The following is a 144179-nucleotide window of genomic DNA, read 5'->3' as shown; positions in this document are numbered from 1 at the left end:
CACCCACCCACCCACCCCCACACACACATACATACATACATACATACATACATACATACATACATACATACATACATACATATAAAGATCTGTAAAAGAGGTAACTATAAAAACAATTTGAAACTGAAAAGCAACAAAAGACTGTATACAATATAAGATTGAGAGTAATCAAATACATCTCTGGTGTTGGAACCTCACTGATGAAATTTATTTTCCTCGCTAATTTGTAATTTAATTAATTGTATTTCCCTTGACTGTTTACAAGTGAGTTAGGTGATATATGCTTCTAAGGATATATACTTGGGAAAATGCCAATAAGCTGGGGATGGGTCAGCTGTATTTGCTTAAATTAAATTTAATTTTTATTTATTAAATTTCGTTATCTTCAAGCTAATAAATAATTTACTTCTACAGCTAGTGTCCTTCCTTCCTCTGTAACTCACACCACTGAACAAACCACAAACCCATGGACATATATGATGACAAAATACCTACGTCATCAAAGGTCTAACATTATGTAAATGCATCTATGAAAAGAAATCACAATAATTTCAAAAATGAAATAGTACCAACCTAAAGTAGGATCGTACTCCCAGATGAATCGTCGTGTCAGAAAACGAACAAGCAGTGCTGGGAAAAAAATAAGATAAAACTTTTACGTCAGCGTTAAAGGAGTGATTATTATTCATGCCGGGAGGGAAGACTTGGGTGTTAAGTGTGATTCTTTTTCGAACATCCAACAAACTGAAGGGTAAAATTTATTGTGCAAATAGAAGACGTTCATTTTATATTTAAGTACGTATTCAAGTTTAATTTGTCATTTGCCAGCTATATTTGTAAATGAGCTGTGCCAAGGATTTCGGTGTACCATATTTGCTTCCGTACAAGGTTCACCAAAACGAAACGAAAAACCCAGATCTGTCAGTTGGATAATCTTCTGACAGATTTGCTCCCACGCTGTTCGTTTTCTCTTTGACTTCAAACAAATAACGTAGACAATGATATGCCGGTACTTTGTGCAACAACCAATCTTACTGTACAATTTTTCGCAGTTCTAGTTGTGTGGTTATTACAGTCTTCGTTATTTGAAGACAGTGCAGTTCATTCAGAGACCTTGAGTATGAATGACGCTTTTGTAAGCCGGAGATCAAGGCGTTGATCCGTATGTGTCCATATAGTTTTGCCCCATTTTGAATAGAGAACTTCACAGTTTTTGACAAGATTCTTTATCAACTGTGTTTTGAATGGTAACTTTTGCAAACAGTGGTTCTTAATGTTTTCTTCTTACTTCAGCTGACAACGGCCAATAACACATTTTTTTTTCTGGTACCATATAGTTCTACTTTATACCAGTTAAGTATCACCAAATATATCTTCACAATAGACAGTAAGTCCCGGATTGTCCAGTGACCTTTATGTCGCTTATGATATATGGTTTGTATCAGAAGAGAGCGAAATTAGGTGTATGTTAATGAAATTTTCAAGTTTTTAGTTTGCACAAAATAACGTCGGATTCTTGCAAGGATGTAATCATTTTGAAGCAAAAACTTTCCACTCTACGAAAGATAATTTGCAATGTCGCTAAAGATGCATGAAAGTCATGGGAAAAGAAAGAATGTTGGGGAGGGGGTTTGCAAGGAGAGGTCTGTAGTTCTTTCTTTCGTTGGTATAAAAGACAAAACTAAACAGAGTCATTCCTCTCTTACCTGATTTACCAACTCCTGCATTTCCGAGAATCACAATTTTACTCTCTGAACCTTTTTTTCCACTGGATGACATTTATTTCCCCTCAACAAATACATTTAGAATGGATATTGCAACATTAAAATTAAAATTTCATTAACACTCCATAAAATTCACTGGAAAAATAAATTCTTAATGGGGAACTTGCCATGTACCAATTCTAAAAGCAAATAGCACGGCTGCTTCGTCGGCCTGTCAGGCTTTATTCTTTTCGTCACAGCTGTTATTGCTTATATGTTGCTTAAACTTAGATTTCGTCCTGAGTCACAAACACTGATGGACAAAAAATGTTTGTTAATAACTTACTTATCCACTTGTTATAGCGACATTAAACGTTCTTTCCTCGTATTAAAAGGAACAAAAGTGTAGAAACTCGAGTATATCCTGATCCGACGAACAACACACATCGCGTCCTTGGATACCGCTGAATATATTACAATGATCTTCGAGTCAATAATGAAACCAACAGAAATGACGAGGTTGAATCTGTGTACTATATTCGACACATAATAAACAAATACTAATTCATTATAAGTTAGAAAAGGAGAGATATAAGTAGTGAAGGGGGGCACTATACGTACAATGGGAATTAGCATTAAAAACACCCTTGGGGCACTATACGTACAATGGAAATTTAACATGGAGAAAAATCGTGGGGCACTTTACGTACAATGGGAATTTAACATGGCGATAAATCGTGGGGCACTTTACGTACAAGGGGAATTTAACATGGGAATAGAGTTTGGGCTTGTTTAGGGACAAGGGGAATTTAACATGGGATTTTTTTTTAAAAAAATTTTTAAAAAAGGGGTAGGCAATTCAAAAGACTATCTCTTTTCGAGAAATATGGCTGGCCCTGAAAAGGGCCTTTGGTTTATGTTAATATGCCCTTAACATAGAGGGCATTTGCGACATCTTCCTTTCCTCAAACTTCGTCTTACAGCAGGGCCATATATCAGAGTCCTCTTGAGGCAACCTTGTCTCTCTATATAGACTCTTCTTATCCACAGGCTGCTGTTGGTCCTGTGGACAACGGTCCACTTGGCTCGGACATACATGAGCATGTCCGTCCTGAACATCATTGTTGACACAAGGGTTGAAGATTCAACGTCTGTCCACATGTTGAGGCTCCGACAATAGGTGAATCAATGCAGTGAACGGCGCTTATTTATAGGGACAGAAAGGATTGAAACGGATTGAGTTCATTCACCAATCCGAACACGCGTTACAGAATTCAGTCAGCCCGCATCCAATCGTAAGAGTGCAGTATGTGACGTCACTTAGTCTATATAGATTCGCTAGCGCTTGTGTGCAGTCAATCTATGCGACAGTGATTCAACATGACGGAAACTCAGAAAACGATCCATTGGGGTGCACCAGCAGGGGAGACTGCCCAAGGGAACTCGGACTTACTTTCAGAAGAAGTGAATTGGGATTTTGTGGATTTTCTCTCCTCGCAAGAATTTGTTCCGGAACCTGCGTTACCTTCTTCATTACCGCAAGTGGAAAATTTTAGACAGAGACAGAAAGAAGAATTGGAGAAATTTATACAACGACAAAAGGAAGCGGAACAGGCTTTTCTCCTACAGCAACAGCAACAAGAAGAAGAGGTAAGAAAAAAACAACAGCAGCAACAGCAAGAAGAAGTAGTAGCAGCAAAGAAACAAGAGGGTGAAAATCAAACGGTCACGGTACTGTTGGACATTTTAGCGGAGTTAAGAAGTCTGAAACAAATGTATCAGACTTCATTATCACGACCGAAGAGAATACGACCTTCCCGAGCTAAACACGTCAACCCTGTGACTAAGCCTACCGTACCACCCTTAGTGATTTCAACCCAATCATCATCAGCATTACGCAGTTCAGAAGTAGGCCTTGGCCGTGGCAAAGGCATAAGGCAGTTAAAATTGATTGGTTAAACTCACCCTTTCACCATAAAGAAAAAAGGCCCTTTTCAGGGCCACCCACATTTCTCGAAAAGAAATACAATTTCAATTTGCCAATAACTCAAAAATAAACCCTTACCCATTTTTACCCTTATAGTACGTGTCTGTGTATGAGTGCGTGAGTGTAGCTTCTTATTTTAAAATCAAAACTCAAAGACTCTTACCTTATATCATTCATTTATTCTTTTCTCCATTTTTTACAATCCAATTCACAATTCACATCACAACACTATAATAAAAAGTTCATTGATTTCTTCTTTTCTCCTTGTTTAGTCTCTCTGTTTTTTGAATTTCTTCACCGTCACACTCTTTTCCTCTTCTTCCTCCTCGCTTTCTTCCCTTCTTCTTTTTTTCTCCTGTTTCTTTTTCTTCACCTGTCTTCTTTCTTCCTCAGAAGAATCCCTCTCTTCCTCTGAAGAATCCCTCTCTTCTTCTGAAGAATCCTTCTTTTCTTCTGACTCCTCTTGTTTCTTTTTTGGGCAATCTGGAGACCAATGTCCTTTTTCTTTACAATAATAACAGGTATCTTGACTTTTGTCTTTTTTAGTCCCTGTTTTTGTTCTTTTTTGACGGTCTGGACACTCTGAAGACCAATGCCCTTTCTTCTGACAGATATAGCAAGTATCTTGACTTTTATCTCGAAAGGAAGGAGAGTAGTCTGTCGGCTGGTCTGAAGAGAATTTTCTAATGACCCCTCGCAAAGCTCTAACGAAACGTTCCATCTGGTCAGTCTCTTCCATCGTTGTGCTCGGCTTGAGAGTGAAATGAATAGTGAAAGGACAAGACACACACCCTTTTATATACGCTGGTCTGCTATGACTATAAAGTAGTTTATGGTGTTTGAACTTGAGTCATTTGACTTTTTGCTTTCAAGATGAAACGATCTAATTCATTTGAGAAGGAAGAAGAAGAAGAAGAAAGTAAGAGGCAGAAACGTGATCTATCGCCTCGTACCAGAGCTGAAATCTTGGCACAAATTCATGCCAGTGATTTTGAAGAGGACATGAGTGAACCAGAATCAGAACCCTCTAAAACAAGTTCACCACCCTTAGTCAACCCTGAAAAATACTATTCCATTCGAGAGACGGAAAAGCGCTCCTCTAGAAAATTTAGAACCACGGCTTACAAATACACGGTGAAGTTTAAAGATTTCAAGGCTGAAGTGCCGTTAGAGAAAGCAGAAGTGTTCATCACTGAGGTGTGGGATTCTTTGCTCACTGCACTCAAGCAACAATGTCAACCCAAAGAAGACGATTGCTTGAGACTTTCCATACAACACGACGGTTTGAAATCCCCTGTTTGGATCGAGTTTAGCACCCCTGCAGAATTGACCGCTTCCAAAGTCATGGACAAGATTCAACACGTGCAACAATCTAATGACCAGTTTGACATCACCGATGGAAAAGCCACATTGGACATGACCCACGTCTCTCCTCCTCAAGGGAGTGGACGCAAAAAGATGTTATTGGTGAACGACCTTCGCAGCATTAAGCGTAGCCTTGTCCAAATTCACAATCCTCATGACCAGATGTGTTTAGCCCGTGCCATCGTGGTGGGACGAACCTATGCCAACAAGAACGACACGGTAGAATGGAAAAGAACCTGGAACACTATTCAACGTTCCTATCGAGCCAAACAACGAAGCGAAGCAGAACTCCTGTTACGACAAGCCGGCCTGTCCAAAGACACACCCTGTGGTATTCCTGAGATGCAAAAATTGCAAGATGCCCTAGCTCCACGATACACCTTGAAAGTGCACCCTCAAGAAGTGCGCGGACCTCTGTTGTTTCGAGGCCAAGACTTTAAGGACGGAAAATACATTCACCTTTATCATCACGATGAACATTTCGATACCATTACCAGTATCACCGGATTCCTTAAATACAGTTATTACTGTGAGAAATGTGACCATGGTTATAACAATCGAGAGCAACACAAGCATTGTGGATCGAAATGCACAGGATGTTTGGCCTCTTCACCCTGTCTGAGCGAAGAACCAGTGCCTTGTTCAACTTGTCTGCGCACGTTTGTCAGCCCTACCTGTTACCAACAACATCTGAAAACGCAAGGTTCACAGAAGAAATGCGCTTGTCAACTGCTGAGATTGTGCTCTACGTGTGAACAAGTCATACGTACCAATAATACCAAGGCACACGTATGTTCAGGAAAGAAAAAATGTCACATTTGTCACCACATCGTGGACTTGGAACACCAATGTTACGTGCAAAAATACCAACCCCCACCAGAGAAAGAGGACGGTCACAAGAAGAAAGGCAATTTCATCTTTTTCGATTTCGAATGCATGCAAGAGACCGGCATTCACATTCCTAATTTCTGCGTGGCTCATCGAGCGTGCGAGAAGTGCATTCAAGAACCTATCTTCAGTCATTGCCCTCACTGCAGCAAGATACCCGGAGGGCGTGAAAAAATCTTTCGGGGACCAAACACGTTAGCCGATTTTGCCCAATGGGTCTTAGACCCCGTCGACAAGACGTGGAGCCAAGAGGACATCGAACGTTACGGAGATTGTCATCGTCATGCCACGGTGATGGCTCACAATTTCTCCGGATACGATGGACAGTTTCTTTTGAGGTACTATACGGAACAAGGCACCGAACGTCCTAAAGTGACTTTGAACGGAGCCAAAATCATTTTCATGCAAGTGGGACAAGTGCAGTTTAAAGATTCGATGAGCTATTTGGCCATGCCTTTGAGTCGAATGCCTAAAACGTTTGGAATGACAGAAATGGCTAAAGGGTACTTTCCACACTTTTTCAATACGGAAGCCAATCAACACGCCGTTCTACCCCATTTACCTGAGGCTCACTATTACGACCCCGACAACATGCGTACCGAACAACGAAAAGCTTTCTACGCTTGGTACCAGGCTCACGCCTCGGACCCTTTCGACTTTCAGGAAGAAATGCTAAAGTATTGTCGTTCCGACGTGGACATTTTACGGCGTTGCTGTGGAAAATTTCGAGAACTGTTCATGGAACACGGAGGGGTCGATCCTTTGAAAGAAGCTGGCACCATTGCCAAAGCGTGTTCCTTAGTGTATCGACAACGATTCATGCCTGAAAAGACCGTGGCTGTCATCAGTCCTCAAACGACCCACTTTGTCAAACGTCAATACTCGGTCAAAGCCCTACGTTGGTTACATTACTTGTGCGACAAGGAAGACAAATGGATTCAGCATGCCCGCAACGGAGGGGGCGAAAAGACCATCGGAACGTATTCGGTCGATGGCTGGGACTTAGAAAACCCCAAGATCGTGTACGAGTTTAACGGTTGCTTATTTCACGGATGTCCCGTCTGTTACCCTGACCGTGGCACTAAAAATCAGTTTTTGCAACGAACCATGGAAGACTTGTACCAGGACACTTGTCAGCGGCGCCTAAAGTTGGAACAGCAAGGATACCAAGTGGTGGAAATGTGGGAACACGAGTACGATCACCGTATGAAAACCGATCCCGAGTTTAAACGCCTCGTGGAAAGTTACCAGTTCGTGGACCCGCTGAACCCGAGGGATAGTTTGTACGGAGGAAGGACCAATGCCACCTGTTTGCTGTACCAAGCCGACGAAGAGAAAGGAGAAGAAATCAAATACTTGGACGTGTGTTCGCTGTATCCCTACGTGTGCAAATATTGTCGCTTTCCTGTAGGGCACCTGCAATTGCTGACGGAACACATCGACCTGAAAAACATTCGACAATACGAAGGCTTGATCAAGTGTAAAGTTTTGCCTCCCACGAACCTATACCATCCCGTCTTACCTCACCATTGTCAAGGCAAACTGATGTTTCCCTTGTGCCGTACTTGTGCCGAAACGTGCAACCAAGACCAACCTTGCCATCACAGCCAGGAAGAACGGGCCTTGACGGGAACCTGGGTCAGCGTAGAATTGTTCAAAGCTCTGGACATGGGATACCAACTGTTAGAAGTGTACGAAATTTGCCACTTTCCCAAGACACAACAATACCACAAGGGTGACCCCACGCAGAAAGGCATTTTCGCAGACTACGTGGATGCCTTTTTGAAACTGAAGCAAGAAGCCAGCGGCTATCCTTCCTGGTGTCACACTCCCGAAGACCAAATAAAATTCAAAGAGAAATACTACGAACAAGAAGGCATCACTTTAGACCACATCGAGAAAAACGAAGGCAGGCGATCGTTTGCCAAAGTGATGTTAAATTGCTTATGGGGTAAAATGGCACAACGACCGTGTTTACCCAAGACGGAATATTTGACAGAACCTTCCCGCTACTTCCAGATGATTCACGACAAAACCAAATACATGAAACACGTGGACGTCGTTCGAGAGAATTTGATCTTGGTCAATTACGAAGAAGATCTGGACTTTGTACAAGACGACCCTTTTGGAAATGTCATCATTGCGGCTTACGTGACAGCCCATGCTCGCTTAAAATTGTACGAGGCTTTAGAACTGTTAGGGGAACGCGTCCTGTACTTTGACACAGACAGCTGCATTTACATCCATCACCCGATTCAACATCACCCTAACATCGAAGGAGACCGTTTAGGAGCCTGGACAGACGAGCATCCCGACGACAAGATTTTAAGTTTCGTCAGTGGCGGTCCCAAAAATTACGGCTACGAATACCGTGACAAACAAGGAGAAGTGCACACGACGTGCAAAGTGAAAGGATTGACTCTGAATTATCGTACCAGTCGAGTGGTCAACTTTGGGGTATTGAAAGAAGCCTTGCAATCGGGAGAGGATGGAAAGTTTAAAGTGACCACCTATCAACCGAACAAGATTGTACGTTTACCCACTCACCACATCGTCAGTCGACCCTTGGAAAAAATCTATCAAATTGTATACCAGAAGCGAGTTCGACTTCCTAATCATTTCACCTTACCGTACGGTCACGTCGGTATTGGTCTGTATATAAAAAGGAACCCTAGGCAAAATCGATAGTTCATTGTGACTACCAAGACCGAGCAAACAAGATGAATACTTTCAGAAAAACACAGAACAAGTTGTTTAGAAAGGCACAATTCAAGTGTGAGGCTTCGGAAGTGGAATGCGATTGTGAGCCTTGCGATGGGTACGATGCTGTACCTTGTGACCTGAGCGATGCCGTAAAGCATCATGGGAACTTTAGTACCCTTACCCCTATCATGGAAAGTGATGCTGTGCGTGTCAAACCTGTGGGATGCGAAAGTGATGCCGCTCGTCCTCTTGGACATTTTACTGGGTTTCGTTTTAAAGGGGAATGTTCACCTTCACGTCTACCCCCCTACGGATGTCATCCAGCCCTGAGCAAACTCCTACCCATGTCACTCAACCCTCATCGAAACGAACCTGTGAAAGACGAATATTCGTTCCCTGTGCGTTTGTCGGAATACTGCGACTTTGAAAATCGTCTTCAATCGTTCAAAGGAAAATGGCCAAAGTATCTGGGAGGACCGACCCCCGAAGAATTAGCCAGAGCCGGATTTTTCTACTTGGGCGAAGGAGATAAAGTCAAGTGCTTCAGTTGCGGTGTGTCACTTCACCACTGGGAACCGCAAGATTCGGCCTACGTTGAACATGCTCGATGGTCACCGAATTGTCATTACTTACCCTTAGTGGGACCGAGACATTGAAGTAACTTCTTACCATAATAATCTGTTCATGGATACTTTACAAGAGAACATTTGTGCTTTGCCCGTGGAGTTGAGAGAACGCATTTATCGAGAACTGGTCAAAATACAAGTGAAACGTAAAGAACAATTGCATCCGTTACGTCACCGGTGTTTGAACCACTGGTACCTGAAGGCTATACAAGGGTTGATTCAATTGAAAGTGTTCCATCGAACAGACATTGATCAACGATCCTCTAGTTTTCAAATGGATTGGTTTGTTATGGACGATTCTACCTACATCATTGTAAACGTACTGCATCGAATTCCAGAGGAAGAGTTAACGAATTACCAACATCTTGAACGCAATGTCAACTTGGTGAAAGAGGAAACTTCTGAACGAATTGTAATGTGTAGATTAGTGACTCAACGATTTAAATTCGACACTGAAGTAAAACCATGTTTGTGCAAAGAGTACATTTCTTGTGTCAGACCAAAGAGAATTTAGTATGACCTATTCATGGATACTTTACAAGAGAACATTCGTGCTTTGCCTGTGGAGTTGAGAGAACGCATTTACCGAGAGCTGATCAAAATACAAGTGAAACGCAAACTCAAAGTGATTCGTCCGTTTTTAAATTATGCTATGTTCCAAAGTACAAGAAGACTGATTATGAGTGGATATTACATTAGACACAAAGTTAAACGAGGCTATTGGTCGCCACCCAACGATTCCAAAAACAGTGTATATAATTATGGATACTTTACAAGAGTACATTTTGGGCTTGCCTGAGGAGTTGAGAGAAAGGATTTACCGAGAGCTGGTGAAAATACAAGTGAAACGTAAAGAACAATTGCATCCGTTACGTCACCAGATCTTTAACCACTGGTACCTGAAGGGTATAAGAGAACTGATTCGTCAGAAATTGTTTCAGTGGTCAGACCTTGTTCAATACTTCCAGGCCCCCGATGATTCACGTGTTGATCATTTTGGTTACTTCGAGATTCACCTAGAGCAACCCATTGAGGAAGACGAGGTAAAGGATTACCAACATATTTTACGTGGAATCTACTTAGCGGAAGAGGAAACTTCTAATCGAACTCTGACGTTTCGGTTACAGTATGCAAGATTTACATTACCCACTGGAAAACGAAGATCACTGGCTAGAAAGTACGTGTATTCTTTTCGAAACAAAGAGACTATAAAAACAGGCAGCTATGCCACGACTTATGTCGTATGTAATCCAACAGATTCCGTGGAAGGAACTCAATGACCATATTCAAACCGTGGATCATTACCATCGATTATTGCAAGAACTGTATCCATTCAATTTGGGACGACAAGTGGTGTGTGTCTTAGTGACTTGTTTTCTGGGATTTCGTTTACCAGCCGATTCTTTGTGGACTCTTTACGATCAGTACTTACCACCTCCATGGCCTTAAATGGTCACGAAAAACTCCTTTTGCTCAAAGCCTTGCGGTTTCATCTGGATACTTCTCGACCTCAACAGGAAAAAAAGATTCGTCAACTTTTAGCTACCCAAGACGTGTATGACGATGTGTGTGTAGCTTGTGACTTACACCCTCATTGGACAGATGTTCGTGACTGGAAAAAGGGGGGTTTTGAGGTTTGGACCCAAGAAGTGGCCCAGTATGCACAAGAGTTGTTCAAGGAAAAAAGTTACTTTTCAACCTGTGTTAGTGACGGTGCCAGAAGAACCCGTCACCGAGAACAACCACTCGCTTCAGGACAGAACTGTCATGGACAGGCCTGAAAGGTCATTCCGGGAGGACACTTGTGTGACAATACCTCATGTAGAGACTGTAAGAACATTACACACTGTCCCTAGGACATCTTCGTTACCCAAAACATGTTGTACAGACACTTGTTTATATTCCACTTTGATCGCTTTGCTGTGTTTTATATTCCTGTACATCACTATTTGGGTTGTATGTATTTTTGTCTTTCGTGTTCATATTTGAAACATTCAATAAACGTGTTCTGAAAAAAGTATATAAACTCTTGTCTTGTTTGTTTTTCGTGTCACAAGTGACATTTCTCACACCATGGCTACCTCTGCTGTCTCTGCTCCCTCTTCCTCTACTGTCAAAGTCATCGACGAACACTTAGATCGTGCCAGTTGGGAGGCTTTGTATCTTCGCCATCCCTTTAACATGCTCATTGCTGGACCTAGCGGTTCTGGCAAAACCGAATTCGTCAAACGTTTGATCGAACATAAACATCATTTGATCGATCGGCCCCCTCAACGGATCGTGTGGTGTTACAAAGAGTGGCAATCGGCGTACAGCCTTTTGCGAGAAAGTCAAGGCGATTCCATCGTGTTTGTGGAAGGCATTCCTAAAGAAGACGACGGCATCGTCTCTGACTCCCGTCTAACCCATTTGGTCATTTTCGACGACATGTTAGGAGAAGACGAAGAAGAAATTAAATTGTGGTTCACGCGCAAAGGGCATCACCGTAATGCCAGTGTCGTTTACATCACCCAAAATTTGTTTCAACAAAGTAAAGCCCATCGCACCATCAGTCTCAATGCGCATTACGTGGTCTTGTTTAAAAGTCCTCGAGATAAATCGCAAGTGCAAGTCTTAGCCAAACAGTTAGGAACGCCTTGGCTGACTCAGGCGTACGACGATGCCACTCAAACTCCACACGCCTATTTACTCGTCGATTTGAAACCTACGACCCCCGAGGATTTGCGATTTCGTACCCACTTGTTTCACCACTGGTGCCAAGACGGAGGGCCTGTCCTGTACACGTCTCCGTCCTCGACTTCATTTCACTCCCCATGAAAAAAATCTATAAAAACCTCAGACCCTTTTTCGTCTGCCTCACACAGTGTGAACATGACGTCCCTTCAGTCGCATCTTCCCGTCAAATTGATTCGTGCCTTGTATGGCATCAGTCGAGAAAAAGATCCACAAACACGAGCTCGTGTCTTAGAAGCTAGTCTCAAAGAAGTCTTACGATGGTTCACGGTGACGGCACGTCAATTACTCCAAGGAATCATTCAGATTCCTCATCAAACCCAACGCTTTTTCGATCGAAACAAAGTCGCTTTGGTCCAACTGGCCGATCCCCGCATCGACACTCAAACCAAAAAACAAATCATTTTGAAACCTGGAGGGAGCGGTACTCTAGGAGGGGTCATCATTCGCTCACTCTTAAGATGGGATCCTAATGCCCCCAAAGTTATCCCCAAGACAAAAGTTCAACGAAGCCCCAAGAAGAAAAAGAAAAAGACCAAGTCCCCAAGAAGAATAACTTCTCCAGTGGCAGGACCCTCCTCTGACCAGACACCACCACCATCACCCCGGAAAAAGAAAAGAAGCCCCCAGAAAAAGAAACAGAGAAAAAGTCCCCAGAAAAAGAAAAGTCCACAGAAGAAGAAGAAAACTAGTCGCAAGAGAGGCACTTCGGCCAGGACGCAACCTTACACTCGCAAGCCACGACCTGCCACAGCGTCTCCGGCAGCCTCACGTTTGTCCACTTCTCCGTTGATGTCACCAGGAACTGAAGAGTACTTGGAGACGTTGATTACACCAAGAACTTCTCCGTTGATGACCCCCAAAAGAACTTCCCCAGTGGCAGGACCTTCCAATTTAGCGTCAGTGGCTGCTGCTCACAAAGTACCTTCTCCCAAAATCAAAGTCCAAGAAAGATCGGGCATGTTACAAAGTTTACTGGATTTGTCCAAACAAGAACTGGCTCGATTTAGTCCGTTACGTACCCCTGCACGACGTGTCATGCCTGTCCTCAAACTGATAAAACGTAAAGACAATCAGTGGCGACGCGTTCCAGTATAAAAAGACCTGTGACCAAGTCGGGGGTATCAGTGAACTTGTAAAAGATGTCACCTCCAAGAAGCCACAAAAGAAAGAGACAAAGACAGACGCGTCATCCGACAAAGCGCTTAGCCAAGCATCGACGTTACCCTAAAAAAAGACACAGTCGTTCCAAGAAAAAGAGGCGCCAACAAAGGGGAGGATTCCTTGGCGATTTTCGGAAAAACATTGTCACCTTTATGACAAAGCGATAGTCCCAAAAAAAGATAAAAGGGTGTGCGTTAAGTCATCGACGTTAGTGTCTGTTCGGTGAATGTCCCGGAACCCACAAGCAAAAATGTCACCCTCCAGAAAACCCCAAGGAAAAAAAAGGAAAGGACTGCCACCACGTTTAGCCAAACATGGGGACATGTTATCTGTCCTGTCCAAAGCTTCTCCACCCCTACGAAAAAAACTCATTCAAACGGCCTCCAAAGAGGTCATCGATACCGTGTGCGAATGTTGTTTGAACGTTTTGAAAGGCACGATCCCTTTGTCCAAACACCAGAAACAATGCTTAGGCAAACATCGTCACGTTCTTCGGAAAATGGTTCAAAAGAAAATTCCCATTCGTCAAAAAAAGAAGATGTTGGTCCAACGTGGAGGTATTTTACCTCTCTTGTTAGGCCCCATACTAAAAGGAGTCTTGGGAACCATGTTGGGAGGACTGATGGGAGCAAGATAAAAAGGCCTTCGGAAGTCCCAAGATCTCAGAATTCACCCCTGACAACCCCATGGAAGGACGAAAACTAGCTTTATTGCCTTACAAACGATGGATGGAATACCATCGGTGGCAAGAACAACGCACCCCGCATTTACCTCCCAATCCCAATTTGAGCGAGATGTCCCAGTTACAACACGAATTGCAATCCTTGATGGATCGCCAAGATTTGTCCGAAACAGAAAAATCGCAAAAGTACGGTCAACTCTTACAAAGACTGCAACTCTTTCACCAGAAAGCTTTAGACGAAACAGCTTTACCCACTCTGAAAGATTTTAAGACCTTGATGAAAAGTCCAGCACCATCATCATCATTACCACCACCACTGTCATCCCCAACCGTCACCAGAGATGCTACCCCACGAAGACCTGAGGAAGAAGAGACGCGCGAAGTGTTTCAAACACCGTCAGCAGCTCCCATTTCGAGTAAGATTGCAGCATCCTTATTGACCCCGTCCCCCACACCCCAACGAGAAGAAATGAAAGCTTGGGTTAAAAAGATGATGTCCACACCTCCTTCGACAGAAGTGAAAAAGAAAGAAGAGAGACCAGAAGCGAAAAAAGAAAAGAAAACCAAAGCCATTCCATTGCCACCTCCACCACCACCACTACCTTCGACTTCTACTCCCGTAGCCCATCGGACACGTAAATCCGTTTCCAAACCACCCTTTCGACCCACCCAAAGTAGCATCACCGAAGAGTGGGTGACTTATTAACACACCAACACAAAAAATAAAAAATGGAAAAAGTCTTAGCCAGCATTTACTACGATCCCTCCCATCCTGCAGGTTACGCAGGAGTTCAAAAATTGTATCGTGCTGCCAAAACGCGACTGAAAAGTCTCCGTTTACCTCAAGTACAACGATGGTTACAAGAACAAGCTACCTACACTTTACACAAACCCATTCGACGCAAGTTTGCCAGAAGTCGCACCCGAGTGGAAGGCATCGATCATCAATGGCAAGCCGATTTAGCCGATGTCTCTCATTTGGCCAGCTACAATCGCGGCTACAAATATTTGTTTTGTGTCATCGACGTCTTTTCCAAATTTGCCTGGGTCGTGCCCTTGACTTCCAAATCCAGCAGCGAGTTAGTGCGAGCCCTGCAACGGGTGTTGAAACAAAGCGGTCGTCACCCTCTTCGATGGCAAACAGACAAAGGCACCGAATTTCTGAACCAAGCTTTCCAAAAAGAATTAAAGAAACGTGACATTCATTTTTTTACCACCGAGAATCCCGAAACCAAAGCCAGCATCGTGGAACGTTTTCAACGCACTTTGAAAGAACGCATGTGGAAATATTTTACGCATCACCACACTCTGAAGTACATCGACATCTTACCGCACCTGGTGCAAGCGTACAACCAATCTTACCATCGAAGCATCGGACGTGCCCCGCAAGACGTGACTCCCGACAACGAAGTGCTGGTGTTTGAGCGCCTGTTTGGTACGTCCCCGACGAGGGCTGTCCCCAAGAAAAGTGGAGAGTTGACCGTAGGAGATTGGGTGCGCATTGGCAAAACCAAACGCACTTTCGACAAAGGTTACTTACCTAACTGGACGACCGAATTGTTTCGCGTCACTGGACGAGTGCATGGCCGTCATCCTGCCGTCTATAAATTGGAAGACATGAACGGAGAAGTACTCAAAGGAACGTTTTATTTGCCCGAGTTACAACGTGTCACCAAAAAAGAAGACGACGTGTACGACATCGAAAGCATTCTCGAACGCAGAACCCGTAAAGTGGGCAAACGACGTGTCAAAGAAGTCAAAGTACGTTGGAAAGGATATCCACCCAGTTTCGATTCTTGGATCGACGCTTCGCAAGTCATCGACTATAAAAAGAAGAAGTGACCATCATGCCCTTTCACACAGCAACAGACGCAGCTACGTCGACCACTCCTTCTTCCCCTAGTTCTTCTGTGCAAGATTTACAAAAACAACCCTTGTGGGTGTGGTGTGGAGAACGTGTGCCTAAAACGCAAATCGTCTTTTTCTGCCAAATCTTCGTGGTGTATTGTGTCATTGGGGCAGCCATCGCCAATTTGAGTTTGCAACAAGGAGACAAACAATTGTGGACCATTTTATTGAGCAGTTGCATCGGTTACCTGCTTCCCAATCCCTCCCTGAAATTCTCCTCGAACGGGAACGTTGTGTCCAGTGCCAGTGTCAGTCACCACTCCAACAACCACAACCAGAACCCCATTTTGGGCGGAGAGACACCTCTGACATCCACTAATATTCCCTCGGACAGCCACAGAACTCTGGAATTATGAGTCACCAAAACCAATTTTACTTAACCTTACCCAGTGACAGTTCCATGGAGGTGTTTCCCAACAACACGTTGTGCTGTTACACGGCCAAATTACCTCAAGCCATCCCCTTAGATCACGAAGCCCATTGGGAAGTGGCTTTAGTCGAAATGATTCACCCGACCCAAGTCCTCAATGTCGTTGCCAATCAAAATAAATTTGATGTGGAAGTTTATGACGAACAAATACAACAGTGGATGGATACCCATAGCAAATATGACAAGAAAACCCCTGGCACAAAAAATCGACATTACACCATCTATCACTTGTTCATTCCCCCAGGTTATTATTTTAGTGGTCAACATTTGGTCAACACCATAGCCACCAGGTTTAATGGCGTGTTTGGGGAAGCTTTTAAGAATGTCAAGAACAAAACTGTCACCCTGGAATACCACAAAACAGCTCGTCGCTTACTGATAAAATTTCCTGAGGATAAAATCATGGGTTTCTATTTTTGTGATGAATTGTTTGACATGTTGGGCGGTAACATGGAGATGAGGAAGAAAGTAGAACAACAAAAAAAAAACCCCGAATTATCAATCATTTACGACAACGAGTCTTTTGGCCAGTATTTTAATACCCCGGTAGAACTGAACCAAGGACTGAATTTGATGTTTGTGTATTCCGATGTGGTGGAATACAACGTGGTGGGACACACCTCCGTACCGTTACTGCGTGTCATTCCTTTCAAAGTGGATTCTGCCGCAAACGCTGACGAGGAAGGTGGAAACACTTACCACGTCCACCGCGAATTTGTCCATCCTCACTATTTGCCCGTTAGCAAGTCGTATTTGGACACGGTCAACATTACTATAAAAGGAGATTTGGGACAAAATATTCCATTCACCAAAGGAAAAGTCACGGTGAAACTCCATTTTCGAAAACGGTTCTCTCACGACTCGTAAGCAAGTCATGTATCCAGTGTACCGAGGGGTGGCTCGACAGCGAGGACACGGTTTAGGAGATATGTTAAAATCGGCCTTTCGTTCGGTGGCCCCGGTGTTGAAACCGATGGTGACACGCGGATTGCACGCCTTGAAAGATGCGGCACTGACGCAAGGCAAAGAATTTCTCCAAAATGTCATCATCGACAAACAAAACCCTAAAGAAGCCTTCATGAGGGCAGGCAAAAATGTCTTGCTGCAAACGGGCAAAGACATTTTAGGCCGACGAGACACACCTATAAATGCCCTGCACGCTACCGAGTCTGGCATTCAGCAAGGACAAGGCAGAAAGAGACGACGAAGAAAACACCCTTTCACCAGACTTCAGGCTAGAAAGGCCAAGAAAAGAAGAACCGTTCGAGACTTAGACGTTTTCGATTATTGAGACACAGCAACAAAAAAAATGATGCACCGAGAGTCTTGCGCTTGTTCCAAGACGGAACTGGATATGTTTGCCATGCCCCCCACCATGATGACGATGCAAGAATCCCAGTGGGTGGAATTTCATCCCGTCTCCTCATTGACTGATTCCGCTCCCATCGAGTTTGAAATCAAAGGACAGCCCGAAGATTACATCGATCTGAATAGTAGTTACCTATACTTGAAAGTGAAAGTGATCGAACCACCCAACACTAACATAGACGCTGATGAAGCAGTAGCTCCCGTCAACAATTTCATGCATTCCTTGTTTAGCGAGGTGGACTTGTACTTGAATAACAAACTAGTCAGCAGCAGCATGGATACTTACCCTTATCGAGCCTACCTGGAGAATCTCTTGACGTACGGAATAAATGCCAAGGACAGTCATCTGGATGCTTGCGTGGTATGGAGACCTGACCAGGCGACTCAGTTCAACGGCATTACACTTGCTGGGGATGCTTCAAATCCAACGGGATTTGTAGAACGACAAAAAAAAAATTGCTAGAAGTCGTGTTTTAGAACTAACGGATCGCTTGCATCTAGACATGTGGTTGCAAGAAAAGTATTTGCTAAACGGGGTAGACATCCGCCTGAGACTGAATCGGAGCAGTGCCGCTTTCCATTTGATGGCTGCTCATGATGCCACTTACAAAACCATGATCCAAGAAGCCAGGCTCTATGTGCGTCGTGTGGAAGTGTTGCCTAAAGTAGGTAACGACATCAGTCAGACGTTGAGCAGAACGAACGCAAAGTATCCGATACGAAGAGTGGAAGTGAAAACCTTCACCATTCCTGCTGGACAGCGATCCATGATCGAAGATCATCTGTTCCAAGGACAGTTACCCAAGCGTTTGATTGTTGGTATCGTCAAGAATTCAGCCTTCAACGGAGCCTACCATGAAAATCCTTTTGAGTTTAAACATTACAATGTGTCCAAGATTGAAGTCAGTCGCGACGGCAAGACCTTGTGTACCCGACCTTTCGAGCCTAACTTTGCCCAGAACAATTACTTGAGATCGTACTTGTCCCTGTACGAAGCTACCGGACAGTTAGGAACCAACACCAGTCACGGTATTAAGTACGACGATTATGCAGGAGGCTACGCTTTGTGGGCTTTCGATTTCACTCCAGACCAAGGCAGCGACGAGGGACATTTCCACCCTATAAAATCCGGCCAGATTCGTGTGGAACTTCAGTTTACTAATGCTCTACCAGACACGGTGAACGTCCTCCTGTATGCAGAATTCGATAATACCATAGAAATCAACAGTTTGAGAGAAGTCATTCTAGATTACTAGAAGCCATGGAAGACTGTTATCCCTCTTTACAAAGTGAAGAAACTTTGGACATGGAATGTGAGGAGACCGTGGAAGGAGAATCCCAAGACGAAGAAATTGTCATGATGAAGTCGAGATGGCCAGAACAAGAAGCCCATTTAGTCTCCTGTTTTGCCAAACACTTGGTCGACAAAATGACGGAATTGATCAAGAAAAATTGCTATGGATGTCAAAACGATCATCCCAGTCAAATTCAACACGATAAATGCCTGATGTTAAGTCAAGAAGAAAAATTGGACGAGTATCTGGACGAAGCTTGGAGTCTCATCTCGAACAAAGACGTGTTGCACCAGTGGTATAAAGACTTGCGTGAACATTCTTGTCCACCATTAACCAGTCAAGAGATCCATCGTATCGAAGCTCTCCTGAATCAGAGTGAGGAAACAGAACGAATAACCGTTTATTCGTCAGACATTTTCAAGCAAAAAGTCAGGATCGAATTGACAACTTATTATTACCTGTGAAGAAGAAAAAAAGCACACACAAATCAATGGATACCTGGGAACTTTATTACCTTTTGAACCACAGTTCGTATACGGCTTCTTGGAATCCTGTCGTCTGTGCTAAAGATGAACTCCCTCATCGCAAACCTAAAGACCATCAAGCTTACGTGATCAACACGGACGACAGTCATCTCCCAGGAACCCACTGGGTAGCCATCTACTTTCCTCAAGAAGGATGTGTGGAATATTTCGATTCGTACGGATTGCCCCCTTTGGAAGACGATATCATTGACTTTATGAGAAGAAATGCTCAAACCACCCGATTCAATAATGTGAAATTACAAGGCACAGATTCCTTGGTGTGTGGACAATATTGTGTGTATTTTCTGCATCATCGCAGCCTGGGCTATTCCTTAGAACATTTAGTGACTCATTTCGATCCTCGTTCTTCTGCTAGAAACGATGTGAAAGTAGACCGATGGTTTTGTGACCATTATGCTTATCTTTTGTCTCAAGCTAGGAAACGTAGTGTCCATCAATGGCCTAATGATTTCCAACAGTGGAAATCACAATTTCATTCACAACGTTGTCAGCCTTGTTCAAAGTAGTTAGTATTTGAAGAAAAAATGTTTGTGATTTGAAGAAAATTGATTGATGTTATAGTGTTGGATTATTGTTTAAAATGTTGTTGTTTAGTGTTAAGTGATTTTTAAATAAAAAATGTTGTGTTTTGAAAAAAATGCCTTTGTCTTTTGTTTAGCTATAAGAATGTTGGATTGATGCTCTTTCATTTCTTACTATCCCTCTCATGAACGTTGCGGCTCGAAAACCGTGTGGGGATGTTTTCCTTCACGTCCGCGCTTTAACTTTAAGAACCGGTTTGTTCCCAGTCTAACCATCCATTGTCGACTCATCCTCCTAAGAAGATGTGCTCCAAACTAGCTAAGCTCAACGAAGCCTACGTGAATTTGCATAGGGTCAGACACAGTCTGATACCGAAGCCAGAAGAAATAGAGAATGTGAGAATGTTAAAAATCACTGAAGACCTGATAGAAGAGCTCTTCAGAGAAGAAATGAACAGGGAGAAAGAAGAATGGACAGAGAAGTACAGACTTCAGAGACAGCAGCAACAGCAGCAACAGCAGCAACAACAGCAACAGCAGCAGCAACCTGAAGCTGACAGAGGCTTTGTCGATTGTCGTATCGACACCAAAGAATTCTTCTTCTCTTTCCGAAGAAGCAGACCTATTGCCAGAAAGTCTATCCTCAGAGGACATCGCATTCTTAGAAACTAAAAAAGAATGCCATAGCAAAACAAAAAAAACAGCCCTTTTCAGGGCTACCCAATACTCTAGAAAAGAAATAACGATCGATTTGCCAATGTGTGTAGGTAGAGTAGTGTGAATATAAACACTAACTCTTTATTAATAGTGGAAGTGTATGTGTTTGTGTGTTTGTGTTTGTAAGTGGTAAAATAGGTTGGTGTGGATAGTAGATTAAAATAATGTTAGTTTTTTGGCTGTTAGAGGTATATATTTTGGGTTAGATTGAATTGCTTTGCGTATGTGGATAGTCAATTGAAGTGATTTATAAAAATTTTACAATAGTAATGGGTAGCATAAAAAGTGAGTGAGTGTTTCTTTTAGGTCCGCGCGTTGTTGTTGTTGTTGTTTTTTGGTTAATGATCTAGGTAAGATGAATTTTATGTTATTAGGGGGATGTTTTCCTTCACGTCCGCGCTTTCAGTATAAATTGAAACTCGTTCGGCAGTCCAGCTACCCTTGTTGATTGATCAACACCAAAAATGAACACGAGACTGGAGAAACTGTTGGAACTTCATGTGCATCTGGAATATGCCAGGCGCATATTAAATGAACTGGCCGCTGAAGCCATTGTCGAGGAGGGAAGGATAAGAGAGGAGGAAAGAAGAAAAAAAGAAGAGGAGGAGAGAAGATATAAAGAAGAGGAGGAGGAAAAGGAGAGAAGAAAAAATTTCAGAATCCCAGAGAGTGAAAATTGGGATTCTGAAGCGACATATCCTGCCTCTGCTCTCTCCCCCCAAAAGGTAAAAAGTAACTGGGGGATAAGATGTGTATGTGGCGCCAGGCCTGGAAGGTGCCACCATTAACCAGGTGTCCATGAAGTTCCAAACAAAACAGCCCTTTTCAGGGCTAACCAATACTCTAGAAAAGAAATAACTATTAATTTGCCAATGTGTGTAGGTAGAGTAGTGTGAATATAAACACTAACTCTTTATTAATAGTGGAAGTGTGTGTTTGTGTGTTTGTGTTTGTAAATGGTGAAGTAAGTTTGTGTGAATAGTAGATTATGGGTTTCTTAGCGTATGTGAAGAGTATAGTTAGGGTTATATTATATGAAAAAAGTAGGGGATGTTTTCCTTCACGTCCGCGCGTTGTTGGGTCATGATCTAGGTAAGATCCATTTTATGTTTTAGGGGGATGTTTTCCTTCACGTTCGCGCTTTTCGTATAAGAACCCACAGTGTTGGTCGTTCAAACCATTCTGCAAAGAATAAAAAGAAGATGGCGTCAAACCAAATGGACAAATTACAAACCTTGCAAGACGTTTTAGACAACTTAGGAATAATGGAACAGATGCTAATAAGACTCGTTGAAGACCATTATTCCTATAGTCCCCATCGTGTAAAGATGGAAATTAACAATTTAAGGAAAGCAAAGGACAAGATTAGTGGTGTCATGAAAGAGATCAAGGAGGAGAAGGAGGATGAAGAGGAAAAGATAAGAATAAGAACATGGAACGAAAAAATTGAAAAAGAAGAGGAAAATGAGAAGAGGAAGAAAGAAGAAGAGGAGGAAGAGAAGAAAGAAGAGAAGGAGAAAAAAAAGAAGAGAAAGAGTGTTGGAGATAAAATAAGAAGTTGGTGGAGGAAAAGAAGAAATTAGAAGAAGAAAACCCAAAGGCCCTTTTCAGGGCCAGCCATATTTCTCGAAAAGAGATAGTCTTTTGAATTGCCTACCCCTCTTTTAAAAATTTTTTTTAAAAAAAATCCCATGTTAAATTCCCCTTGTCCCTAAACAAGCCCAAACTCTATTCCCATGTTAAATTCCCCTTGTACGTAAAGTGCCCCACGATTTATCGCCATGTTAAATTCCCATTGTACGTAAAGTGCCCCACGATTTTTCTCCATGTTAAATTTCCATTGTACGTATAGTGCCCCAAGGGTGTTTTTAATGCTAATTCCCATTGTACGTATAGTGCCCCCCTTCACTACTGATATATCTTTCAACAATATTCAAGGTTCATACACTTTCAAGTGTACATTCTGACCTTGCACTTCATAGTATAGTGAAATAAGCCATACAGCATGCTCACTCAATCCCCAACTAGAATTGTAAATAACATAACGAACGCAATGACTTCACATAACTACATGCTGTGAAGGACTCATGGTTCTAATTCAACTCCTATAGTCAACCTATGAAAACACCATTGTATAAAAGATTCAATAAATTTAAATTTCTAAATATCAACCTAAATATTTATAAAAGAAGACCCATCACTGATGCAATCTTTTGGGTGGGGAAAACCATATAAGCCACATATTGTTTTATGAAACGTGTTTTCAAATCTGCACCTGATGAATCAGATGTTAATTTCAGTAACACGTGTTCAGAGACAATCATGTAAAACGACTAAAGTTGTACTAATACAACATTGTTTATATTGTTTTTAGATACAAACAGGATAAACTCTCAAAAGATACCTTTATTAAAATTGTACTTTCCAGTATGAACCAATCATAGCCCTTCAAACCCATATATATATATATATATATATATATATATATATATATATATATATATATATATATATATATATATATATATATATATATATATATATATATATAAGATGAATGAAATCTAAAAGGAATTATACGACGTTTAGGACTTGATAACATCACTCATGGTACTTATTCGGCTCCTACTCCTATAGTTAACACATGGAAACGTCATCCTATTAATAAGTCAATATTTTTAAGTTTCTAAATATTCTTGATCAGCCATACCTCTCTGTATAGACCAATCCTTCATGCAAAGTTCTTTAGTGGAGAAAACACATATGAGCTGCGGCATTTTTTTTATTTTATCTCCATGTGCTTGAAACATGAGCTATCAATTCTGCACCTAAAGATTAGGTGCTGCTCTGAGTACTGAGTGTTCTTAGGTCTCACTGGATAGTTTCGTATTTGGCGCCTCCCTAATTTTTATGGTAAAGGGCAAGCCTAGCATTTATAAATTCACACACAAGTTAAATATATAATGTGGTTTAGATGTACTTTGAATTAGGCTTGAAAATAGGTTGGATGGTTTGGTGACTGCCTGTCACAGTTAGACTAGCACTGGAGATCAAATGCATAACTTGGGTTGCAAATGAACAGTCGACTTAACTTACTTAATTACGTATATCTGATGCAGAAGTAAATATCTAAAAATCGAGATGGTTGAGGGGTGATGAAAAGTATGCTAATTTGTTATAGTGCTAGTGAAATTTATTCATGCATAAGGCACATACTGATTCTTTTAGCTGCATTTTCACAGGAAAATATTCAAAATAGCTCTTTGCAGTCAAAAATGAATGTACAAAAGAGGGGATGATGGCAGTGTTGGTTCAGTAATAAAGCCACCAGTTGCATAAGGAATTAACCTGATTGCCGCAGTCAAAATCCCACATGCATGCTTTCTAGAAAAATCATTAATTTATTTTTATTTGTATCTTCAGTGTAAACTTGTTCTCATTGTTCTGCAATAGGTCATTGTAGGATGAATATTCACCAGATAAACTGTCCAATGAGACTATAAGTCAAGCCTGTAAAAGACTGAACTTCATCACTACAACAGTGTCTCCATTTGTTTCAGCTGCAAATACAATTTTTTTAAAAAAATTAACTTTTCATTATTAACCAATCACAGAGCTTCAAAACCTGTATACAGTCAATTTCAGGCATGCGCAACCTTAATCAACTGGACGCATGTGGTCAACGACATAGTTTTATCGGATTACGTTCACATCATACGGGTACGTTTAAAAAAATTGCTATCCGGTGCGCGCCATGGAAGAAGTTTCACATGCCTACTCTAATTTCTGTTCACACATTTATAACCTCGTTCCTATTTTTCCATATAATTCATACCGAGAATCCTACAGTCTAGTGTGTTTCTCTGCATGCTGAGGATAAAAATATAGCAGAAATGCGGGGTTTTTCCACTTCGCGGACTAGACGAAATCAGTTTTTTAATCAAAGCTCCTTAGAAAAAGATTGATGCATCCGTATTTGTTGTGCTTGACCTCTGAGACTTTCTAAAAAATTAAATCAAACAAGCCTGGCATGATCAAAGAGCGGTCATAAATTTTTACGTAACATCATTATAACGGAAACAGAACGATCATCTCTAAGAGACATGATAAATTGATAAATGAATTAATTGCAAACTGAAAATATTCTTTTGTTGGACTAAAAATAAAGTGTTAGAAAATCTCACCTTAAGTACATGTATGCATACCTACTCATTTATCCACCTGCCTACCAACCTATCAATTAATGCGCATAATTGCTTAATGACATCCTTACTCGAAGTGCTTCTTAAAAGTCCCAGTCACATAAGACACGCTTAATTCCTTGGTTAATTCCATTACTGGTTTTAGGAGCGTATTCGTCACGTTTCCTGTGAACAATCGTTTGACAGTTGAACTAAGTTTATTGCCGAAGTTTTCTTACCAATGTTTACACACGGTAGATTGTATACAATTGTTCTTCTAACATGTGTATGCTTAAGGCATATATTATTAAGGATAAAAGATAATAGGATTTAAGCAAAACCCGCAAATTCAATGGTTTTGTTTAGGTCAACGTTACAGTTGATCGCACACGTCAAACCATTAGCGACAATACAACACGGCGGCGCAAGAATCTAATTTTAGGGGAAGACATAGCAGTTACAAAATCTTTCTGGGAGAATGAAAAAATGAAATTGCATTAATATTACTTCAGTCTTTACACGCACTTTCCTGTCCAAATGAATCTACTACAAATACAAATGTATACTGCCAGATCATGGATCCAGTGTATCGGTCGTCGATGGTAAATTATAACATGTTGGAAATACTATCGCTGCAGAGTTTGTATTGCTGTATCCACTTGCAAAGATAAGGGATAAAAAATTCAAAGGTCATATATCATAGTTGTAAAGCATGGTATTTTCATCTCTAGACACTCTCTATTATGCATGCAGCACCAGACAGCTTGGAACACGAAGTAGATGAACTTTTGCTTCTGACCTGAACAAAGGTAAAGCTTCTCCGCAAGGTCGTTTGTGGGAAAGTACAAAGGGAGAACGTCTTCCAGATCAGACAATCTTTTTATGCGGCACGCCTGATTCAAAAGCTCGGCTTAGTGTTATTGACAAAGAGGCTGACAGGAAAACCAGATATATCTTGGTTGCTTTTACATGTATATTGCATTAAAAAAAGAGGCTATTTCGCATTTTTGTATGTTGTTTCATTGTACCAGAACGTGAATAATACAGTGCAGACTCAAGAAGGTAAATATATTCATTATAATATCATGGCTTCTCTTCACGTTCCAATTACAATAATTTAATGTCAACCACAAGAATTTTCGATGACAATAAAGGGTGATTTTAAATAGAAATATATACAGAAATATATAACACATTTTTTATTTTAGCCTAAATCATTCTTTTATTAATCAATAAAAGAGACCAAGCAGTCGACAGTATTTATTCATGCATTTAGAGATTGTTCCTTCAGTTTAAACATGCAAGAAATACTAAAGGATACACAATAATCAAAAGGGCAAAAATACTAAATCTGGATTTTAAAATTTGGTCCAAACCGCGACTCTGCTTTTGAAAAGGCAACCGTAAATTTTCGAAAAACTAAAGCTTGCTCTGTAAATAAGTTACAAATCATTCGATAAGCAATAAACACTCCAAATAATCTTGATTATTGAATGCTTAGATCTACCATTTGCAAAAATCATCAAACGAATAGCCCCACTTAATACCATTGATGAACAGATACCAATAAAGTTTAATAATAAAAACAAGGCGATTCACTCTGCTGATATTGTTGATTAACCGATTGTGCGACTTACGTTTACACTTGTTTCGAATTCACGTAACATAAAGTCAGCAAGTACAGTCTGCCCAGTAACGTTATCTATCGTAAAGATATATCCAGAATACGAAACCGATAATGGGAGTAATCATTTTTCTTCATGCCGGAGGTAGGGCTGATAAATGAATAATGTCGTCAAAATCAGATTATACAGACTTGCGTGCTTGATGAGTGAAACCAAAAGCAGTGGTAAGCGGTATAAAAATTGTTTACACTACGACTAAGCATTGTGTCTTTATGTGCTTCATAGCAAAAATGTACATGCTATATTAAACTGCTGGTCTATTATAGGCCTATATCATATCTGAATAAATAATTCGACAGAAATCTTTTCTTCTTTTCTTATATTCCTGGATTGAATTACTCCTCAGGATCAGTGTATCCGGTCTTTTAATACAGTATCACGACCGCCTCCTGTGACCTAGTGGTTAGAGAGTCCGCCTCGGGTGGAGGAGTTCGCGGGTTCTAACCTCGGCCGAGTCAGATAAAAGACTTTATAAAAATGGTATTGCAGCTGCAACAGCATTAAGAGGTTAGTGTTAGGACTGGTCGGCATCGTGTCAGGATAATGTGGCTGGGTGGGACATCATGCCACATGTTTGCGACATGATGCCACAGTGCTAGACATCACTGTAAACTGTCAGACTGCAGACATCGTAGCAATATGATTGAAAAATCATTAATGCTACGTTAAAATCCAAAACACACACACACACACACACACACACCAATATCACGATTCCTTCTAGACTCATTCTTAAGAAATCAAGTACAAAATTTGTTAACGTCGTATTAGCAGCAGCACCATTAATTCGCTTTCTTGTGACATAATCATGAAATAAAGCAAATTCATTTCTGCACCTTTCATTTGTATATTTAACCAAGTAATTTTTCGTAATGGAAACATTTATCTTCCAATCCTTAATCCTGCCTTGCACATTCTGTCGCTTCGAACTCTTTTCCAACCCAATCATGAATCTCATATTCTGATAAAGAGCTAAATCGCAGATTAGTCTGTCAGTACTTGTAAATCTAGTGAAATTCCGAATTTCTTTAAATATACAATAAACTAAATAGCTTATGTAGGAATGATTTACGCATTGTCTGCTTCTCATCTTAACGTTCTGTTTCTCAATTCATCATACACTGCTGTATTTCACTTCTTCTCAAAGACGTTGCAAGTCATAAAAAGGTCATAAGAGTCTTGTAATCATTCAGTTTAAGAATACAATCATGACCGTAAGAACAGTTTATATCGTTACTCTTCGAAGACTGTTTACACTGAATTAGTTTGCACATCTTTTGATCTTTATATCGAACTACAAGTAAAAAACTACTGGGCGCAGTTAAAACGTTTTGTCCTAGCCTTGGTACTACAACTTGTAAGTGGTGCCAAGGTTTTCATACTACTTGGAGTATAAGTAATACATGATGTGCTGGTTTGATACTACTTTGAGTATAGGCAATACCATGATGAGTTGGTTTAATACTGCTTGCAGTATAAGCAATACCATGTTGAGTTAGTTTTATACTACTTGGAGTATAAGTAATACCATGTTGAGTTAGTTTTATACTACTTGGAGTATAAGTAATACCATGTTGAGTTAGTTTTATACTATTTAGAGGTTAAGTACTACAATGATGAGTTGGTTAAATAATACTGGGAGTAAAGGCAATATAATGATGAGTTGGTTCAATACTACTTGGAGTATAAGTAATATCATAATGAGTTAGTTTTGTACTACTTGGTGTATAGGTAATACTATGATGATTTGGTTGTATACTATCTGGAGGGAGAGTAATACCATGATGAGTTGTTTTTATACTATTTGGAGTATAGGTAATACCATGATGAGTTGGTTTTATACTATTTGGAGGGTGAGTAATACCATGATGAGTTGGTTTTATACTACTTGGAGTATGTGTAATACCATGATGAGTAGAGGTGTGTGTGTGTGTGTGTGTGATTTGGATTTTCAAAGTAGCTTTAACAATTTTTCAGTCATATCGCTACGATGTCTGCAGTGTGACAGGTTATAGTGATGTCTAGCACTGGGGTATCATGCTCAGACATGTAGCATGATGTCCCACCCAGTCACATTATACTGACACCAGGCCGACCAGTCTTAACATTAACCTCTTAATGCTGAGTGCCAAGCGAGGCAGCTGTTAGTACCATTTTTGTAAGTCTTTGGTATGACTCGGCCAAGGATCGAACCCACGACCTCCCGCATCCGAGGCGGACTATCTAACCACTAGGCCACCGGAGCGGTCTGATGACTAGGTTTTATATTACTTGGAGTATAGGAAATATCATGATGAGTTGGTTTTCCACTACTTCGAATACAAGCTATGCCATGATGAGTTGGATTTATACTACTTGGAGGTTAGGTAATACCATGATGGGTATGTGTGACGTCGCCCTCTTAGTTAGAGGGGTGGTTAATTGGATTTGGATGGCGTTATCTAGGGAATGACCTCCCTTGACTTTATAGGCCGGTGGGAGTGGGAAGATATAATTTCAACACAGAACTGAGCAAGAATATTGGGAAGAAATAATGCAACACGAGCCCCCTTAGACAAGAAAAATAATAAACTTTTATCAATAACAATTAATATCGACTTCAATCTAAGTTATGTCAACATACTTTAATAGTAGTGTCTAATGGATGTATCTCCTCATAACAACGAGTGGTGAAAAGAACGCAATGTCCACGACTGATTGCATCACCTTCCTCTCGTGACCCGTGTATCATTTCTTTCTATTCTCTAGTCTTCCTATTCTGAACGCTTAATCTATTCTGGACTTTCTAGTCATTCATTCTGAACATGTCATCTATTTCCGGACTTCCGACTTCCGTTCTCGGACTGTCCTGTCTCTCCCAAAAAGCTGTTCCTTGAAGGACAAAATTACCCCTAAATCTCTATTTGCACCACTTTCTACACGTACATAAAATTTCCTCACTTACATTACTCAGAAGCATACTAGCTATGCACACTGCATGAATTCTGAACTGATCCGATAGAACATCACCCTCGCTTCACAGCGACCAACCATAAATTAAGACGTGAAATGTGTATCTAATATTACCCTATATCTTTTCAAATCCGTAGTAAAGTTGTATCAAACGCTGTAAATGCTAACGTTGTACCAAACACAATAAAAGCCATTGTAAAATTATATCAAACACCATAACAAAATTCTTTCAAACACTGTTAAAGCCATAGTGAAGTTGTATCAGACACCACAAAAACCATAGTAAAGTTGTATCATATAGTAAACGCCATAGAAAAGTTGTACCAAACACTGTAAAAGTCTTAGTAAAGTTGTACCAAAAACGAAAAACATAGTAAAGCTGTGCCAAAACTGTAAAGGCCATACGAATGTTGTATCAAACACTAAACGCTATATTAAAGTTGTACCAAAGACTGTCAAATCCATAGCAAAATTGTATCAAACACTGTAAATGCTAAAGTTGTACCAAACACAATAAAAGCCATTGTAAAATTGTATCAAACACCATAATAAAATTCTTACAAACACTGTTAAAGCCATAGCAAAGTTGTATCAAACACCATAAAAACCATAGTCATGTTGTATCATATAGTAAACGCCATAGAAAAGTTGTACGAAACACTGTAAAAGTCATAGTAAAGTTGTACCACAAACTAAAAATACAGTAAATCTTCATAAAAACTGTAAAATGCATATGAACGTTGTATCAAACATTAAAAGCTGTTTTTTTTAAGATGGTATCAAACACTGACAAAGACATAGTGAAATCGTATCAAACACTGTAAACGCTAAAATAAAGTTGTATCAAACACTGAAAAAAGCCATAATAAAATTGAATCAAACACCGTAAGAGCCATAATAAAATTATTTCAAATACTGACAAAGCCATGTTCAATTCGTATCAAACATTGTAAACGCTATAATAAAGTTGTACCAAACACTGAAAAATCCATAATAAAATTTAATCAAACACCGTAAGAGCCACAGTAAAGTTCTTTCAAACACAGATAAACCCATAGTAAAGTTGTAACTAACACTATAAAAGCCATAGGAGAAATGTACTACACACTGTAAAGCCTCGGACAGATGTACCAAAAGCCATATTAAAATTGTACCAAACACAGTAAAACCATAGTAAAAAAATCCCACACTATAAAACCATAGTAAATTTGTAACAAGCAATATAAAAGCCACAACAAAAGTTGCATCAAACACTGTAAAACCAGTAATAAAGATAGTACAGTTGTGCTAAATACCGTAAAAGCTATAGCAAGGATAGCAGAGTTGTACCAAACCTTGTAAAAGCCATTGTAAAGATAATAAACTTGTACCAAACACTGTAAAACAAATAGTACAATTATATCTAACACTAAAAAACCATTGTAAATTTGTATCAAACACTGCAAAAACCAAAGTAAAGTTATATCCAACACTATAAAAACCATAGTAGATTTGTACTAAACACTATACAAACCATGGTAAAGTTGTACCAAATCCTGTAAAGGCCATAGCAAAGATAGTAAAGTTGTACTGTAAAAACCATAGTAAAATTATATCCAACACTAACCAACCATAGTACATTTGTACCAAACACTGTGAAAACCATATTAAAATAACATCCATCACTAGAAACGCCATAGTAAAGTTGTACCAAACAGTGTAAAAACAATAGTACAATTATATCCAACACTATAAAAAACATTCTATGTTTTTTTCAGTGTTAGTTTCAAAAGAAATATTTAAAAGAAGTTTGCCATTTATGTTGGAAAATATTTTATTCGTCAACTACTATGATTACAAACGTGAGGTAGGTCATGGCGTACGAGATTTGCACGCATCGTCATAGCAACGTTGTAGCTCTTCCGTTATCGGCAGAACCGAGGTGGTAAATAGTCAAAATATTTGTTGTTCTAAGCTGTTTTGAACCATGAAAGTGCGAATATTGATCAATGATCAGTAATTCTCACCAAACATTACAGAAGGTGACACTTCAATGTGACAGAGGGGTTCTTATTTAGTTGCTTCCACCACGGACAATATCGTGTACGTCTAAGTACCCGGTAAGGTTGAGCCTTGCTTAAACAAAATAAATTAGGTTAGTCTGTCAGTGTTCTACCTCTATTTAAAATGATACAAGTTGTAAGTGTATTTCTGTGACCCTTATCTGACTCATATTGACATGTACTGACATGTAAATAAATATGGATCAACTCGGTAAAGGGGGTGGGGGGGCAGTTTGCGAATGCGCTTAGATCAATATTTGACGTTCTTCACCAAAGCAAAAGGCAACCAATATAATAAACTAAAATAAAATACAAGTGAAAAAGAAAGGAAAATCGAGTTTATTTATAGTCTAGATAGCTGTACACATGTTGGTATGTACAAATGCAAAGGAAGAAATGAAACACACAAATATAATTCAGTTTTGAAAACAACAAATATTATAATGCCCTATATTATTCTGTGGAAAACAATACAATAAAACAATAGAGGCATTTTCCAGCGATAATTATGTATAGGAACTACTTTGTGAGTAACAAACACATGAAAAATATCAGCTTATACACGTTTTCAAATTAATGACGTGGAAAAACTTGACTTGTTAGGACTCATATTTTGTAGGACCGGTGATTCACAAATTTCTATAAAAAATGTTTTAAACAAAAGCAACAAAATGAAAAATCCCGCTGAAAATTAATCCGAAACCCGCAACAGTTGTACATCATATTTGCAGGCTCTTCCTCCGCTATTAGCAAGTTCTTTCCGCGTTTTCAAAAGGGATATAATTATAGGAAGCACAAGCTCAGTGAATAATGTTACCTTGTCCTTAAATACACAGTTGTAAGTAGTGTTGAGATATATGACTTTGAACATGCATTACTATTATTATTCATTTAACAGGACACTGAGCAGAACAGGAAGAAGACTTAGATTGAACTTCCTGCCTATTCTGATACAGAATCCGAGTAAATTCCTGAAGAAAAACAAACTCGGTTAAAAATTAAGTGCTAGTAGAACGTATGATGTATAATGTTGTTTATTTATTTATTTACCTACTCATCCCTTCTTAACTGTCAATGTCTGTACAATCGGAATATATGTGTGTCAGCAAAAGTGTATAATAGATAACTTTTGAATAGGTCGAATTATATTTTAGAATAAATTTCTCGTGCTTCTGTCGAGTAATTAAAGAAGTATTCATGCTATAAACAGCTATCAATCTTTGAAAGTGAACCATCTTAGAACAATCACAAAGAGACCGCTTGATCTAGGCGCACAAATTCATGCATAGCTATACGGGATAATAAGATGTTAAAGGCAATACAATAACGCTTGTACCCGTATTAAAAGTCATGTAACCTTTTGGACTAAGATCTTTGTGCGGGTAAAGGTGTACCAATATTTATAATTTTACTTGTGTAATGATTTTAATCGCAGATTTTGACTTTCTTTTGGCGGCCTCAGAATATTTCTTTGAAAATCCTAATAGAATATTAGCAGTTCTTGCTTTTTGTCAGAACGTTTCCCTTCTTGCATTTATATCCTCAATAATTTGAGAGAAATTATCTCTTTCTAGCCAGATTAGAGAAAAGCTGGCGAAAATACGAGGAAGTGAATGTACATAGTTCAAAAGAATCATTTCAAACGTGACGGGTTGAGGGTGGGGGTGTGGGTCTCATATTTTCATGTCATATAATTCAAATGCTGATGCAATATTATCAAAAGAATATTAATAAAATAATAAAATCCTTATTATTGCTTCATTACAGACTTAGAAATATTGCATAACATAAAGTCGCAACTTCGAAAATTCAATATATTCGAAAATCAGCAACAATTCCCATACCAGATTGTCTCTTTTCAACTTTTCATAGCTCTGTATGGTGAAATATTGGAATAAAAAATACTGTTTTATTAGTAATAGACACGGATATATGTACTTAGTCATTATTGTTATTATTATTATTATCTTTGCGAGTTTATTAAAATTTTATTTTATTTGTGCGTAGAACTGTAATATTCTCCAAGTAGAGATGCATGCATTGTTGCTTGCACGCCTCACACTTGCAAACCAGTAGTTGTGGGTTCTAATCCTTCCCAAATCATCCAGAGTCGATTGCTATAACGTGTCTGTTGATTTTAGGTACTCTAGTCCCCATCGCAATGCCACTGGCTTGCAATTCATGTCTAACTATGCTGTTAAGTAACAAGTTTATGATGGTGAGTATATTGACGCTTTCGTCGCCTAGCTTTATTCCTCCTCGCCAGTTTTTAAAATTCTAACACTTCGTCTACAGGTAGAGAATGCCATCCTGATGAATAACGTACGTCTTGTCAGAGACAATAAGTACGCTCTCTGCCAGATTTCATTAAAAGAAAAGTTGAAATTAATATACAGCTTCCCAAAATCCATTTCCCTGCCAATTTAATTTCAAGAAAGGTTGACATTGATATAGCGTCCTGGCAAATGAAAATGCGTGCTTCTCCTGCTCCAAGATATGTTACTTTGAGTCTGTTGAAGTAGGTCAAGGTTAACGTAATATTGGCCACAATGTTGAATATGGTAACCTAATGTTTCTTCAGATACGACTTCCTTCCTATAATCATTCTTTATTTATCTAAAATTTATTTTCTTATTCTCAAAAAAAATAAACAGTCTGAGGTTGTGAAATGACGACCAAACGACTGGTATCACAGTTTTTAAAGTTAGAATCTGGATGAATATCTCTCTCTCTCTGTCTCTGTATGTATGTATGTATGTATGTATATATATATATATATATATATATATATATATATATATATATATATATATATATATACAGAGAGAGAGAGAGACAGAGAGAGACAGAGAGACAGACAGAGAGAGAGAGATATTCATCCAGATTCTAACTTTGAAAACTGTGATACCAGTCGTTTGGTTGTCATTTTGCAACCTGAAACTGTTTATCTCTTTTGAGAAAATAAAATAAATTTTAGATAAATACAACAATGATTATACGAAGGAAGTCGTATCTGAAGGAACATTAGGTTAGCATACTCAATATTATATATATATATATATATATATATATATATATATATATATATATATATATATATATATATATATATATATATATATATATATATATATATATATATATATATATATATATATATATATATATATATATATATATATATATATATATATTCTTACAGTCTGAGCCATAAAGCCATGCAATATTAACGGGGCGCTCGCCAGTTAATATGTACTTTTGAGAGTGACGTATGTAAGGTGAAGTTGTTCGCATTTAAAAAATGCACAATGGAGAGAATGGTGGCATACCTCTATGCTATATTAATGTAATGTGGATAATATTTCTTTGGATATTGTACTTTTGGAAACTGTACATGACTAAAACACACTGCTAACTAAAATGGCTGCACCCTTGTGCTAAAAAAATCAGCCTGAATTAGTCTAAAATACACTATCCATAGCAGCTATTAAAATAGGGAAAATGAATTTTGCCAGACTAGACATTACCAGCTTCTGAAAGTGTAATGAATGAATTACCAAATATATAAAATGTAAAATAATGTTATCGGTTCTTTTTTATACAATTTACCTCTGAAGTTCAGGAAGTGAAAATGACCAGGTAGAGCTAGCACTTTTTTGAAAGGTGCACATCTGGGGTAAGGCCAAGCTGATACTTAAAAACCCATATTACACCCATCAATCATACATCCAAATAAATGGAATTAAAGGTTCTTTGAATTATACCTAAGATATACAAGGTCTTTTTTAAATGGCCAGTATAACCAGTGAGGAATGCCGGGGAAATTAGTTTTCTTTAAAATTCTAAGCATATGCAAAATACGAAACTGTAGAGCGCCACCTAAGTAGTGAACTGAAATGATTTCATTTCTGGATTTGTATGTATGAAACGACCAGTGCTAATAGTTTCAAATAAAACATTGGCAATATAAATGTGAAATGTTGTCACGGAATCGTATAAACCCTTTTATTTATTAAATACATGTACTTGGGTTTCGTTTGTTTGCGTACAACGATACCCGATGGTGATTTTTGTATATTCTACAAAGATTTCGAAATAGTGAGTTCGGTTCATCTTATGCCGCACGTGCGATGTGCATTCGATGGGAAGAACCGAATAATTCCAGCGCACAGACGATGTATTGCGGCATCGTCTGTGCATAAATACCTCGCCGTCGGTCAAAATCTTTACATTACAGAACGTCTTGTCAGTGAGCGGTCTACTTGAAGTAATTGCACATCTTCAGCTGCAGAGCTGACCAGAGTGATCGGAGTCGCAGCTGTATAGCTGACCAGAGTGATCGGAGTGATCAGAGTTATCGGCGTGATCGGAGTCAAAATGGTACCAGCTGCAGAGCTAACCATAGAAGTTGACCATAGCAGCTATGAAGCTGAACCATAGCAGCCGCAGATTTGAGTAAACAGTGTTGCTGGTCGAGTAGCAGGTGATTGGGCGTTGCTGACCGAAATTGGTGGGCGCTGATTGTTTGATTGACCAACCAGGAATACTGACTGCTTAATTGACCAGTGTGACTGGTAGCCAAGTGTGTTGGTGATGGAATATATAACTCCATACATGTAATCCTTTTGCCGTTGTCTAATCTTTTCGGTTTGTAATACTCAATGTGTGTTTGGGACTGTAAAAATATTTTGTACATCTGTCCTTTGTTTTCATCATTTCTCACTATTTGAGTAAATACTCTTTTTTACTATATGAGTAAAATACCACAGTTTTATTATTTGAATAAAACACATCATTATTTCGTTGTGAAATCACTGTGAATCATTCACCCCTTGTCCTTATACTGTGTAAGGTCATCTATTTTATTTTCATTATTAAGTTCGTGCAGATTATGTGAATTGATCCAATATTTGGATATTATATACGCACGCATTGATCACAAATCTTTTCTCATTCAAGGTATTCGTCATTAAACATTGTATTTGTATCACCATCAAAAGCGTTCTTTTGTAAATTCGAAATCCCACCCGGTTATCTTGTTACAAATGGTGTCAGAAGTGGCATCATCTCGGATTTAACGGATCACTTATATTATTCATTATTCTGATATGATCTTTTATGTGTTTCAGATACTCTTGACAAGACAGTGAAGTTAAGTAGACACAAAACATTACTTTATATTTGTACACATTTCATGTTTTTGTTGCCTTCCGAGAAGGAAAATATGGTTCATTGAAATTATAGTAATTAAGCATTTTCTGCATAATACTGCACTTTAATTTGGTCATATCAGATATTTGAAATGTCATCAATGAAAGAACTTGTATAACTGGGTAAACAGTTTGGCTACGGGGGGGGGGGTCCCTTAGAAAGTTTGTTCGTGAGGAACAGGCTAGGGAAAGGGATCAGAGGTTAAAGGAGAGGGAAATAGAAAGGGATACATTAGAGATGGAAGGGGAAGACAATAGGAGATATAATTAAAAAGGTAGGCCGAGATGGAGAAGTTAGAATTAGAATAACAGGCCGAAAACGAAAGGATAGAATGGGAAAAGAGAGCAGAAAGCGAGAGGAGATATAATTAGAGAAAAGGAAGATATAACTGCTTAGCTTAAAGAAGTAGTGGATAGGAAGTTAGAAAGGGAAAAACAAGTGAGGTTAGAAGCTTTGGAGATAGAAGATAGAAATAGGCAGAGGGAGTATCAAAGAAATTATGAGCTATTGCTAACTTAAAGGGAGGATAAACATGATGTTAAACTGAGAGATCCAAAATTGCCCCCATTTGAGGAAGGCATAAGGAAAGCAATGTTTCACTTGCAAGGAGTGGGGACATATCTCCCCAATTGTCCTAAGCGGAAGGGACCAGTCCAGAGAGTCGCGGTGGCCATTGAAGGCAGACGGTTGGTAGATGGAAAGCAATGTTTCTCAGCAGACTAAGCGGGAAGCAATGTACGAGCCAGTGGTACGTACAGAGATCGGTCGCGATGAGATCCAATCGATCGGCCTGTGTATTTTCCCCGAGAACGTATTGTCGGGTACCGTGAGGAGGTAGAAGAACGGGGGATCCTCTAGATTTCTATATCGTAATGGTTTCATGTATAGAGAATATACTAAGCTTGATGGTAGGAAGTTCTCGCAGCTAGATGTTCCCCAGAAATTGATGTCGCATGTACTCAAGGTGGCGCATGAGTCGAGTACGGCAGGCCATTTGAGTATGAATAAAACAATGGTTAAGGTATTAAGGGAATGTTATTGGTCCAAGGTTAACAGTGACGTAGCACGATTTTGTCGTTCGCACAAGGTTTGTCAGAAGACGGTCTCAAAGGAATTGGACTCTGTCATTGACATGGAAAGTAGGTCCAATTTGCTGAAACATTACGATGAAAGACCTAGTCAAACATTTGATAAAGGGGTCTTGAACGTAGTATGTATAGCGGTGATAGACGATAGGTCGTGTGACAAATCGGAATTCGTCTCCAGTACAGAAATGCCCCTTAAATACCCCATTGACTTAGAGAAAGAAGTATAGACCATATCAATGTATGCCCGGATTTATCCTAGGGTCAGCGTAATCAGATCTTGGAGATTTTGTCCAAATACCCAGGCGTGTTTACGGACAAACCAAGCCGTAATGGACTGGTTCAAAACAAGATCAAGTTGAATACATCAGAGCCGATCAGGATTAAAGTATATCCAATACCCTTTAATGCGCGAAAGACAATCAACGAAAAAGGGGGGAAAATGTTAGATCAGGAAATGATCGAACTTTCCAGTTCCGCGTACTCGTCCCCCGTTGTGTTAGTCAGAAAGGACAGGACAAAAAGTTTTTAAATTGACTTTCGGAAACTAAATAAAATCACCGTGTTCGACGCAGAACCAGTGCCAAATATATAAAGTTTATTTTCAAAGTTGGCAGGTCACAAATACATTTCCAAGTTAGACATTACCATGGGATATTGGCAGATACCAATCGCTGATAATGCCCGCGAGTTAACGGCATTCGCGACTCCCGAAGGTCTTTATCGATTTAAAGTCATGCCTTTCGGTTTAGTCAACTCCGGTGCGTCGTGGGTTTGTCTCATGCGCAAAATGTTAAACGGTATGGAAAACGTCGACAGTTTTGTAGATGATATTTTTGTTTATACATTTAAATCTGTATAAATATGTCAAGGTATTAAGGGAACTGTTCGATAGACTTCACACTGCCAATCTACAGCTAGCCCCCCCCCCCCGTTGTATAGGGTATTTTAACCTAGAATGTTAGGGACATCTTGTAAATGGACTAGGCCAGTTGAAACCTCACCCAGACAAAATATGAGCAATTAGAGATGCGCCTAGGCCAGAAACTAAGCAATAAGTAAGATCTTTCCTAGGTTTGATTGGGTTTAACAGGAAATTCGTCCCCAATTTTGCGGCTATTGCCAGTCCATTAACATATTTGACTAGGAACGGGCAACCGAATAAAGTTCCCTGGAGATGTGCCAGGAAAAAAGCGTTTAACGCTTTAAAACAGAGACTGGTAAGTGTACCAATCTTAAAGTTGCCAGAACTGAACAAAATTTTTGTGCTGAGGAGTGATGCGTCCGATGCGGGTTTGTGGCTGTTTTGCTACAGGAGCAAGGGGGGATGAAATTGCCCATTGCTTATGCAAGTAGGAAATTGCTCTCTAGGGAGTAAAATTACTCCTTGATTAAGAAGGAGTGCCTAGCCTTAGTATGGGTGATAGGAAAATTCCATACGTACCTTTTCGGGAGGGAGTTTACCTTACAAATGGAAATTCAGCCGCTCTTATACTTGAACAAGGCAAAGGTCGCCAAACAAGATTGATGCGTTGGGCGTTGTCTTTGCAACCGTATATTTTCCTAATGGAGGCGATTCGAGGGTCAGAAAATGTTGGTGCTGATTTTTTAAGTAGGGTGTAATTAGCAGATCATTTTCGCTCATTATTCAAAATTGAATGTTTTTGTAATTATGTTCACATTCTGTGATATTTCTAAAAGTGTTACCACTGTTTTTTTAACAGGGGTAACTATTGTCACGGAATTGTATAAATCCTTTTATTTATTAAATACATGTACTCGGGTTTCGTTTTTTGTGTACAACGATACCCGAGGGTGAATCATGTATATTATACAAAGGTTTGGAAATAGTGAGTTCGTTTCATCTTAAGCCGCACGTGCGAAGTGCTTTCTATGGGAAGAACTGAATACTTCCAGCGCACAGACTATGTATTGCGGCATCGTCTGGGTATAAATACCTCACCGCAGGTCAACATCTATACATTACGGAGGTCGTGTCAGTGAGCGGTCTACTATAGTGATGCAAGAATTAATTTGTGTCCATCATAGCAGACAAAATGCCAGGTTTTGCGGACGGGCCTGACACGTCAGCGGGTGGACCTGGGATTGATTCATTAATACCTCTATGGGGTATAAAACGCAAAACAAACAAATAACTTAACCATGCTGAATGCCGATTCAAGACGATGAAACTTCTGGACCAACACAAATATACATCGACAAGACATTAAAAAAAAAACGAAATTAGAAAAAGAATACTATGGCACTTCATCTGAAGTGTACCCTGCTTAGCTCTGACTCTGTAACGGAGCCACCTACAGAAAACTCATAATCATAATAAAGGAGGATAATCATGGTACCCAGCAAAACGAAACAGAGGAAATAAGAACCTATTGGATAACGATTTTGTTGGATTACTTTCAAAATTGTCATAGGATTAATTTATTCCTATTCACACATGAATTCGATTATAAATATTGATTAGAACAACTTAAATTTTTACTACCAACCTGTGGTTATTCACATTTCAGATCGATTTAATTACTTTCAATTTGCCGAAGCAAGGCTTATTCAATACTGTTATCGGAATTTTCATACACAGCCAAATATTTGATTATTAATATTAATTACAACAACTTAATTTTTTTACTACCAACTAGTGATTTTCACAAATTCAGCTCGATTGAATTACTTTTAATTTGCCGAAGCAAGTCTTACTGTTTACTATTATTGGCAATACCTACTATTTTTATTTTATTTTGATAACGAACTTTAATAACTCTCTATTCTGGATTTTGACTTTTATCATGCACCTAAGTACTACCGATTGATAATATAAACCAACCTAACAACAGTCGCAATATGCTAATGCATATAGAATAATTAGAACACCAGTAATAATATTTACCTAACAGTCACAATATGCTAAGGCATATATAATAACTTGAACACCAGTAATACTATTTACCTAACAGTCACAATATGCTAAGGCATATCTAATAACTAGAACACCAGTAATACTATTTACCTAACAGTCGCAATATGCTAAGGCATATATAATAACTAGAACACCAGTAATACTATTTACCTAACAGTTGCAATATACTAAGGCATATATAATAACTTGAACACCAGTAATACTATTTACCCAACAGTCACAGTATGCTAAGGCATATAGAACAACTAGAACACCAGTGATACCATTTACCTAACAGTCACAGTATGTTAAGGCGTATAGAATAACTAGAACACTAGTAATACTATTTACTAGAACACCAGTAAAAATATTTACCTAACAGTCACAATATGCTAAGACATATAGAATAACTAGAACACCAGTAATAATATTTAACTAACAGTCACAATATGCTAAGGCATATATAATAACTTGAACACCAGTAATACTATTTACCTAACAGTCACATTATGCTAAGGGATATAGAACAACTAGAACACCAGTAATACTATTTACCTAACAGTCACAATATGCTAAGGCATATAGAATAACTAGAACACCAGTAATAATATTTACCTAACAGTCACAATATGCTAAGGCATATAGAACAACTAGAACACCAGTAACACTATTTACCTAACAGTCACAATATGCTAAGGCATATAGAATTACTAGAACACAAGTAATAACATGCAACACATGCACTCGCCAAACAAACTCAAGCACTTAAACACTTTATTATTTTTCCAGCACTAAATATTTTATTTTCGGCTTTAAATACTTATTCAAAATTTCCTTTGACACAAACAGGTTTAAATAAGAACGTACAACTATAATGAATTTGACCTAGATATAAAAGGGGAGCAACTACAGCACAACGCACATCACTGCACAACACAAGACAAAACGACTTTGGAAGAGTCAAATTAAAACGAGTAACATCAAAAACAAAGAAAAGGAAAGGAACCCCTCCCTTGGACGTAATAGCACTGTAAATCATTTACACCTTGTCCTGGTACTGTGTAATGTCATTTATTTGTATTTTCATTATTAAGTTCGTGCAGATTATGTTAATTGATCCAATATTTGGATATTATTTACGCACGCATTAATCATAATTCTTTTCTCATTCAAGTCATTCGTCATTAAACATTGTATTTGCATCACCATCAAAAGTGTTCTTTTGTAAATCCGAAATTCCACCCGGTTATATTGTTACAAATGTATCAGATATATTCATTAAATGAAAATGGCACAACATAAGGATCAAGCTGATTTCTAATTACGTTTTACAGGTTTTTACTTATGCATATTGCACTACTTTATGTAAATGTATAATGTAGTAATGCATTTCGTTACAATAAAATTAGAACTGATGTAAATTACCTGTCCATGCTGCGCGAGTAGAATATTGATATAATGTAAAGTGCATGTCCATGCTGCACGTGTAAAATACTGAGATTTAATGACTGATGAAAAAAGTACATGACCATGCCACACTCTTAGTATACCAATTTAAATAGTGATGTAAATGTTGACAGAAAACATGTACATTGAGTGATTGTGTACACGAACTTCTTCAACGAACTACACTGCTGAGTGTATATATGTTTTCGAATCCATGGCTGCTACTACCTTTTTCATTGAGAGCATATGGTTATACCTGTTCATTCGTTTTCTTTACGAAACTTTACAAGCAAGCACAAGAGTGATACAAATTTCTTTATGTCAACGATTAAGTAAAGTCTCGATGCAAAGAACAAACATATTTTAACTTAATAGCAGTCTGAAATCATGGTGACAGATTATTCTGGAAATTATTTTTACTTAATGGCAACACACACACACACACACACACACACACACATATATATATATATATATATATATATATATATATATATATATATATATATATATATATATATATATATATATATATATATATATATATATATATATATATATATAAACCATTTTCTGTAATTCAGTGGCAAAACAACGTCACTGTAACAATGGGTCGGATTAAACGGATTTATAAAGACATCGAAACATCGAATTTTTAAAGAAGGGGACCTCAGCAGCAAGAATTTAATGAATTTTGTGAATGTACTGGAGGAAAAATTCACCATTCCGATGTTGGTTTTCTGTGAGACATTAACCACACTCCAGGATCGTTCAGGTATGCTAAAAATTCAATCATTCCTGATGTCGACAATGCCACCTGCATCGCTATCGGCATGTAAATTCATCTGACAGCCCACTTCGGGTTAAATTAAAACTCACATAAAATATTTGAAAACTTAAATTTTTGCTAACATGAAAATAAATCTTGATTTGAAGACGGAATGCAGTTTTAATACGACTGGCCAAACATGTAATAACAACGGCCAGATTTGAAGATGGACTGCGCTTCGAATGAAAACGAAATATGTGGATTTAAATGTCACAAGGTGCAGTGTACTTTTTACATGATATAGCTACGTTTAGTTAATATATGCCTACCAAGCAGCGCAAATGGGGCCAAAAATCCATCTACAGTCCTTGGAGTCAAACGGTCAAAAGCCAATTTTAATATGACGAAGCAAAGGATGCCGTATTATTCACTGCGTTGAATTACAAAGCAAGTATCGAAACAAAAGTTCGCAGATGGCATAGTGTAAAGATCTGACTGTTGACCCAGAATGAACAACTACATCTGGCTCACCCTCGGAAGTCCTCTCTGGTGGATCGGGTGGTCGAACAGATATGCTCATCCTCCCGGCCGTGAAGGCAGATGGCAAGATATGTGTGGACAGTGCAGAGTATCATCCTGGTGACCTTTCATTGCATCGGTCCTCGTCACCAGGGTCTCGACATTGCCATGCCACTTGATTAAGGCAGGCCTGTATGGTAGGCTGAATGTGACTGTGCAACGTTTCATCACTTTAATCTAATTCGCTAGCATGCCGTGACATTGTTTCCTTCCCCCACCAGATATATTCCAGTCATTTGGCGATGGGCAAGCAGCTAAGCTGCAGGGGTGGATACACTGGGAACTGTAGCTGCAGTACTACACACAGATGGCTCAGGGCACAGGGTCCCATTTCAATGCACACAACTAGCAGTGGAACTCAGCAGCCCACTCGTTGACTGAGCCGCCCTTTTAAGATTACACTTGTCATCTCCGGAGCAGGAAGAAAGGGCTAGAAAAATGTGCCCTAAACATTGCCTTCTTCACCGTTACCTTGGTCAGCATAACACGACTGGCGAGCATCAAAACTTAGCAGTCGAATATCTAACAAGACAAAGGTGAAGCAACTTAGTATCGGTGTCTGAATTGTACGCACGCCAATGCAGAGTGCATAAGCAGACATCCCAAAGATAAGAACAGCTCTGATTGGTAGAGAACTTGTCAAATTCAATACGCTAATAGGAACCCTGAAGGAAACTAGCCTAGCTGAGGAAAGACAGCTCACTGAGGTAGAAGCGGATAGACTTTCATCTGGAGTGGCCGTCAAAAGAAGAGTGACGTGAAGCCTGTACTTGGTTTGCCATCAAATCACAGCTTGTCAACAAACACACAAATCTCCCAAAATGCGTGAATGCCAGACTCATGTAGATAAGACTCCACCGCATGGAAATAGATATGCGACTATCATCAGTGCCTATGCACATACCATGACCATCCCAAATGAAAACAAGGACCAGGAGTCTCCTAACTCAGAAGTACCGAAGGCAGGTACGGTCATCATCCTTATTGACGTCCGTGCTAGAGTTGGCACAGATCACCAGACATGGCCAGGTGTCAAAGGCAAAAATGGTCTTGGCAAATGTGTTGAACGCGATCTACTAATTATCAATATAGTCTTCGGCCTGCCAGACCAAGACGAACAACTGGTATTTAGGTTTGTAATACTACTACTACTACTACTACTACTACTACTACTACTAATAATAATAATAATAATAATAAATGAAACTAATTTACTTTCTCTATCTCGAAACGTGACAAAAGGGAAAGAGTCAGCATACTTGATTGAAAATGCGCTCAACTCGCCCGTGCATGGACCCCCACCCCCGGCTCAGGGATACAGGTTCTGCTTAATGGTTTTTGGAACACCACCAGGGGCGTATTAACCATTAAGCAGACTAAGCACGTGCTTAGGGCACCAGGGCCAAAGGGGGCACCACAAAGTTGAGAAAAGGGTGAAAAGAAAAAAAAATGAAGATTTGTAAAAAAAAAAATTGATAAAGCTAGCGCAAATTGATCATAATGTTCTGTTTCTTGATCATGGTACACCTTAGGGTTATCTTCCCAGGTGTACGTGGAAAGGAGTGGGGGGGGGACACCAAGATTTGTCAATACTTAGGGCACCAGTGAGCCTTAATCCGCCCCTGAACACTACACATGGTAAAGTTGTGTGTTCTGCAACTCTTTCAATGTTGACAAAGTTAACATTATGTATGCGTCTTTCACCTACATGGAATAATGCTTCAGTTTGATTTGTGGTGCAACGATATACCGGTATACTGGTATATTGCAATTGGCTGTTCTGAAAATGCATACCTCAATGAGATTTTCTATACCGCGATTTTTTTTCACGGTCGTGCTATCTTCCAAACAATCTGTGCATTTCTCACAATTTTTCCAATTTAATTCAAGAATCACATTTTATTTTCCTTCCAGATGCATGCTTAGCTCGAGATTGCAAAAGAATGTAAAATGCAACGCACACTACCATTAATCGGCCAAAGTTAGTTGTCAGCTAATGGCAAATTTTTGTTTTAAAGTTTGCACATCCATGCCTATTACCTTTGTCACGGACGGCTTAACAAGTTGCAGGAACATACGCTGTTAGATTCTTGATAGTGTGTGTGTGTGTGTGTGTGTGTGTGAGAGAGAGAGAGAGAGAGAGAGAGAGAGAGAGAGATTAGTATTTTTAACGTAGCTTTAACAATCTTTCGGTCGTATTGCTACGATATCTGCAGTTATATTTTGTTAGTTTTAGGAAGATTCAGGAGTTTCTGCAGGAACACACGCAGTTAGATTCTTGATTGTGTGTGTGTGTGTGTCTGTGTGGGTGTGGGTGGGTGGGTGTGTGGGTGATTAGGATTTTTAACGTAGCTTTAACAATCTTTCAGTCGTATCGCTACGATGTCTGCAGTGTGGCAGTTTATGGTGATGTCTAGCACTGGGGCATCACGATGCATACATGTAGCATGATGTCGCACCCAGTCACAATATCCTGACACCAAGCCGACCAGTGCTAACACTAACCTCTTAATGCTGAGCGCCTAGTTGTTAGTACTATTTTTGTACGTCTTTGATATGACTCGGTTGGGAAACGTTCAACACATGCAGTAGAATAGCTTTGGAAGCATCTCAACCTGTCAGCATCAAACATGAACCTGGGACATCTTTTTAGTCACAGCTTCCAGTAGATTCATCCGTGGCAGAAACCGTTGATACTTATAATATTGTATTTTTCTACTTTGTTGCTATATTTGTTGCTAAAGCTTATAAATGACGAATAAACCATTTTTAATGTAATATTTTATTAATTAAAGCTTGTATTAAATTCCTACTATTATACAACAAAAATAAGAATGAAAGCTTTGTAAGGGGGGCGGCCTAATCAGATGAACCAGTCCTCTCTCAGAGTACGAGCCTTACTCAAACTGGACCTCGATTTTGGTGATATTTGTCAGGCACGACAAGCCGACCGAATCCAGACTTGAGTGAAACTTGAGACTGACTTGTTCAAGAATATCTGTAATAATGCTGGATGAACATCTTTTGAAATGGTGGTAAATTCAACAGTACCAGGTTCCACTCCTTGAACAAATAGTCATGACAAGGCAATGCATTCCTGTAACTTCCGTATCCCGATGAGAGAGAGAGACAGACAAACAGACAGACAAAGACACAGAGAGAAATAGAGACAGACAGACAGAGACAGACAGACGGACGGACAAAGACACAGAAAGAGACACAGAGAGAGACATTTAGAGAGAGAGAGAGAGACAGACAGACAGACAGAGAGATTTTTGTACAGCAGGAGACATTGTTACCGCACACAGAGCTGATTTGAGTTACATTGCTGATATGTACATTTTCCTCAAGAAAAATATGCAGTGACTTATTTAGCGTCTTACTATTAAAATTAAAGAAGATAGTTCAAAGGTGTTGAGACGTTTGAAACAATGCTCCTGTGAACTTTCAACTAAAACACAGACAGACTAGAAATGACGGTGAGATTCTTATTTGCTGATAATTTGGCTGCTTTTATGTGTTTGTTGACTTGTTTCTTTTTATGTTATTTTATATGTACATTTGACTACCAATTGAAGTCTTACAAGGTAACATCACTTAGAGATGTTGTATTTTTTAAGCAGTGAATGTTATGGGGATTATTTTATTGGTTTCATAAAATGTTACTGTATTGCAATACGTATTGTAATGTGGGTTTTATATATCGCAATACGGTTTTAGGCGTATCGTTCCATTCCAAGTTTTGATCCGTATGAGGAAATCTGTGTTATGTCTGAAGCAGACAACTGATAAAAACTGATTTTCTTTTTGTTGGTGTGTTGGGGAATCTGCTTGAATATCTATAGTAAATTTGAAATAATAAAAAAAAACGCCTATTTCACAGAATATACTTGACTCATTTCTGAAACTGCATGGAAAAAGTTATAGACTCGTCTTTTCTTAATACAAAAATCAAAACAATGATTTGTGTGATTTTTATTTCTCTGAAGTCCATGACTTGAAAATAGCCTCGTATAGCTTCCGGGAGATACATCATAAATTAGGTCATGCTGTGTACTCTCAAAACCAAATCAACTCCATCACTCCGAAATAAAGTAAATTGCGGGTTCCTTGTCGTTTCTCTAGGATATACAAATGTATCTTTGTATTACAAGCAATGCCAGTAGAGAAAATCAGCAGGATCCCTTTTCTTTAGGCCTTATTGGGATTGATTTAAAGGAACTCGCTTATTCTTTAGGTAATGAGCAATAAAGAGAGATTGTCCGTGTTTATTGTGGTAACAGTGCACACTGAATATGGCACTGATGCCGACCTGAGGACTGTTTGATAAGTTGGCTGGCCCTAATTTGAAGGAATGATGTTTGAAAAGGTAATAATTGGTCAATAATATGAAAACACTTACATGTTAACGAGCCTTTACAATATTCCTTTAACTTTTAAGGTATTATTTATGCTTCAAATTCGATAATATTCGTTCCAATGACGAGGACAAATGACAAAATATATTTTTCTTAATGTATTTTTTTTAGTAATATTGGTGGTTGTATCGACCATTGGCACCGTGTCCAAATTAAACACAAGTGGCTTTCAAGTGTAAAGTACAAGCAAAATTCAACAAATGAAACAAATGAAATAACACCTAGTTGCACATTTCCTAAATCAACTATTTGAGCTTAATGTGTGAAGAGTAAACTGGAATGTTAGGCGGGGTAAATACCGTGTCTGACCATCGACTGTTATTTTCTTATAATGGCGCCAGAGACCGAGAGCAAAGGTTCCAAATGAATACCTGGAATGGTACTTTGTAAACAAATAAAACACAAAAACCGTTGTGTTTGCAAAACTTTACATGGCACACACACACACACACACACACACACACACACAAACACATACAGATATATATATATATATATATATATATATATATATATATATATATATATATATATATATATATATATATATATATATACATATATATATATATGTATGTATGTATGTATGTATGTATGTATGTATGTATGTAATTATCATGGTACATACGGCAACTGTTATCATGAGGTATATCATGAAATTCGACAAGACTATATGAATGAACGCTAAGGCAATCTGACAAAAAATCCTGTATAACATGTTTCGACTGTCTTGATACACAAATGCAAAATTACAACTTAATGGACGATTAATAATAATAATAATAATAATAATAATAATAATAATAATAATAATTTATGATTTCAGACATGCTGATGTACATCTGTGATTATACTGCTTCCAATTTCGTTTATCGGTGTAGCGTTGGCTAACACCCAGCGTTGGCATTTCGCCATGATAGAATCCGTATTTCTGCCTATTGTTTTTTTTTTCATTTTGTTTGCTTGTTTTCTTAAGTTCTATTTCCGAATATTCAGTTGATTCAGCGGTTTTTACATAAAGCACATGATGCACGGGAATGCTAGAATACATCTGGTTTCTACATAATATTAAACATTAAAATAACTGACATAAACCCTTAAATGTGAAACTGTAAAGGCTGACATTATAATTGGCTATGTCATATAAAAGTATCAAGACAACCTGATTCTTGTCAGTAACGGCCAGTGCTGTTTTTATGATAGGATAAATTACGTCTGTTTACATTCATCTTATTCATGATCAGTCTAATCCATTCCATCCATTCAGTCATCTTTGAGAAGAAAATAACAAACAAGCGAAGCAACGAAACAAAAACAACACAAACAAACAAAAATAAAACAAGCAAACAAAATAATCGAACTGAACAGAATAATCAGCACCATAGCAACCAGTCCAATAACAACAACATCAAACAGTATTTGAATGTGTACGGTTCCTTCCATATGTGATCATTAACAGTTTGCGAAGTAAAGAACTTTCCATATCTATAATTCAAAAGCACAGTTCAGGCTGTAGTCTAGATAATCGATTGAGACGGAAAGAATTTTTGATATATTTCTAAAGCACATTTCAGGCTGTACACTATATACAAGATAAGAGAATTATATATGACTTTTTTAAGAAGATAGTGATTTAAAACCAATAACTTCGTTTTCGGATGTCGAAACTCAATACCTCACAGCTGCCTGCTTTTATACCATTATGAAGAACTAATGTTAAAACTGTAAATTATAACACAGCTCTAAAATAAAGATCGAGTTCCGTCTTTCACAGCAACAAAGAAAACAACCCATTAAATCACAAAGATCTGCGTAGCTGCAGATAGTGTTTAGCGCTTACCTTATTTCTAAGCACATAGCTGGATGAACAGATTAGAATCACGTATCTTTTTAAACAGCAATATACAGATTATTTTTTTCTGAAACGAAATTACAGCTTTATTATTGATTGATTTATATGTTTAACTTAAAGAAGTTAGTAAATGGATGTAAGTAAGGGTACAAATATGTCCAACACTTTTTTAGAGTCTAAAGTTCATTCATTAAAACAGTATATGAGAGATATATTTAAAAAATGTCAATATTTCAAGTTCAAACAAAATCAGAATAAACAGTTTTGAAAATTGTGTAGCGTAACCAAAACGACCTAAGGCCTTTGTATAATAAATATTCTTATTAGTATTGTATGCCATTTTTGTAATTTTGTTGTTGTTATTGTTGCTGTTGTTGCACATTTAGGGCAGTAAAGAATAAAAACATTAACATGAGAAGCGTTGTGTGCTAACTCCCCACCCCCACCCGCTCACCGCCCCATTATTTTGACATGGCATCATGGCTGCTTCAGCTAGTCAGTGGTCCATACATTACATGGTAGCAAAGTGCATGAAATAGCAGTATTCTGACTTCAAACTTTTATCGACTGCGTGATATTGTGTTTTGGAAAAAGAATAACTATCACTAAAACGTGCAAAATTTTATAACTGGATCAAACGTTTAAAGAAAAACTGAGTCTCGAGGATTCACGTATGGGACCATATGTCATCTGAAAAAGAATTTTGGGGAATTCTTATGTTGGCTTGAATCATCTTGGTAGCTTTCAGTGCGTATCAGATGGCACAGAGCTCAGCGAGATTACCATGTTACCATACAGGGGAGTGGGACAGGTGTGGCGCCCTACCCCCCACTCCAACCCACACACTCAAACGAGCGCGAAAGAACTGGAACGTTTCCTAAAATGACTTTCCTTCACAGTTAGATACTTAAAATTATTTCCTGGAAACGCTTAAAATGCGTCAACTTTGGGGGGGGGGGACCTCTTAGCCCACACCAGGGGTTCTATTGCACAGACCCCTTGAGTACTTCTTTAAGCGCCTTCCACCCCCACCTCAACGATAGTGTTGATCCGCCTTTGCCAAAACTTATGAATATGAAACGATAAGCCCAGCGCAAACGTCCAATTTAAAAAGAAATCAAACATGTGTACCAAATGCTTCGGATGAAGTTAACAATACTTAGTTATAGTTTCTTTCATATATATATATATATATATATATATATATATATATATATATATATATATATATATATATATATATATATATATATATATATATATATATATATATATATATATATATATATATATATAAGTGAAGGTTCCTTAAGGTACTTTAGTCTCCATACCAGTGCAGGCGTACAAGACACGACACTAATAAAAAGTATTATTTTGAATGCCATACAGATTAATCCTTATGACGTACGTGCCAGAAAACGAAATTTTGTGAAAACTATGATGTGTAACCTAAACTCAAAAATAGAAGTTTTCTGATTTTCATGTCTGGTTTCTTCTTATTTGCAAGCGAGAATAGCCTTGGATTAGAAGATATCGGATACCAGTGAAATGCTGGGGGTGAGGGTGGGGGTGGGGGTGGCGCTGGTGGTTGGGGGATGGAATAATTATCCTTTAGATGCTTTGAAAGAAGATGCTGATATCTGGTTATGTTATTAAAAGTACCATCGGACAAGTTGTAATGGAACGGTCGAGTTACCAGCGCTAAAGGAACTGAAATACACGAGGCATGATATCAGGCGTTATGAACACATTCTTGAATATGAATCATTCCTTATCTGATAATCATTTTTAGACACGAAAAGCATTGCATAGCTTAGAAACTCTGATGATATTAATCAAGGATAGTTGTATCATTGCTTTTTTTTTTTTTTTGTTTTTTTCCATCGTATTAACACCGTCAGCGTGGACATCAGTTGAATACAGGACCTGTCATAACCCCATGTCTGGATCTAACTCAGATATCTCCAAACAAGCTAGATCTTTGGACTTTGACAAAATCATAATGTTTTATTCACTTGAATATCCAATCAGTATTAGACAAAGTAGATTGTGCTGAAAATGAATTAAGTGACTGACATTATCGCGCTAAACAAAATTAATCTTGTATCAGAAACTTCAAGTGCTGACCTAATTTTGTCAGGCTATAAGAAACGGAAATAATTTGATAGAACACATATGGAAGGAGAGTCGATCTATAAGACAATCGTGCTGATCTTTAATTTGGATGTATAGAGGCATTATGTATTGAAAATATCGGTCTGAAAAAATCTTATCTCCTTTTAGCTATTTAAGAATCTCCTTCAGAAAATTAGGGATCGATTTAACGTATACTTGGAATAAGCCGTCAGTGTGTGCGAAAATATTGTCATTTCATGGTGATTTCAATGAAGACCTGTTCAATGGTCTGTGTGATTGAAATGAGGACCTGTTCATTAGTCAATGTGATTTCAACGAGGACCTGTTCGATGTTCCAGGTGATTTCAATGAAGACCTGTTCATTAGTCAATGTGATTTCAACGAGGACCTGTTCGATGTTCTAGGTGATTTCAATGAAGACCTGTTCATTAGTCAATGTGATTTCAACGAGGACCTGTTCGATGTTCTAGGTGATTTCAATGAAGACCTGTTCATTAGTCAATGTGATTTCAACGAGGACATGTTCGATGTTCTAGGTGATTTCAATGAAGACCTGTTCATTAGTCAATGTGATTTCAACGAGGACCTGTTCGATGATCTATTTAATTTCAATGAGTATCTGTTCAATAGTCTAGGTGATTTCAATGAGGACATGTTCAATGGTCTGTGTGATTGAAATGAGGACCTGTTCAATGATTGTTGCATAGCCTTGTTGACATAATAGCAGTAAAATAATGTGGAAAATATTGTAACTTGTCCCACACGTCTGATACAGCAACCCTTTTTAGAGTATATCGTCGTTACCAATGACCAATATGTTCTTGATTACTGTCCTCACTGTCGATACAGAAATAGATGACCAGTGGGCAGCTTAAAATTAGATCGAATTAACTGTTTTTGTTGGGTAACATTCTTCACGAAATTTATTCAAGGGAAAAAATAAACCAAAAAATCTACCAAGAGCAAGAATCCTTACAATTGATAAAGTTTATAAAAATTAGAAATCATTTAAACAATCTTAATCGTTAGAGACACGAACTGTTTGTCACCAACAAAACCTTTGGTCAGATATCATCCATTCTACCCAACTCCCTCCCCCCCCCCCCCCCCCAACCGCCACCTCCTTCCTTTTTGTTCAAGAGAGTATCGGTTGTGAAGCGATATACTTCTCTGATCATGACAAAGCTAGTTGCTTTGCCGGCTTATTTAGATCGATATCCAATGTACATCATAATTGGCTTATGGAATTATGGAAAAGACCCTATGCAAATATTTCTGTAATTATCTTTATCACAAAGATATGATTTACAAGTTGTAGTGAGGATTCCTACCCTGTCATTATGCTATTCATCGGCTAATCAATACCGTTTTTACTCGCTTTTAAGACTAGCACCTTCGACTGGTACGCTGTCTCCTTAGATCAGAATCCGTGTTGTTTCTCCTGATGACTACTCCTAAAATAAATGCATAGTCCCAGACCTATGTCTGTGCAGTTTACCGTTGGACTTATAAGCAAGCACGGTGTAAGTGATAATTTTGCACCAATTTTGTTTTGCTCTTAGCATCTAAGCATTCCCTGCAGCCACAACGTAAATTTTTCATTGATGGACTGAGGTTTGCCAGACTGAGGTTTGCTTGATAGCATAGACTTTCTTAACTGTCTAACAAATTAGATGATACATTTTTCTTACACAAAAGAATTGTTTCAGTATCAAGCGTCCATAGTAACACCGACAGCATTACATGTAATTTATGCTTTGTTTGCGTAGTACAAATGTTGATTGGTGCTGCTCAGGCTTACTCACACTACTTTCCTTTAAAATAGTATGCTAAATAATAATTTTACAAACCTTAGCGATTAGCATTTAAACATGTTTCAATAACCTCCCCCTAAAGTACATGAGATTTCTAAAAGTACAAGTTTAATTATATGTAGGCATTCCAAAGCAGCTTATAGATGGTTGTCATTGTAAATTGTCGTTTAAAAATAAAAAGGATTACCATTAAAGTTAAAATATCTTTTCCAACACAATGCGAATTTTTTGGCGCAAAGTCACACTTTTCTCAATATCCACCGCGAATACATCTTCGAGTGTGGGATATCATCAAATAGTCACGAGAATCACAGAGGGCGTGGTCATCTATAGTTCGCGAAGCGTCAATTTTTATTACCGGAACATAGGAGGCAACATATGCATGCTTTAAATTTGAAATGGTGAGGGTTAACGCCCTTGGTTAAGCAACGTTTCCTAAATAATCTGAGATCACATGATTGTATTAAGGAAACCAGATGACTTGTAATTTTCCAGATTTTCATTATACTGTATATATGTAAGCAATCCCCTTTAATACCCATGTGAACATTGTTTGCATCACAGATATTCATGTATTTGAGTCATCTCTCTCTCTCTCTCTCTCTCTCTCTCTCTCTCTCTCTCTCTGAATCACGTATCACGGTTTATTTACTACGATTCTTTTCTTAAAGTTTAACATGTAAACATTTCAACATAAAATTATTTTTTTATAATCATATTTAAAGGTTGAATTTGGAATGGTTCATACTGACTTGTTCCTAACTGAGAATGGTCTTATATAGTGATAGTAATGCACGTGAGCAACAAAATATGACGGTTGTAAATACAAAGGAATAAGTTACGATTTTTTAACATTTAAAATTTTGATTTTTAAAAAAGTTACTATCTCAAACTGAATGATAAAAAGAATTCCTAAATATATTACACATGTTACATAAAAACTGGTTCTTTGATTTGAGCCCTCGAACCTGTATTATATTATACAAATATATGATCTTGTAAAAACGAAATATTGTATCTACTCCACATCAAATGCGTTTTCTGACTTAATACAACAAATGTACATGATTTTTTAATTTCATTGCATATCATATTAAGACGTTATGAAGTGTTTAATGATACTTTCTTACAATGATATATCCGTTTGCACCTAACATGCAAATATAAAAGCAAACATCCAAGTTTTCGGCAAACTTAAACGGTGTTAGTGTAGGAAATGGAATAAGAAAGTGTAATAGCAAATATCACAATACTGCATGTTATAATACAATACTGCTCATTAAAGTACTATACTGTACATTATTATCAAACTTAGCATCAAAGCACAACATTCAAAATGAGCATCAAAGTACAACATTCAAAATGAAATAAAACACTATATTCTAGTACTCCCTCCCCCACCAAAAAAATAATAATCCAAGACAGTTCTATATTAATTTATACAAATTCAGAGCAAATATATTTATCTCCGAAAGGTCATGGTAAGATATGAGCATGATGGAAAAGTAAAGAAACCAACATTATAAGTGTCACGCAACATATTCTTCTTTTGTTTTTTAATTTTTGTTTTTGTTTATCTTCATTTTGACTGAAAGGTAGACAGTTGTTCATTTTGACTGAAAGGTAGACAGTTGTTCATTTTGAGTGAAAGGTTGACAGTTGTTCATTTTGACTGAAAAGTAGACAGTTGTTCATTTTGACTGAAAGGTAGACAGTTGTTCATTTTGACTGAAATGTAGACAGTTGTTCAGAGCAGTTGATGAGTGTAAATTTTACATAACAAAAATAGCTTTATTACATATTTCTGGACCATCAGCTATGAACAATGTGACACCACATATATATTTGTCATCCTGCATTAAAATGGCATAATACATTTTGACATGGTTAAATAGATGACATAACAATTTTCTCTTCCTTTTCATGGATATTCGTATTATCAGTAACGTCCGTATGGGAGGGCGATGACGAGTTCCGTTCCGTTATTGCGCATGTCTGCACACTTGCGGATGCATTCTTTCCGTATTTCTCGTCCAGAAATCTCCGTAGATGGGCGATGGTAAGAATTGGAGATGCAAACCACATATTTGGTCCACCAAGATCGTGGCACTTAAAAATTGGAGGGGAGGTAGGAGTACCACTTCCGTCCTCCCCATTTCGTTGGCGGATAATACGCTGAAATTCGTGTTGTTTTCTCATCAGTTCGGTTATGTTTAATTGTAAATACTCCTCCTCTTGTTTTTGCTCTTTGAGGTTACATTCTACTAAATTTTGCTGAAAGATAAGATGTATAAAAACCTTTGTACAAAACAAAGGTAAACCGAAAGGCTTATCCCTGAACTTCATTAGCGGCAAAGAAGAAAACGATAACCAAAATAAAACGTCAGAGTTTCAGAGAAACTTCTGGTTACATACTAAATGGTCAGGAGATGAATTATGACCAAAAAATAAACTAAGACTTCTCGCCGTTTTCACAACGATTACGATTTTGAGTTTTTGTCATTAAATGAAGTAGATAGTCACTCCCAAGCATTATAACCACGATTTCTTACCTACTCACATTAGTTTGTAATATTGAATTGTTCTTATTTTTTTTCTTTATTTTTTTCTTTCTTCGTAAACAGGTTATACGTGAATGTCATACCTTGCTCTTTAAATTGTTGAACTCTTGCTGTAGTCGACTAAATTCTTTGGGATCCGCATACAACCCGGACAGATTGATTGCTTCCTGATCTAAAATTTAAATTTCAAACGTATATTCATTAATTATGATCAGTATTATACTTCCTTTCTTTGTATACTTATTATGTCTTATCTATCGACTTTTTATTAAATATCAAGCGACAGTAGCCTAGATTTCAGAGGATACGCATGCTTCTTTAAAGCAGCTAATGGCTTTTAGTTAACCTTTCATTGGTTTTGGCATGTTTCAATTTTAATAACATACGGCGATAAATTAATAATACATTTATCGCGAATTCCATCTTTCCCTTCTAAATAAACAGGCTAATTTAAATTTACTCTGGGTTAGTAACCGACCAATGAAGGTCTATGTGTAGACCGTATGCAAATTTCAATACTACACCCAAAATATGATGGGGCCAAGTTCAAAGTGTTTCCCTCTTACCAAGTTACATTTTATTACAATGTAGATCATTTACATCTTCGTTTTCCTAACTTAGTTATTTGCCATCTGCGCTTTAGACACTGCGCTCTATTTTATGGTGGTAACAGAATTCACCAAGGACTAGACTAATGAGTAACCATCGCCATGTATGTTCAGTCTCTTTCCAGGATGAAAATCTATAGCCCACTTCTGTATCTTTAGCCTTTTTGAGTCACCAATTTATCCCAAAGAACTTTAAAACATAGAGAGAAAACAGCGCTAGAGGAAAGTCGTACCTAAGATACTTAGCGAAAGAAGCTTCTTCTTTCTTTCATCAAGACTTTTACATGCAGCCCGCAAATTCTCCATGGACTTCTCGTGTTCGATTCGTAAATCCTGGCGCAATGTCTGCATAGAAGTAAAAGTTGATATTGTTCTTATCATACTTACATATGTGTAATTCTGTATGTATGTAATTATGTATGTGTGTAATTATGTATGTGTGAATTCTGTATATGCATGTATGTATGTATGTAATTCTGTATGTGTGTAATTATGTATGAGTGTAGGTCTGTATGTGTGCATTTCTGTATGTGTGTAATTCTATATCTGTGTAATTTTGTATGTATTTATTTCTACATGTATACAATTCTGCATGAATTTGTTCTGTATATATGTAATGATATATGCATTTATTTATGTATGCCTGTAGTTCTCAATGTATGTAGTTCTGTATGTATTTATTTAAGAGCCTAATGGTGGGGTGGGTTATCAGTTTATCGTGGTTTAAATTGTCAGTTTTGCCGAATCACATAGCAGATAGCTCCCTTAATTTCATTATTTTTTAGAAAGATATTTCCTATCAGTTTAAGAGCTTTATTTGAGCGTATGAATTCTTGTTATGGGCGTCTGCTTCGCTGCTATTTAAAGAAGTGGGGATTCTCCATCTGTAACGTAATAGCTACGTCAGCATCAAACTAATTCTACCAATTTTATGAGATCCAAGGTTTTTAACATTCCACAGCATGGTCATAGTATTTTATCTAAATTTGCATATGTGATATGTGTAGATGTTCATTATTCAATGCAGAGGATGTGTTGTTTTGTTTGACAAACGAAGGACTCTTGGATTTGACGCCTTCATGAGTTCATTGTGACTTGGCCGAATGGCCATTATCCAGACACGTGAGTAACCAATTTTAGTTTCTTTAAACCTATTTGCGTGTTCATTACCTACATGGGCTACTTACAAATGAAATTAAGAATATTGGTAAATGGTTATAGTGATGAGGGGTCCAATAGCCAAGACGTACAAGACATCGACCGTGACAGTTACGATTGGGGAGTAGCGGATCTATCTCCCACCCACCCCCTCATCGTAACTATCAGGGTCGGTGTCTTACATTGTAGGACTGCGAGTCTAATTGTTATAATGTTAGTCTTTGAACAACCCCTTCTCCTCCCAGTCCTTTTATCCTTTTACCAATAGTTTTAAATTCATTTGTAACAAGCCGCACTGTAAGAGCTGTAACCCCAATGTTCGCCTTGGCAGATTTTGAGTTTCCCAGCTTTTTTCTGTCAAATCTATTCAAAGAAAGAATTATTTATATTTAGAAACACTGCAAAGATGTGTTATTTCATTCTGTCAAATCAACGTATTCAATTTTCTAAATAAAATATAAACCCACTGTTTTTATTTCGTTTTAAAGGCATGCAGTGTTTATGCCTTCAAGTTGTGCTTACATTAGTTACATTGCAAATAACTCTGTTTATAGAAGTTAGAATAAAGTAGTTCTCCGTACAGTTTATACCGAAATAAATAAATAAATAAATAAATAAATAAATAAATAATAATAATAATAATAATAATAATAATAATAATAATAATAATAATAATAATGATAAACTATCTTTAACGAGGATAACACATTTGGTCATGGCTGACCCATCTGCCATGTGGTCCTCAGTTTTTGTAATAAAAAAAAAATAAAAAAATAAAAAAAGAAGACCATGCACATAAACATGTATCGTCGCACACTCATTCGTACATATTTTGACATGAATGACTATGTGTGACTATACTGGGAAACATACAAATATATATCAATTATGGATATGATTATAAAGTTTTCTATTCAGAGCTTTTAATATGTCATTCCAGCTGGTCTAGAAGGAATTTCTTTAATGATATTTTAAAAGAAGCAAGGGAAGTTGAATTACGTATCCTCATTGGTAAGGAATTCCATACAGTAGGTGCTGATACAGTAAATGAGCTTTTGTAATGATTTGTTTTCGACCAAGGAATCTGGAGATCGTTGTTAGTCGTCGATCGGAGATTACGCTCAGTATTCGATGATCTTAGTTCAGTTACGTTAGAGATATGATCTGGAGAAAGACCGTTTAAAGACTTGTATGTCATTATTCCTTTAAAATAAAGAATACGTTTTTGTATAGGTAGCCATTTCATATCCAACTGTCCTCATCACATGATTATCTTCTGATCACTGGAAAACTTCCCTGCATTTTTCAACTTATGCAACTGCAATCATTTCTGCATGCATGTCATTCTGCATTCATTTATTTCTGAATGTATGTAATTCGGTATGTATTTATTTCAGTATTTATTTAATTCTGCATGAACTTATTTATGTATGTATGTAAATCTGTATGCATTAATTTCTGTATTTTTACAGTTTCTAACTCCGCCTGTAACAAAATCGCTTGCAACGAAATACCGCTTGTTAACAGCTGTAGTGTCTCTATTCGATTTTATTAATTTGACCTCCACGTCTAAAGATTTCACTTACTATAACTTATAACTTTCTTGGAGGCAATGTTTGGGACATCAAATAATATTTCACAGAAATGCTGCTTTAGTACTGTAACAAGCCAAAGGGGTCTCTTGACCGAACGCTGTCAAACCCTGGCGCGAATCCCGCTAGATGTCATATGTTTCCCCCGATTTCAAAGACTCCCATACAATTACTGTTTTAAACTGAAACTACCAACAGCCCAAACTTTAAAATAATTTAACTCAAATTAATACATGACTACAGATCTCACAACTTCCCAAATGCCTGTCAACCTCACAACTGCATGGTTTCCCTTCATTAAATTTTCGTAACGTACCGTCAGTATTTCACGCCGTGAAGCTGTACAAATCATCCATTTAATAAAGGAACTAATTTTACTACACCACCTTAGGCCAGTCAAACCATTGTTTTAAGCCACATTTCGCCTGTAACTCTGTACCATACTTACCACCATAACAATAATAAACGGCTCGTGCCGACGACGGAACAATCCGTTCTTTTTTATTCCATTACATAATTTACCAGTCTCCAATCATAAATACTGCACATGGAGTCACACAACCAATTTACACAATCAGATTATTAATAGGGACTATTGAGCGACAGGGGCACTCGTGAGGCTCTAACCTTAATTCACCAAAAGAAAAAAAACATGACATCAAGAAGCCGCACCATACTTTACTCCGTGACGTTTGCGCCTAGTAATTCGTTAATTGTTCGGTCTGAGGACTATCTCCCCAGCACCGACCTACCATAATCCAACAAATAATCACAAAAATCGAAGAAATTCTTAAAATGGAACATTATAAACAAATGCGCATACTCTAAATTTGTTACAGTACTATTGTGTTATTTAAATGCCGTGGAATTGCTGTTCTTGTATACAACCAATCATTCTGGTGCTTTAGCCAGTTTCTCTTACCCACTAAAATTAAACTTTTAATAATAATAATAATAATAATAATAATAATAATAATAATAATAATAACAATAATAATAATAATAATAATGATGATGATGATGATGATGATAATAATAATAATAATAATAATAATGATAATAATAATGATAATAATAATAACAACAACGATAATAATATTAATAATAATAATAATAATAATAATAATAAGAATAAGAATAAACAACTTTCTTTAACGAGGATAACACATTAGGTCGTGACTGACCCATCTGCCACGTAATTGGCTACGTGAAAATATTTTTTTTCCAAGCTCATACACATATTCAGGTATCATCCCACACTCATTCATACATATTTAACATGAATGAATATGTGTGACTATACTGGGAAACATATACACATATGAACAATATTCTATAAATAAGACCATAAATTTCAGCATAAAAAGGTCTTATGTATTACATAATGTTACTTGTTTAGGCTCGAATAAACAGCAAAAAAAGAAAGAGTGAAAACAACAAGCTTTGAAAATGTTTACAAACAATTTATTTCCCTGGAAAAATACTGTAAAAAATTATTTCTCTGGAAAAATACTGTAAAAATGAAAAAATAAAAACTTACGGTTTTAAGAATCAAATCCGAAAATAATCCAAGAATAATTCACTAATACAATTTTAGAAATCCTAATAATGAAATGAATTCAAGTTCGAGTCCTGACGAAGAATCCAAGATGGAAGGCCACAATGTTGTTGTCGACAGTTCCATGTAGAAACACAAGAAATAGCACTCCTGTTTTGGAAATCCGAATAAAATTTTTTAAGAAATGTCTCTGTTCAAGAATTCTGTATGAGCACTCAAAATATTTCCAGAGAAAAAAGAATTATTCCTTTAGAATCCAAAGAATTCGAATAAACATTAATTTGTAATTCCCAAAATGACACAACAAAAGAATAACCTTTACGTCCCAGTGTTTAAGAAGCCCTACTGAGAGAGAGATCTCCTTGCAATGGTTTAAAACTTGAATATTGGTCACGTGATCATGTTGACATCACGTACTCTCAGCATGACCCTGACAAGAACCAATCATTTTATTCAAATAATAAAATGAAAAAATGTTGTTTACTTCAATAAAACTATTTACAATACAATACAGTCTCGATCTCGCTCTTATTGTTCCCACAATAAAAATAAATTTAAAAAAAAAAAAAAACATGTTCACGTGACTGTTGCTAGTTTTGAAGGTCAGGAACTATGACAGTTTTAAGTGTTTACAAAATGAATAGTCACGGTCAAACTATTTTCTGGAAAAGTATCGAGTTCCTAGTAAACGAAACTACATTATTTTGACATATAATGAAATTTAAAAAAAATAAAAAGATTTTAAAAGTTACAAACAATTAAATCAGATGTAAATTAAATCAAATATAAATAACAATACATAGAATAATAACTGGACATATTATTTATGGATACAGTTTTCTATCCAGAGGCTTTAAAATGTCATTCCAGCAAGTCAAGAAAGAATTTCTTTAATGATATTTTAAAAGAAGCAAGGTAATTTGAATTACGTTTATTTGTTTTCTTTGAATTACGAAATTTTAATTTGGATAGACGACAATTACGTATTTCATTATAGGTAACTTAACTGTTAATATCTAAAACCAACCTTAATGTTCTCGAGCTTGTTTTCTTTTTCAGTTGTCTCCTCATAGATGACTTCGATATCATGGTTGAGTTTATATAGTTGCAGTTCCAGCTTGCCTTCAAATATGCGAAAAGAGTTTTTGGTTTACGACTCAAGCCAAAAAATGAGTTTCACCAATTTATGTTATTTTTATGAATAATTGGCATTCAGTTCCACAGTAACACTAATATATGTCAGTAATACTTTTCGACAACAATAAAAAACGTAAAAGAATAAAAAGTAAGCTGTCGTACTGGGAAGCAATAACTGCTTTTTCTGCAAATTATCGTTTTCTCGTGCATTCCGCTCTCGTGTATATTTAATATCTTCATGCATAAATTTTGTTATTTAAAATTACATTTTTTAAGACCGGTACAGTATCGACATCTACGTAATAATGTGTCCAATAGATACAGAGAGAAAACAAAGAACGAAACTGAATAAAATGTCAGTAGTTGTGACTTATAATTTAGTTTTATATTTTGGATCCTTTATAAAAAATGTAAATTGCTGATTTGTTTGTGTTCTATTCTTCCCATGTTGAATATATTCGTGAAAGAATATAATTTTGATGTATTTAAGACGGCGAAGCAAAGAGTGTGGACAAAAGTACGTACTACGGGCGACCAATAAATCTTGCAAATGATTGTACCAGAAGGCGAATCCTGAAACTTGTAATTGTAAATCCCATGTTTGGGAAGGTAATCTTACTGGCACCGTATATACTTGCTAATAAGAGGAGTCCAGCTGCAAACTACACAGACCCAGATCTGGCATCGCATAATGCGTCGGCAGATCTTGTTCTGTGCAGTTTGATAGGAATAATAATTACTACAAACAAGATAGACCCTAAATGGCATTTGCATTATGCTACGACAGATCCGGATCTTAGTTTTTTGCAGTTTGAGTCGTCCTATAAGCGAGAATAGACGGTTCTCATATTCCCACTTTTTCCTGTTGACTTCGAATTTGACGAAGAACCGTGTTTGTGCACTGGCACTCATAAATAGCCTAATCAATCCCGAAAACGATGCACAATCCAGAAATGAGTAGCCAAACGTTTTGCAATTCTTAAACCCGACAGGGATAGTTCATAGCATGCAATTATTCATCATTATATGTATAAAGCTTTAAAACAGAGATGAAAACATTACCTTTTTCTTCCCTAATTTGCTTCATAGTCTGAAAGTTTGGATCCCTTATTGTTCTCTCCTTGGCCTCCACTTGGGATTCTTGTCCCACTCTTTTGTAACTCTCCAGTTTCTTCTGCAGGTCGGCTGAAACACTACTGGGTTAATGAGGTTTATTTATTTATCTATTTATCTATTTATTTATTTATTTATTTATTTATTCATTTGTTTATTTATTGAAGCTTAATTGTTGTCCAACACTTCTGGTCCTTAAGTGAAATCACCTTATCGAATACCAGAGTATGTAATGGATTATCTATCTATATATCTCTATCTATATGTATGTTTGTCTGTCTATATATCCGTATGTGTATCTATATATATATATATATATATATATATATATATATATATATATATATATATATATATATATATATATATATATATATATATATATATATATATATATATATATATATATATATATATATATAATGATAATAATAATAATAATGAGGACTTTGTACAGCGCCTAATCTTTAGAAGCTCTAAGTGCTTTACAACATTAGACAACACCTATAAGATAAGAAACATAATAATATTATTACAAAAACAAACAACATGATATTAGAAAAACATTAAAAAAAAAACATGATGAGAATCTTTCAGGTAGGAAACATTATTAGGTCTTTAAGTTTGTTCTTGCAGTCGAAATCAGTGAGTTTTGAGAGCCTTCTTGAATGTGATCACTGTGCCTTTGTGTCTAAGTTCAGTGTGCAATTCATTCCACGTTGCTGGGCCCTGGTATGCAAAAGAACGCTGTCCATATGACTTTGTTTTCATAGTGGGAATAATGAGTAAACGATTGTCAGAAGAGGAGCACAATATATTGCTGGTGTGTACACATGGGTGAGGTCAGATTGGTATGTTGGACTAGAGTCCGACAGTGAAATGTAGCACAGAGAACAAATTTTGTGTTTGATTCTGGATCGAATGGATAACCAGTGTAGGGTACAGAGCAGCGGGGAGGTGTGCTCTGATCGTGGTACTCTAAGTATGATCCGAGCAGCTGTGTTTTGAACTTTTTGAAGTTTCTGGAGTAGATATTGAGATGAACCAGACAGAACTGAGTTACAATAGTCCAGTCTTGCAAGTACTAATGAACATACAAGTGTTTTAGTGGCATCAACTGAATGATATTTGCGAACTGAGCTGATGCGTCTCAGCTCAAGATATGCAGCCTTGCATATGTTCATGTCATGCTGGTGCAACGTGAGACTTCTCTCCAGAGTAACATCTAGGTTTCGTACTGATTGTATGAATTTAACGTTGGCATTGCTGATATTTATTGTTTGAGGTAAAAGATGTGAATGAGAAAGTCTTTGTGTTGTGATCAGAATGGCCTCAGTTTTATCATCATTCATCTGCAGCTTGTTACAAGTCATCCATGATTTCACATCAGAAATGCACCTCTCTACACCTTGGATGGTAGCATCAACTTCAGTTGGGTGGCTAGATTTGTATATTTGGGTGTCATCAGCGTACAATTGGTGAGACACTGGATGATGATCTATGACACTTGAGAGCAAATGAGTGTACAGAATGAAGAGAACAGGTCCATGAACAGACGCCTGTGGAACACCACAACATAGATCAACTGGGCTGGAGTGTATTCCATTTGCAGATACAATTTGTGTCCTGTTGACCAAGTAGGACTTGAACCACAGTAAGGCTGTATCATGAATGCCAAATACATGCTGGAGACAGTGAAGTAATATATCATGGTCTATTGTGTCAAATGCTGCAGACAAATCAAGGAGGGTGAGGACTGTAATCTTTCCGCTATCCAACGCAGAGAGAATGTCATTAACTACTTTTAGAAGAGTAGTTTCAGTACTGTGGCAAGGGCGATATGCAGATTGTATATTGCTAAAAAGACTATTTGAATTTAGAAGAGATACAAGCTGGGATAGAACAACCTTTTCTAAGATTTTTGAAACGAATGGGAGATTAGAAAATGGGCGGTAGTTCTTTAAATCGTTATGGTCTAGTGTTGGTTTCTTCAGCAGAGGCTTTACAACGGCAGTTTTGAAAAATGATGGGAATTCCCCAGATGTGAGAGAGGTATTAATACCATCAGTTAGTGAAGACAACACTGGATCTAAGCACTCAAGCAGCAGTGATGTTGGAATTGGATCAAGTTCAAGTGACTTTGGTGCACTCTTCATCAGGATTGTACGTACGAAATCCATAGAGACAGGTTCAAATGCTGCTAATGGTTGCCGCTCAAATTCTGTATTATATATATATATATATATATATATATATATATATATATATATATATATATATATATATATATATATATATATATATATATATATATATATATATATCGCTCGTTGAATCAGTTGTGACCACATTTTTAATATCTACTAAAGTTAACAATATCTGAGATCTGAGTACCATAGTTGTATTAACCAAAGCCTGTTCTTGCTAATTTGATAAATAAAGGATCTCACGTGATTTAATATGAAAGGAGTTGAATAACGTGCAACTGGACATTAGTCAACAGATTGAAAAAATCCTCTTAAATTATTACCCACCTGAGATTCTGTTTATCACATAGTTTTTATTTTAATGGAAATAGTTTGGAGAGAAAGAAGAAGAAATAATTTCATTCATTCTGATTCAGATGCTGCATCTACATCTGATGCCTATCTTCTCGTGCAATCTCGTGATGGTCCGGTGCGATGAAAAAAATTCTTACCTATTTCACTGAGCAGTTTCTGATTTATCAGCGATTTTTCCGCCACTGCGACGTTTTGTTGAAGAAGCCGGACGTTCAGCTTCTGAATTGAATCATTGCAGTTGGAAATGCCGTTCATGAGACTTTCAATTTTACCCTCAGCATCGTTCATCTGACTTCGACTCTGTTGCAAAATGTCCATATTGCACTGATAATGTTCTCGAATTTCTCTTCCTGTTGTAATAATATCGCAGATGAAGTCCACGAGTAGTGACACGTTAATGCTTCTTGTTTGAACGGCTTTGGTCATCATCGGCATTTTGATGGATATTAAATGTGGAAGCTGCAAAACACCCCAAGACTTCACACTTCATAATCCCTTGGCTGCAAGACGCGCGAGTTGTCAGGAGGACAGAGTTACAGGAAGACGTCATCAATGACGTCATTCTATTATAAATTGCACAAAATCGCAAATATCGCTGACTACATAGAGGTTCTCGAACGGGAAATGATTTAATATTGAATTTATAAACGAGTTTGATAATGTCAAGCTTATAATGTTGGATATTATGCAAGAAGGAGTTTGTTAAATTTAATATTAAATTAATAACCAATCGAGATTCTGTTTACCACAAAGTTTTATTTTAATTCAAATAGAGAGAAAGAAGAAGTAAAAATTTCGTTCAGGCTCAGTCGTTGAATCTTTCATTTGTTGCACATAAAAATAGTCCATAGTGCTTGTCAATCTTTTGTGCAGTTGTATAACCAATAACATTTAAAATGATATTTTATTTTACAAATTATAATTCAAAGAGCAACTGTTCTTCCAAATAAATAAAATATTTTACTCAGACATCATCATTTCTAAACACAGAATGTATATGGAAGTTTCTTGTGATGTCACAAAGTTTTATTCATTTAAGTTACACGATCAATGAAACAAAGTTTACGCATTAGGTATGTCAGTTTGGCCACTGAAATTTGTTGAAAGTTCACTTGAAAGGAATGATTGCTGGACGAAAAAAATCCATATTCACTGTAATGTATTTGTGACCGGTTATTAGCTGATTTGGAACAGGAGACATTCGAAATTAACCACATAAGAAACATTAGATCCACTGAGTTATTTTATTGCGTAAATATGCAAAGGTTTGATAGGCTAACGTTCATTTATTTGGGAGACCGGTGTATGTCCACATTCTTTTATGAACAGAGGTGAATTTATTTACTTCTAGAACCTAACGTTTACACCACTCTTGTATATAGAGCGGATTTCATCTTTCAGGATTACCTTCGACTCACCCACTATACATTAACAAAAACCCTTGAATTTGTTGTTGTTATTGTTTGGGGTTTACATGGCATAACAAGCCCCATGGCGGTAAATTCGCAATTTTCAGAAAGACGACCTTTTTCTACCCAATTCCATTTGGACAGTCGATTTCGACAAATGGTCACCATAAATGTTTATAGTATTAGTAAAAAGAAAAAGTTATATAAGGCGGGATAAAGAAATGTTTCCCACGATCGCAGCAATCAGTAGAGAGAATACTGTGCAAGAAATCCATTGGCTTATTTAGATCAAATAGAATTACGTAAAGTGATATGTTAACGTGTTGCAATATTAAAATTATTAAAATGCACACACTTTATGTAAAGTGTACACACTGTGATAATGTGAGATATTATATACCGAGCGACAGGTGTAAAGTGAAGTTGTTTGCATTTGTAACATGCACAATGGAAAAAATGAATATAACACTTCTTTAAATATTGTATTTGTGGTAATCGTACATGACTTAAGCACACAGCTGATAAAACGTTCGGCTCCAATATTCTCAAAATCTCAACCAAAACTTGTCTAAAGTACGCTAGATTTAACAGTTGTGTAAATAAAGAAAGTGAATTTTGCCAGAGCAGGCAATGTCACTTTTTGAAAGTGCAACGAATGAATTGAAATAGCACAATAAAGGTTATCGGATCGTTTTTCACAATTTGCCTTATAAGTCCAGGCAGTGAGAATGACCAAGCGGAGCTAGCAGCTTCTTATAGATGCACATTTGAAGATAAAGTTGCATTCTCTGTAACCCAAATTACATCCATCAAGCACATAAAAAATGGGAATTAAACGTTATTTTAACAATACCAAGAAATTCAAGGTTTTGTTTTAAATAGCCATGATAAACAGGGAAGAAAAACTTTCGAAAAAAACCCTACGCAAATTACGAAACTGTAGAGCACAAGCTTAAAACAAATATGACTATGTGTCTAGTTGCTTTTCTCTTTCTAAAGTCCACCGCTCCGGTGGCCTAGTGGTTAGAGCGTCCGCCTCGGATGCGGGAGGTCGTGGGTTCGATCCCCGGCTAAATCATACCAAAGGCTAACAAAAATGGTACTAACAGCTCCCTCGCTTGGCGCTCAGCATTAAGAGGTTAGTGTTAGGACTGGTCGGCCCGGTGTCAGGATAATGTGACTGGGTGGGACATCATGCTAAATGTCTGCGGCATGATGCACCAGTGCTAGACATCACTATAAACTGCCACATTGCAGACATCGTAGCGATATGACTGAAAAATTGTTAAAGCTACGTTGAAAATCCAAATCACACACACACACACACACACACACACACACACTTTCTAAAGTCATCATGTATTATTTCCTGAACAAACTGCTACATTAAAAATAGTTTTATGTACAAAATGAAGCTAATTATGCCTGGGTTTTTGTCTTTCTTATACAATATGCCTTGTTGCAGAGTTTTGTGAAACGACCCTAATTATAAGGAAATTGGGAGTCTTAGAACACAAAAATATAGCAAAAATGTATTTTCATTCATTTGTAATAAAAATTAAGGAGATTGTGATGACAAAGCAGATTCGCTTTCTTCCATATACTAGTGTTAGAAAAATGAGGAAACTGTTATCATTTGACCTAGTACCTATGTGAATATGATCTGTTCCATCCCTGTTCAATTTGTACAATTTATTAGTGAAAGTTTTGGAATATTTGTGGCAAGTTTCACATTCCTGTCTTTTATCATAATATTTATTGATATGTTGAGACCATGCAATGTGCATTTTTAAAATAGCTCACTTTTCTTTGTTTTTGGGTGGGTGGACGAGGGGTGGGGGGCCGAATTGGGCTTGTATGGAACTTTGTTACTAATGAATACTGTTCTGTGGAAGAAATGCATGCAAATTATTTACAAGGACTGCTTAGTTGCTTACGAGTGACAGATATAAAATGAAGTTGATTGTAATTGTCACATGCACATTGGAGAGAATGTTAGCTTACCTATACTACTTCTCTCCATGTTGTATGTGTGTGTGTGTGTGTGTGTGTGTGTGTGTGTGTGTGAGAGAGAGAGAGAGAGAGAGAGAGAGAGAGAGTTGGATTTTTAACATAGTTTTAAAAAAACTTCAGTCATATCGCTACGATGTCTGCAGTGTGACAGTATATAGTCGTGTCTAGCACTGAGGCATCATGCCACAGACATGTAGCATGATGTCCTACCCAGTCACATATATCCTGACACCGGGCCGACCAGTCCTAACACTAACCTCTTAATGCTGAGCGCCAAGCGAGGCAGCTGTTAGTACCATTTTTGTAAGTCTTTGGTATGACTCGGCCGGGGATAGAAAACACGACCTCCCGCATCCGAGGAGGACGCTCTAACCACTAGGCCACCGGAGCGGTGTTGTAGTTGTGAAAACTGTGTATGCTCAAAGCACACAGCTGCTCAAAATGTGCTCAAAAACTAAGGCCAAAGTAATTAAAGTACTCTGACGACCAGTTATTCAAATACGGAAAACAAATTTACAAGAGTATTAAAAGTGAAATGAATGAATTAAAAATATATCAATAGTACCAAAAAACAGTTAATGCCTCTTTTTTGTTTATTTTACAATTTTCTTTTGACGTCCAGTAAGTGAAAATCATCAAGTTGAGCTAACAGTTTTTTTACATGTGCACATTCGAAGAAAAGCCAATCTGTTTTCTCTGTAAGTCAAATTACATTCATCAATCATACGCCAAAGAAGGGAATTAAAATCTATTTTAATAATATCAACAATATCAAATATATACAATGCCTTTTCGTAAATTGCCAGGATAACCAGTGCAGAAAACCTGTAAATGTATGTTTTCTTTTAAAATTAAATCATATGCAAAGACTGAAACCGTAAAAAGCAATTTACAAAATGGCAAGTAATCAATTCGCAGTGAAACGGGGGCAATGATGCGTAAAGAGCTAGCGATACTAGTTCAAATCCCATTATATATCTATGGAAACACCATTATATTAAATATTAAAAAACGTTAAAATTATAAATGCTCTTGATCAAACCTATGTTAATCGGTCTTTGATACAAGCTTCTGTTTAGAGAACACCATAGTCCTGCGTCATATTCTTGATGTACGTGTGTTTCAAACATGTATTTCGAATCAGCACCAAAAACATCAGGTGCAAATGTTCACTAATGAGTGTTCTAAAATCATATATGTTATATGATTACACTTCCAACATTAAAATATTGTCTCTAATTTAATTCATTTACAAAAGGAATAAGTCCTCATAATATTATTTTTGCTAAACCTATGCTCTCATTATCGTCCAATCCTCTCGATTATCACGGTACATTCTGTGTCTGACAAGCTGATGATTCGATATGCTTGCGAACAGATATATTGACAAGGCATACAACTAGAGGAATTGACGATTCTCCGCATCTAATATAGTTTCATTGAGTGGAAATGATACTCTAGAATACGTTCTTATTTCATCAGCAATTACACACTTCATACCAGGGACTTTACATGGCTACAATCAGTTCTGTTTATCCATAATTCTATCATTTACGCGACTTGGTTTTTGCTTATCCGCAATCATAGCCGCATAGTAAGTTGATTCAGGAGGTGCGATATCAGAATGATAATTGAAACTCGTTTAGTACACAATATCTCTGCTGAGTTCTGTGTTCTAATGAATTAAAGTACGGCGATACACCAGCAAGTGTTTCTACATTAAGCTCTTCAAACCAAGATATTGTCTCCAAAACACACCTTCTTAAACAACTAGTTTATTGGGATTGAAAACTACACACGTGTAGGCCTTTGTACGTTAATTTATATTCGTTCAAATATATATCAAATTTGTTGAATAGATTTGCAATATACACATAATTGCAAAGACAAATTACAGGGATTGGCAAGTTGACACGGCTTAGTTTTGCACTTTTTGTTCTTTCTTCGGGGTTTGTGGGTGGATAAAACAAGTCTCTAAGTCTCTAAATATATGGCTTTATGCATGTTTGGTTGAATAATAATGTACAAAGTTAAACGAAGCACAAAATATAGTTTATTTGTCGTTTCTTTCTCTTTTTTATTAAATCATCACGTTAACAGTTGTTGAGCTTAAGAAATAATTTTAAAAGCCAATATGTTCATGCTATTTACTAGGGATTAATTGTTAAGGCCAATATTTCCATGTTATTTGCTTCTCAACACGTAAATGATATTTGCAACTAACGTAATGTGAATTAATACGAACCTCCTCTTTCAAGCCACCAATTTTAGTGCTGCGTAACGTATAATTATTTTCATGATGTTCAAGAAAGTGGATGCATTCATAGTGCATGCGTAATTATGATGCAAGCATGAAAAGAACACAACGGGCTTTATTATATTTGTTCACGAATAATGAGTATGATTGTCAAAAGCGTTAAATATATGACATGAGAAGTTGTTCCTCTCTGTCTTTAAGGCGGGACTTTTCAATAACGTCCTCTGAGGAGGGCGAAGAATTAAGTTCCGTTACGACACATCTTTGCTCTGAACGGGGAGACGAATATTCTTCATATCTCTCTTTCAGAAATATCCGTTGCAGGTCAAGTGTAAGAATGGGAGGGACGAACCACATATTTGGTCCACCAAGATTGTGCTGCCTGAACTGTGGAGGGGATATGGGGGCCATATTCCCATCATCCCCTTTCTCCTTGCGAATAATACTCTCGAGTTCATACTGCTTCCTCATCAACTCTGTCATGTTGGAATCCAGGTATTCCTTCCCCTGCCTTTGCTCTTCAATTTGACGCTCAATCAAATTTTGCTGAAAGATGCATACAGATTAATGTTTAAAAATAAACAAGAAAAAGCAACAAAATAAACCCCGACTCTCTCTCTCTCTCTCTCTCTCTCTCTCTCTCTCTCTATATATATATATATATATATATATATATATATATATATATATATATATATATATATATATATATATATATATATATATATATATATATATATATGTGTGTGTGTGTGTGTGTGTGTGTGTGTGTGTACTCTTTTACTGACATCGAGGCTTTCCGTGTGGCATTACAGGCGGTACGACTGTGCAATGTGAACGATTTTGATATTGCGAATTCTGACACGTCATTACCTTGTTTACATATTTTTAAATGCTTTCAGTTTGGCTGAAACGGACAATAAATGTATTTATAACCGGTTATCCATATTACTTTAACAAAATCGCAACCGGTTATTCCTAGTGAGAAACACCCTTTCAGTAAGTGTAAACTTGTAAGAATTACGAAATTATCAAGTTTTCGGGGTTATTAAACCTAGTGAAAGTTAGTTTTACACATACTGACACATGTTTGTATATGCACGAGTTATACGTATACATTCAGAATGGGGATGATAAATTTAGATTACTGATTAGGATTAACTCCTTCAATATCCGATTACATTTCACCCACTGCAATGCAAATGCATCTGTTATGAATTCCCGTAGGTACTAAAAACAGGGAAGCGCCATGGGACCGCACAATTAGAAAGTTTTAGAAAGAATAAAAATCACTGTCTATAGGTTGTTAGAGACATCAGGTACGGTTGTAAGATTCCAATAGCATGTTTACTTGATTTCTATTGCATGCAAATCAATTGCCTGTTTTGGTTCTGTTGCCTTGTTAGCCCTCCGATTCTCTATGTGTGCAAGGAGTTCTTGGAAGTTTTCCATTTCCACCAGCATGGTTTCGAACTCTGCCATGGTAGTCTTTCGCTCTTCGATGTCGACCAAGTACAGATTGGTAATTGTGTTGACACTGTTTTGTGCCCCAGCCAAAGTTTGGAATAGACATGTATTCGTTTATGTACGTGTTACAATAGCTAATGTCGATATAACTCTGACAACATTTCCAATTGGTATACCAATGAGACTTGCATCTTATTTTATATTTTTGCGCATATATTTGTTCTCATGAGGATTTCATAACTACTCTGTTCCTACGCCTCGATTACTTTTTTCGCATCGATAGCCTTGAAGATTCATCAGAGTCTTACTATTAATAAAGTCATCTTGAAGAATAAATGCTCGGCAAGCAGACGCATAGCAGCCGGATGCAGTACGCACACTCACTTCTAAACCAATTACCTTTCTTCACCGATACAACTGCCATGTAATTATTGAAAATACCTTCCCGAAAAGTATGTAAGTCTTCGGGGAGAGGTTACGTGCTTTTTTACATAGAGGTACATGATTACGCCCCTGCTTTGTGTAGGCAATGATCGTCCTCGTTTTCGTCCAAAACCTGTTGCCAGGACAAGTGCGTCTTTGTTTATTATCCACCTGGGTATTCTTTCGTCAGTCGTGTTATTGTTGTTCGTTTTGTATAATGGATAGAGGAATTTATGGCGGTGGATCTGTGATTCCACTTCATCGTTGTAGAAATAATCCTTGGATTTTGTTACGACCAACGGCCACATGGCAATGGACCGGGCATTTGCGCGTGCTAATGGACTAATTCCAACCTGGACTCAGTTTGGCATTGGTACATTAGGTTGATTCCAACTAACAATTTTTATTTAACCCTCGGATAGATTATATTTGTTTGTATACAAAAGGATGTAAACGCGGTCCTCATACAGGTGTTCGTCGACACGAGGGACAAAAATGTCGTCAGCGTTGACATGCCCTTCCAAGCTGATCTTTCGATTCAGTTCCATGGTCTTCCGGAAAAGAATCAGTAAGCGACGCGTTTGCAATGCATCCAAGATTACTAGGTTAGCAGACATCAGTACAAATGCCAAAGAGGGGTTAATTGAGCTTCTTTCTGAATCTTCAACCCTTGTGACTATTCTTTAAAGGGCGTTCATTCTAAACTATGCTGCAGCTCAAAAGGTTCCAAACGACTTATCATTGAGATCTAATTTAAATAAAGAATATGTACTGTGTAATATTTTGATTTTCTTAAGATCTTCCACCATGCTTCCGCTACCTTCTGTTACTGAAAGAAAACTTTAGTAATCGAATACCAATAAATGGAGGTGAACACGATGAAGAAATAATAGCCAGTTTTCTCACCTTGCGTCTCATACTCCAAAGATCTTCAGACAACCCCCGAATCCCTAAAAGCCCTACTTGAGGTACTAGAGAGATTATTGCTGCTTGTCGCGGACTAGAAGTAAATGAACCATAAAAATACCTGATCATTTTCGGTGCTAATCTAGCACTGGCGACCACGATGTGAGAAACCATCAACGTAGGCCCATGTGTGGAAATTTTTGCGTTCAGGTATTGTTTCGTGCCAGTATTGACAACATCAACGTAATTTATTTATAAATTCCACCGACATGCCAGAGTCCCTGATTCCCCTCGTTTGCTGTGATTTCGGCTAGAATTTTGGCGATGGCGCTATCGCGGCTTTAAAATAATGTAGTTCATGTTAACATCTGACTTAACAGTTTTTAAAAATCACATGCTCGTTTGGGACGATGCCAACAACAACCCGATTGTTCAACTCTGTCAGATCAGCTTTGGTTATAAACCTGGTAAAATAAACACCGGCGCACCGTCGGGTTGGTGAGCATTAACTGGCGTTTCATATATTTCTAATGTAGCTTCTAAGTGACAACACAAAATCATAGCCTTTGCTTCCCGAGAGTGGATGTAGTGCTTCAATGACAACTTGTCAACATATTGTGCGATCTGTTTTCAACGTCAGAGGTGAATACAACAGCGCTAATGAAGCTGCTTTTTGACAATCCTCGTCTGCGTAGATAAACAACTGTGACGATATTTTCATCCCGGTCCTTGTACGACCAAAACTTGTGATAGATTTTGCTTTAAGCTCAAGCTATCTTAATAAACACGTCAAACGAGTCATTGACGCAGTACAACACTGACGGTTCATTTGCTCCGTCGTATCTGACAACAGTGTAGCAAAACCGACATGGGACTTGTTCAGTAACTTGCGTTGTATTTGAATGAACCGCAGAGATTGGGGCTTCCATGAGAACGTACTGAAATCCAAAGTCCGCGTACATAGCAAAAGGTATTTTCATCTTCCGTCCTGAATACATGCAAGCAAAATCGAACTGAAACATTTTCATCTTTTGCTTGCTGTACCAGTACACCATTCGGAAAAGTTTATCTACGCTTAATTTTACCGAGCCACTGGATCATCTATGTTGCTCAACAACAACAACAGGCCAACATTCGCTTTGTACTTGTGCGAATCGTCGAATCCATCGACGTTTGCTGTTCCAAGTAACCACATTCACGGCGATATCAGGATTGAATTATTTAATCTTTTCATGTCAGTTATCCACACAGCGAAATCAATGTTACAAAATCGAGTTCGTCTAGATATTAATGGTATTTTCAAGTCTGATCTGTACTGCCACTCTTGGAATACAGCGCGGATAATATCACCCATTAAAAACACCGATTATTGATGTTTTCAAGTCCAACACTTTGTTGTTGCAATATAACTTGATCCGCGACAAGGCTTATAGAAAACCTTAATATGATCGTCTTTTCATCTGGAAAGAGTCCACCCTGAACCTGCTTGGGTGTGTTTATCAAATTTCCTAAGGATCGATGCCAAGCCTTTGTCGAATTCATCGTTGATAGTCCCAGTGTTTTCAAGGTTCAATATCACAAGGGCGTCACACTGAAACATTTTCTCTAAGTATGTAGGTAGTACAGAGCCTCCGTTGATTAATTGCTATGGCATAGTAAAGTTCACACCAAAAACAGTGTCTGATTTGAAACCGAGAAGTTTCTTGTGCTACAACGTTGATATGGTCGACGGACACGTGTTCATGAAAAGCTTGAGATAGTCTTTTATTGTCTTGTATACGTTTGAGACGATTGACCGGTAAAATTCAAAATAGCAAAACGATTTTGTGCAACGCGCATTAGTATAAGCATTGTGACATCGATTTTCCTCAGGGGCAACCACACCTGCCATTTGGGCCCGCGTGGCCCATGAAGAAAGTTTGATATGCGACCGCGCTGCATTTGCATGAAGCTGCCTTATTGTCAACCGTTGCTTATTCGGAGAAGTCATAATATAGTAAGTACATCTGCCTACCTTGCACATTTTTCTAACATTACGCCATTATGCTTCAGTTGATTTACAGTTGGCATAACCTTATATAATATAAACATCATACAATTTTTGGTAATTAAGCTTTCATAATATTAATTTTAATATAACACGATGGGAAACGTCATTCGCCTCAATCATAGAAATTATTTCTTTGACTTCTGTTTTCCTTTCATCATTATCATCGACGGCATTGTTGGTTTTACAATCAACGGCGCCGACAACATTTCCACAGTTACGTTGGCAAGTCTTCGCCGGCGCGCGCAAATACTCAGAATCTGCACCAAAGGCATAGCTGATCACGCGACTTGAGTCGCATACCACATTTGAGGCATGGTCGATAACAGAATTCATAATATTTGTTCTGCCACAAAGTTCAAGATTTCAAAAACAAACACCGTTACAACGATTGCGTCCCTGTGCCATCAGACTTCCCATGAATAAGATTGCTTTCTTTAGTAATTTGGTCCACTGGCCCATAATTTCAAAATACAATACAAGCAAATACGATATGTGCCATGGAGTGCAGAAATTCAATGAGGTGTGGTATGTGCGTATACGTACAAAATTTCTTATAAAGAATCAATGTAGGAGATCATAACGGTGCTATATTGGGAAGTTACCACCATATTTATATCCTTGTATTTTCATTATATGCGTATATTTTCTGTATGCTGTATATTCTGATTTGCAATATTTTATGTTGCATTTTCTACGTTTGTAGGATGTACATTCTAGATGGCATATTTACTTCTGCCAATATGCATTACTGAGTTTGTTATGATATTACAATATTGCAATGGCTTTCCTCAGATTCCATCAAAGTAATTCTATGCGCATTTTCAACATTACACACATTAACATTTTTAACTGTCTCATTCCAACTTTAAATTTACTCATTGAAAGTGCCATATTTTATTTTATAACACACTGTTTGGTATGACACAAGAAAAACGTTCAATACTGAAAATTACAATGTAGTACAACAACAGTTAGGTGGTCTAAGACGCTCGACTTTACAGATTACTGACATATCAGTCTGTTAACATGTGTTCAAGCATTGGGCTCGGCTAACATTGGTATTTGAAAAAGCTTGCCAGTAGCTTTTCATGGGTTGCTAGTTCTTTCGGGCTCTTCCTCCACCAGATTTGCTGGCAGAAATGTATAGCCTATCGTGTGCTTAAAAATGGCGTTAAGCCCACAACAAAAACATATTGTGTGACCTTTCGATATGCTTGTAAACGATATCAGGGACAAATATTAACAAGATATGCCATAGCTGAAATAAATGATCAGTATGACACAGTAGTGACTGATTACACCTGACGCATTATTTGTTCAGAAACGCGAGATGTTATTTGTCTAAGCTTGTGCTGGCCTTGCAAAACAGTCATTTTACTTCATCTCCCCATACATACTCTAAAATAAAAAAAATTCGTCGAATTCCCGTGAAAACGATTACTGGAATAACTTCACAAAAGAGCAACATTTGATGAATTTTTCGTGTTTCCAAAGAAAATCTTTTCGAGAATATTTTTTACCAAAAATGTTGACTCGATTAAGAAAACTAAATGAACCCCTTGAAATGTTCAAATATTTTCTTTCTCTGTTCAAGGCTATAACATTTGAAGAAAGAAAATAAAAATGTTACTTCTTACTCAGGAATACGAAAATCATACTGAATTTATAAACGTTTTATATTTAGCGAGACATTTATTTTGGAAATGAACATATGGAGTCATTATTGATTTTTTTAACGAAGCTGCGTCTGGTAAATTCAGTTCGTCACAAAATAGTTTACCTGAGCAAAACACAGTTTAAGCGAGGAATGTTTCGGCAAAACATAACCGAGTGAATGTTGCAGGTGTCAGTGCGACGCATGGCAATTTAAGTTGATCGATGTGATTATGAGCCTTGTTAAATCCATGGCAGTGTGTTAAGGATACGGTATTTCAATAAGTCTGATTTGGGCATGATGGATTCTTAATGAGGTCCGTCCAATAACTATATCAGGTGAAAACTTAGGTTGATTATCATAAATGTAAAGTGTTGAAATGTTGCAGAACAAAGTTTGTATTTGCTGCAAAATTTGTCATAAGTAGAAACCTTGCAGACATCAGTTTATTAAAGGAAACGCGAAATATGTGGAATTATATATATATATATATATATATATATATATATATATATATATATATATATATATATATATATATATATATATATATATATATGGATGGGCGTGTGTTAATTTTTGGCGGTTAAATAAATCTAGATCCTGATTGAATAAGTAACGGATTGTTGTGTGTTTCTCAGGCGAAGTCTCGTGTTTTATGAATGTTCTACATCGCAAAATTTAGTCTAAGCTTTGCGTCTTGCGAAAGTCTTGGCTCCGGAGACAGGGCATAATCATTCGTAACGATTGTCCAGGGGACATGTAACTGGAAGTCTATAGAGACATTTCTATAAATGATAAGGACACGAAAGAGAGCAAGTTACCTTACCTTAGTTTCATACAATTTTTCTTAGGTGTGAGTCGGAAGATAACCGTACTATAGTCTGACTCTACATCCCCGTTTGTTTGTACCCCCTACCGATTTCAAAAACGAGAAAGTTTAATTGATAAAAAAGTGCACAGAACTAAGTCAGTTGAATCATTAATTTATAATTTCTAACCTGACTGAGACCAGAATGGCACTAATGTTGGCATCCCCTGCACCATTTCATGCTTAACGGACTTTCCATACTAACACGGCGCCATATTGCGTACACTATAGGCTAGATTATTTCCATCAGACAACATAATGACGTAGTTCATCCTGTTCGGTAACTGCTAAATAATTGCGTAAATTACATAACGTTGAGAATTTGGAATTATATCCCTCTGCATATATGAACATAGAAATTAAACCGCTTGTTAAATCCACATGAAACGCAAACTTGTAGTTGTCATTATTTTCCTTTGCTTGATTCGACATTGTAAATATCGGAAGCAGACGACTTATGTATGTACATCTGTAGTCGTGACACACCCCTTTGCTGAAAATGGACTTGTCCAGAAACTGGAAATGGATCCGAGCATGTCCGTCTATTACACTGAAAACTTCCGTTAAGCATGAAATGCGCATAAGATGACGGTGTTAGGGCCACTCTACTCAGAGTCAGGTTAGAAACTATAAATCAATGAATGAACTGACTAAGTTCCTTGCACTTTTTATCACATTAAAGTTTTCCATTATTTAAATCAGTAGGAGGGTACAAACAAACCGGTTTGTATTATCAGACTATAGCAGTTAGTGTCCGTTTGAATTACGATGTGACCATAACTTACATAATGGGAGAGGAGATAATATTATATCCAAGTAGTAAGAATCTAAGAAAATATTTAGGCTGCATATTTATCTATTTTATAAGGAGATAGCTCCACACAACGCCACATAACAACAGAGCAGGAGACGGAGAAGTAAGACGATCTATGAGGCTGGAGGAAAGAGGGAAGCCTCTTTAGGCTGCAGCACAAGGGAGCCAAAGAGATAAATCGACCCCTAATTACTACCGGTGTTTTATCTGGAATGACACGCAACCAAGTCATCAGATTATGCAGTCATGCTGGACAGCTGATTTCGAAAAATCTCACTAGTTTTGATGATGAAATTTGTTACCTCTGTGTAAATGGAACTGCTAATTGCATTCTTAATAACATTTGGTAATTTTTTCTGATGGAAGAGTATTCCTCAAGTGTCTTGTATAATTTCATTTTGGTTATTTAATTGATTAAATTGCTATATTTTATATACGGGTGCTTGTGTTGTTCTATTCTATTATCTCAGCTGAGATCTCCATTTATTCAATTCATTAATTTCATATTTTATTATCCACTCGACAATAGCAATAATACCGATTATATATATATATATATATATATATATATATATATATATATATATATATATATATATATATATATATATATATATACACACACACACAGTGGAGCCTCGTTAATCCAGACACATTCGTTCCCAGCGAATATGTGCGGATTAACGAGTTTTCCGGATAATTGAATCATGCATATTTTTTATTTTACGATATCATCACACCGTATATATGTACATGTATATGCTAGCTTTAAATGTAATGTACTGTATATTCAATAATGGTTGAAATAAATTAATGAATACATCTATTAATTTGTGTTTATTTCACATTATTATAACATGTGCTTGTACGTACATATACAGTAAATAGAAGTTTTGACAATTAACACATCGAACACATCACACTATATTCATGTACATGTATGTACTGTACATACATTTATTATGTCAATTTCCTGAAGAAGTCTGTAACCTTTGTTTGCCTGGATTCTTTGAAGCCCTATACTGTCCACAGCTTAAAAATGTCAACTGTATTTGCACAGCAAACAATAATCTGTGATTGTTACATACGATTGGCAAACAACAAAGAGTCTTAATGACACTTTTAATTTTTTTTACCATATGTTATGTCAAAAAGCGTGGACGATTTGATCCCAGTGTGTTTATTTAATTATTAACACCTCCGTCGGCGACTAGCTAAAACAGACATTGTTTATACAATCGCTGGTTACAGTATGGTCACGCTACTTAGTTATTGATACTGGCCATAGATTCTCAAGGGCTTCACTACTGTGTTTTATGTATTATTCTTCTGATTGTATTTTCACATACGATTTTTCGAATTTTTTTATTTTTGGAGAGATTATTTCCGGATTATCGAGACAAGTTTTAATGTAATATTACTTTGGCCCCCGATTTTGATTTCCGTATCCGGAACGCGGATTTCTTGATTAACGGAGCAAATTAACGTTTAGGAATTCCGTTCCCGTTGAATTATGTCCGGATAGCGAGGTTTCCGGAAATATGGAGTCCGGATTAACGAGACTCCACTATATATATATATATATATATATATATATATATATATATATATATATATATATATATATATATATATATATATATATATAGACACAGAGAGAGAGAGAATATTCAATTTCCATGGACGAAGTGCAAAAACGTAAATGAATTTCCAGCAAGATAATTTAGAATGTTTTATATTTACAGATAGAACTATGAGCGGACAGAAGGAGGGAATCATAAAATCACCTGACACTAAAGCCTGTTCCAGATAGCGTTAAACAGGAGCATGTAGGGCTGAAGATTATCCGATTTTGGTGATCGATCTCTCTCTCTCTCTCTCCGGCAAGTTAACCAATATTTGATGCTGAATTAGGGGTTATATGACTATGTTTTCCATTCGCATAATCTGGGTTAATCCGGACCCTGGACAATTTCTACCGCTTCAGTGATTAATCTGACCGCTCCATCTGTGGTCATACTAGGTCATTACAGTTTTGACAAAAGATGACGTTGAGAACAATATTCCCACCTGCATTACGCTAACATCTTGTACCTGTCGCTGTACTGCATGATATTATGCTAACATCTTACTTGTAACTTTTACTGTACTGCATTGTAATGTGTACAATGTTATGCACATGTACCGTTATTGTGATTTATATGTAATCAAATAAACTGTCAGAATGCAACGAGTAGACTTAGAACTGGAATAATGCAGTGTAAAATGTTGACTTGTGTTATACTGAAAATATGCACATGGAATCTGAAGATATGAAATGGCAGCATTCCAGTAACATGCATATAAATTTAGAAAGAACTATTGGCAGATGTAATGATACAATCGTGAATGTACATCTTATACAAACATAAAATGGAAAAACAGAGTAATGGAAGAGCGAATATACAGCAGATGCTTAAAGAAAATGCATGCGTAGAATTATGCCGATAATCCCCTCCTTACGGTGCTACTACTACTAAGATTACAATTTACCATTCGTGTGAGTTGTCAAAGTCTGTCTCACTCGAAAAGCCAAATGGATATAGTAAGAAAGGTTTCTTATTAGTAATATATTATTATGACTCATGAGGGATACCACTTTTTACAGTTGGATAAAGATAATAAACTTCATTAAAATATTTCTTTCTTAAATGGTCGTAAGATAGACAACACAAATGAAATTGAATTCAACTTTTGACAAAAAAATTGTTTTTTCCAGTGAGAGTACCTATATTTGTTTTCAATCCTACTATGATTACCTCTATGTATGTATATATATATATATATATATATATATATATATATATATATATATATATATATATATATATATATATATATATATATATATATATATAATACTACTATACAGGTTAGAGAATGTTTAATTCGTACTCTACGGAGATTCGAACCTAGGTCCGCGATGTTTTTCCGGTTATAATTCAATTTTCTTCAAGCTACAATACACGCAGTCATGTGAATTGTTAATATTGCTTTGCCGTTTTTGGGGAGCCAAATCATCAATTCTTTGTCAAAAAGGTGAGAAAAGTCGTTTATCGTCTCCAATATCTTGATTTAGCCATATATACCCAAAACCGAACTAAAAAAAACCCCCAAAAACATATTTTTACCTTTGGTAGTTCATTTGGCTTCATCTAATCTTTTCAACATTAAATATCATTGATGTCGGTAGCTAGTTGAAATGTTAACTTTCAGCCAGTATTTAATACATTGTAAATGCTACGGTACAAAGTCGGTATCTTCCGCACACCTCTAACACAATCGCATTATTGATAATTTTAAGAACAACAAAATACTATTTGCAAAAGTTGATTTTATCAAAGAATACAATTTTTTTTAAAACATCCTCTACACTAAAGGAGCCAAATCGTTTTTGACAGTTCAAAATCATTGAAGTTTTTCATAACCTGCGCATCTACTATCTACTTTCCTTTTGTCCAAACCAGTTTTGGAGCGAAAAAAAGCGACTTATTTGTACTAAAGCACACATTTAATACATCTTTCTTGGAAAAACCAAACCACCTTTTGCTTCCAATATAACCCATTTCTGAACATAATGATTTTAGTTTTACTGAGATTGTTTGTCTCCAGTGACATTTACTTTTTTCAGGAACTACTTCAGCACAGTTATCTACATCAGCGTGAAGTACTGCAACAATATCATATGCATCTTCTGAGATAAATAGACCCAAATTGCTTTCAAGCTTCAACTGTGTAATCAAATCATTCATGAAAAAGGAAAACATGATAGGGCTCAAAACACAACCTTGCCTTGTACCTCATGTTCTTTCGAAATAAGAAGTTAAACTTTTAGGTATTCGGACACAGCTTTTCATATCAATACACGTCTCTTAAAATGTTCACCATTTTACTGTTCATACCTTTGTGTATTAATGACGATCACAATTTAGTATGCTGTACATTATCAAAAACTGTTCTAAAATCGACAAAAAGACAATAAAGCTACCTTTTCTGTTTGAGACATATTTTGATTTTAAGCATGAATAATAAAGATATTGTCGAATGCGGATTAATTTCCCTAAACCCTGCTCGTGTTCTATCAGACCATTGTCTTTTGCCCACGTATGTATACGAGTATTCAAAATACCAGTAAAGATCCTGCATAGAGTATAAATAAAGGAGATGCCTCTGTACTTGTTTGGACTGCTCTTCCTATATACCTGAGGATTGTTTTTGTAAAAAAAATATACTGTTCACTATCTTCTACATTTATAGCATACGGCAATTTATCCGATTATGCTGCACTGAATAGTATCTGGTCATGCTATTATCAGCCGTACAATGCTTTGAGTCTATGATGGTAGTGTTATAGCTTTCGTATCCTGCTGCAGTCTCCGCAGACTTGCGAAAAGAGGTTTCTCCTGCGCAAAAGAAAAATTTCTTTAAGCTGGTATTGGGTGAAATCACTGCACACCTGCCAGTACCATAATGAATCACGCCAACTCGAAATGGAAATTCACTATGAGCTGGCACCAAGAATTTAAAATGTGTTGCAGTACATATCCTTGAATTTGAAACACGTTGTAATTACCATGCCATCCTCAAATATTAATTTGAAATATTAATTTTATGGCTTCTTATAGGACCGCTCCGGTGGCCTAAGTGGTTAGAGTGTCCGCCTTAGCTGCGGGAAGTCGCGGGTTTGAACCCTGGCCGAGTCGAATCAAAGACTTATAAAATAATACTAGCAGCTGCCTCACTTGGCGCTCACTAAGACCTGGTAACAGGAAAAAAATTGACTGGGTGGGAAATGCTTCTGCATATCTGCGGCATGATGTCCCAGTGCTAGACATCACTATAAACTGCCAGACTGCAGACACCGTGGCGATATGGCTCAGATTGTTAAATCTACGTTAAAAATGTATATAAAAGAAAGACAAACGCTTTTGTATCTTTGCACTGAAATAACGTTTCACAGAAATCCCGCCATTTCTCCGGACCTTGCAACATTACCTCATATTCAATTGTCAATACAAATGAATACATTTTCATGCATATGTGTATAAGCCATTTGTGTTTCAAAATAATATATGTTGAAGGCATATCTACAATTACTTTGTTCCTGGTGGTGGTCAAGAGAATATTTGCTGACTTCGCTGTCGTCGTTGTTTTCGTTAGATATTCCGCTACACTCGCTAGGTGTGACATTGTCTTTAAATCGTCGACGCTTAAAGTCAGTCGCACGAGCGACCCAGTTAACGTCACAGAGTTAAACTTTCTTGCACAATATCTTACAGTACTTTTTCTTGCTTTTTGTCATTTTCTTTACAGAGTTCCATAGCGCTTGCTCAGACGCGATCCCTACCCCTGCAAATGTATCAACCATCTCAGGATACGTATTTGAAAAATTATACAGCATCTTTTGCGCCTCTTTGATAAATCGATATGATGCATTCAGGATAAATAGCGATTGTTATTCTTTTTAATTTTAATATTCGCATTAGTTTTAGACGCGAATTCTTTCCCAATAATGTGAGCCTATGTTATATATTCACTGTTATTATATAATAAAATGCTCTCACGCAAAAAGAAACAACCTCTGCTCGGAACGTGCTTGTGATCGAGTTTATTTGAAAATTAAAGGAACGCTGCTATCATAAGCTGTTGTACATAATTGTGTACAGTCAGCATCCTTGTCCTAAATCAGAGACGGTTTAAATTTTCAACAGTAGAATTGTACCAAGAGAGATACTAGAAAGCTCAGAGATTGTTTCAGACAAGATTACCTCTCAAAGGATTATGTCTATTACTGTAATAAACATTTACAGTTCATCGTCATATTTGACTTTCATATTTCGTGTGAAACTCAACCTGAGTTCTGTGTTCCATCCATTAGTAAAGAAAAATATAATTTTCCGCTTACGTGATTTGAACCTGTAATGTCCTGATGAAGTGTAACGTTCAGATATATTAACCAATGGACACCTCTTGTAAAAAAATATATAAAATGACTCGTTTATGAACTAGGCGGTACCTGCGAAAAAACGTAAATTACCCGTATCTCCTCTGCAGATGCAAAAAAGAATCCGCAATCATTGATTGGCTTATCAATCAACAATTTATTCTATTCATTCCTTTTTGTACTGTCTTTCTCGCCTTCATCCAGAAAGGTTTACTATTACCATACATAGGACAATAGTAATCCGACACGTACGATGTAAATGAAACAGTGTTCCCGATAATATTGAACTGACTTTTCCAGCATTAAGCAAGATCAAGTTTAACTTGAATTTGAAGATGGTTCTATCGGCACTCATGATGTAAAGAAAACAGTGTTCACGACAGAAAACTAAGTTATTCAAGGTATCATGTCCATTTCCGCTTCATCCTTCCTGCGCATGCATATTAATTGTCGGGAAAAGGTGTCAGCGGAATCTCGTAAACCAGTAATTTTAAAACAAAACGCATATTTGCACATATGGTCTCCTTGTACGCCATTCTTAAATCAAACATAGATGCTCTAGTGTGTGCGCCAATACATCCGAGACTGTATAGGTTTTATTGGTGGTTTGACATACAAAAGACCTTTTATCATTAAAATCAAAAAACATTGTAGATATATCCAACGATCATAGCTGCATTGGCAAAGTACGCCAGACACCTCTTCTTATTATAAAATAATAAAAGAATATATCAGGGTTTTAGATATTGTCATGGAAACTGCATTCATTTTTATCTCTTATGTTAGCATACATTAAAATTAAATAATGGATATAATGACCATCAACTTTTCATGATGAACTAGCTATGCAAATATTTCGGATTATTTCTGTGCAGGCAAAGCAGTCGAGACAGCATGCTACAAAACGTCCTGCTGGTTCAATTTTAGCACAGACCATTAAACTTATACCTAATTGTCAACGTGAAAGAAGAGAATATAATTTCATTTATGATTAATTTAATTAATTAGAAACAAAGAATCTATATCATGAGTTGTTTTATTTTCATCCTTTTTGAATTTTTTCTGTTGTACCAATTTTATTATTGTCCCGTCTTATGTCTTAGAATGGCAGATTACTTTACGCGTACTGCATTGGGATGCATCTGGGGCAGATGTTCCACTGTTTCAGTTCAAGTTTAAAGCTAGTTTGTATTTATTATGTTTTTGCTTTTTGTTTGTTTTGCTTGCTTTCTAACGAGAAGGTTAGAATTGAACATTTTTTATTCATATTTTCAATTCGTTTTTACTTTTGCTTAGCTTCTAATAAATTCGCTTTGTTTTACAAGGCAAGCTGGTGTGTGCGAGAGGGTGGGTAGCCGGTTACCGCTAATACTCAAACAGCTGTCAACATTTTCATCCAAGTAATTCCAGCCTAGCTTGGGAAACAGAATTGTTAAATTACTCTACTCAGAACATTGATAGGATAATCGTACTTTCAGAATACATTTGTTATAAAATTATTCATATTTACACAACTCAACTGTTGTTAACAGATTCCGCGTTTGTTTTACAAGTCCTTATTCAACTTGTAACTCAGCCACATCCTCAAGAACATGGCCTGATTCGACATATCCAAGTGTGTGGTGTTTATTGGATACTTACTGTTTCAAAAGGTCTTTTGTTATCATAATCTAATCATAATATTTTGTGCATTTGTTGAATTGAGTGCTTGAATTGAGTGTTTGAGTGTGTACTTTACCCTGTTTTTCAAGAGGTTCACTTCTTGGCGTAGTCTTCGAAGTTCGTTGGGATCCGCATACAGTCCAGACAGGTTGACACCTTGCTGATCTGCAACTTGAATGGTAAAATATATTTTATATCGCCTCCTGCTGAGTCCCTCTTGTAAACTATAAACCAACTTTCTTTGTATGCTTTTTACAAGCATTTTAGGGGAGTGCGTGCTAATATGGCATCTGCTAAATAACTGGTCGCAAATCATGCATTATTCAAACATTAGATAGGCGAGCAGTGAAAGGTCAGACAGAGTAAATCACCACAAAATTGGTGGGCAACGGTGACCCGCATTGTTAAGTTGCTGCGAAAATAATGAGTTTGTATTGCCAAAAAATGTTAGGTAAATGAAACACGAAATCCTTTTCTGAGCTACACCGATACATAGAATAATTGACTTGGTAAAAAGTCTAAACCTCTGTCAATATTAAGTTGTACCAATGTAGTAGTTATAAACGGGCTATAGAAATCATCATGAACCCATCTAAACTGTATTTGATTGTCATTCATGTAAATCTATATTTCCTCAATTGCTGGTTAAAAGCCAGAATGAAAATAATAACAACTTCATTGACTTACATAGGTTGTTCTCAGTAATGTGTTAAATGTAAGCAAACTACTTTTGACTGAAAGACAACATATCAACTTCTTCTGAATACATGTCTACGATGTCTTGAGTTCCTGTATTGGTACAGTTCAAGCTGCTGACGCTCTGAACTGGGACATTTGGCCTCGGACTAAATCATTCATGGTGCAAACTAAATCATTCATGGTGTAGACTAAATCATTCATGGTTTAGACAAAATCATTCATGGTGTAGACAAAATCATTCATGGTGTAGACAGAATCATTCATGGTGTAGACAAAATAATTCATGGTATATACAATAATGAGTGCATATGAGAATGCAATCACCGATTAGAAAGTACAGAAATCTAATCTCGCGATGAACAAGAAGAACAGCAATCTTGAGGTTGTATAAACCTGACAACAAAGTTGTTTATATAAAAAATATGCAGTACCTGAGATACCTAGTGAAAGTAGTCTCTTCTTTCTATCGTCTAACGTCCTACATGAAGCCTGCAGCTTCTCCATGGACTGCTCGTGTTCAATTCGCATATCGTGACGTAATCTCTATAACAGAAAAGGCTATGCTGAACAATTTATACGGGATATCGCAAATAATCGTTAATAATAATAATAATAACAATGAGGACTTTGTATAATCTTTAGAAGCTCTAAGCGCTTTACAACATTAGACAACACCTAAGATAAAAAAAAAACATATATAATGCTATGATTACAAACACAAACACCATGAAATTAGAAAACATAGAAGAAAAAAAAACATGCTGAGAATATTTAAGGTAGGAAACATTGTTAGGTCTTTAAGTTTGTTCTTGCAGTCGAAATAAGTGAGTTTTGAGAGGACTCTTGAATGTGATCACTATGTCTTTGTGTCTAAGTTCAATGGGCAATTCATTCCACGTTGCTAGGCCCTGGTATGCAAATGAACGCTGTCCATATGATTTTGTTTTCATACCAAAGATATCATCGTCATATTTGTAATAACAACCTGTTGATTCTTCTTTGCCTGGACGTGCTCAGTTCGCATCTTTATACAGAAAATGTGCATTCAGAAAAATAAAAAATATCGAAACATTGAGCGACTGTTGACACAACTTGCTTGTAGTATTTGAATGGACAGCAGCACATAGGGCAATGGGTCAAAGGGGCAAAGCGGTTACTTGCCTCTAAATATGCTTTGGCCTACATCCGTAAATTTAATAGCTGACCATTACATGTTTTATACCCCTTCCTCGGCGGGCACCCCCTAGTATTTGCCAGAAGATGACTAAATCATGGAATATTAAAATCTACTTCCCAGGAGAAAAGTCCTTGGGCAAAAACTTCCCTAAGCACAAAACATAATAGAAGTTACTTTGGCGTGAAATATACGTTATAGTTACTGAGTTACGTAGAATGGTGTATTCACCAAGATTCGGCAATATACAAAGTTGTATGACATCGCGATAAACAAAACATAAAGGTCAAGTTTGGCCAGACTTTAGGAAGAAATGTTTATCATATATACAATTGATATTATCTTTTTAAACGCAGCCAATTGGCCATTTGGTTAAGTAAACGTAAAACAGTATATTGCAAACGTCTGCCTCGCGAAGAAAACGTATCAGACTTTAAGTAAAGACTAGAGGAGTATCTTTCTTAGCATAAATTTAATAGTGCCACTCTTCATTTTGATTCCGCTCTCTAGTTTCATTCTTTGCACAAGGGGACAGGAAAAATTTCCCAGAGTTTCCTCCCTTGTCATCCTGGTTATTTACAAACGACCTTATACATTTTAAGCACTGTTTAAATAACTTTTAATTTAATTTATTTAGATGAAGTAGTGATGGTTGTAATTTGGGGGATAGTAAACTTCACAAGCTCCAGGGTTGTTTTTCTTATATGCGAACGTGCAAAACCAGGTAGCTCTAAAAATGAAGATTTGACAGCGAAAGCGGTCCAAAACACAATACATATTAACCCACTTTTCAGAAAGATATTACTTCCAAGAGATATATTAGATTGCCTCCAGTAAGTCATGAAAATTAAAAATGTAACGGGACCAAGAGTTTGGAAATAATTTGTTGCTTTTAACATACAGACGTGACCTCAGACCTGATCGGCGTAGGGATAATATCCAAAACAGGATAGTAAATCGCCAGATAGCAGAGTTGTTTGTTTAGTGACCATGACCTAGAGTGTAGTTATATAGTCGACATATTGGTCTTTCTTCAGAGTCGCCTCATTCAAAAGACCGCTAGTTCAGCTTGGCCATTTTAATTTCCTATATTGCAGGGTAAAATAACAGCCGATAGCTTTTTTCAGTTATTTGATACTGTATAATTCAGGTATGAAACGTTCAGAGTTTCACCTAATTTTCAATTACAGATATACATAATAACATTTGAGCGGAACCTTTGCGATTCTCGCTGCTTATCGCAACTGGTAATCATGTTCCCTAATGTCAGTCTACGTTAGGGACATCGGTTGTTAATAGAACACTACAACTTTGCATAATTTTAAAAGTTTGGGTACTAATTGTGTCCACAACTTTGACTCCTTTCATGTGTTACTTTTTAATCTTAGCGCACTGTGTTTAAAACACTGATCTCTTACCTGTTATTTATCTAATATAAAACAAGTTTGTGCAGCAAAACCCATGTACGTTATACGTGACTCGCCACATACATACATACATACATACTAAGTAAAACACCAGATATTGCTTATGAAATCTATTGGACACTTGTTACGCTGTCTCAAGTCCTCTGATTAAGGGAGATTAATGCCTTGTCAGCTATGTTCAGAGTGTATGTGTACACCCGAGGGCGCTGTATTCCATCTAATTAAAATACTATAAACTTTTTAACATGTCTAACATATTTGTGCTTTATTAGATGTATTAATTATCATATGTTTCTTTTCTTGTATATCCCTTTTTTCTTCTTCGTTCATTCTTATTCTTACTCTGTCAATTCATATTAATTTAAAGTATTACATGTAAAATCGCAGATAGCATTATATAGGTCATCAGTGTAATCTAAGTCAAAATGACTCCGAAATATTCAATTTAACAATTTGCATTCTCTTTTATTCTCTCTCTCTCTCTCTCTCTCTCTCTCTCTCTCTCTCAAAAATGTGTTTTTTTTTTGCTTTTGTGACTAACTAACGATTCAGGCGATAGTCAAAATCAAGGTGCAATGGTCGTATCGACCTGCACAAGAAAAGACATCCGGATGGACACAATATCATTTGTGGCGGGGCATATCAAAGAAATTTTTAAAAGATTAATTTAAAAAAACACACTAACCTCAATATTTTCCAACTTATTTTCATTCTCAGATACATCCTCGAAGATGGTTTCTATGTCGTGATTAACTTTATAAAGTTGCTGCTCCAGGTTTCCTGTAGTGAAAAAAAATAATGTCATTGTACTATTCCCTTTTATAAAAAACGAAATACAAACAATACTATTGATTGATGCTTGTTCATGAAAACAACAATATAGTGCTCAATCGAATATAATCGTATTCAAAGATTATCTTTAATTGCCAATCGGTGTAATGGGAGACCACTCCAAAGTGTCATATTTTGTACAGGTTTAAATTTCCAAAAAAAATAAAGTTCCAGAATTTGTCCTATGGGATTATTTATTACATAATAAATAATCCCTGAATGCTTACGCTGGCATAAACCAATTTCAATGAAGAATTCAAGATGCACTAAAGGAGGCAGAGGTCTCACTCATCATAAGTTTATAGGCATGTTTTTCATAGACGTATATCCAGGTATTACTAAATGTTAAATGCTTGGAACGAAGCTACATGTCCACGCAGAATCACATATTGATTGATACCTTCGAGGTGCAGTTCTGGTTGTACATGGAACTCTCTTTCAAGGAAGTATCCAAGTGTCAGACATGTATATCTATCAAATGCGTGTACCTTCAAGCAATGATGAATAATATCCGACGATATAAAAATGCCGAATCACAAGAATTTATGGAGTAATAAATAGATAATTTACAGTTGTAATAGATCTGCAGGTTTAATGCAACCTGAAAACGAAGACTGGCAATGGTTTGTGGGCACGTAAATCCTAAATACATTTATCCAAACATGCATAAACATTATTCAGCATTATTCAGGTTCCCACACATCATTTATCCTTACAAAGACTGCTGAATTCTCGCACGCACGCATATATATATATATATATATATATATATATATATATATATATATATATATACAAAAACAAATGTTCATTGCCTAATAAACCTTATTATTTGCTGTGTGAATATCTTTCACAATAAATGTATGTACATGAGTGACAGATTCCATTTGCAGTTCTGATTGGTTATGATACTTTTTGTCAAGCAATGTCCACACAGAAGTATATATTCAACTTGCATTTGAAATGAAGACTGTTCAGATCATTAAATATCATCTCTTGTTTTCAAAAGTAAGTTTATTGCTGGTAATAAAGCTGAGCTCTGCACTTGAAAAGAATAGATCTACCGGTACATATGAACAACCCACATGTTTAGGTAATCTTTCGTAGGTTTTGTCATCATGAAGATCATGGGTTTTGTTCAAACCACTAGATACATTTTAAGGACTTCATATGGTAAGCGTTGATAACAAAAAACCCAATGTAATATAAAAGAAAAAAATCTTTACTTTGAAATTAAAATGTTAATTTTTCATCTTAAATTTAAATTATAGCCTGTTAGGGTATTTACATTATATAATATTATCTTCTATTTTAAGGTTTAAAATTAATTTGATAAAAAAAGGTATCTAGACTCTATTATTATCATTATTTATATTATTATTATTATTATTATTACTATTCTGTTGTTGTTGTTGTGGTATTGTATGTGCATCTGTCTGTCTGTAAATCCATTAAATTAGGGTTGAAGAGTCCGTAACTACAGTAGCCTTGGTTACATTTTGGTGAAACGGTGTTTATATCTTTTCCAGACTATTCTCAAACCATGTCTACAGAATTTCAGAAAGTTTCAGATTATTTGAAATTTTTACATTGGTGTTTCTTCGTCATTCAACGCTTGGTGTTTCTCGATCACATTTACTTCCTAATGATATCGATCGGTCCATTAGGCCTATTTCACCAGGCAAGTGATCTCAGTTGTCTGGTCTTTTCTGTGAAATGTATTGAATTATCTTTATCTGAGCTAAGTCGTTTTTTTATATATAAAAAATAAGAATTAAAGTGGGGAACTTAAAATTTCAGTTAGGAATCGATTAACGGGTACGGATCATATACGGATGACTCGGATCTTGATGTAGAGACTGATGTTGATGAAGTGTATGCCACACATAAGAAGAAATTAAACAAGTACGAATTATAAGATCATGTGATTAGTATATTATTAACAGTTAGTTACAAGTTGTAATCTTGATGGCAACTATTATCACAATATTCTGTTATATTCACACTGCCCGCATAACAGGAATTAGTAACTCTTTCAGAATGTTTGACTGCATCGCACAAATAATAGGTGCACAAAATACTGCAGTGAAATTATTTTGCCTTAGAGTAATTTTCAAGGAAATGTACTCGGCAAGTGTCATCTTCCCAGTCATAAGACTTATTTTCAAAATTCACATCATATGCATTGTTTTTTCATGATATGTAGACATCACAGGTTATCGTTTCAATATCCTTGGCAACAACTCTACATATGCCAGTATTCACCTTCAGTTCCACTTTTGTGTAGCAGAGACTCGTCTTAATCCACTACTAACCTATCACCATGCACTCAAACATTTGTATCTATGACTGCCATGAAATGCAACATCTGTTTATTTATCAAGAAACGAATTGACCTATCACTACATTCTATAATTTTAATTCCATTAAAATTTGGAAAGTATTAACAAACAACTTTATCGTCATCGGTGTAGCTCAGAACTAATTAATATAAATATGTATATATCATATCCTTTCATTTTTCAAAGACCTCGTATGGATGTTTTTACACGTTTAATTTCTTTAATGCAAATGTACAAAAATTTGTTTCAGGAAGAATGAAATAAACCAAAAAAGAAGTAGATGTCCTTAAATTGATATGGTCATATGCTGAAGTAGGGACTTCTACTCCGATAGGGAATATGCAAAAGAAACATTTCTTATAGAGAAGATCTAAGTCACAGATAAAATGTAGCCCATCTGTAGATCCTCATTGTTGCACTTCTTAGCACAGAATCCCACATTTTGCATCTGTGCTGGCCATATACCAGAAGGGATGTCCTGGCCTGTTGTCTATCAATAGCATGATTGTTTTATCACTGCTCGTAAATTATTTTTAGAAGATAGGTTTGCAACTTAGCAAACATTGATCCTTAGATCGTGTTGATTCTCAATGACATTTTGACATCTAATATGGTGTTCTTCTTGAAAAACTTATCAGTACTCCACTGAATGACTGGACATATTGATGTTTGGTTCACATTTAGATGTTTGGAATATCGAATGGTTGTGAATGGTGACAATGTTACAACCATTATTAATGCCTGGTGCTGATACTCCTTAACAGATGACAATATTGGCACGTGTTTCACACTTATGGAGTGTATTTGGTCCTAAATGAAAACAGTGCTGATGTGAAAGCCAGTACAGCGAATATAGTGGTCATCCTGAAAACATGTTGGCCTTTCATTTGTAGTTTTGTGTACGGGTTCGGTACTAAACTTGGGAAGATTCTCGATGTAAATACAAAAATATTATTTGTTGACAGAGGTTTGAAATGTTTCATATGTTATGATGATCTCTGTTAATCTGTCTGTTGCTATTTTCAGTTCTGCAAATTAACTCAAATTATCTAGTTACAAAATATTATGGATGGCTTACAACTGGGGCTATGTTTAACTTTACTGGTCATAGAAAAGGGCATATCATGGGCTAATATGATCCACAAGTTTATCGCATCTACTCCTAAGGTATCTTAAGGATTCCCATGAAACATTACACTTATTTGTCCCATGGTCTCACTTAGTCCTAAGCGAAAATCATGCTGCTTGCACAATCAAGATGGCAAAAATTGGCCAGCAATTTCAGATCAAACGTTCAAGGCCATTGTGACTGAAAGAAGGAAAATGGTTTCCATACAATAACCATAGTTCTCTGTCATCTGGAAAATGGTTTCCATACAATTGCTCTAGTTCTCTGTCATCTAAGGTTACAAAACTTTTAAGATGGCTTGCAATTGAGAAAATGAAGGATTCTATTAATACATTGGTGCTGCTGGGTCAGTATCACCGTGACTCAAGAGGAGAATAGTGTGTATGTACAATGACATTTCTTCATTACTTAATCCAAACTTTCTTGATTACCTGCAATTTCAGTAAGAAAAAAGTCATTGAATTAGGGACTAAAGGTCAAAATCACTGCATCGGACAAAGAAAATGCACCAAATTGGATTTGATTATGTACGGGGAATATAGTTGTATGGGAAAAATAGGTATTATGTACGAATTGAAATAATATGCACGACATACCATACAGAAGATATATACGAAATTACATAATTGTCTCCATTATTTTTAGACTAGTGTGCCGTTTTTGGTTGCTTTTTTTCCTGTAGGCGTTTTCAGAGGCTTTGTTCATAAATGACGACCTTGTCGCATCCCTGTTTATGTTTATAGTACAATGTCGTCATAACCACAGGCACGTTCACTCTTACGCACGTTATCATTGAATTTGCCGTTAAGAATTTTTCGAGGAATTTATTAAACAATCTTTACTGACCTGGAGCAAGTACATGAGCTATGTGAGTTGTACTATAACTTTTTGGGATGTGGTTGTTGTGATTTGGATTTTTAACATAGCTTTAACAATTTTTCAGCCATATCGCTACGATGTCTACAGTCTGGCAGTTTATAGTGATGTCTTGCACTGGGGCATCATGCCGCAGACACGCAGCATGATGTCCCACCCAGTCACATTATCCTGACACCAGTCCGACCGGTCCTAGTACTAACCTCTTAATGCTGAGCGCCAAGCGAGGCAGCAATTAGTATCATTTTTATAAGTCTTTGGTATGACTCGGCCGTGGTTCGAATCCACGAACTCCCATATTCGAGGCGGACGCTCAAACCACTAGGCCACCGGCGTGATCCTAACTGTTTGGAAATCTGACTGGAAAACCTATGTATTTTAGAGACAAAAAGCGAACGGTCAATGTTAAGGTTTGACAGGGGAAGAGTGATTTCTGCAAAATCATTTCAATTATTCACATGGAGCACAATTCAACAAATGGCATGATGTATATTTTTTTTTCTTGGAAATTCTTTTTGCTAAGATTTTATCTCACATTGCTTTAAGAATCATTTCATAGGTATTAAGTTCATGTATAGTTACTTTAATTTGATCCAAAAAATGGATCGTATAAAAGCAAAAGCTTCATAAGTTGTGTTACGAGTCTATGCTCTTAAAATAAGTAACAGAAAAGAGTGAAGACATCAAGTTTCGTAAATTTAACAAATAATGTATTTCCCTAGAATACAAACTGAAAAATTACACAAAAAACTTACGATATTGCGAATCAAATACAAAAATTATCCAAGAATTAAAGACACAAGTCCTAGTAATAAAACGTCCTGAATAAAACTGAGTTCAAGTCCATATGTGATCCAAAATTCAAGGCGATAACGTTTCTGCTATGGTCAGCGAAGTGCAGATGTGTCAACTGTCTCTTGCTGAATCACATAAATATTATTCCAGGCTTAAATTCAGTATAAATTTTAATGAATGTCTTTATTCAAGAATTTTGTCAGAGCACTTTTGTATTTCCAGAGAAAATAATCACTTGAATCAATAATTGTAAGAAAATAAAATTCAGCCCAAACAGGCCACAACATAATACAACCTAACTTGCTAAATGTAAAATCACGACTGGTAAAATCCTTACAGTCACAAGATAATATAGTTCTCTGCTTGACCTCAGGTCACATTAGCATTTTCTAAAAACAACCACTACCTAATGGAAAATAACCTTCTAGAATGAGCTTAATGAGCCTTGTTTACTTACAACACAATAACTTATAACATTCACATGGGAATCTGCAAAACCCTGACCCTGATCAACATATTTACCACTTCTTGTTTACCTGAATAATAATTCAGTTAATTAGCGCATACACATATATTATAATGAAAATATTTTTCAGTTGTGTACATAAATTTAATTAAAATAATAAAAAGTCAATCATGTCAAGCAAAAATGACCTCAAGTTTCGACAAGGTCATGCCCAGCAAACAATTTTGCATTACAATAACATGTAATGAAATAAAATAAATGTAAAGCTAACTGATTCTGAAGCCTATTTTTCAATTTGTAGCAATCAGAAATAACGAGTCCTTTCCTCTTGCAATATGTAAACGTAGGAAAAGATAAGGGATCTCTGATCAATCTTATTAGAAACTTGATTTCTAAAAGTCGTGCGAGATTTAAATTTGGAAGGGCTTGTATTCGGTTGAAACACCTTTCCACCAGAAGACTGCTGAGTAGAAGACTTACTAACAAAAGAAACTTTATGAGCTAAGGAATACTCATCAGCAGTATGAGCAGCATTTTCCAAGGTTTCGACCTTACACTCATAAAGATAAGTCTTAATGTCACTATGGACGCAATTCTTGAACTCTTCAAGTAATACGAGTTGTCTGACATTTTTGTAATCCTGATCAAGTTTCTTGGCTAAGCACCAGCTACCAAATAACTGCTCCTTTTCACTTGCAAATTCGACATGAGTTTGTCCAGCATCTTTTTATAGTTCCTCATTATTTTCTCTGGAAATACATAAGTGCTCTGACAAAATTCTTGAATAAAGACACTCATTAAAATTTATACTGAATTCAAACCTGGAATAATATTTTTGTGATTCAACAAGAGATAGTTGACACATCTGCACTTCACTGACCATATCAGACACGTCATCGCCTTCAATTTTGGATCTCATCGGGACTTTGTATTCCTAGGACTTGTGTCCTTAATTCATGGATTATTTTTGGATTTGATTCGCAATACTGTAATTTTTTTTCCTTCTCATTTTTCACTTTGTTTTCTAGGAAATTACATTATTTGCTAAATTTTACAAAGTTTGTTGTCTTCACTCTTTTCTGTTACTTATTTTAAGAGCATAGACTCGTAAGATAAAATCGGGCGCTCGTCCTTGGGATGCGAATTTTGCTAAAATATTTCAGAAAACGTTTTGAAATTTAAATTCTTCGGAATTTGTTTAATTCCAAGTATTATTTCACATTTTAGAAATGTTTAGTGAAATTAGCAAGCTTTTTTACAATGTCATCAGAAGCCGAGACCTTTATTTCAAAACCTACCTAGAAGCAGTTAGACTGTTTGAAAAAAGTCGAATTGTTTCAAGTTGCCAGCAAATATGATCTTTCGGAGGCAAAAGCTTCTTTAAAGAAGCAAGAAATAAAAAATATTTTCTAATATTTGGTGGAAAAGAATGTTTTGAATAAAAGAGCTTTGGTTTTGATTACTAAATCTGTATCAGAATCGAACATAAAAATAAATGAATGAAAATTAAAATACAAGACGGAATTAGAATTAGGACAGCTTCAGAAAGATAAAGAGGAAAAGTATGCAACTTGAGAAGCAAATACATTTAGACAAAGAGGAAAGAGAGGAGAATGCTATTGGCGAAAGAGGAGAGAGAGAAAAACAAATGCAGTTATAGAAAGAAGAAAAACAAATGCTAATGAGAAATAGAAGAAAGAAAAACAAATGTGGTTGCAGAAAGAAGAGAGACCAATGCAAATGCAACTAGAATTGCAGAGAGAAAGAGAGAATGATGAAAGGCAATATCAATTTAGATTAAGAGAATTAGAGCTGGTAAGTGAAAAGCACATTCCGGTTTTACATACATATTCAAGTTTTGATATTACTAAGAATATTAGGTTAGTGCCCCCGTTTAGAGAAAAAGAAGTAGACGCATATTTTCTTAATTTTCAAACAAATTGCTGAAAATTCGAAATAGCCAAAGGAGCATCGGACTCAGTTATTACAGAGTGCACTTTCTGGCAAAACCCGAGACATCTATGCATCCTTGTCAGTACAGAAGAGTGCTGACTATGATCTGGGTAACGAATGCATCTTAAAGGGTTACGAGGAAGCACGACTGGAAAAACCCTTACAGTCACAAGATAATATCGTTCTCTGATTGACCTCAGATTCTAAAGACAACCATTACCTAATGAAAAATAACCTTCTAGCATGATCTTAGATCTTGTATCTTTACCACAGAAAAACCTATAAAATTTACATGGAAATATCCAAAGCCCTGCCTGTGATCAACATATTTACCACTTCTATTTTCCCTGAATAACAATTTGGGAAATAAGCTCATACACATAGAGTATAAGGAAGCTGTTTTTAGTTGTTTACACAAATTTAATATAAAAAAGCCAATCATGTAAAGCAGAAATAAACTAAATTATGGACAAGGTTAAGTCCGGCAAACAATTTTACATTACAATAACATGTAATGAAATATAAATAACATTAAAACTAACAGACAAAGAATTAAATACACATAACAGTCAGTTGTAAACTCATTTTATTACCATCCATAACTTAAGTTACTAAAATGTTGTGCAGAAACTTGTTTTGTTTGTCATTTTGTCGTTTGAAGATAAAACTATTGTACAACATATTAATGTACATCCATGCATATCTTTTCTTTTTGTACACTATTTTTATGTGTTTGAAAACGCCATTGGTAAAGCATGCCATTTTGATAACATGTTACATGTTCTGGGCATTCTTAAGTTTATTGGATAAAATTAGGTTTATCAAAGAGGTAGTCAGACCACATACGTTCCATATGCTGGCCTTCAAATTTGTTCTGGATAATTGATAACAAAAAATTTAAAATGAAGTCTTAACTAAACAGCTGATACAAAATTATCTCGGGAATGTGGTTTAGATTAAAATCATTTAGCCATACGCTTTACGATTCGGTTTTACCTTTATCTTTTTGATATATGTGTATAGTATTTGGAAAGGACTTATGAGTGTATCTAATGCGGGGAAAATATTACTCGTAAAATGGAGTGGTTGCAATGTTACAGAAAAGATTAACGCTGGCGTTCACCGAGTCGCTAGTGAGCCATTCAATCGACGAATACATTAAAAGGAATAATGACGACAGTACCAACGAAGACAGAAAGGCTAGCCTTGATTAAAGAAATACTTTCAGTATTAATATACAAATGACATCTTCACGCACTAACCAATGGAAGAGATTTTATGAAACCCTTTCGAGAGGATCCAACGTGTCCCTGATGTGCAACTGACCAGATTTACCACCATATTGGATTGGAGCGAGTTTACCAGCAGGGTTGTTGCTGACATTGACCCAGGCAAAAGCTTGTGATCTTCCAAGATCAAACTAGAAAACTTAATGTCCAAGGTTTACGTTCAAGAAGTTGTTTGAAGCTGCGAAGCGCCGTCCCATAAAACCTTGGAGTCAGAGACTCTGGTGTGTAGGCTGTTTTTATCAAAGACGATTTTGACACAAATATTGTATCAGTTAAAAATGAAATGGGTGGATACCTTATTATGAACGAAAATCAACTTCAACTGATTCAAGAAGCCATCTATCATGCTGAAGCTGTGGAAAAATATACGTTGATATAAATATTACACAACAACATATAGCAACAGCATGGGTCCAGATCGACAAAATAGTAGCCAAAGAGAGAGAAATACCCAGCCAGTACACAAAAAATGATCGATTTACAGTCAAAACTCTGTGGTGCGGTGATTGATTTTGAACATCTTAAATCTCACATTTTATAGGTGCGCCGGTCTGAATCATATTTACTTATCTTAAGAGTATTTCATCGTGGGTATTCGTGACAGATCATCTATAGAGCTTGGCACACGTGATACTTTTAAAACATCTTTATATAAGCAGAATCAGTAAAAGTAGTTGTAGAGATAAAATCAGTTCCAAGGACTCAACATCATTCCAGAGGGTTACTTAACCGTCTTTGCTGTTTTGTGTTTAAGATTAGATTTATCATTCAATTCCATACAAATGACGGATTCTGAACGTGGTTTCCTGATGAGGTGTTGGATCGTCCAACCAGTGATGCTAACATTGATAGCAAAATCTTTCCGCTTGCCGATGGATATCTGCTTCAAAATTATGGTAGTAACATACCCTCGTATGCACTCAAATATTATCGTGTTAAGTATTAGATAAAAATCAACAGCAAGGACCACCCCGATGTACCGATGACATCTCAAAGCCAGCCCGGAATCATTACATTAGCACGTGAAACGAAGTAATGTTCACATAAAATTCCACCCCGTTTGCGATTTCCGTTGAATCTGCTGAACCAACGTTAACTCAACCAAGAAGAGAAAAATCTTGACTGTTATTTAACAAGGACGCACTTGTTTGTATCCGTTATTATTACAAAAACGAGAGCAGTCATTTCTGACACTTGTCAATGGCGCTATTAATTTCTTTCGAAGTGAATCTGGTTCTAGACCCCCAAAATGAATAATTGCCGGAGACCTAGATATTCTCCAAATAATATTTTCTGATTATATGAAACTTGTACAGGTAAAACGGGTAACAGGTTGAAAGTGCGCGTACGTCTTGAACCTGAACAAGGCCAGTTTGCTGAGCAAATTATATACCTCGTGATTATATTATTCGCAGAGGAACTGTGATAGACCCTCAAAGCTACCGATGCGAAAAAATAATTGAAGCAGAAAAACAGCTGCGAGTGAAATCACAAGGAGAACCGCGTTTCTCGTTTAATTCAAGCGCGTATGTGTGGTTGTAAATGCTATTTGCGGAATCATCGCCATGTTGGCAACAGAGTTGCTGCAATTCTTACCACAGCAGCTATCATAGTTAGGGGAAATCCATTTAGTATGTACGCAAAAATCTGGCAAAGCTTGACACACACACACCCCGTACACATGCGTACTTTTTTACAGCTTGCCCACCTGCATACGTGCGCTTGACGCACCCCCACCCCATAATTATATACAAATTCATCTATTTAATCCACGAAGAAACGATGAAGGATTAATAATATTAACGTGTTTAATAAAACAGAGAGTTCACCGACATGAATGTCTGGCTGCATCAAAGAAATAAGCTGCGTAGCTTTAAAAAGTTAGTGTAGTGTCCGCTAAAATTCAAACGCCAACTGAACCCAGTCGGACAGGTTCCGTATTAGACAAATTAATATCGAGGTTTCACCCCACCCTACCCCCGTTTCCTATGCGTACGTACATTATCAGTAGACCCCCACCCCCATATGCAAGAGTATGCATTTAGGTTACCCTTCCCCCATCCATGCTTACGTACCAAATGGACAGCCCCTTACATTGAATGGATTTTGTTGTTTGAGGAATAACGATAGCATCCGGTCCCAGCGGTGGTTCTGCTAAAATAATTCCGTGATGGCAGCATTCGCAAAAAAATAAGTGTTTATTCGAAAGCAGCCTCAATAAAATTACCAAGCTGGAATATTGAGTTTAATACCGCCTTGGCGCAACCACCATAATCTGTGCGCATACAGATAAGGAACAGGGTATTAACGACCCTGATTTACGTCAGTGAAAAAATTAATACGTGTCTGCTGTACTGAGGCGTCCAATGAGAACTTCACTTACGAGGCTACACTCCTATGGTTTCGGGATCAGTGTCTATACTCATAATTTGTATGGTTTCTTAATCAAATAGTATTATAATAATAGCAGTTTGTTTGGTTCCTGGTCTTGTTGAAAGTCTTTTACCTCACATGACAATCCTCTCACACAGGAGCCTCTTGGTAGCTTTCTATGGCTAGCTCACGCGTTGACTCGCGTATGATGTGACGACTAGGTCATGGGTGGTAGAAGGATTTCATACTAGTTATTATACTACTGTGCATGATATATATGTGCAGAACTTGTTGAACCTGGGGAGGGAGAGGGGTGTCATACTTAAGATAACCTATAATATTTAGGTAATTAAATCATGTTTAGTTTCGTAAATAAATTCAGGTGGTGCCGGTAGGGTAGATATGACAGGAAAATTAATAGTTCTTACGTCTTTCTTCCCTAATGTCAGGAAGGGTCAGGAAACTTTGCTCAACTGGCGTTCTCTCCTCTGATCCTTGTTTGGTTTGTATCTCCCATTTATGGATTTCTAGTATCGTCTGCAGGTCTGCTGAAATTCGATCAAGTTTTGAAAGTTTTAACAGTGTGCATGATATATAGCTCTCTCTCTCTCTCTCTCTCTCTCTCTCTCTCTCTCATTACCATCTATGTTCCTCCCTATATATCTAACAAAATGAGCAGATATCTGTCAACAGTATTCATACATATTTAGGCATATTTCATATGAAAGAAAATGGACGTTTAAGCACACACACACACACAACATACATACATACATACATACATACATACATGCATGCATCTTGTGGTATAAAAGGAATCTGATATTAGTGTGCATTGTGAGAAATCCTTGCCCCTTGTCCTTGTGGCAGAGAATCTCAAATCTTGCGAGGGATTTCTATGTCATAGTACATAATATAGTATGAGTGAATATTTGAAATATTGACCGGTGACCTATATCTTGAAGAAAGAACCACCGAGATGGTATGGGAATATTTAAAATATTGACCGGTGACCTATATCTTGAAGAAAGAACGCCCAAGATAGTATGGGAAATTTTGAAATATTGACTGGTGACATATATGTTGAAGACAGAACTCCCAAGATGGTATGGGAATATTTTAAATATTGACTGGTGAGCTATATCTTGAAGATAGAACTCCCAAGATGGTATGGGAATATTTGAAATATTGACCGGTGACATATATGTTGAAGACAGAACTCCCAAGATGGTATGGGAATATTTTAAATATTGACTGGTACATAATATAGTATGAGTGAATATTTGAAATATTGACCGGTGACCTATATCTTGAAGAAAGAACCACCGAGATGGTATGGGAATATTTAAAATATTGACCGGTGACCTATATCTTGAAGACAGAACTCCCAAGATGGTATGGGAATATTTGAAATACTGGCCGGTGACCTATATCTTGAAGATAGAACTCCCAAGATGGTATGGGAATATTTTAAATATTGGCCGGTGACCTATATCTTGAAGATAGAACTCCCAAGATGGTATGGGAATATTTTAAACATTGACCGGTGACCTATATCCTATCACGCATCTATCTGTTATTGGACCTGTTCTCTTCATTCTATACACTCAGTCGCTCTCAAGTGTCATAGATCATCATTCAGTGTCTCACCAATTGTACGCTGATGACACCCAAATATACAAACCTAGCCACCCAACTGAAGTTGATGATACCATCCAAGGTGTAGAGATGTGCATTTCTGATGTGAAATCTTGGATGACTTGTAACAAGCTACAGATGAATGATGATAAAACTGAGGCCATTCTGATCACAACACAAAGACTTTCTCATTCACATCCTTTACCTCAAACAATAAATATCAGCAACACCAACATTAAATTCACACAATCAGTACGAAACCTAGGTGTTACTCTGGACAGTACTCTCACATTGCACCAACATGTCATGAACGTATGTAAGGCTGCATATTTTGAGCTGAGACGCATTAGCTCCATTCTCAAATATCTTTCAGTTGATGCCACTAAAACACTTGTGTGTTCATTAGTACTTTCAAGACTGGACTATTGTAACTCAGTTCTGTCTGGTTCATCTCAATATCTACTCCAGAAACTTCAAATAGTTCAAAACACAGCTGCTCGGATCATACTTAGAGTACGATCCAGAATCAAACACAAAATTTGTTCTCTGTGCTACGTTTCACTGTCGGACTCTAGTCCAACATATCTATCCGACCTCACCCATGTGTACACACCAGCAAGATACTTACGCTCCTCTTTGACAATCGCATGCTCATTATTCCTACTATGAAAACAAAGTCATATGGACAGCGTTCTTTTGCATACCAGGGCCCAGCAACGTGGAATGAATTGCCCACTGAACTTAGACACAAAGACACAGTGATCACATTCAAGAGTGCTCTCAAAACTAACTTATTTCGACTGCAAGAACAAACTTAAAGATCTAATAATGTTACCTACCATAAATATTCTCAGCATGTTTTTTTGTTTTCTAATTTCATGGTGTTTGTTTTTGTAATCATATCATTATATGTTTTTTATCTTATAGGTGTTGTCTAATGTTGTAAAGCGCTTAGAGCTTCTAAAGATTAGGCGCTATACAAAGTCCTCATTATTATTGTTATTATTATTATTATTATTATTATTATTATTATTTACAGGTAAACCACCAATTTTCCGGCATCCTTGGTTATTATTTACAGGTAAACCACCAATTTTCCGGCATCCTTGGTTCCAAAGCATTGCCGGATTAACAGTTTTGCTTTACCAACCGAAGTCGCGCATCGCCAATATAATGTAGTTTCATCTGCATTATGCACCTGCTCAGGACTGAGGTGATCATCAACTACAAGCTTCTGAAATTTGTCCACATACTCGGCAGCTCCTTCGTAGACCGTTTTTCTCCACACACTTTATGCATGGAAATTCTATGACGCTTCTTGAAACTTTGAAGCCATCCTTCACTATAGTCACGCTCATGTTCTAATTTAAATTCTTTATGAAACAACAGAGCCTGGTCCATTACCATCCTGCCCTACCAGTCCACTCCGTTGTCGAAACCATTCCATCATCACTGGGTCATGATAAGTACTCTTGCCATCTTTCATAGTTTTTCTAATGTTCATTCGCTTCTTGTAATCAGTGTCTGAATAGAATTTCAATGTTTTGTATTTCTGCTTCTTTATATCGTAAACAGTTGATGAAGCAATACCATATGCGTCACACAGTTTACGCACGGAAACACCACAATCTAGTTTGTTTCAACAGTTCTACTTTATCTTGTATCGATATTGACTGGTGTTTACGCTTGATACCACCACTGACAATGACATCTTTCATAGAAGCCATAGCTAGGGTTAAATGCAAGTAAAATAAGCTAAGAATCGCACAGAATACAAGTATCACCACCAACAACTGTAGTGTCAACAATCCAAGTGAGTGCGCGCCCAGTAAACTAATTTGGCGGTGTCGGGAAATTCAAGTGCCCTCTCGTAATTCTAAAATGTACATACACACACGTGCACACACACAAATCTTCCAGGGACATCGATACTTTTAAAAGAGGTCGTTTTCTCAAGAATAAGGAGAATTATCTACTAGTGGTGAGTCACGCAATCAAAGTGTTCGTGTACAATTTGAATTTGATAAAAATGAAGCAGACATTGTTGACCGTCTCGTCCGATCTTGTCGATCCCTTAACACATACTGCACACATACATACATTTTAAGTTATAAGATAAACGAAGGCATGTATATAATATTCAAAGTCCGGCAACTGAACACTAGGAAAGATGCGAAGGATAGACACCATTTGGTTCCGTCCCCCTCAAGTTTCGTTTTTCATATATGGACATTCTTATTCTCTCTCTCTCTCTCTCTCTCTCTCTCTCTCATTTTAAGCCAATTCCTTTTTTGGGTAACTGACACGAGAAAGAAGGTCAGAAAGAAAGAAATAATGCAAGAGGAATAACCTTAAATCATTGTAGGTATATATTTATATCGACGACGAAAACATTACGCCTCCAATGAGGTTCGAACTGCTGATTTACGATTTAGCCGTAGTTAGAAGCAGTCATGCAATTTGCCTAGACATCACTTAGTTCCTTTAAATCGTCACAGGCAAATTATTATATAGTTAGATTATTGCTGTGCTGGGTTCTTTGTTGGTAAGACCAAATATGTCCTACAATTCTGCTTTCCCATTAAAAAAAAAAACCAAACAATATTTTCTACATGTCTTTGCAATAACACTGCAATACAGTCCCTTCCATTTTAATGAGTACTTCTTCGATAACTATTGCACTCGGGGATTTTTTTATTGTCAGATGGAGAACGAAATCTAGTCTTAAGTATATGATACTGTGTTGTGTACTGACGTAATTCATCAAATAGGAAACAATGAATACTAATTCTAATACTCTGTATATACAGTGTTGATTTCAGTGCTTTCATACATTGCATGTGTATGATTCATATTTTTGTTTTATACTCTGAAGAGGTTTATCCGAGTGCAAGATTGTGAATTCATACAAAAATCATAATTCCAGTTCGGAAACAAATTGCACAGAACTTCGGCTATTGTATTTTCCAACATAATGACTGCTACTAGAGATCGTATCCATAATTTACATAAATCCATTGCGCAAAATTATTAGAGAATACCGAACAGAACGTCGTCTATGGATTCCGGTACAAATATAGCTGCCAACTTTGAACGCGCTTCAGTGCATCCGGAATACCTCTTGCAGTACAATAACTATACGATTCATTATCGTTATTTTCTCGTGAACTATAAAACGAAGTGTACTTCAACAAACCCCTAGCACTTCCAATTTCTTTTCTTGCAAATAGATTATATAACTTATTATTATTCAGGTAGATAATGTTTATGACTCAAAAGACTCCAAATGCATAATTATTGCAAAGAAAATCGATATTTGATTATATAACCACCAACAATATCCGCATTGGAATTATTTACTTATTACTAGGCTAATGCTACAGTTAGGTTTATTGGTTTTTATGAATGAGGGCGGTGTCAGTCGACATCCCTTTAAAACACACACACACACACACACACACACACACACACACAAATAATAACCGGTCCGGTAGCCTAGTGGTTAGAGCGTCCGCCTCGGATACGGGAGGTCGTGGGTTGGATCCCTGGCTGAGTCATACCAAAGACTTACAACAATGGTACTAACAGCTGCCTCGCTTGGCGCTCAGCATTAAGAGGTTAGTGTTAGGACTGGTCGGCCTGGTGTCAGGATAATGTGACTGGGTGGGACATCATGCTACATGTCTGCGGCATGATGCAGTGCTAGACATCACTATAAACTGCCACATTGCAGACATCGTAGTAATATGACTGAAACATTGTTAAAGCTACGTTAAAAATCCAAATCACCTCACAAATCACACTAATAATAATAATAATAATAATAGTAACGATAATAATAATAATAATAACAGTAATAATATTGTATGATTAGATGAAACTATAATATAATACAGTATAATATAATGTTACACGCACACGGGTATTTACTTGACCGAGCGGTTGTCAAACCCTGGCGCGATTCTCGCTAGAAGTCATAAGTTTCCCCGACTTTCCAAAGACTTCCATACAACCTCAGTTGTAAATCAGAAAGCCCGACGTGTCCATTCTATACCTAAATTTTCCTCTAATTAATGCAAGACCACAGATAAACCAAACTGCCAACTATCTATCAACCGTACATCTGCGTGTTTTGGCTTCATTATGTTTCCGTTCCACCAACCGTTCACGCCTTAGAACATATATGAGTACTCCCTAACAATGGGAACTATTTTAACTCCGCCACCTTAGGCATGTATGATTTCCAGGCAGATTTCGCCGATATAACTGCACCATATTCGCCCACATGGCGACATAAACGGTGTCTGTCAAGTCCCTTTTTATTTATTCCCTTGTGTAATTTACCGGTTTAGTACCGTAAGTATTGTCCTTGCAGTCACGCTACCAATGTATACCACTAGATTTTAATATGTACTATTTTACGACAGGGACATTCATTCGGTTTTGGTCGGAATTCACTACTAGTGAACCAGGACATCATGGAAACACACTAACACTCCATTCCGTGACGTTTGCTCCTATTCATTAACTCATTAGTTCGGGCCAGGAATATTTCCATGGCGCCGAATTCCAATAATCAAACAAGTAATCACACAAATCTAAGAACCGCTTAAAACGGGGCACTACAACCATTTGCACATACTCTAAATTTACTACAATAATATAATATAATATAATATAATATAATATAATATAATATAATATAATTCATCTAAATACAGGAAATAGATGTCCGATTTAAGCTAAACGAATTAACTCTTTGCAAAGATAATAACTCCATAGACTCCCCAACCCTCTTCCACCAAAATCTATTTCTTCCACGAACAAGTTATAGTCAGTCTGTTCAAACGATTGAATCTACAAATAATTTGGCATTACAATTTTGTCTAACCACAAATGGAATAGACATATCAACAACGTCAATGCAGCCTACAATTCAATTATGTTAAATACCACACCTACAACGTTATTGTCAAGCCAAACTTATAATAGGGACTCCTACATCCTAAATCAAACCAACGCAATGATAAAGATTAGTGGCATGCTGGTAGGGATTTTGTAATGCTACCATAATGCAAGATACGTATCATATTAGTATGTATGGCATTGCAAATGCTGTTTCCGAATCATTACATCTGTAAAGACACTTACTCCCGCCACCAGTAGCATCTGATGATGCAGTCGACAATAATCTTCATTTTCTCCTTTGTGAGTGAAAACCTATATCTAAAATGCACATTTCTGAGTTATTTAGAGAAAAGGGAACATTATGATATATAATGTGTTTTTGATTCTAGTAGACCTTTAAACGACTCTAATCCAGTCCTCACATCTATTCTGAAGCTTAACGTTTTCTTGCAAATATTTTCCCTGAAAATGTAAATAGCGCACCCTATTGCGAACAGCAAATATTCTTGGAGCACGAAGAATTGCTGTAGCCATAAAGACAGAGCCCACCACCACCACCACCACCAAAGTGAGTCTGCTGGGCTTACCTATTTCACGGCGAAGTTTTTGATTGGTCAAAGATTTCTCCGCCAAGGCGACATTTTGCTGCAGAGTTTGGACGTTCAGCTTGTCAATTGTGTCGCTGAAATCGGAAATGGCATTATTCAGACCCTCCGTATTGTCATTAACCTGGTTAAGCTGACTCCGACTCTGTTGCAAACTCTGTAGAGCGACCTGCCACTGAAGATTTAGCTCTTTACCTCTCATAATTATCGTGCTGACATAGTTGGCGAGCATCGGCGTGTTCACGCTTTTTGTTTGAACGGCCTTTGAAATCTGCATTCTTGTTGCCATCAAGTAAGGTGAACACCAAGAGAAGGAAAAAAAAGATTTTGCGATATGTGTTTCTTACATCGCTTCGAGACTCTCGACGTTGTCACCAAGACGAAGGTTACATCCAATCGTCTTCAGAAACGTCACGCTATTGTAATTGACTGTACAATCAAGTTGGTCATATAAATGTGAAACTTATATAGGTGACGCTCCACAGATGTTACGTAATTCTGACAGAATGACATTTGTACGGTAAAGTTCATTGCAAAATGGTACATTCAATCAAGAAAATCTCATATCGCCGTGCTACTTTCATGTAATGTGGTTGAAATTTCTTAAAAATTGTACTTGTGACTGAAAGATCAGAATGATATAGTCCAGTTTAGTTAAATAAATTAATAACAACATATAAAATGTAAACAAGAATATCAGCTCATTTTTCAGAATTTGCATTTCAAGTCCAGGAAGTGAGAATGAACAAGCGGAGTTAGCAGTTTTTGTATAGGTGCAAATACGAAATAAGGCTAAACTGTGTACTCTATACCCCAAATTATCCCTTCAATCATACACAAAATAAAGGAAATTAAAGGTTTTTTTCTAGAAATTGGGCTGCAATTTATGCATTTTTGTGAAGGATGTGCGGCCAGGTACATTATTAGATTTTATAAATTTGATATTTAGTAGGAGATACTTATCCTTTTCACAGGTAAACTAGCTGTTTAATCTGGGGAGCGCATGATGCAAGTAAAATCAAGTGTCGTTGACCAGTGTAAAATAGCCTAATTGTCTGTCTGCTATTCTGAAAAAGCGGAAATTTTAATTATCCAAGGATGTATGCGTGGTTGCGTGTTTTAGTACCACACGGGACACCCCGTGGTTTTCCGCACTGACGCTGTAGCGTGAAGTGTTTCCGTATGACTTGAGTGTGTGCATCAAACTATTCCCGAGAGGCTTTTTTAAACAGATCCAATTATTGCACAGACTGTTTATGACTTGTCAATGTCGACAATGACTGCTAGACCTGCTGTGTTAATCGGTGAAATTTCGATACTTGTCGGTCACTTTTGCCAAACTTCTTTCGCAAGACAAACACAAATATAATTATTTCTCCTAGGGTTTTATTTTAGCGTAGACATTTCTTGCAGGAACTACCTGGTAAGCAGTATATACGTTTCAAAGTAAACAATGGGACTAAGGGAGAGATCAGGTCAAGTGTTGTTGTTTTGTTTTCTTGTGTGTGTTTTGGAGGTTTTTATCTTTTGTGGTTTTTTGAGGGGAGGGGTTTCCAAAAGTTCAAACGAGCCCTGACTTTCCGCGTTAGGGCACCAAAGTAAAAGTCTTATTGTCTATTTACTCAAAGTTTGCATAATACCCAATAAACGTGAGCAAGAAGAAAACGATGGTCAAATTTCATTTGATAAGTGACCTTGCGTTTGTGTGTGTGTGTGTGTGTGTGTGCAAGTTTGTTTTGTTCAGAGGTTCTTTTACGCGATGGGGGGGGGGGGGGCGAAAACACAGGCTACCCACCCCCATTCGACCATGAGACTTTAAGATGTAAAGACGAAGTTCAAGGCTACTTCGTCATAAAGTTTCACCCAATCTGATTAAAAGGACATCTCGACAGTGGATATTGATTGTAATCGAACCTAGTTTCACCGTGCAACAAACTGGGGAATGTTACCGTAATATACTAGCTTATAAGTCGAATCTAAGTGCAGACAACATATACCCTGATCTGCTGTTTCATAATGAGCCCGCAACTCAGGATCTTTCTTGTTTGTTCTACTAATAACTCGTATAAACTGCATTGGTCATGATCTTCCAGCGCATTTTGCGACGGCAGATCTGGCTCTAGTGTTTTGATTGGTCAGAATAGTTTCGAGCAAGATTTGAAGTTAATGGATGGGTGGGGAGGGCCTGATTGCATGAAAACACTGCAGCCCAGGATATTGGACAGCCAAATACACTTGCTGGTTAGAGGTCTGTGATCCATTTTTCTCTTTACATTCGGCAACGTCTTTTATGCATTCCCTCACGAACCACCTATCCAAAAATATTCTTATTTCTTAAAAAATTTTTTTTAACAAAAATGGATAAGTGTGGTTGCTTGGCTGGTTTATCTTATCTTTCCCAAATAATCTTATCATCCATTAGGTCTTTATTGTATGAAGAAAAATAATGATAACGGGAGACTAAAAATTTTGAACGCAAGTTTCCCTTTGAACTAGCGTTAATCCATCCTAAATTTGGTATGTAGGTATTGCTACATTATTAAAGATTCCAAAATGTCCACTTATTCTTTTTTTCTAGAATAAATAAACATGTCTAAAATGTTCATAGCTTTTTCTTGTGGACTGAAATAAAATTTGTTGACTAACATGCACAATGAAGATAACGGAAAAATAAAAATAAAATTAAGTGCGAAATATGCCATAGATATATGCTCGAGTTTTTGTTTAGTATTCGTTTATTTCGTCTTTCTCATGTCTTTAAAGTGCTTTCTTCCAACCTGAAATGTTTATACAATGAATTTCGACCACAAGTTAGAGTCTCGCACGATTTCATGCGTGGTTACGGTAAGGAGCAAAAAAAGTGTGCATTAATTTCTTTTGAAAAAAAAGGATAATCAAATATAAACCGCAAAACCACTCCAATAAATAAAAAGAAGAATACTTTAGTCACATTCATTGGGGAAAGTTCCACATCGAAAGTTTTAAACGCTGTCTGCGGAATAGCTAATGGATCTGAAATTTATGTTGATAATCAATAATTAAGCAAACTAACATTGTTTAAATTAGTGCATGAACTAAAATTATATTCTCATATTTTCTTTAAAAGCGTCAGTGTGAAATCAACATCTGTCGATCCATTCACATGTCTGTTATCCCATTTTATTGTAACATTCCAAGTCGAAATTATAAAAAAATGGAACTCAAATTTGTCCTGTGATCATGGTTTATTATTATTATTATTATTATTATTATTATTATTATTATTATTATTATTATTATTATTTGTTTTCTTCTTCTTCTTCTTCTTATCATTATTATTATTATTATTATTATTATTATTATTATTATTATTATTATTATTTGTTTTCTTCTTCTTCTTCTTCTTATCATTATTATTATTATTATTTGTTTTCTTCTTCTTCTTCTTCTTATCATTATTATTATTATTATTATTATTATTATTATTATTATTATTATTTGTTTTCTTCTTCTTCTTCTTATCATTATTATTATTATTATTTATATTATTATTATTATTTGTTTTCTTCTTCTTCTTCTTATCATTATTATTATTATTATTGTTATTATTATTATTATTATTATTTGTTTTCTTCTTCTTCTTCTTCTTATCATTATTATTATTATTATTATTATTATTATTATTATTATTATTACTATTGTAGTGGTGGTGGTAATGATGGTAATGGCTGTGGTTTGTCGTCTTGATTGTTGTCATGATCATTTGTTACCTCTCTCTGGATCGCTGGGAAAGATGCGATATTAAATGCACGAAAAGATATACTGCGGAGTTATTTTTTTAATATTTTGGGATAAAATCTATACCTTTGAAGGTATGGCAAGATGACGCATAATATATGTGGCAAAACTGGGGTAACGAACAAAGGATCATAGTCCCGAGTGTTAGGAGTTGTTGTTGGGGTGGGCGGCTTGCGAGAGGGTCGAGGTTTTTAAATAATATTCTTTCAAATTGAAAAGATATGTAAAGTACGTGAATAAATCAATATGTGACTCAAGTCAAGCCTAATTGCCCATTTTAAAAAAGGAAACAGAAATTCTGAATGATATATAAGAAATTAAATCATTTTATAGCGGATGAATCAAAATAATGTGGCGAATGGAAAATTAAGCGCTTTACGTGTATCAATTTGAAAATAATGTTGTCATTTTGAATATTTTCCTTCCCTAATCAATATTCATTAAGCGACGAATTTCCAACGAATTAATACAGAAATGCACCTTCTACGCAATAATATAAGATTAATGTGTCTTCCTTATGGAAGTAATTTAAAATGATCTGTTTTGGACATGCTCAGATACTAATCTAAATTCAAGGCGTGTTCAGTTAGAATGTCCTTTCTAGAAATCGTTCCCACTTGGCGATTCCTTGTCAGCACTCCAGGCGACGGTATATGAGACTAATCGTGTCAATTGATCAATTAGCAGCTTGTTGGAAATCAACAAGAGGAATAATCATCTGATAAACTTGGATGTGCAAATCGATTGATAATGAAGATAAATTTTGACCAATAGGAATCTAGAAGTTGTATCAGTTCGGTGTCAGGGATATATATTTATGTATCGTCAAGAAAAACAAACTCGCTGTTGTTTAGTATATTTCTAAGAGACAGGAGGAGGTGGAGGCACTCGATCTCCAGGAGCATATTATTTATTTCAAGGGGATCTTGCTAGTGAAGTTTTGAAATGAGAGTACGAACGGGTAAGTAGTAAATATATAAATCTTGTCACTTTAACCATTTAAGTTTGATTAATTCGGTTTTTTAATCATCTGTGATAACGGTCTAGCAAAGCTATTTATACCATGAACAAGGCATTATTTCCGTTTTTTATATATACTTTTTAACTGTAATACTTAAAAATCATTTTACACTTTAAACATGGATGACGTCTGCATAAATGACTAGTCTATGTCATTTTTCTGTCTTTTCCATAAGCAATAAGTAGCAACAACGCAGGAAGCTAAGGACCTATATTTAATTTTTCTCCATCAAAGTATTTTAAACTAAGCATCAACGGATTATCCAGCATAAATATAGTTAGTCAGATACATACTTTTCTACTTATTTTTCTAACTTAAGGTTCCACATTCCATTCACAAATATGTATCCCAAGTTTGTATGGATATTTCACACAGAAGAATCCTAATCAACAATTGTATCATTGCATTTAAGTATACAGTGAAACTGCTTGAGCTACATCATAAATATAGTTAGTCAGAGTTTGTTCGGATCTTACCTTTCGGTCAATGGTGAAATCCAAGACTGTCCGAATGCAAAACGGCACTACTAGACGGCTGTTGTCCCAACGTCCAAATCGGCGAATAATTATTGCATTTTCTCTATTATGTCACAAACTGAACGAAGTGTGTCGAGCTGTTTTGAAAATTGAACTATTCTTGATTACGACTGGCATACATTGGAAATTAGCAGACGCAATTAGGATAAATTAGCAGTGTTGAAACTACCGAGGGGTGTGGACCGGTGTCTTCCCTTGTGTTATATTGTTACAGGTTAGAACCCCCATCCCTTGATTCAAGTACGGATACTCCAAAATTTTCTTTATAATGAGCCCCTGTGCCCTATCACACTCGTGCTTGCACCAGTGGTCTTGCTGTCGTCAAACCTGAATAATCATTACGTTTTTCTTTGAAGGGAACAATGATGCCATGATGTTATTGCCAAGGTCACCAAAGGGTCGAAATAATTACCAAAGAGGAAACGTGGTCATAGCCACGGAACTCTCGTAGTATAAAAACGCAAGCGAGACTCGAAACCCTTATTTTTTATTGTTAGGGCTATCTCAATTTGAATTAAAACCGTTTCGTGACACGAGACAAGGTCAATGTCGCTAAAACGGGTCGCAGATTGACACTATTTCCTGTCCTTGAGTCAAACATTAAATGGTAGTTAGTTTTCCAGTCTAGAACGACATTACATGATTGGTATCATAGCAGTACGACATGTGTTTAAGATGGAAATTGATACAAATATTAAGGCCAGATGGGGTTAGTTTAACTTATGCTAACACGGAAACAAGTACCATTGGCCTCGGGTGTCACCTGGAACAGATTCAGGTCCTATTACATGTTGTATCAACCCCATTATCCCATGGAAAAGTACATTACTGTTTTCGAGAACTGTTTTGTCGATCCATTGAAGGTACACTAAGATAGCAGAATATGAAGAGCAGACATATTCCGATATCATTGTTTGTACTATATTGAAACGTTAAGAAGATTTTGCTCCATAAATATTGTTCCATTTGCTTGTTGCAATTTGTTCTTGAGATCTTTCCAAAGAGCCTACATTTTAGTTTTTCAAGTAGCGCGCTCGCTTCAAGGCTTTAAAACCCCTTCATAGGCTACCGACAACCATTGAGTCTTCAAAAAATTGAATCACTTCGATAAACGTGATAAATTAAATTTTAGTAACAATACATCAAGAGTGTTACGGTTTAATGTATTTTGGGTAGTGATTACAAATAAACCAACATAACCATCGGAAATAAGTTTTGATGCTGTTCCGGCTGGATCCAGCTGAATGACCGGCTTGGTATGATGATGCCAACGGTTAAACATTGATGTGTAATAAAAATGAGAGTTTTCAACCGTTTGACTAAAGTGGATCCTATATTTGTAGAGATCTGTCTTTTCTGAATATAATATGTTTATGGTAACTAACAAAATTACATGTATTTAGGAAAATATATTTTGTAAGCTCGTTATCTTAATCGATAATGATTACCGATCATACTGAATTATTTTTCTAACTTAAGGTTCCACATTTCATTCACAAATATTTCTCCCTAGTTTGTATAGATATTTCACACAGAAGAATCATAATCAACAACTGTATCATACCATTTAAGTATACAGTGAAACTGCTTGGGCTACATCATGAAAGCGCCACCTGGTGATCTAGCAAGGGGAGACAACGTTACAGCACTGACTGGGGGATCTGCAAAGATGTGTAATTTTCTTATCGTATCAAGAGTACAAAACAAACAACTTTCTGCAGCTGTTTCATCAACTGTTTTATAAAGAATACTCGTGTTTCTGTCTGATAAATGTGTTGTAGATATCCCATGACTCTTGACACCATTCTTGGCAGATGGTGGGGTCACAAGACTAGCTGCCCTTAAATTGTCTCTTTGGTTAAATTAGATGGAAACACTCTCCGACTCAATTAATCATGTCGATCGCAATTGAATTGTCTAATACGTGGTGGGCTATTATCAGTTTTATATCACTCATTCAAAGATAACGTATCGATCGACTCCATATTATCTCGTCCCTAAATCCACCAGATCTTTACGCAATTATTATTGGTACCAATGGAAGGAAATAGATTTTGCATCAAATTTTAATCTGCAGCTATTTTCTTGTCGTCCATCTCGAACGTAGTGTTAACCTGATTAAAAAGTGTAGAATAGCACGTGATATTTAGAATTGGAACAGGAGATTGATAGAAAATAGACTGACACGACCATCAGTGTAGAAGAAAATGGTTTTATTGTCATCTGTGGGGCCCTATGTGGCTTGTATCCCTATCTACATCTGGCTAAATATTTCTAAAATATGCATAAAATTAATCAAATTCTTTAAATATTCTTACGTTTTAAACTAACTTTCTGCATTTCCATTCGAATACTATCGTATCCATGTCCATCACGAAGCTTCGTCTCACAGAGCAGTACAATCCGGTCACATCAAAATTGAAAAACTGTTAAAAGCATAATGTTAGTGAGTTAAAACGAATCTCTAATAGTGGAGAAGTGTATAATTGTAAGTATTTAAAATATCTAGTTTCGTGGAAAGAGTTTTGAACATTTATGAGTATGACAGATTGTGTTTCAGTAATAAAGGTAGAGTTACGCGATGGGTATGATGAAAGCTAAAATAGCTGGGATCTTGGGATATTAAGTATGAGGTCATAAAAAATAGTGCTCAAAATTTTCGTTATAATAAGAACATTAACACATGGGAGAGCTACCTAATTCACTCAGTGAAATTCGAATTTGAGAGGACTACATGCATCTACCAGTTTAGTATATATTATATTGAGGTGACGTTGGCCATTAGCATGATATGGTGGTGGACCGTTAGCTGAAATTGTTTCTTTAAAGATAGAACGATTGGACGATTTTCGGATATCTTCCGGGAAAGAATCCCAAAAAACAATTTAAAATGGGATAAAGAGCGTCTGACAATATGAAATCTGGTAGAGATTGGTGTGATGCTTGGGGAATTACGTAGACGATAAAGCAATAAATGGGTTGACCTATAATGATGTCGGCAGCTTCCACTTAAATTTATTCACTTGAGAGTTATCTCCCTTAGTAAAGACGATTGTTAATTGTCGAGACTCATTTAAAGTAAATTTTTTTATATATATTTCCTGGACTTTATATGGACTCGATCGCTAGTCTATGTTTGATACAAAGTCAATTTCCGCCATTGCATGCAGCTTGGCTTCACTCGACAACCGCCAGCTTTCTATGAAAGTATGTCGGCGCTCTTGAAGTAGGGAAATAACGTGGCACACATTATTCACCAGTTACAACGAACATACAACTCCAACTCTGGATCGAGCTCATAAAAAACCCGGTTTGTGTTTTGACACTCCGATAAAGGGTTACAAAGCTCTAAGCCTAAGTGACTGTAGTAGGTAGGGCAGGGCCATGATACAAATGACTTATATGGTATGGATTCTTAGCGGAACCTAATATACTTGGGTGATAGCAACCCACCCATCGCCAGTGTGGTAAACATATTCTGCTATGGTTAATGCTAATTTCCGAATCCGTGACATTTGCTCTGAACAAAGTACAGAAGATGCATTCATGCCAAATATACATTACGATAAAGAAAATATGAAGCAAACATTGCACGTTATGACATCCAGCTGTTTTCAGAGTAAAATGTGTGAATTCGATGAGATATAATTTAATCTGTTAATGGATCTAATGATAGAAGTCTTCGAAATTTTCGATCGGTAGTAAAGCTTAACATTTTGCCATCTTCTTATCATTTTCCATGAATTTCGTCAACTAATTAAAAGACCAAGCATTCTCTTACATTACTGCATGTGACCGATTTATGAAGACTTCAAATACGCGTAAATAGAAATAGGTTTATTCCACCCTAAATTACCATAGAAGAAGTACGTTTTTTTTCTACACAAGTCAGATTTTTTATGGACGTATGCTATTATCGATATAACTATTTCATTTTGCAGAAGTGACGAAAGCAGTCTTCTGCTACTTCGTTTTCCTGTTGGTTGTCCACAGCGCATGCTCTGCACTCCTACAGACATCGCACAGGCGAGTTCATCAACTAGAAATAATTTTGCATGCAACATCTTTTGCACAATAATATCTTGATTTTATTGAAAGATTTAGCAATTGCAATTTATGTTCTATATGCCAGCTGTGTCATGCCGCTAAGAAACAGATAGTCATACCATCAGGTATTTGGCTTGGCACTAAGGGCAAAACGATGCAGAAAATAGCACCGTTTTTAATGAAACACACTTGTAATATGTTTGGTAGAGAGATGGTAAGAACTATTAATGCTACGATACAACACAAAACACGCGAACTTCGACCTTTCTCATACATATTGTCCCTTTATCTTTGGCAATGCATATTCAACCAGGTGGTGCTTTAAAAGTCTGAACATTGGACTTATACAAGATTTTTCTTTCTTCAGGATAAATTGTATTGATAAAGTTGGGAAACATATCTTCAAGTGTTTCTAATTAATGTAGTTCTAAATAGTTTAGATTTAGAAGGTTCGATTTTTATTCAAATATTCAAGAGCACCTGCCTGGAGTACTTTTCCAGTCAGATTCATTTATTAACGGTTTCATTTAGTACTTAGAGCATAAAATTAATCCCAGTGTTTCTTCCAATAGGTCAAAACGTCAATCTGCGGACCTCATTATGTCGGATTATTTGGCCAGATATGGTTTAGCACGCGGTGGATCCACTCCATGTCATGGAAAAGTTGCTTGTGGGCTTGTAGATTATATAAGGGCGTATGTTGCTATCTATCTATCTATCTATCTATCTATCTATCTATCTATCTATCTATCTATCTATCTGTCTGTCTGTCTGTCTGTCTGTCTATCCATCCATCCATCTATCCATCTATCTATCTATCTATCTTTCTGTCGGTATGTCTCTATACCCGTCTGTATGTCTATCTATTTACTTATATATCGTTTCAAATGTATCAGCAGCCGTGGCCGCAACTGCAGCAAATGGTGAATGATATACCTTTTTATATTTCGACAATCCATAAGGTAGTTAAATTAAGAACGTTTTCTGTTAGTGTTGGAATTATGTCTTTGTAACAAATCAGCAGCTAAATATGTCCCAATGTATACGCATCCAAATAAGTACATTTTCTTCTGAATATTTTCATATCCCACAAACTTACGATTTATAAAGGTCTATAACATTTTTCACCACATATGGACATTTACTTTTATTATGTAGCCAAAGTAAGTATGTTAGTAAGATGGGAGGATGCAGTACGGTTATGTAGTTATGCCGAGTCCAAGACTGAATCAGTGCAATAGATTTGTGTGGTAATTTTATTTACACGGTTGACTCAGTACCAAAGAAAAAGTTTATGCAGTTATTTACAAAACGGAGTCAATGCAATAAGCTTGAACAGAACATGTTATTTGCCGGACGCTGAATGTAGATATAAAATAATCAATCTTATTAGAACTGAGATTTTCATGAACAGACAGAATCTAGTAAAACAACAATCACGTAATTATACATGTAGTTTAATTGTACCCGAAATATTTGTCGGGTCTTTAATACTTTGCGCCATATTTATTGTTCCATACTACTGACAGATCAAAGTAATTACTCGACAATCTCATTGCAGGCAAACGAGACAATTTCTCCCACCTGCTTCTATGGCTTCCTTGCTTTCCTGAGGCATATAAATTATTAATCTAAACGCATCAATATTTGGTCTCTGATCACAGCTAGCATTAACAAATGTGATCAACTCGGAAATTATCTTTGGTGCGTTTGACTGAAATGTCCAACAGCAGGCGTCACTGTCTGAATACAACCCAAAATGCATGCACAGAAACTCTGTCATATTGACAAGTAATTCACGCATTCTGCCCACCTCGTCTAAATCTGCGAGACAAAAATATGCCGCGGAATATCGGATCATTATTTTTCATAAATACTATATAATTTGTTGGCTGGAAATATCTTCGCAAAGCTCACGACCCCCAAATATGACAACTTCTGCTAGTTTTACATTTGGACTTGACAGAGAAGAAACGAATTAAAACATAGCTCGATGCAGATATAATTTCCCGGTCAGTATGTATAACCTTAATGGACTACCTCAGCTATTTCTACGATTGGAATGGCTGTAGGATTGACAGAGAAGAAAGGAATGGAAAAATAGTTTATGAATTCTCAACTTTTCGGTTAATCCTTGCTTCGTCAATAACCGAGATGGTCCAAATGGCAGCTATTGGCATACAGTCGAGGTATGGTCATTAACATTGAACTCGATTTTGCGAAAGCTAATGGCTGCTATAGACTTATATTAGATATATAGGACTGACATTGATGTTGTGAGTGTGATGGAATAGTGAAACAAATATTTTCATATTCCATAATGGAAAGGTAATTCTTTCGAAACTGAATCTTGTTTTACCGATTTTATATCACGTTCCAACTAGTTGTATTCTATACTATCGATGATGGTGCTACTGTTGACATACGATAGTATGTGCGATGGAACAAAGGGGGTGGGGGGGTGGGGGGAGGCTTCGTGCAGTGTAAAACCATCGACGTAGCATGACAATATAAACCTATGTGCTGAGGAGAGATCAGATTTGGACAAATTTGAGATAACTATGAGAAACCAGTTTTTTTCAGTATATTGTTCTCACCATCGTTACCAAGAAGTAAGAGCTTATGTCTATACAATTTCAACTTTCCGGTAGCCTAATGGTTAGAGCGTCCGCCTCGGATGCGGGAGGTCGCGGGTTCCAACCCCGGCCGAGTCATATCAAAGACTTATAAAAAAACGGCACTAAACAGCTGCCGCTCTATGCGCTCAGCCTTAAGAGGTTAGTGTTAGGACTGGTTGGCCTAATAATGTAACTGGGTAGGGCATAATGATACATGCCTGCAGCATGATGCCCCAGTGCTAGTCATCACTATAAACTGCCACGCTGCAGACATCGTAGCGATATGACTGACATTTATTTTTTTAAAGCTACATTAACAATCTTAAACACACAAACACATAATGACCTTTGGAACGAATGATTGGAAAAACTGGACGTAATTTTATAGTTAGAAAGGATGTTTATCTCGTTCAGAGAATTCTCTAACTTCCGAGTTTTGGAAGTGAGAATACATGAGAGTTCCACCCTTTGCCATTTACCCTATTTAGTGCAAATGTAATTTCACCTGGGCAAAGTCCGAAGCACTAAATGCGGACGGAAGGGATGAAAGAGTCGAGATTAGCAATAAAGCAGTAATTCATACAAAACAAACATCTTAAACACCTTGCATTAATGAAAACCTGTGTCATAATTTATGAAAATTCAGCAATCAATTTATTTCTCTAAGTTACAAAGTGTACATTTAAGAGACATTTAAATGTGCAAAGAATTAATTCTCAAATAACCTTTAACAAACTTATCACAAGTATTAAATGTTTAGAATGAATTCTAATGGTCTTGAATGAACCGACATACCAATTGTCTTGAATGTGCTGATGTATTCGTAGTGTTGAACGTACTGATGTACCACAGTGATGCAATTCAGAAGGTAGTTGAATGACTTCTCAATAATCACAAAGAAGTGTTTTATTCAAATAAGACAATGACCACGTTTTAATCCCAATGAATACTTTCAACAAATACTTCTTCAAGAATTAAATCTGAACACAACTGCGAACACAAAAAAACTGATATGAAATAGGAATTAATAATCGTTTACCAAACCGCTTTGTACAGAAACTCCACTTGACCAATGATGCAACATATATTTCTGTATTTCCCAAATTTTAGATGGAAAATTCCAAACAATTGTCAACAAGTTTTTTTCTAGAACAATCTAAGCTCGTAAAAAAAGTTGAGCCTCGGACTTAAATTAATAAATATCTTGAAAAATATTACAAAACCCTCAAAAACGGACAAAAATTAAGCACACATTAACCCCCGAATGCATTGCAACGGTGGAATAGGATGGTAACACCTGGAAACTGTTTTGTAACGCCAGGTAACCAGTTTTTCAGTGCAGTTCCCCGTGGTAAGATTCTTGATCATTAATACGGACTATACTGAAAGCAATCCGTCACAAACAGACTAGATACTCAATGGTGTACTAAGGGTAATTGGAGCCCGGGGCGACGATAAAGGCCCAAACCTCTGTCCCCTGGGGCAACCGCCCCATCCACTCCCACCCTCCTTAGTACGTTACTGCATATGATTTATTCATACACGTATTCTTTTCACTGCATTTCAACTCAGATGTTAACATTTTACATCGTTATGTAGAAGTCACATTGCATCTTAAGAAAACCGAGCGATGAAAACATGCCGTTCATTCATTGTGCATAACTTTATTAAAAATGGACGTTGCTCTAGAATCCAAATAGTTGTAGGGTTAGAACGTCGAAGCTAATGATCATCGTTACAACCAAATGTCCCATTGCACGACTTGATTGCATAGCATTCGCGATGTGCATCGATTTGCAGATCTTATGAAAAACCAAATTCTTCTGAATATTTCTTCTTCATTTCTTTCCTTGTTTGATTTATTGACACCACATCATGAAAAAATGTAAAGAAAACTATCTTTTCAGACTGTATAAATGCGTAAGATTTTGTTCAAATTTACAGGGACCTCGATACAGGTCTGCTTGAAGCAAGTAGTCATTTCCCTCCGGATTAGGAAATCTAGAAGATGTTTTGCATAAAGAACCGTTCTTATATATTCATATAGAATAAATTTCGCATAAATCTCTTCGTTATTAATTATTCCCATTTCTGAAGTGTCGATATTAATGACAAACGCCAAAATTATACTTTCAACAATTGCATGCTTGAGCTAAAACTGGAAATGCAAGTGCTCGAATCGGAAGGACTCCTTGAGTAATAAAGTGAGCTTTGTATGTAATTTGTTTTACATGTTGACATTGATATGTTACATGCACAATACGAATATCTAATTTTCTTCTTTCTTCTTCTTGTTCATAGCGACAACATAGTCACTCACTTTGTATATTATTTCACTATACTGGAGATTGCACTCTTTAAGCCATCAGTTGCTCTGATTTTCCATGGACGAACCACGTGCCAGCTTCATGCCGGCTTTACACGATGGCTATCTTGAATTATGTTTTTATTTTACTCTTTCTTTATTGCTTAAAATAATACCTGGTATGCTAATTTAATATTTTAATATTGACAGCAAAACGATATTTGATATTCAAGGTAGTTTAAATCCACGTACTATCAATTAATTTATAAAGAGATATAACAACATTCCGCATGTGCCATCAGTTTATTATGTGAGCTTATAATGAAAGAGCTAGACAAAACATTTTGACTTCCATACCAGTTCGCAATCCTTCTTAAAAATATGCATACTTAACAATGATGCACCGGTCTGTGATTGACACCTTATCGAACATAACATGATGTAAGGAAAATCAAACAAAAAACAAAACAATAATTTAGTTCAGCACGGGTATGTCAGTCATTAGCAATTAAGAGATCAACCATATGGATCATATCATGTCATTCTGACCACCTCCACTATTTAGTAGACAAGGATTTACTAAGAAAAATTACTATTGTATCGAACGAATATTTTTTATTCATAACTTGTCGGTTGAGTCATACTATCAGTACGATCACAAAAATAGTTGAGGTGATCCGAAAAAATTAGAGTTTTTTTTGAGAAGTCATTTCCGATGACCAATATGTATGATGTTGGTGACGAAATACATTAAATGCATTATTTTGCTTCGCAGAAATAGTCGAGGATATTCTGACTGGCATGTCATTGTGCCCATTAATTATTTGTGGTTTTCTTTCTTATACGAATTTCGGGTACGTTTTCATCAAAATGGTTGGAAAACCTTCCAAAATTAATATACTCAGCGGCTTGACGTGGTGCGTACATTTTGTTTTATTTAAAGTTTGCAAATAAAGACTTGATGTCGGTATTGTATATTACTTATCTTTATTACGTGGGCGGACATTTAATACAGAAGGGATTATTTCTAGATATTTGTGCTAAATGTTGGCCTCAAATTGTGTCACATGGTTACATTGTTCAAAGCGGTTGACCTAAAGATGGAAAGCTTCAAAGGGCTCTACAGGAATTAACAGTGCGCCGTAGGTTTGCATCAGGTGCCACGTGTGGGCTCTAACAGAATTGAACATGACGTTTCGTTGCTGTATAGGACTCTAGATACCATTTGGGAGCACTACTAGAAGTGAACATGAAGTCTCCTAGTCCGATAAGTCATCACACTCCCCACCCCAAATATGTGTTGACACTAATGGACGATATGTTGATCTTATGTCAAATGTTCATTAAAATGTGCAATTTTGCTGCATGCAAATCTTTCCGGAACAAACCTGCGTACACTTTAGATACATGCCGGTAATTGGTAACAGCCATATCTAGAACGAACTGAAAATGGTCACATGTCAGAGGGTTGCGCTATTCCACGTGGATTTGCAAGTAACCAGAAATAGGATCTGTTCTGGAAAAATAACGTACATGCCACTAAAATAACACTTCAGCCGACGGTAGTTCCAGAGCTGCAAGAAATACCGGCAAGAATTATAAAATGTACACCGTTGTGTACAAACAAAATTTTCTGCAGATTCTTGCATGTTTTAATGAATAGGTGATTTCAGCCACATAACTTCCAATCAATATTGTCACGGGTGAGGGACTGATTCATCGGCCTGGAAGTCTCCTTGTGTGAAAATGTGTAGGAATTAACATTACGGCGTATGTTTACATTGTGGGATCCTTTAGGGCTATACGGCACCTACGTGTTGAAAAATGTATAAATTACAATTTTAATGCTACTAATGAACACTTACATTATGAATACTACCCAGTACCCCACTTTGTGAGTACTATCCACAACACACTTTTGATTACTATATAACACCCAAATATACCATGTAACACCCCGCAATATCTGCACATCGTTCAGTTGTCTCCTACTGATCACCAAATAGTATGCTATCAACACGCCCCGTGTAGTGATCAATATGTCATGATTACTATCCAACATGCCGTGTAGCAACCAACATCTAATCATCTACTATGGAATACGACACATACCATCAAATTGCCGTCTGTTTTTTTATGATCCGTACCCCACATATACTATCCAACACGCAGTGTGTAGTGATCAGTACACGACACATATAGGCAAAGCGTCATGTGAAGAGACCAACACCCAGTCATCTATTATCCATCACCCCACATTGTACCATCAGTCCAACGACCTACTGCCTAGTAGTTTTATGGCATGCGTTCGATATTTTGATAATGCACTACTTTTTCCTCAGATTATATTGGAGGTTGTCAGTAAATTTGCAGATGTTTTACTGATGTTATAAATAGCCTTAATCAAGGAAACCAACTTGTAGAAACATTGGCATGTACGTGACTAAAACAATTACTAAAAGTCCGAAACTGTAACCGACTTAAGAGGAGAATAAAAATAGGTTCCGAAAATTAGATTACAAACGGCCGATAATTAAGGTAGCTCTCTACATTTTGTATTTGCATTTAAGAGATGGATCGCTATAAGGTGAAGTTGTTTGCATTTGAAACATGCACAGTGGAGATAATAATGGAATACCTGTTAGCTACATTCATGTTCTGTGACTGAAATATCTTTACATAATTATGGAAAATATGCAAAGCAGACAGTTGAAAAATGGCTGATCACTTGTGCTCAGAAAATGAGCCTTGGCGTATCTGAAGTACACAAACGTAATAGCAGTTATCAAAGTAAGATAAAAATAATTTTGCCAGAATAGACAATGCCAGCTTCTGAAAGTACAGTGGCTATGAAAAGTAACAAAAAAGTTATTTTTTTCTGGATTATTGTTTAACAAATTTGAAGTAGAGGAAGTCAATATGAACAAGTGGTGCTAGCAGTCTTTTCCGAGGTGTACATGTAAATTAAGGCCAAGCTGAATATTCTATAACTCAAACTACACTCATCAATCATACACCAAAATGAAAGGAATTTAAAGTCTTTTTTAACAATACCTAACATACACAAGGTCTGTTTTAAAAAACCAGGATAGCTAATGAATAAAACATGGCAGAAAACCCGATACAAAGTTGTTTAAAAGAACTTATTTTGATTCTAAACCATAAACCAGTTATACAGGCAATTTTGCTAGTTCCCAAAGCGTATAAGTTTGTAAGTCGAGAAAATAATAAAAGACAATGTATACACGAAAAGTATAATAATAAACTACAATTGATGTACGACAAGTATAGTCCACGGAAACTAATTTGAAATTCCTAATTCAGGTAAGTAGTTATATGTAATATGTGAGAATGGTGGACCAGTCGTTAATTTAAAAAATTGATTGATGAGTGTAGTTTGAGTTATAGAATATTCAGCTTGGCCTTAATTTGGCATTAATGCTCATACACATTTGTCCTGGTTAAAATGATTGGGTAATTAGCTCTATCCCAAAGTTATCATTAATGCACATCATGGACAATTTTGTAAACCAAGGTCAACAAGTATTTTGGAGCCATGTCATGGTGCGTTGTACAAAATGTGTATCATTCTGTGTTACTGTGTCTTAGAGAGAGTCCACCCCATTTTGTCTCTGCCAACATTCTAGCATACGACGCAGATTCTTTTGCACCACAATGTATGCTACCTGCTACAGCTTGTATGTGTCTGTTTCGTCCTGGGTTATGATGTCCCCGTATTCCAAAAGAGGTCTTATAAGGGTAAAATAAAACTAATAATTTATGTCAAGTTTGAATTTCAGATTTAGTACCATATATAACTTATCCAAAGATTGTTTGGTTATTTCTTGTATTATTGCATGTTAACATAGGGTTTTATATTGGGATGGGTCCTAGTGTTAATGAGAACTGACTTTCGTAATCACCATATCATTTATGACAAAAATTAAGATACGGCTTCTTTTGGGACTATTGGGATATGGTGTTTAATTTTTGTTTGTTTGAATTTAAATCTGCAAACTAATGAGCAGCCTATATATTGATTTTCTGAGAATAACATAAAAGGAATATGTATATCACTTTTTTTTACAATCATATATTTCTATGCGGGCCATTGGCCATGCTATCATATCGCATAATCTTAAGAAACTACACTGGTTTATCTTAGAGGAACTTTATTACATTAAAAAAGTTATCTTTGATACGTTCAAGAGTAAAGTGTTATGGAGGTATTTTACTACAATTTTAAAAAGTTATCTTAGAAACAGTCAAGAATAAAATTTCCATCAGTTACTAATAATCTTGATCTACTTCCAGTGGTAAGAAGAGATCGGACAGTTCATTTCCCTTCAGGCAGAGGGAAACAAATGATGTGAAGATTGATGCAGGCGGCACCATCTACCCGGAGACACTGGCAAAACAATCCTACTATGAAAGTGGAGAAAACTTTTACTACCGGTAGCGGAACGATAATTGATCTGTGAAAGAATTTCAGACTGAACTTTGTCATTTGTTTTATTTTTCAACTAAACGGTGGTAAAGAAAAATAATAAAACTTTGTACATGTGGTGGCTGTTTGAATTCATTCCTAACTATACGTTGTCACGATATTATTTTTTTTTTACTTTGCTAAGTGGTAACACATTCCTCAACTGAATCGTCCAGCTCACATTGCAACAACCTTTCGTCCTTTTTCATACTTTTTCATGACTTTTCTATTAGCAGAATCTACTTTTATAAGAAGAGAATGCCTCAAAGCAATATAGAAGACCAAGTATATATGAACATTGAATTTCACCGTTATTTTCGCTTCACCACGTACATTTGGATTACTATTCGGAGATAAATCGTTATTAGGTTATTAGGACATTTCTGTAATACTTCCAATATAGCTTAAAAATATCCTCCAAAATATATTGGACAGTTTGATGCGAAACATTCACGGATACTACATAAAATACATCAAAATACACGGTCAACGAAAAACCAGTTGGGCAAAACTAGTCTCGAGTAATCTAGGATTTCGCTATGGCCAATTGGGAATTCTTCTAATACTGGTAAAACAATGGATGGCGAGGATTACGTCGCGTAAGTACATAAACTAACTTATTTTAAATGGTTCCCTGAATGCATTCCATGGCGAACGAATGACCATTTTGCTTTCCACATTCGGTATCAAGTAGATTGCTACTTTCGGTGCTTTCTCGTATGTTTCTGCATCGTGTAGTTTTCGAAGGTCATTTGTTGTCAAATTACCGAATGTAAATTAACGAAGCGATAGCGAGATGGGGTGGTGTTGATTGCTGGAATCTGGTTCGTACATCCTTCTTTCCTGCTCCTCAAGCATAACGATATACTCTGAGGAAGGCTTTGGTAAATTCATGTGCAAAGACAGTATTTTCTAAATGAATTAATTTCACCATGAGACATTGCAATAAAATCTCATCATTAGCTTTCATAACAATTTGATTTCTCATAGGAATTGCAAGAAAAGCTCAGGACATCCACAAGATTCAATTTTAAAATGTATTCCAAAGATATGTTCTGCTATTATATGTAGAGAAAAATTACATTGTTGCTTATGATAAAATATTCTAGAGAAACATATGTACTATCAACTATTTTCTTGTCATGTTTGTGCTCCTTACTCATCTCATTTTGTGTGGTCAAACGACCTTTTCCGATGTTAGAATAAAAACAATAAATTTCACCCTGGGAATCCAGAGCATCTGTAAATCAGGAAACAGAATATACACTAATAACTGCACAACCAAAGAACACGTCCAATGCAGGCAGATCAGATTATATTGTTATACAAATATGTATATTTTACAGGCATTGACAAATTCACCCACAAACAGAATAACCAGGAACTGAATTTACCGTCACTGAAAACGCGTCGGAATTATACTTTAATTTATACATTTGGTTTTTATTTCTACCTGGAATATATTTTAGTAAAACAGTGTCTCTGAATACGTTTTCGGATAGATGTCTTTTCTGCAAGTGTAAATAAGCATAGTAAGTTTACAAAGAAGAATTAATTCAATAAAACACAAATAAGAAAGTATTCCATGATTAGTATTGTTAAGTCTAGCGTAATGTACTATCATTTCAAAATAAATTAGGTTTCTGCGTATATTGCTTATAATTTCAGGACTAATTCAATACCATAAAGTCAGCATACGTACGTCTGATGTCAGTATTGATTCTAATACACAACAACCATGCATATTTTTGTATAAAATAGGCCGAAAGTGTTAAACACTAATTTGGAATATTCGAGAACTAGCCAGAATTGCAAAACTGGATATAGAATTTGATAATTTAAATGAGAATGAATGAAATTGCACTTGTCGTTGCCACACAAGTGTACCACATATACAAGACATTGTTTCGAACAATGCGTTTACAAAGAAGTTTAAAACAGTTGTGGAAATATCAATTATTTTTTCCTTTTGTCGCACATTCTCTTTCTAGATTTTGTTATATCCTCTGCTTGTGTCGTAAAAGCAAATTCAGTCTTGACAAGCTTTATAAACGGGATTTAATTATGATAAACTAAATATGTTTTAAGAAAAAATTAAAACTCTCCTTTCTGTCAGAAACGTTCTATGCATACACAAATTGTACATGACAAAAACGTAGATACCTGAAGCCATATACATAAAATCATTTTTAGCTGAATAATAACGCGACGACATTATGCATAATAAGAGCGTGTCTTGATATGATTGTATGCATGTTTTGTGTATATGTTTATATACCATGGGGTTTCTGAGGAATACATTCCCATCACCTGGCTTCCTCTGCAGATCTATATGTGGTTTGGAAAGAATGTTACGGTTACTAGATTTCTACTCTGATACAACTACTGTATCCTACCAACCTATGACGTCCAGCAGTCTAGAAAGATATCCCTGTATTAATTAATATGTAAAGATGTTTGTATTAACACTGGTGTGTATAAGTATGTATATGTTTCTATATTAGTATGTATGTATGTATGTATGTATGTATGTATGTATGCTGGTAGGAAGGTAGGTAATGTAGGTAGGTGGATAGGTTTCTTTGGATTTCAGTGTGTAAGGGTATGTATGCATGTATACATTATGCTTATATTTTTCCCCAGATTTATGTATAAAGGTATGTTTGTATACACGGCTGGAAGGACTGGAAATCCCTCAAAGCAAGATTATAATAAGACGAAGAAAAAATAAAGTAAATAATTTTTATTTGTATTTGTGATGGATGTGAATAGGATATTTTGATATCCAGTGTTTAATAGTAAAATGCTGATATACAGCTTAGACATTAGATAGACAGATTGATACATAGGACCACATAAATGTATTACAAGTACTGAATGTACTGGTAGCTGATCATATAATTTAGTGATGTAACACACACACACACACACACACACACACACACACACTAACTGTTCTTGTGGAATGTTCATTCATCACTTTTTCCCTTCCAAGCTGTATATTTTGGTATACATTCTATTGTATTGTTACCTTGGTCTCGAGTTCTATGCCAGACTTGTATACAATCTTGTAATAGAAACCTTCATATGTATTTCATTGAGAATAGTTATGTCCTTATTCCGTTTCCGTTTCAATATTGTAATACATTATAAAAAAATTCCATCCTCCTTCATTCCATGTCGACAGCATTCCTTCTACTTTATTGAAATAGGGGCTATCCGTCAAGGCAAAAACCGGGGAATATTCTCTTGTAGTATTCCGTTTTATATTTTTATTTTCCCTTGTATCCGTTGTCTAAATCATAGTCTGTATTCATTCCGGATCATGCAAGTTTTTAATTTATTAATTGGTGTGGTCCGTCTCATAATTCTCATAATTACATCATTTGACGGACCCCCTAGTTCCGAAAGTTACAGGATATTATATCTGTATGTTTTTCACCTAAGTATGTGTGTTTGTTTTGATTTTATTAGAAATTTCGTTTTTAGAAAATTTTGATATAGGGCTTCTACACCGCCCTAAACTAGTGTGCCTCATCTCCTCAGCCGATGCTGGTTTTGGAGTTAATTACACAAGTGATCCAGGCCAGTGGATCATTAGTGTCCGGTGTGTGCGATGTGTTGATTACTATATTGTTTGTATGTATTTATCCCTTTGTGTTTTTGTTCGGACTGGCTCATATGATCAAATGGTCCTAAATATCTGGGGAACAACTAGCTACAACACCTTCCTACCATTAGGCGTAGTATACTCTCTATTCATGAAACTATTACGATGTAGAATTCTAGAGGACCTCGTTTTTATAGTTCTTCCCGGTACGGGATAAAACTTTCTGCGCAGTTGAGCGTAAAGACGCGTCACGTTCTTGCTCGTTCAGAATTTCTTGGCGGAAGATATCAGTAATGGCTTCCGGTACTTTTAATTTACGAAAAGGTTTGTTATCAAAGAGGTTTGTCAGCCTCCTTTACCTGAGCTCTGCTTTGCATTGCTTGGATTATCGGGAATCGGAAGTCGGACATCGTTGGAAGTCTAAATCCCTGTAAATTACTGATTGTAAGTTCATAGATCGGGTTGGCTATGCACAACGCTTCCACAGTTCCGGTCAAGAAAGGTGTTTATATATTTATCCTTGCAGCAGGAACGTGGTAGATTGTTTGGCCCAGTAGCATACAAGGCGATTTGAACCGAATGAATTGGTCATCGCGGACGAGGATCCGTTTCACGACTACACTAGCGCAACGATGTGTCTCGTAAAACGGTCACTTCGTGTCCGTTGACAGTGCCATTTGCCGTCGGTACCCTTGCCTCGGCAAAAATATACGTGCCAATCGATTGGATTACATCTCGACCGATATCTGCATGCATCACTGGCTCGTACACTGCTTCCCGCAAAGAATGCTGGGAAACATCGAGTTTTCCATCTACCGACCGTCTGTCTTCAATGGCCAACGCGGCTCTCTGGACTGGTCCCTTCCGCTCAGGACAATTGGGGAGATATGTCTCCACTCCTTGCACGTGAAACATTGCTTCTCGTTATGCCTTCCCTGAATATCCCTACCAGGTATTTCAGGTTCCCTGGGTTTTTGGTCCTTTATCTGATTCCCAGATTTGCTGTCTCGCGAGATGACATTCCGAGAACCACTCCGAACATCAGCGAATAAATCCGTCTGTGTGGCCATATTATACATATATTTGTGAAGAACTTTACCCTCGAGAACAAATATAACTCCTTGTTCCAAGTTATCAATAGTTTGTCCCGAGGCAAAAAATCGATAAGACCATAACTTATCCTCATGACTTTATCATATTTCACCCATCGCTTCAAGTAATTGCACGTGCTACTGACGAACTGGATAAATGTCTCGCCTCTCTCTGGTTTGCTATACTTAAACTTCTTGCGAAACCCTTGCTCGGTTAGCTCGTATTTCTTAGAAGTGCGTCTTTCAACGCTAGGTGATTTAGCGTATCGGCTGAGGATAAACGCGAACACACGTCTAATGCTTTACCATTCAACAACGCTCTAAGATGAAGTGAACAATCGTCTTTTTTCCATTTTTGTACAGTTGCGTACATTTTGAACCTGTCAAGATAACTATCCATGTTATCTTTGTCATCCTCAAATAGGGGTAATATTGGACCTATCAGTTTAAGATCACGTTCCCCCTCCTTTTTAGTTTGCAATAGCTCACAATTTCTTTGATACTCCCTCTGCCTATTTCTATGTTCTATCTCCAAGGCTTCTAACCTCACTTGTTTTTCCGTTTCTAACTTCATATCCTCTACTTCTTCAAGAAGTTATATCTTCCCCTCCTCTAATTATATATTCTTCCTCTCTGCTTCACTTTCCCATTCTACCCTCTCCTTTTCGGCCAGTTTTGCTAATTCTATCCTTTCATTTTCCGCCTGCTTTTGTTAATTCTATCTTCTCCCTCTCTGCTTGTTTTTCTAACTCTATCTTTTCGGCCTGCTTTTCTAATTATATCAACCCCCTATTGGCTTCCCTTTCCATCTCTATTTTCTCTCTTTCTTTTTCCCTCTCCTTTAAACTCTGATCCCTTTCCCTAGCTTGCTGTTCACGAACAAAACTTCTAAGGGACTCCCCCTAATAGCCAAACTGTTTCCCCAGTTTTACAAGTTCTTTCGCTGATGGCATTTAAAAAATCTGATATAATCAAATTAAAGTGCAGTATTATACAGACTATGCGTAATTACTATAATTTCAACGAACCGTATTTTCCTTCTCGAAAGGCAACAAAAACATGAATTGTGTACCAAAAAATAAAATAATGTTATATGACTATTTAACCTCATTGTCCTGGGAAGGGCGTCTGAAACACAAATCATCATACAAGAATAATGAAACAATATAAGTGCTCCGTTAAATCCGAGATGATCATGCTTATGACACCATTTGTAACAAGATAACCGGGTGGCATTTCGGATTTATAGCAGAACACTTTTGATGGTGATAAAAATACAATGTTTAATGGTAAATGACTTTAATGAGAAAATAAGTTTGATTAATGCGTGCGAATACAATATCTAAATATTGGATCAATTAGCATAATCAACACGAGCTAAATAATGAAAATACAAATAAATGACATTAAACTGTACAAGGACAAAGGGTGATTGACTCACGGTGATTTCACAACGAAATAATTACGTGTTTTACTCAAATAGAAAAAACTGGTGTTTTGCTCATGTAGTAAATATGTATGCACTCAAATAGTGAAAATGATGAAAACAAAGGGACTGATGTACAAAATATCTTTACAGTCCCCAAAAGACACTGGGTATTACAAACCCCAAAGATTAGCCCACGGCTAAAAGATCACATGTATGGAGTTATACACTCCGTCACCGAGTATCACATGTGGAGCCTCTCTTTCAAAGTGATTGTTTCTGAAATATTAGAGAAAAACGTTACTTGCAACAGACAGTGGGTTAAACTCATGTAGTATATGTTAGTTCAAGTGTTACAAGTTTTCTTAAAGTGACGCATTCGTAGTAGAGATTAATGGGGTTCTGGCTCGCCGATCCCTTTGCGTGGTTACAGGAAACCCTCACAGAACTCTACTATTGTGTTATGGGGCTTCTGGCTCACTGTGCTAATTAGAGGGGGTCCTGGTCCACGTTTCATCACTGCGTGTGGAGCCAGAAACTGTTTTGTGCGTTCTGGCTAACCTGTACTTGAAGTGGGTTTCTGGATCACTATATTAGAAGCGTACTTGTAGTATTGTAAAGATGTCTCTTTGAAGTTATCCCTGGAGTGTAGACAAGTTGGGTCTAAGTGAGAAGGGCTTTGATCTAGAGTGGAAATTAAGCAAGGGAGAGTCTCTGGAATGTTAAGAGCGTGCGTGCGAAGGATTTGATAGAATACTCGAATAAGGATCTGAGTTATGTGCCTGAGACGATCAGTTATAAAGAGAGTGAGGAGGACGATGAGGAGTGGGTAAAGCGCTGTCACAGTCATCAGCGTCCACTGCAGTGCTATAATAAGAAATATTACATCAGGAATAAATTGAAGCGTTTTTATTTGTCGGAGCCCCAGCAAGATGAGATTTTATTACTGACTGATTAAGGTGACCCGGGTGTAATTGGTGGATCGTGTGAAATACATAACATTTGAGTATGTTCCTAAGCGTATCTTTGAGAAGATGCGTCTTCACTTGTATGCCTCGAAATGCAAGGCCGTCTCTGGGAAGAACGTGATGAAGGAGTACGATAAGATCATTTCGGAGGCGCTGTCGAAGTCAAGAAATCTACGAGTAAAATTGTTCAGGATAGGGGTCGTCCATTAATTATGTCAACGAAATGGGGGGAGGGGGTTTGAAGAAGTTTGACAATTGTTGACATGGGGGAAAGGGAGTTCAAGATAAATTGAAGTCAACAATGTTATTTTTACAATAAATATAACAAATTAAAAAATAGGAAATTAGTCGGTGCGTTGGTATGGCACACACTCGCTCGCCCGGTTGAGCTCTTGCCAAGGAAGTCATAGTCTTGCATCATCATATTTTATTTTTATTCAATGTAGATTGTAGACTGTAGACAGATTTTTAAGGGAAGCTGTTACTAAATTCAAGGACTGCACTGAGCCATAGACATATAAATAGTATTGCTATCCATGGACTTCTATTAAATAGCATACATATTATATGTATAGATACTATATATATATATATATATATATATATATATATATATATATATATATATATATATATATATATATATATATATATATATACTGAAGTCCATGAGCTATCCCTCCAAGGATGGATAACTGAGCCTAGGAAACTTGAGAGCTTGACTATTATACAGTCATCTTTAACATAATACATAAAATAAATTATGTAGCCTACACAAGCATACAACTTCTTCAACCAGATGCAGTAACCTTAATGCCTTACAAATATTGTACAATTTGATAACAGACTCTTGTTCATTTCAGGCAAAGGCCCCACCCACACACACACACACGTTTGCATGTGCTGTAAAATTACTGTAGCCTATATACGAAAATTAACATTGACCCCCCCCCCCAGAAAAAAACAGTTGAAATGACGTCCCTGCCGTGTACTCACCCGCGAATCTCATCACATACAATGACTCCACAATACAAGTAATTCCATCGGAAAAATGCACACACATTTAAAATATTCAATAATTTTGACACAGGTCATATAGGTCTGAATTCAGTGGATAAACATAGCACAATCACTTAGCGAATGATGAAGCACATTTACTTTTCTGTACGTCCAAAGTCGGTAAAAGTTGGTTGCGTTCTTAAGCGTTTTAAGCCGCCGTAGCGTTCGTAAGCACACACGTTTTCCCTGTTGACTTGTCGGGTGTATCGGTTCCACAAGAAATTAATGAATCAGCCACTATGCCCATTATAACAATTGAGGAACATTTGGCTTCCACATGGGAAGATGATAGAAGCTAGAATATAAACTCTCGATTTTTTCATGAATTCAAAATGTTATAGTCAATTTGAAATCTGTTAAACAAATAAAAAAAAAATGTATTAAAATTTATTTGTAGACCTTTTAATTTCCATAATTCGATTTTTAGCATAAAAGCCAGCAGTATAAATTATTGTTAGTTTGGGGGGGGGGGTAAAATTTTATTAGGGGGGTCACTGAAAGTTTGACAGTTGTTGACAAGGGGGGGGGGGAGGGGTGTAAAAAATTACCTAAAAATTGTTGACATCATTAATGGACGTCCCCATAGCCAAACCATTTGACGAGAAATTTTGTACCTTTGGTAGATATGATTTTTTCGACTGTAAAGACAACGTGGCTTGTTTTGTGCAATTCCTGTTCGTAAAAATATATCTGGATGTGTTTTCCTAAGGAAGCTTTGAGCGTGTAGGTAATGGGGATGATTTTCTGAAGACATCTTCGGTCCAGATGGGAGTGTATCCTTTTTCAAAGGTGGATTTTTGTCTGTTGATTCTAACACGATTCCCTACTTTGAATTTGGATCTAAACAAAGAAGGTCTAAGCGACCTGTTGCTTTTTATGTTTCGAGGAAGCTTCTGCTGGTGTCATCAGAATACTTCGATGCCAAGTATGATTGATGGGGTTGATGATGTCTGAAAAGAAATCTATGTATCAGTTGGTGTTATTACCGGTGAATATTTTAGACGTGTGATGTTCGAGAGTTCTGTAATATTGGTGTCCTGATACACCACGTACTCGTACTCGGTGGTGGAACCATCAACGGGAGTTATCGTCGTTGAGACAGAGATAATCGGGAGTGAATGTCGAAAACATGATGCTATGCTGCATTACTGTTATACAAAATTACAAATATCTAATTAAGCCAAACCCGGACATGATGGCACTCAAGAACGGTACACTCGGTACAGGCATGCTGACCTTATTACCCAGATCCTATAAAATTCTTACAGTTCGCTCGCCGTTGTTTGAACAGCCTGTTTGGCCTCCCTGGATACGGGCAAATCCACCACTAGAGATATCACTGGCATGATTTTATTCAGAAGCATGATCATGCGGAGATTATTTTTGCTTTGGCCGGTGTGTCATCATGTAGCTGCAGTCCGGCATCAAAACATGAGGAGGATGCTCTGGACTGTGTTCCTTCCTATCGAAGTTAATGAAGTTCATGGTTTATATACAAATGTTGTACACCTCATTTGGAACCTAGAGCTGCTCTGGACGTTGTAGCTCTTCGAATGGAAACAAAATCAGTCGCTCCGGAGATACCATGGCGGGTAATCTCAGTATGAGCAGTTACAGTCTGACCAGCCTAGAAATCGCGAGTGATCCACCTAAAGGCCCCAATGCTGCACGATAATAATCTGCAGTTTTGAAGTGAAGTATATCTGCATACATACAATGCATTCAACAGTAAAAAAGATCACTTTTTGTATAAACGGTGTAGTCATTGATTAAATATTTTTTTGGACACACCATACATGACTGAATGGATATTATCTCCTCTAACCTTTCATATAAAACTGCTCACTAAATGAGACTACTGTTAGAGAAATATCAGTTCTAATCAGTGATTTTTTTAAAAATATGTTATATAATTGTATCTGATAGTACTGGATCACATGAGTGCAGGTCAGGGTGCACACTTGGGGATTATCCCAAAACATTGTATTTTAGCTTAAAGTGAGTAAAAGGGTTGAGTTTTACAGCACACCTGTGCAAAATTTACTGTATGGTGTAACATAGCATTGAAAATGTTGGTTTAAGTCACATCTCAATTTCAACAAAAGTCGAAAGTGAAGCAAACCAATTTTTTTTTAATAATACAGCCTTATGTTATATTACAGAACTCTTCAAAGCTAGTAAATTGCTCTATTTATTATACTATAGTTATCATTTTTTCACCTTCTTCAATAGAAAAGCAACTCTGACAAAAGGAACTCTGACATTTCCACTCATTCACCAGGTGCTGTAAAAATGCCAATCCATTGTTATATTGAAATGAGTGCATTCCTACCATGTTTCTGTACTGTAGTGCAGTTATTTTTATATAAACATTGTACTTCATTCCCCCAAAATATGGTTTCTAAATAATACCCGATTCGTTTTACCTGGGCAATTGTTTACATTTTTCAGCAGTTCATGAAAGTATCTTCAGATCAAAACTAGAATCCTGATTAATTCCGAAGAACGCAGTTTTGTTTTATAGACCTAAAATGTATGTTAATGTAGTCATGAGGGCACCTCTACTTAAATTAAACAGTTTTAAATTTTAATACTAATGTATTTTCACCGAAGTCAATTCAATCATGACTGCTGAATGGTCTGTACCTTAAATGTCATCAAAAAACTTGTGTATGAAAATTACTGATTTCTGTGGACTTTTACAATGGTGGCCAGTTACTAAACAAAGTCAAGAAAAGATGTCAATCAGGTGTATAATAACAAGAAACAGGGTAGTACACATTTTTTCAACACAGAGCTTTCAATTTGATATCACAGAGCATGACATTCAATCAGGTTTGTACTGGATCACACCTTCGTTAATTTTGATTTTTGCCTCATGTATTTCTTGGGATATGCAAATAATGGCCTTTCAATGTAATATAGACATGGATCTAAATAAAGTGAATATGTGCCATTTGAAGGTATATGTAATCAAATTCTAAAACTTGACACCCATTATTGAAACAGTCAGCAATGAATGCCAGCATAACCAATATGAGTTGTATTATATATTAGACTATTAGTGTCATCACCAGTCACGTGTTTGTTATGCTTATTATGCTTATTATTGTGCTGATTATGGTAAATGACTGCAACAATAATTATTCTAGCTATTTATTGATTTATTAAGAAAAGCAGCAACAAAAGTGAGAACGGTTCCTTATGGTCAATGATCCTTACTGTCGCATGCACTGAATGATGGGCAATTCACACAGTAGCTGATTCTGTCCAATCTTCGGGCTGATTCAGACAAAAATTAGGAGCTGATTCGTATCATATGAACTATTTTTTTAAAGCCATGGAAAACATATACCTGAATTAGATTAGTAGTTATTAGTGTGTTCAAAGTAAGGAAATATAAAAGGTTGATTTTCAGCTCCTACATTTATAAAAAAATAACTTTTAACAAATTTATATCTGAATCAAAACAAAATAGATAAAAGTTAAAACATTTAGAGTCTTTAAAACAAAATAACTCTTAACTTTTTACAATAAATAAAATATAAAGTCATTATCTGAATTAATATAGCTGAAAAGCATTTTGAAACATTTCGCAAATCAGGCCAGTATTGCTGAGTTTCAACACATTCGAACTGCTGATGTAATGCACCCATGGCATTTATTGATTTTTCATGCAGATCATGCTTTCTTCATGATGTATTTACCCCAAAATTTATTTCTGAAAGAGTTACTGATAAGTAACACAAATGCATTAACGAATATGTTATCAATGAATTTGTACCATTTAAATAATATCTCTTTATCTGAGGTCACCCCCAGCCCCATTCTACAACAAAGAACTGGTTAGAACAATAAGGATGCCCCTTTATTAATCAAATTATAATGGTTTTTATGTGTTATTATCCCTGTCCCTGTCCTCTCTTTTTTCTTTTATGATATTAATACATATTTGATAACACTTCCACATAACCAAAGATCACAGAGTTATTTCAAGTCAGCATTATATTTTGTGTTCTAGAATGCTATTACATTCAGTAAATTGGTAAATAAAATTACAGTGCTTGAATTATAGGAGGACTGATCAAACTAATTTTGCCAGTTCATAATCAGATGACCCCACTGTCAGCGTCTGCAATGAAATTAATGAGGGATGCATTGATCAAAGTATTAAACAAACAGTGATAATACTATGTAGTGATAACAACCTAAGTAGAGGGCGCTTTTCTCAAGCCGAGTGCCACCATCTTACTGTTTTTGTACAGAGATGGTACCCCTCCTTACGGGGCTCCAATTCTTTTAACTTTGATTGGATAATTTCGTGAAAAGGTGGAACATTTGACTTGATAACATGCGCAAAGGAAGCCATTATTTGATACGGCTCAGAGAATATTTTCATGAAAAATCCACAAAACGTGAGGATCATGGATGATTTCACACAGGAGAGGTTTTATTTATGTTGCCAGACTATTGTGATACTTATCTTCCTTTTGTGAGAACAGGGTTGTATTATAACATACCGTCCGTCTCATCTTTACCGGAAATGTATGTCAGTTCTCTCCCTTGAGCACCTGGTAGCGGTACCAACCACCGAGTCTGATGTTTTATCAATAAAGTACAATGAAATCTGTGACAACACGAAACCACCTTATCAGTATAATAAATATACATATATTTAATGTACATTAAGGTGTTAGGTAATTTACTGACACAACGTCAGACTCCTGTGGTAGCAACGATATACTCAAAGAATATCGTTGCTACCTCTACCTGTAACCAGCAGTTTCTTTTTATTATTATTGCTACAAAATAGTATAAAACCTCTTTGATACCTTTGGATATGAAATTAATGTAGTAGTAAAAAGATTAATACAAATTTATACTAGTATCTTCACAGATGAGATGTGATTGTTTTCTGTTTGAAGTTAATACCCCCACCCTGTAATAATTTAACAGAAATTTTTGAAGTTTTTAAAGTTACTCACAACTCAGGCTGTTGTAGCGTCCAAACCCCCTGCATAAACATCTTCGTTTGTCTGATGTTATTGTTATTTTACACTGTTTAAAAAAATAAGTTAATACTGTTTATGACAAAAAATGACAGCACAATCCAACTATGCAATAAAGAAACTGCAAATTAAATAAATAAATAAAAAAGGCTCATCAGTATTGTATTTAACTTTTCACATGAAATATTGGAGAAAAATAAATATTTTATGTAAACGTTCAGTCATATACACAATATTTTTAGATGAATTAGTCTAAAGAAATTCTAATAAAGGTAGGCATTTGAAAGAAATAAATACCTGGATTGCTTGTTACATTGTCCTTACAGATTTCTTTTGAAAAGTAAGATGGTAGATGTTACCAATCCTTTTGTTTTTCACTTTCACATGAATACAACATGAATATGGCTTTTGGATTGGACATACACTCATAATTGTAAATTCTGAGTAATTAAAGCTGCAAATTCTGGATTGGCCGAGGCACATTTCCCCAAAATTTCCTTTGATATACCACATACATTTGTAAATTATACATCAAGAACAGTCTGGTTATATTCTCTAGTGACTGCTTCATTGATTAACAAAAAAAAAAACTTTTCCATTACTGAATTTTTGTCAACATATACACTGTAAAAAAAATTTTACTTTTTGGAGAATTCTCCTTTTTTTGCAGGTAATAAAATATGTTGTTTGCGATTGCTTTGCGCAGAAATCACGAAAAGGAGTATACTTTATTTCCTAATTTGTTATTTCTGATGCTTTGACCTTTTCAAAAATACCATATTTATTAACCTAATATGAAATTTTAAATTTGGCCTGTTATCCCTATACTATGTTTAATTACATCAGCATTGGTCACATAATCTTTGTAGGAGCGGCTTTGAAAATATTTTACTATTTAATTGGAAATGCAAGATAAACTGTCTTGCATTATTTCATTTTATTATACATGTAACAACGAAAAATCAGTTCTTTAAATGAAGATTTGAGTTGCTCAGCGTATCTGGGAAATAATTATGAAAAGTCACATTTAAATCCAAAACGAAATGTTATATTTTATATGGTCTGAATCAGCCTGAAAGTTGGTCCAAAACAGCCCGTAATCTGGGTCGCATCAGCCATACACTGTATGTATACTAGCCCCTAAACTTAAGATCGATTTCGTTTTATTTATTTTTTTATTATTATTTTTTTTGTGCATTTATAACGAAATTGTTACGCGGTCCAACATTAATATTGCCTTTAATTTTATGCTTTTCTTTTGTTTGAATTACTGTCAGCTGGGTTTCGACGGTTATCGAAAACAGGAAATATTACATCCGGCGGTGGTATGCATGATAATTTGACTAGTGTCTATTTTTGTTTAGCCATTTCAGTTAGTACAATACCTAATCTGTGTATTTTTATAGCCCTCACTGTTCAGTTTTTAAATGCCATTGCAATCTGTGATTTTCTTTTTATTTCACTTAAATAACTATACACTTCCCAAGTCTGGTTCCCTGTGTTGCTCTAGTATATACTAGTATAGCGGAGTGCAACGAGGCAACGTTAGAAGAGTGTACGACCTAATACATATTCCGCAGCAGATATAAAGTGCTTAAAGGACTCCTTCTCGCGAAAAGGACCGGTTCATTTCGCGACAAGGACTTACCTTCTGTAAAAAGGATCGAGGATGACATTGCTAACAGTTTCAATTAATATTTATATTTCACAAATGAAATCATTTTGTGTAGTAACTGACTTTACAAGCATTTAATATATCTGTTTTTAATATAAAGTTTTAAAAAATAGGTCATTTCGCGAAAAGGACCAACAGTCTGCGAAAAGGACTCATTGTGTTTTAACTAACATTTTTTATATATATTTCTGTTTTACGAATTAAAATAATTTGCATATTAACAAATCAGTATTGTATAATTAATTTTGTAAACTTCAATATTACAGTAACCTAAAATATTGTCGATCACGAGACCAACGTGAGTTCTGTACTTTGCAGATTTTCCTGGTAACATTATAAATTATTTACATAGATCTAAAAAAGAAGATTCATCAGTCATACCAAATAATCTGGGTGGTTGGTAGATATACATGTGTCGCAAAATAAATAAACATTAAAGTATACTTATAAAAACTGAATTTTTTTCCAGATTTAAGGTTCTTCTTTTGTTCTTCAGTTTATTGTAACCTGTATTAAAATACTCTTAT

At 36.6% G+C, this 144179-nt stretch overlaps 4 protein-coding genes across 6 annotated transcripts in view; 1 reads left to right on the top strand and 3 right to left on the bottom strand.

The window, feature by feature from the left end:
* LOC149796233 (ras-related and estrogen-regulated growth inhibitor-like) overlaps positions 1-1779 on the bottom strand; it is a 7299-nt gene extending 5520 nt beyond the window's left edge. The window contains exons 1-2 of the mRNA XM_089963941.1: positions 1707-1779; positions 574-654 (exon numbers count right to left, since the gene is read on the bottom strand). Coding sequence (XP_089820067.1) covers positions 574-654; positions 1707-1779 — 154 coding nt within the window. The remainder of the gene's footprint in view (positions 1-573; positions 655-1706) is intronic.
* Positions 1780-55316: 53537 nt separating this feature from the next.
* LOC149796232 (uncharacterized) lies at positions 55317-66489 on the bottom strand. The gene is made up of 6 exons (XM_089964212.1): positions 66148-66489; positions 63399-63521; positions 62227-62321; positions 57125-57236; positions 56367-56455; positions 55317-55996 (listed from the first exon to the last, which is right to left on the bottom strand). Exons 1-6 carry the CDS (start codon positions 66443-66445, stop codon positions 55610-55612), a joined length of 1104 nt encoding a protein of 367 aa, XP_089820338.1. The 5' UTR covers positions 66446-66489; the 3' UTR covers positions 55317-55609.
* Positions 66490-71399: 4910 nt separating this feature from the next.
* Positions 71400-110415, bottom strand: LOC149796231 (uncharacterized). 3 transcript variants are annotated; one of them, XM_089964211.1, is made up of 6 exons: positions 110007-110415; positions 103302-103421; positions 91505-91599; positions 88650-88761; positions 87596-87684; positions 71400-72235 (listed from the first exon to the last, which is right to left on the bottom strand). In XM_089964211.1, exons 1-6 carry the CDS (start codon positions 110311-110313, stop codon positions 71849-71851), a joined length of 1110 nt encoding a protein of 369 aa, XP_089820337.1. In that variant the 5' UTR covers positions 110314-110415; the 3' UTR covers positions 71400-71848. The 3 variants fall into 3 exon arrangements, with proteins under 3 accessions (XP_089820337.1, XP_089820335.1, XP_089820336.1); XM_089964209.1 differs by having other exon boundaries at positions 87596-87690; positions 110007-110414; XM_089964210.1 differs by having other exon boundaries at positions 87596-87690; positions 103302-103418; positions 110007-110414.
* A 4236-nt stretch (positions 110416-114651) lies between these two features.
* Positions 114652-128893, top strand: LOC149796230 (uncharacterized). The gene is made up of 4 exons (XM_089964208.1): positions 114652-114762; positions 119300-119384; positions 119978-120100; positions 128643-128893. Exons 1-4 carry the CDS (start codon positions 114747-114749, stop codon positions 128785-128787), a joined length of 369 nt encoding a protein of 122 aa, XP_089820334.1. The 5' UTR covers positions 114652-114746; the 3' UTR covers positions 128788-128893.
* Positions 128894-144179: the final 15286 nt, after the last annotated feature.

This window comes from Sinohyriopsis cumingii, chromosome 7, assembly GCF_028554795.1.
Source record: "Sinohyriopsis cumingii isolate HCF-2022 chromosome 7, ASM2855479v2, whole genome shotgun sequence".
Taxonomy (NCBI): Eukaryota; Metazoa; Mollusca; class Bivalvia; order Unionida; family Unionidae; genus Sinohyriopsis; species Sinohyriopsis cumingii.
This window is presented reverse-complemented; position numbering and strand designations above follow the sequence as displayed.

Excerpts from the sequence above, each read along its gene's own strand:
- LOC149796232 (XM_089964212.1), bottom strand. The coding sequence starts at position 66,445 with ATGCCGATGATGACCAAAGCCGTTCAAACAAGAAGCATTAACGTGTCA. Across the intron at positions 62,322-63,398 it reads GCAAATTAGGGAAGAAAAAG|GCAAGCTGGAACTGCAACTA; the intron begins GTAATGTTTTCA and ends GCATATTTGAAG. Across the intron at positions 56,456-57,124 it reads TCTTTCGCTAAGTATCTTAG|ATCAGGAAGCAATCAATCTG; the intron begins GTACGACTTTCC and ends TTTAAATTTTAG.
- LOC149796231 (XM_089964209.1), bottom strand. The coding sequence starts at position 110,313 with ATGGCAACAAGAATGCAGATTTCAAAGGCCGTTCAAACAAAAAGCGTG. Across the intron at positions 103,422-110,006 it reads AAAACTTCGCCGTGAAATAG|CAGACCTGCAGACGATACTA; the intron begins GTAAGCCCAGCA and ends ATCGAATTTCAG. Across the intron at positions 88,762-91,504 it reads ATAAGTTGGAAAATATTGAG|AGATTACGTCACGATATGCG; the intron begins GTTAGTGTGTTT and ends TTTCTGTTATAG.
- LOC149796230 (XM_089964208.1), top strand. Across the intron at positions 119,385-119,977 it reads CTCCTACAGACATCGCACAG|GTCAAAACGTCAATCTGCGG; the intron begins GCGAGTTCATCA and ends TTCTTCCAATAG. Across the intron at positions 120,101-128,642 it reads CTTGTAGATTATATAAGGGC|TGGTAAGAAGAGATCGGACA; the intron begins GTATGTTGCTAT and ends ATCTACTTCCAG.